The sequence below is a fragment of the Xenopus tropicalis genome, chromosome 5, assembly GCF_000004195.4.
Source record: "Xenopus tropicalis strain Nigerian chromosome 5, UCB_Xtro_10.0, whole genome shotgun sequence".
Classification (NCBI taxonomy): Eukaryota; Metazoa; Chordata; class Amphibia; order Anura; family Pipidae; genus Xenopus; species Xenopus tropicalis.
Genome location: NC_030681.2, coordinates 31,814,085 through 31,958,263, shown reverse-complemented (window position 1 = coordinate 31,958,263; position 144,179 = coordinate 31,814,085). Strand labels below are relative to the sequence as shown.

Genomic DNA, 144,179 nt, shown 5'->3' with positions numbered 1-144,179 from the left:
GGGCTACAACTAGCCGGTTTGTCCATTGTGTAGCACACCTTAATCAATTTGTTAGGAAAAGCGAAACACACCAATCCTCGTGGGCTGGATTAAAAAGACCAACGGACCATAGTTTACTCACTTCTGTTCTAGAGCCTTCCATTCTACTTCTAAGTGTATTGGAACATACAACAGCCCCTGTACAGATGGATTCCTTTGGGCGCCCAACAGGACTTCTCTCTTTCTTGCTGTGACTTTCACAATGCACACTCCACATGACTCCACATCATTTGCTTTTAGGACAGAACCTGCCTTTCTTTTCCCCAAGTCTTAATTCATGTATGTGTCTGGAAATTCAATTTGTATGAATCTGGAATAATTAGCTCATTCTGGCTGATTAGCTTGGTGTTTCTCCAGTAGTGCTCATCTGGTAAGTCGATGGACTGTGGGTCTCGTAGTCCCTCTGCTCTTCACAGTAACCTGTGCCCCTTCCACCATGCAAATACTAGACGTCCCAGAACCCATCACTTGGAACGTAGAACAAGTTGGGGGGAGAGGTTGAATGATTCTGCCAACCTAAGGGGGGTGGCTCCCTGCAAGTCAGAGGCAGACTATTATTGAAGGAACCTGTATGTCTGTTATGGTGCTGACAAAATCCATGGTGCAGTACAGAATGTTTACAGTATTCATATCAGTCCCCTCTGAACTTCCTATCACATTCACACACACTCTGGTCAGTTGTATCAGAGCAGCAGTTGCTATACACTGACCAGCTGCATAGAAACGGGGTAAAGGGGTAGTTAACCTTTAAATTAACTTTCAATGTAATGTAATCATTAATATTCAGAAATAATTTGCAGGTGGTCTTCATTTATTATTTTTTTGTTATTTCACTTTCTCTTCAGTAGCTCTCCAGTTTGGTATAGGGTTGCTAGGGTCTTATTTACCCTAGCAAGCAGGCAGTAGTTTAAATGAGAGACTGGAGTATGCAAAGGAGGGGGGGGGGGCTGAATAGGTTAGTAAGTAATAAAAGGTAATAACCGTAAAATTGTAGCCTCACAGACCCATTGTATTGGCTACAGGCCATTTGAACGCTGGAGAGAGGCAAAATAAGAAAATAACGGGGACATAACTATTCAGTTAGTTTGCATTTGAATCAGACCTGTGTGCTCACAAACTAACTGAAGAGTTATATCCCATGTGCCCCCCCTAAAGTCACTAAGAGTTTAGAGAGCTGAAAGCAGGAAGTAGTGCTCTGGCCATTATGTTAGACATCTGCTCACTCCAGCCTTTATAGATTACATTATTGCCTAACTAACGGTATTGCAAATATTTTTTTATTTTTTGCAGTCTATCCATTTTACCTAGTTTCATTTTTACACTGAACTGCTCCTTTAAAGCTAAAATATTCCTTTACATAAAAGTGAGCAAAGTGCCGAAAATAAAGTTGTTCATATCAGAGTAAAAGCTATGAATTAAGCCTGAATATGGTGCGTCTCGTCTCTGTGGAGGAAAGCAGCAGGACGTGCGTATTATGGATCACACAGATGCGCAAAGCTAAAAAAAAACATCACTTGTTAACTGTTTAACCTCTGAAACTCCAAATACATGATTTTATTCTTTTGTTGAAGATGTTAAAGAAGAAGTTGATGTCACATTTATACAGAGAACAGCTCTGCACTACATTAGCAGGAGGCTGCTGCCCCCCCCAAGGGGCTTGGGTTAATACTTATTCCCCATCCTGCATTACCCTTACAGTCGGGGGGCATTGTGACCATGATAAAAGCAACCTTGGGCAAGCTCACTACTGCTCACTACTGCTCACTACTGCTCACTACTGGAACTTGAGCCACAAGTCTGTAGATGTGGGTGCTGGGGGCTTGTTTGGGTCTCGCATTATATGGCATCACAACCCCACAATGGACTAAGCTAGAACTGATTTCCCGGGGCCTGCTGTTTACAATTCTTTGGGTTCTATGTGTACACAATGCCAGGCTATGGGGTTGTGGGTAAAGCACATATTGGGGGTGCCAGCAGCTGACTGACGAGTGCTCCCTGCTAAGGTAGCTGTAGACCAATAATTTCTCATTCTAGGTAATGGCCTGCAATGGGCACCACATTGTTCCCTATTTCTATTCTACCTGCCCCTTTCTGCCCAACTAATACCCTATGTTTTGGCAGCTTCATTCTATATCTTTGTGATTTGTTGCTGCTTCCTAACCATGCCTACATTACATGATCCCAGCTGATTCTCCCCTATTTTGCCTTAAATACAATCCATCAAAGAATCTCTTTTTTCCTTACGCCTACTCCATTCTGCTCCTGTCCTCATATCCTAGTCACCAGCCGGCGTGATGGAATTAGGGGCCACGCATCTGTGCCTCTCCCAATCCTTTAGAAATCACTAAAGCTGCTTTATTTAAAAGCTTCGTTCCTTAGGAGAATTGACTAAGGTTATTTATTCTTTGAGGAGAAGGAATTACTTGGATAATCTATTTTGTAGGCTCAGAAAGATCTTAGACGGCCCCACCACTATACATAATTATAATTCATATTCTCAATACTGCTGCATTTAGACATTGCGAATTCTTCACTCTGCACCTCTAAATTTAACATAATCTTTCTGCACCCAATCTTTCTTTTTGTTACCCATTGTAGCCCCCACCCTGAGTATAACATATCACATGAAAGAGGCAGAAGAGAAAGTCAATTAAAAATCTTCTAAGAATTCTATAACAGGAAAGGTCAACTAACCCTTTGAGCATGAAACTCACCAGAGACTGGTACTATACCAAAGGTCCTTTACTCTTATTTACAGTAGGGTTGGGGGTCCTAATGAAACAAAAGGTACTTCAGTCCTATTAAAAAAGGCCATACACTGGCCAACCTCTATGGTATCTGTGTCACGGCGCCTAATGGGAAGGCACGTATGGCCAAACTGTCTATTCAGAGACAGATGTGCTGCCCCTCATTTTGCTCTCTTATCAGTGGATTAGAGATATGGACCAGCTGCTCATATCCCATCTGCCCCTATGTACCCTGGCATGTAATGTGACATTCCTGTGGTGTCTGCAGACAAACACAGGCTGAGAATCAGCTGATCCACTCGCTTCTAGGTCTGCACCAGAAGGTACTGGGTCAGCCTGGGTATAGGCAGACACATTGGATTTCGGCACAGAATGCATTTTTGTGCTAAAAACTGCTCCATGTGTGCACCCAGGCCGACCCAGTGCCTTATAGTGCAGGCACAGGAGCTGGCATAGGTCAGTGGATCAGCAGATTCTTGGCCTGTATTTATCTGCATTACTCTAACAATGTTTCTGGCTGTGCCAGAATAGCACTTTGGGCCCATTTCTTGTATCCGTAGGCGTAAGCTCTGTTGCCTAATCTGTTCCTCCCAGCTCGGGAGCTCAGCTTCCATTTGAGCAAATATCCCAAGGGAAAGAACTATAAGTGATAAAGGGAAGTAGATAAAGCACTGCTCGCAGCCACTAAGAAGTCAATGATAAACAACTGGCTTTGTGTCTGAGGGCAATTTCCACTGTGACTGTGCAGAACTATTTAACCCATTTACTGCCACAGCTGCATATCTATTCCTCTATGGGTTTAACTCTGACAGAGGCTTTGTACTAAATTCTGGAATTGTCCTGACAGGCCTGCTTCTAGGAAACAAGCCCTGCTGGAATTAACCCTGGGACTCAGGGGCCCCTTGGGGAAAGTAGATCAAAGTATAAAGGGTATAGTATATTTTATCGGTAGTTATTTTGAGCATGTACATCAGGCATATCCACTCTGCAGCCCTCCAGCAGCTCCTCTGACAGCCAAAAGCTTAGGTTTTTTACAAATGTAACTTTGTTTCTTGCTGGGAGTGCTTCCTCTTGCAGGAGTGAGCTGTAGTGGCGCTCTATAACCACAAGGGGTCTCCAGGTCACAGGTTGGGAACTAACTGTTATCCATTATGAATACACAAGTATTTGCAGCAATGTAATTGCGATTGAATATGATCTCTCCAGTAAGTTTTACAGTTCCCATTTGGAGACCAGAAAGACTCTACTAATTAATGCAATTAAGGCGTCATAATCTTGCAGTGATGTAAACAATGAGTCTCTGACCACAGTTATCTGAATGCCCTATTATGAAGCAAAATCCCAGTCATAAAGCACAGCAGAACTGTTGTTAAGTGAGAGGAGACTTGGCCACTGGATTGCACTTGTCTATTTAAGCACAAATGTCATTATATTATTATTATCAGCCTTCTCTCTGCAACAACAACAATCAGTTCCTGTAACCGCCTATTAAAGTGGGAAGATTGAAGCTTTGGCTATATGTGTGCCCCAATAGTTAGATGGTTACTTTGTTGACAGTGTGGTGCCCAATAGTCTGTGCCTGTTTGAGTACTTCAGTACTTTCCTCTGTTAGCGCTTAAATAATAGAGAAGTGTATGTTGGCATGTTGGTTTGTAGTGGGTCAGTCTTTTAGATCAGTGCCCCCCACCTGTCTGGCTGCTTTGATGGCTTACCTTTGTGTAAACTTTAAATGGAATCAGAACTGAGATTAACTGGCCCCCTGCATGGTTCTCACCTCAGATTCAGGCTGTAATCCCTCTGTATTGTTTAAACATGTAATCCCCTGTACTGTTTACACCTTTTAATCTCTGCATTGTTCACACCTCAGGTTCAGACTGTAAGCACCCACATTGTTCCCCTGTTCACACCTCAGGAGCAGTGCCAGCACTGTGTCATTGTATGCACTGTCTGCCCTATGCTGCCTGTGTGTATAGCATACAAAGGCAGCATAGGGGCAGGCAGAGTATGGCACACACAGGCAGCATAGGGCAGGCAGAGTATGGACACACAGGCAGCATAGGGCAGGCAGAGTATGGACACACAGGCAGCATAGGGCAGGCAGAGTATGGACACACAGGCAGCATAGGGCAGGCAGAGTATGGTACACACAGGCAGCATAGGACAGGCAGAGTATGGCATACACAGGCAGCATAGGACAGGCAGAGTATGGCATACACAGGCAGCATAGGGCAGGCAGAGTATGGTACACACAGGCAGCATAGGACAGGCAGAGTATGGCATACACAGGCAGCATAGGACAGGCAGAGTATGGCATACACAGGCAGCATAGGGCAGGCAGAGTATGGTACACACAGGCAGCATAGGACAGGCAGAGTATGGCATACACAGGCAGCATAGGGCAGGCAGAGTATGGCACACACAGGCAGCATAGGGCAGGCAGAGTATGGTACACACAGGCAGCATAGGACAGGCAGAGTATGGCATACACAGGCAGCATAGGGCAGGCAGAGTATGGCACACACAGGCAGCATAGGGCAGGCAGAGTATAGCACACACATAGATACTTAGAGGCTAAGATACTGTACATATTTATTAGCCCCCACATACAGGGAACTTGCATACAGGGAAGTTGGACACACAATCTGAGTGCAGTACATACAGTAACAACTGCTATTATCTGTTTTAAAAAACACAATACAAACCTGGTATCATTTGTGGGCCTCAATGCAAATACATGTGAATACAAGGGATTTAGCACATAAGTATGGTAATTCAATTCATAGTAATTGCTTATTTTGGTCACTAGATGTCAGTCTGGTGCAGAGAATCCCTGTATTGTGTAATGTTGCCACCTTTCCTGGTAAGTATAACCAGATGGCGACACCCGGGGGGTGGCGCTGTAATATCATGGAAGGGGTATGGGGGGAAGATGTGTATTATATAAACTGGGACTGGGGTGGGTCGAGGGTGTAACTGGGCCGGCCAAGAGTAGAAGAATGGGGAAGACTAAATTTAAAATGTGACAATTTTTTGGAGGGGTAGGTAACAGATAGGGGGGCTTTCTGCGGGAGAACCTCTAATTATATATAATTATGAATCAGTTGGCCTCATTTTGTGGATACAAAGCCTGAATCTTTATTTTCTGCCTATGCTGACAAGTTCATTGCTGGTAAAATGGTCATTGCGGCAATGTGAAACCTGCTTCTTGGTTAGAGAATTCTTTCATGTAAGAAGCATTTGTGTCTGAGCCACGTCATCCCTTTAAGGAAGTGCGAGTCTGTCTTTTGAGTGTTTCCACGGCAATGAGAGAAATCTTTCTGTAAATCCGCGTTGCTCTCCTGCATCTCTCTGCTCTGGCCGCCACAGCCGGGGACGTTGCTTACAGTGCAGGCCTGGGAGACGGGCAGTTTGTGGGTGAATCTGTCATTATTTTGGTTTTTTTTAAACTTCCCCTTTGTCTAGAAATGTGGGAAAATGTGATTTACTGGAAATGACAAGACAAACAGTTTCTTTATTATAATTGTGCCACGTATTGCAGTGGCAGGTCATCCTTACTGGGCCCAATCAGTCTGTGGGTGTGCTTATCCTACATAGGCCACTGGGCCCAGATACCAACCATTGTTATTTTGTACTGTTTTTTTTATAATGAAATGGTTCATCCCTGTGCAGGAAAGACACACTGGCTTTATGTTGTATTGAGATATAATGATTCCCTGCTGACCTCCAGCTCCCTAGCGATGCCACCTCACTGGAGTATAATACCAGCTAACAGGGGTACTGCTGCCATGTGTTGAGAAACTCTCCTCAGGTGGCAGCGCCCCCAAAGTCAGGTACATGTCCTAAACTTCGTGCCATCGGACCTCCCCTTCACATCATTGCCCCACCCCTTCAACGTCATTGTCAGCCCGCCCCGCCAGTATTTTGCGTCATAAAAGGCAGTAACCCTAGCTTTTGAAATGAGGGTGTTCAAAGAAGTTGAAGAATTGTCACAGGTATCTGCGACTTAGACTGTAATCTCCACCAGGGCAGGGTCTGATGTGAAACATAAACAATCTCCTATTAAAGTGCTTTGTAAATGTATTGGCACCCAGGCCTGGATTTGAACTGTGGGTGCCCCTAGGCCTGCTACCTGCCAAAATTGCCAGCTCTGTTTCCCCAATTAAAAAAAAAACAGTCAGGAAACCACATCATAGCCCCGCCCCCATCATGGCACAGCCCTGTATGTAACGTCACTGCCCTACCCAGTGATTTCACACCCTGCCCCCTTGCCCAGAGATAGCAGCCGCAAAAGGTGGCAACCCTACCTGCACCGCTTATCACTCTCCCCTTTGCGTTGAACATATACACGCACACGCACAAGATTCTTCTTGCCAGGTCAGCAGCACTACCTCCCAACTGACCCAATTTTCGGGGCACACTTCCAATTTTAACTGCTCAATCCACAGTCCCAGATTCTTACTGAAAAGTCCCTCATTTTTGTTTGATCTCCTGCACAGAATACTAAAAAAGATACAATGGTTCTCAAATTTAATTAAATAAGTAGCTTTTGGCAGAGAGCCCAGAATACTCAACACATGTTGAGATACAATTGTAACTAATAAACTAAATAACTTAAAGAGCAATTTCACCAAAACTGTAATCATACATAAATCAAGACCCCAAAACCCCCAGAAATGTGTTCAAGCTTAAAATAACCTGGCAAATTTTGTAAAATGGGAGTGGTATTTAGGGGGTGGGTTGCAAAAATGGGTGTAGCCAAAAATGTTTTTCCACACTACGTGTGCCATTTCTTTTTGTCTCGCTTTACATTTTTAAAATGTTGGGAAGTATAAAGTCATATTAAGACATACCCTTAAATCCATATGCCTTCTCTTGCCCTGTGAGTAGGACAGCACATATACACCTTAGGGACCATATAATAACTATTTCCAAATGTTGACAAACCTACACCAGGTGCAGAGCAGGGCAGGCAGAGTATGGCACACACAGGCAGCATAGGGCAGGCAGAGTATAGCACACACAGGCAGCATAGGGCAGGCAGAGTATGGCACACACAGGCAGCACAGGACAGGCAGAGTATGGCACACACAGGGAGCATAGGGCAGGCAAAGTATGACACACACAGGCAGCTTAGGGCAGGCAGAGTATAGCACACACAGGCAGCATAGGGCAGGCAGAGTATGGCACACACAGGCAGCATAGGGCAGGCAGAGTATGGCACACACAGGCAGCATAGGGCAGGCAGAGTATGGCACACACAGGCAGCATAGGGCAGACAGAGTATGGCACACACAGGCAGCATAGGGCAGACAGAGTATGGCACACACAGGCAACATAGGGCAGGCAGAGTATGGCACACACAGGCAGCATAGGGCAGGCAGAGTATGGCACACACAGGCAGCATAGGGCAGACAGAGTATGGCACACACAGGCAACATAGGGCAGGCAGAGTATGGCACACACAGGCAGCATAGGGCAGGCAGAGTATGGCACACACAGCATAGGACAGGCAGACTTACAACACTAGAAGAATAAATGGTTGTGTGATACTGACACATGGCCCCGTCTGTGCCGGTGCCACAATAGTATTCTGTATGCTAGGCTGTTACTTTGTGGATAACAAGTAAAGGGGGTCATACACAGGTGTTTAAAAGCTGCTGGCTAGGCCCTTACTGACCTTTGGGAAAGCCTGCCCACCTGGTATCTGGTCAGACATCTATTGGGCAGGTTTGATGTGATCCTCACCCAACAGGTCTCCAGAGGTCTGTAGTACGATCCTATCATTATCTCCCATACCAATGATCAGTTCAAACTGATTAGGTCCAGCCCAGTATATGGGTGGCCAAATAAAGCTGAGATCCACTTGTTTGGTGACCTCTTTCTCTTGCAGAATAGGCATACAACTTCAACTACAACAGCTTTTGAAAGCGCTATTGTGTTATGACAAGGGTCACTTTGCTCTTTGCCACTTTGGCACCTGTCCATGATGTAGGGTCTCTGCTGGCTTCTTCTTCAACTTGACCAGATCTGATTGAGAGATGGCTGCTATGGGTTCCTGCACTGGAACAATCTAGTAAATAGTATATTTTGTAAATTCAGTAAATCAGTCTTACAATGAGGAAACAAATCTCCCCCATAGCTCTTGATTACTTTAATGTCCCAGTTCCCTTGTCTTTAGATCAGTGCCCATCAATCTTTACCTACAACCAAGAAGGGAAATCCACACACTTGGGATTAATCAGAGGAACTACAGAGTAACACACATATCTGATGTTTTTCTAACCATGATAGCTCCCAGTTGAAGTCCTTGGTACAACCGTACAGAGGCACATCTATCCCTACTATATGGGTCCTGCATGCCCAATATGCTCTCCAGCAATCCCACATGCTGGGCAACTGCTTCAGCAGCAATATTAGATTGTCTATTGTATCCCATGATTCTCTGCCAGTCCCTCATCTATATCCTCGTTAGCAATTCCATTCTGTTGCCCCAGTGATATTAGCTTGTGCTTGTTGCTTTGCCCAGTCTCTATAACAGGCAGCTTTTTACTGGATTTGTTCCAGTGATTTCCTCAATTGCTCATTGTTTTCATGGCTATTTCCTCAATTGCTCATTAACAAACGCAGCCCGATGCGATTGTGATCTAGGAAGTTCTGCCTCTATAAATAAATACTCAAAGAAAAAAATGACACTGTAAATAATTAGTCCTGTTTTTTTTTAAATGCCAAAAAAAACCCCACACAGTATATTAAGTTTACCATTAATTTCCACGTAAATTGATACATATAACAGACAAATAGACTGGTCATAAAACTTGCATGGATTGGGACATTTTTCATAGTAACCCACTAAATAGCTTTCATGTTGGTCATGGGAAATCAGTGGCTTCCAACCCAGAAAAACTCACATCTAATAATATTATTATTATTATTAACATTTATTTATAAAGCACCAACATATTCCACAGCGCTGTACAATAAGTGGGTTTCATACATTGGACATACAGAGTAACATATAAAGCAATCAGTTACCGATACAAGAGGTGAAGAGAGCCCTGCCCAAAAGAGCTTACAATTTATATCAGAAAGCTCAGCTTGAAGGTGAGTTAGGGTGATAGTTGAGGTAAAAATGTATTTGCTGTCCTAGATATTCTTGAAACTGTGTCCAAATGACTAATGACCATTATTTTCCTAAATCTGTACTTACTGCATGAGCAAAGGTGGGGCTGGCACAGGTATGGGACCTGTTATGCAGAATGCTCAGGATCTGGGCTTTTGCAGATAAAGTAAAGTGGGTCTCCATACCTTACATCTAATAAAAAAAACATTTAAACATTCATTTTCCCAATAAGATTGTTTTGCCTCCAATAAGGATTCATTATATCTTAGTTAGGATCAAGTACAAGGTACAAGTATGGCACCTGTTGTCTGCAAACCTACTAGAAGGTCATCTGCCATGGACTCTATTTTAGGCAAATAATAGAAATGTTGAAACATATTTCCTTTTTCTCTGTAATAATAAAACAGTATTTTGTACTTGATCCCAAATAAGATCTAATTTATCCTTATTGGAGGCCAATAGTCAATTTTAATTGTCCCAAAACAGCAGCGTTTAGAGTGGGGCCCCCTTTGGATTTTTCTCGTTGCATCTTGCATGTATAATTACAGAGTCAAAAAAGAAACTTGAGACATGCTCAAGGTAACCAAGGAAACTGCATCAGGAAATGGTAAACAAGACAGAAAAAAGGAATAAAAATGTAAGAAGAAAATGCCAGAGGTTTTACAGAAATATATGAGGATTATAATCCTGGTGATGTGCCAATGGGACAGGGCATCTGGGGGGCTGAAAAACAGGAATATTTAGATTAGCTACTAAGCCATAGCACTTGGAATCCTCATTTGACTCTTTGCCCAATAGCAACCCCAGTTCACCTTCAAGGTAACTTTTAGTATGTAATAGAATGGCCAATTTCAAACTGGCAACATTTCAAATAGTCTTTTTTTTTACATTTTTTTCAATTGTCTTTGAATGATTTGCTTTCTTCTTCTGACCCTTTCAAGCTTCCCCCCAGCAGCCCATAAATTATTGCACTGTGAGACTACAATTTTATTGTTATTGTAATTTCTTATCTTTCTATTCAGTCCCTCTCCTATTCATATTCTTGTTTATCATTCAAACCACTGCCTGGTTGCTAGGGTAATGCAGACTCTAGCAACCAGACAGCTGCTGAAACAATAAATTGTAGTGTGTTGGGGGGATCCTTATTTGAGACGGATCTGGGGATTTTTGTAGATAACAAGTTGTCTAATTCCAGGCAGTGTCATTCAGTGGCTACTAAAGCAAATAAAGTGCTGTCTTGTATAAAAAGGGGGATTGACTCAAGGGATGAAAACATCATTTTGCCTCTTTATAGGTCCCTGGTAAGGCCTCACCTTGAGTATGCAGTGCAGTTTTGGGCCGCCCCTTTAGATTAGAGGAATGGAATTTTAATTTGAAGCAACGTAGGGGTTATTTCACAGTGAGGGCAGTGAGGTTGGGGAATGCCCTTCCGAGTTAATGCCTTTACGAGGGGCTTGGATGAGTTCTTGAACAAGCATAATATCTATAAGGCTATTGTGATACTAATATCTACAGTAAGCATTGATGTTGGTATATATAGTTTATGTATGTGAGTGTATAGATAGGTCAGTATGGGTCTGTATGTGAGTGTATAGATAGGTCAGTATGGGTCTGTATGTGAGTGGATAGATAGGTCAGTATGGGTCTGTATGTGAGTGGATAGATAGGTCAGTATGGGTCTGTATGTGAGTGTATACATAGGTCAGTATGGGTCTGTATGTGAGTGTATAGATAGGTCAGTATGGGTCTGTATGTGAGTGTATACATAGGTCAGTATGGGTCTGTATGTGAGTATATAGATAGGTCAGTGTGGGTCTGTATGTGAGTGGATAGATAGGTCAGTGTGGGTCTGTATGTGAGTGGATAGATAGGTCAGTATGGGTCTGTATGTGAGTGGATAGTAGGTCAGTATGGGTCTGTATGTGAGTGTATAGATAGGTCAGTATGAGTCTGTATGTGAGTGTATAGATAGGTCAGTATGGGTCTGTATGTGAGTGTATAGATAGGTCAGTGTGGGTCTGTATGTGAGTGTATAGATAGGTCAGTATGGGTCTGTGTGTGAGTGTATAGATAGGTCAGTATGGGTCTGTATGTGAGTGTATAGATAGGTCAGTATGGGTCTGTATGTGAGTGTATAGATAGGTCAGTATGGGTCTGTATGTGAGTGGATAGATAGGTCAGTATGGGTCTGTATGTGAATGTATAGATAGGTCAGTATGGGTCTGTATGTGAGTGTATAGATAGGTCAGTATGGGTCTGTATGTGAGTATATAGATAGGTCAGTATGGGTCTGTATGTGAGTGGATAGATAGGTCAGTATGGGTCTGTATGTGAGTGGATAGATAGGTCAGTGTGGGTCTGTATGTGAGTGGATTGATAGGTCAGTGTGGGTCTGTATGTGAGTATATAGATAGGTCAGTGTGGGTCTGTATGTGAGTATATAGATAGGTCAGTGTGGGTCTGTATGTGAGTTGATAGATAGGTCAGTATGGGTCTGTATGTGAGTGTATAGATGGGTCAGTATGGGTCTGTGTATGAGTGTATAGATAGGTAAGTATGGGTCTGTATGTGAGTGTATAGATAGGTCAGTATGGGTCTGTATGTGAATGGATAGATAGGTCAGTATGGGTCTGTATGTGAGTGTATAGATAGGTCAGTGTGGGTCTGTATGTGAGTGGATGGATAGGTCAGTATGGGTCTGTATGTGAGTGTATAGATGGGTCAGTGTGGGTCTGTATGTGAGTGGATCGATAGGTCAGTATGGGTCTGTATGTGAGTGTATAGATAGGTCAGTGTGGGTCTGTATGTGAGTGGATCGATAGGTCAGTATGGGTCTGTATGTGAGTGTATAGATAGGTCAGTATGGGTCTGTATGTGAGTGGATAGATGGGTCAGTATGGGTCTGTATGTGAGTGGATAGATAGGTCAGTATGGGTCTGTATGTGAGTGTATAGATGGGTCAGTATGGGTCTGTATGTGAGTGGATAGATAGGTCAGTATGGGTCTGTATGTGAGTGGATAGATAGGTCAGTATGGGTCTGTATGTGAGTTTATAGATAGGTCAGTATGGGTCTGTATGTGAGTGTATAGATAGGTCAGTATGGGTCTGTATGTGAGTGGATAGATAGGTCAGTATGGGTCTGTATGTGAGTGTATAGATAGGTCAGTATGGGTCTGTATGTGAGTGTATAGATAGGTAAGTATGGGTCTGTATATGAGTGTATAGATAGGTAAGTATGGGTCTGTATGTGAGTGGATAGATAGGTCAGTATGGGTCTGTATGTGAGTGGATAGATAGGTCAGTGTGGGTCTGTATGTGAGTGGATAGATAGGTCAGTGTGGGTCTGTATGTGAGTGTATAGATAGGTCAGTGTGGGTCTGTATGTGAGTGTATAGATAGGTCAGTATGGGTCTGTATGTGAGTGTATAGATAGGTCAGTGTGGGTCTGTATGTGAGTGTATAGATAGGTCAGTATGGGTCTGTATGTGAGTGGATAGATAGGTCAGTATGGGTCTGTATGTGAGTGTATAGATAGGTCAGTATGGGTCTGTGTGTGAGTGGATAGATAGATCAGTGTGGGTCTGTATGTGAGTGTATAGATAGGTCAGTATGGGTCTGTATGTGAGTGTATAGATAGGTCAGTGTGGGTCTGTATGTGAGTGTATAGATAGGTCAGTATGGGTCTGTATGTGAGTGTATAGATAGGTCAGTATGGGTCTGTGTGTGAGTGGATAGATAGATCAGTGTGGGTCTGTATGTGAGTGTATAGATAGGTCAGTATGGGTCTGTATGTGAGTGTATAGATAGGTCAGTATGGGTCTGTATGTGAGTGTATAGATAGGTCAGTGTGGGTCTGTATGTGAGTGGATAGATAGGTCAGTATGGGTCTGTATGTGAGTGTATAGATAGGTCAGTATGGGTCTGTGTGTGAGTGGATAGATAGATCAGTGTGGGTCTGTATGTGAGTGTATAGATAGGTCAGTATGGGTCTGTATGTGAGTGTATAGATAGGTCAGTATGGGTCTGTATGTGAGTGTATAGATAGGTCAGTATGGGTCTGTATGTGAGTGTATAGATAGATCAGTGTGGGTCTGTGTGTGAGTGTATAGATGGGTCAGTATGGGTCTGTGTGTGAGTGTATAGATGGGTCAGTATGGGTCTGTATGTGAGTGTATAGATAGATCAGTATGGGTCTGTATGTGAGTGTATAGATAGGTCAGTATGGGTCTGTATGTGAGTATATAGATAGGTCAGTATGGGTCTGTATGTGAGTGTATAGATAGGTCAGTGTGGGTCTGTATGTGAGTGTATAGATAGGTCAGTATGGGTCTGTATGTGAGTGGATAGATAGGTCAGTATGGGTCTGTATGTGAGTGTATAGATAGGTCAGTATGGGTCTGTGTGTGAGTGGATAGATAGGTCAGTATGGGTCTGTATGTGAGTGGATCGATAGGTCAGTATGGGTCTGTATGTGAGTGTATAGATGGGTCAGTGTGGGTCTGTATGTGAGTGGATCGATAGGTCAGTATGGGTCTGTATGTGAGTGTATAGATGGGTCAGTGTGGGTCTGTATGTGAGTGTATAGATAGGTCAGTATGGGTCTGTATGTGAGTATATAGATAGGTCAGTATGGGTCTGTATGTGAGTGTATAGATAGGTCAGTATGGGTCTGTATGTGAGTGGATAGATAGGTCAGTATGGGTCTGTATGTGAGTATATAGATAGGTCAGTATGGGTCTGTATGTGAGTGTATAGATAGGTCAGTATGGGTCTGTATGTGAGTGGATAGATAGGTCAGTATGGGTCTGTATGTGAGTGGATAGATAGGTCAGTATGGGTCTGTATGTGAGTGTATAGATAGGTCAGTATGGGTCTGTATGTGAGTGTATAGATAGGTCAGTATGGGTCTGTATGTGAGTGTATAGATAGGTCAGCATGGGTCTGTATGTGAGTGGATAGATAGGTCAGTATGGGTCTGTATGTGAGTGTATAGATAGGTCAGTGTGGGTCTGTATGTGAGTGGATGGATAGGTCAGTATGGGTCTGTATGTGAGTGTATAGATGGGTCAGTGTGGGTCTGTATGTGAGTGGATCGATAGGTCAGTATGGGTCTGTATGTGAGTGTATAGATAGGTCAGTGTGGGTCTGTATGTGAGTGGATCGATAGGTCAGTATGGGTCTGTATGTGAGTGTATAGATAGGTCAGTATGGGTCTGTATGTGAGTGGATAGATGGGTCAGTATGGGTCTGTATGTGAGTGGATAGATAGGTCAGTATGGGTCTGTATGTGAGTGGATAGATAGGTCAGTATGGGTCTGTATGTGAGTGTATAGATGGGTCAGTATGGGTCTGTATGTGAGTGGATAGATAGGTCAGTATGGGTCTGTATGTGAGTGGATAGATAGGTCAGTATGGGTCTGTATGTGAGTTTATAGATAGGTCAGTATGGGTCTGTATGTGAGTGTATAGATAGGTCAGTATGGGTCTGTATGTGAGTGGATAGATAGGTCAGTATGGGTCTGTATGTGAGTGTATAGATAGGTCAGTATGGGTCTGTATGTGAGTGTATAGATAGGTAAGTATGGGTCTGTATATGAGTGTATAGATAGGTAAGTATGGGTCTGTATGTGAGTGGATAGATAGGTCAGTATGGGTCTGTATGTGAGTGGATAGATAGGTCAGTGTGGGTCTGTATGTGAGTGGATAGATAGGTCAGTGTGGGTCTGTATGTGAGTGTATAGATAGGTCAGTGTGGGTCTGTATGTGAGTGTATAGATAGGTCAGTATGGGTCTGTATGTGAGTGTATAGATAGGTCAGTGTGGGTCTGTATGTGAGTGTATAGATAGGTCAGTATGGGTCTGTATGTGAGTGGATAGATAGGTCAGTATGGGTCTGTATGTGAGTGTATAGATAGGTCAGTATGGGTCTGTGTGTGAGTGGATAGATAGATCAGTGTGGGTCTGTATGTGAGTGTATAGATAGGTCAGTATGGGTCTGTATGTGAGTGTATAGATAGGTCAGTGTGGGTCTGTATGTGAGTGTATAGATAGGTCAGTATGGGTCTGTATGTGAGTGTATAGATAGGTCAGTATGGGTCTGTGTGTGAGTGGATAGATAGATCAGTGTGGGTCTGTATGTGAGTGTATAGATAGGTCAGTATGGGTCTGTATGTGAGTGTATAGATAGGTCAGTATGGGTCTGTATGTGAGTGTATAGATAGGTCAGTGTGGGTCTGTATGTGAGTGGATAGATAGGTCAGTATGGGTCTGTATGTGAGTGTATAGATAGGTCAGTATGGGTCTGTGTGTGAGTGGATAGATAGATCAGTGTGGGTCTGTATGTGAGTGTATAGATAGGTCAGTATGGGTCTGTATGTGAGTGTATAGATAGGTCAGTATGGGTCTGTATGTGAGTGTATAGATAGGTCAGTATGGGTCTGTATGTGAGTGTATAGATAGATCAGTGTGGGTCTGTGTGTGAGTGTATAGATGGGTCAGTATGGGTCTGTGTGTGAGTGTATAGATGGGTCAGTATGGGTCTGTATGTGAGTGTATAGATAGATCAGTATGGGTCTGTATGTGAGTGTATAGATAGGTCAGTATGGGTCTGTATGTGAGTATATAGATAGGTCAGTATGGGTCTGTATGTGAGTGTATAGATAGGTCAGTGTGGGTCTGTATGTGAGTGTATAGATAGGTCAGTATGGGTCTGTATGTGAGTGGATAGATAGGTCAGTATGGGTCTGTATGTGAGTGTATAGATAGGTCAGTATGGGTCTGTGTGTGAGTGGATAGATAGGTCAGTATGGGTCTGTATGTGAGTGGATCGATAGGTCAGTATGGGTCTGTATGTGAGTGTATAGATGGGTCAGTGTGGGTCTGTATGTGAGTGGATCGATAGGTCAGTATGGGTCTGTATGTGAGTGTATAGATGGGTCAGTGTGGGTCTGTATGTGAGTGGATCGATAGGTCAGTATGGGTCTGTATGTGAGTGTATAGATGGGTCAGTGTGGGTCTGTATGTGAGTGGATAGATAGGTCAGTATGGGTCTGTATGTGAGTGTATAGATGGGTCAGTATGGGTCTGTATGTGAGTGGATAGATAGGTCAGTATGGGTCTGTATGTGAGTGTATAGATGGGTCAGTATGGGTCTGTATGTGAGTTTATAGATAGGTCAGTATGGGTCTGTATGTGAGTGGATAGATAGGTCAGTATGGGTCTGTATGTGAGTGGATAGATAGGTCAGTGTGGGGCTGTATGTGAGTGTATAGATAGGTCAGTATGGGTCTGTATGTGAGTGGATAGATAGGTCAGTATGGGTCTGTATGTGAGTGTATAGATAGGTCAGTATGGGTCTGTATGTGAGTGTATAGATAGGTAAGTATGGGTCTGTATATAAGTGTATAGATAGGTAAGTATGGGTCTGTATGTGAGTGGATAGATAGGTCAGTATGGGTCTGTATGTGAGTGGATAGATAGGTCAGTGTGGGTCTGTATGTGAGTGGATAGATAGGTCAGTGTGGGTCTGTATGTGAGTGTATAGATAGGTCAGTATGGGTCTGTATGTGAGTGGATAAATAGGTCAGTATGGGTCTGTATGTGAGTGGATAGATAGGTCAGTATGGGTCTGTATGTGAGTGGATAGATAGGTCAGTATGGGTCTGTATGTGAGTGGATAGATAGGTCAGTGTGGGTCTGTATGTGAGTGGATAGATAGGTCAGTATGGGTCTGTATGTGAGTGGATAGATAGGTCAGTGTGGGTCTGTATGTGAGTGGATAGATAGGTCAGTATGGGTCTGTATGTGAGTGGATAGATAGGTCAGTGTGGGTCTGTATGTGAGTGGATAGATAGGTCAGTATGGGTCTGTATGTGAGTGGATAGATAGGTCAGTATGGGTCTGTATGTGAGTGGATAGATAGGTCAGTGTGGGTCTGTATGTGAGTGTATAGATAGGTCAGTATGGGTCTGTATGTGAGTATATAGATAGGTCAGTATGGGTCTGTATGTGAGTGTATAGATAGGTCAGTATGGGTCTGTATGTGAGTGGATAGATAGGTCAGTATGGGTCTGTATGTGAGTGGATAGATAGGTCAGTATGGGTCTGTATGTGAGTGTATAGATAGTTCAGTATGGGTCTGTATGTGAGTGTATAGATAGGTCAGTATGGGTCTGTATGTGAGTGTATAGATAGGTCAGCATGGGTCTGTATGTGAGTGGATAGATAGGTCAGTATGGGTCTGTATGTGAGTGGATAGATAGGTCAGTATGGGTCTGTATGTGAGTGGATAGATAGGTCAGTGTGGGTCTGTATGTGAGTGTATAGATAGGTCAGTGTGGGTCTGTATGTGAGTGGATAGATAGGTCAGTGTGGGTCTGTATGTGAGTGTATAGATAGGTCAGTGTGGGTCTGTATGTGAGTGGATAGATAGGTCAGTATGGGTCTGTATGTGAGTGGATAGATAGGTCAGTATGGGTCTGTATGTGGGTGTATAGATAGGTCAGTATGGGTTTATGTATGTGAATAATTTGGAGAGCTGCTAACAAAAAACTAAACAATTCAAAAACCACAAATAATAATATGAAGACTAATTGCATATTGTCTCAAAATAGTACTCTTTACATCATGCTAAAAGTTGATTCACAGCTGAACAAACCCTTTAATAATTCAGCTTTCAGTCAGATTAAGGCCTGTCTCCTGGTTGCGTCCCTCACATGTCAGATCTTTCTTATTTAAATTGGTGCAGATTTTCCTAGCGCCCCAGCACTGTGCTGTATCTTACACATGAGGGGTAATGTACTGACAGCAGGGCAAGGTGCAAAGTACAAAAAAATCAGACAAAATCCTCCATTTTTCCCTGCCCCACTGTCAGTTCCTTTGGCCACAGGGACCCGTGTTCCCCACTTGAATATAGCACTGCTTGCCTTTAGAGTGCAGCATGGCCTGGGCAGCAAATGCTTCTTTCATGGGCACTAAGGGGTGCACTTATAAAAAATAAAGACCAGCTGCAAACTGCCACAGTGTCCATTCCATTAGAATGTAATTTTATGGTGTACTACCCCTTTAAAATTAGATGGTATTTGCTGCAACTGTAAGCGCTGGATCTGTTACCCTGGAACTCAGGTAATGTGAAACGCAAAATGCAACCATTGTTTTCTATTGTCATTGCAGATGTATTATTATCAGCATGTGAGTGGCCTGGAATGTGTTAGTGCCAAACCAGAGTGTTCAGTAGTCACAATACACTAGTACACTAACTTGACGCCTACATTTGCAGCCCTTGTAGAGCACGAGGCAGAGAATTGTTGTTTCCAATTGCGACTCTGAAATACTCGTGTTTTTCTTCTCTGTTTCCTTAGTGAGTCACGGTGACATCTTGTGAGTCACACTGCCGCACCGTATCTCTGTGGTATGGAACAGGATATGGTGCCATCCCTTTGCCTTTCCCATTGACCAGTACAAATGTGGGGGATGAGAGATTACAGACCACTGCTTTTCTATATATATTTATATATCACACAGGCACTTAAATGTTGCTGATCTATAACTCTCAGCAGCCCCTTAAAGCCATAGGCTCATGTACCCAGAGGCAGTGTCTGTATAATTGCTGGTTCTAACTGGTCAAAGCTGTATTTTCCAGCAAGGGCCACCCAAGGCCTGGCCAGTAAAAATGATGCCTGATGCCGATGTTATCAATAGGGGAAAAATGAAAATATAGGAAAGCTGGTATTTTTTTTCCATAAAAGGTGGCAACTGGCAACTGGACACGTGCCTAGGGCAGCAGCTTTATGGGGCGGCCTGCAATTTTTTAAGAAAACATCTCCACTAATTATACCAGCCTTTTATTAGGAATATTTGTTACTTTAGAAAACGAATGTAAAAGAAGGAAATGAAAATATTCTTCAGATGAATAAAATGAGCGCTTTATCATTTGCTTCTGCCAAACATTATACTAGATACAAACGATGGTGGGCCCCTTGTCCTGGCCCTTTTGCAGGTTTATTTAAAAGGTACAATAGGCAGGCCCTAGCCTAGGGCAAAACAATCAAATTAAAATGGTGGGCATAGGTTCTGTCGGTTTGGGGACTGCATCAACAAGCCGGAAACCAAAAATCAAAGCTGCCCGATCGAGATCTGGCCAATTTCAGACCTGATGTCAGTCTGGAAGGTCTGTTGGTGGTGCCCATACACAGGCACATATGGCCACCCTTAGGCTGTACCACTTAGCAAATGAGGGTTTGGATTCAATCTAGCAGTTGCTAAATCTTTTGTGGATTTTTATTTTAGTTTTTGGCCAAAAGGTAAATTTGGTGCATCCCTTTAAGTAATGGCAGCTTCACAGAAAGTAGGGGGAAATTACTGATACATTCCTCTCTAAGATTAGTGGCCTCTTACAGGAGTCTTACAGCTGACTGCCTTGGGCATAAAGGAGATCCAATCTCTGGCATTGCCACATGTGTATATAAAACCAAGGTATGTGCCAATCCTTCTGCTTTTATTCAGCAGGCTGGAATCCCCAGTTCTTCTTTCAGCTTCTGGTTTCCTAGTCAGTAGCCAAGGCTGGACTCTATGGGATAATATGAGCATGGAAAGGATAGGACACGTCTGCAGCCACAGCAGGCAAAAACATTAAGACCTTAATTGCATGCAGAAGTGAAAGCGGGTACCTGATCCTGGCCCGGGGAAGCCAGGTCTAAGTTGTTCTGTACTAAGCAAGTGCTGTATTTTTATATATTTATGTTCTTATACATTAGTGCTGGTGTTAGAGAAATGAAAATCATTATTTTCTTTGCTGCCTGACCCTGTCACAGAAAAGTGTAACCATTTCTCCACCACTGGGGGAAGCTGATGATCACCACCAAACAATGATCATTTAATGAACAGTGACCCTCTCTCATAGCCAGTGCCTGCCATAGACAGAAGTAGACCCCATTCTCTGGGACAACTAAGGGCAAGGGGACAGGTACAGCTTCAATGCCAGGGATAAACCACAGGTGAGCACCTCTGCTATCTGGTGTAATAATTGGCCCTAGGTGTGTGCCGAACTGGGTGTCAGTGGCTATATGACCTAAGGCTGATGCCACACGTGGCGTTTTTACGCTGCGCATTTTCTAATTCTCTCGGCTGAAAAACGCACGATATCATCATCCATAGAAATAACTTGAAAAGACTTGAAGCAAACCACACAATGCGTAAATACGCTAGAAAACGCCTTACCACGGATTTTTCAAGCGTTTGCCGAAATACGCCAGTATTTGCACAGCAAGCTATTCCTATGTATACACAAAGGCAGCTGCCAGACCTAGCGGAAATACGCAGCGTTTTTTACTATTTCGCACTATTAGCACCATGGATTTGCTACGTCACCAGTACAAGGCTGAAAAACGCCATAGTCAGGGGCTGTGTGGCTTGTGCAGCGTTTTTAGGCTGAGAAAATACGCAGTGTAAAAACGCCACATGTGGCATCAGCCTAAGGGGCCCACATAGGCACAAAGAACTTTTTTATGTGTTCTATCTATCATTGTGTCTCAGTTGCGTTCAGTTGTTCAGTGTGGTGCCATGGAATAAAAAAGCCAGGCATGGTATTATGCATGAATAAACGCCCGTGTTATAGTGCCCAACACCATCGTGACATGCCACCAGGTCAGGACTGGCATTTAAAACAGGCTCTGTCATTTCAAGTAAACAGAGGCCCAAACAGCTCCCCACAGGCCAAATAAATAGTGACTGTCTATGGCATCTTACAGCAGCCCCCAAACATTTGCCAGAACACACGGATTGCCAGTCCTGGCCTGCATGCCACCCTACTGGTACTACAAGTAGCTGTGTCCTAATAATAGGCACTTCTAGTGGAAACTGAATGCTCCCATGTGTATGAATTTACCAGTCCTTGCCCATCTGCACTATTTTTCTGAGACTGTTTATCCTTCTCAAAGTATTTCCTTCCTTCCTTCAGATTCAGTCCCCTTGGCTCCCTGGAGGCTTGGGGGGTCGGAGGGGGTGGGGGGGTTTAAATGATAGACTGGCCACAAATCATACACTCCTGCAACAGAGGGACAGATAAAAGCTTCCTCTCTCGTTGCTTCCAGGCTCACCAAAGATGTGAGCAGCAATGGTAATCTCCAACAACAGTGCTCTCCATTGTTCCGCAGATCTGGGAAATAAGCCTTGATTTCTGCTAGCTACATTAACTGCCTATTAAGTAAGCCACAGCTGCTGTGTATCAGTTTCCCTGCAAGCTCTTGGATGCACGGCTATTCCCACATGAGATCCACACGCAGTGTAACATCTATTTAACCTCCTATGCTTATGGCAAATACAAATGTGCTGAACAAATAGCAGCACCAATGCTACACTGGCAGTTTCGGCACTCACGTATTCACTCATGGTGCACTTTGTAAAAGCAGCTGAGCATTATATTCTCTCTCTATAAATAGGAATGTTGCTGGGCATGTAAGGTACCAGGGCTGGTTTGGAAGTAGGGTAGATGTGATATACCGCTATTTTAGGGACAATGTTGGAGTTGAGAGGAAAGGAGAGTCACTCTGCCTTAGAAGATTTACATTACTAAGACTTGTTTGGTGTTTGTTCTATGGAAGATGTTAGAGATTGCAATTTCCTAGGGTATAAGATCCATTGCCTGCAGAACAGCTTGATGCTATCTAATGTTGGACTGCTCTCTATACTTACTAAAATCTACTCAAAAGAAAAAAGGATCAGTGCAATGTAAGGCTACCCACCCATCTGTTGTAAATCTAGGCCTATTTCTCTGAAAAGTTCATAACAGCAGTTATATTATTCAACAACAGATGGAGGGGGACAGAGAGGGGGCTCTGGGCATAAATACTAACTTGTCCCAATGCAGTTACTAGTATCAGCCAATCGGCAATATATTTTGATCAGTCTACTACATGTTAGAATACAATTGGCTACTACAGGCAACTGCTATGTATGGGATGCATCTCAAATGTCTGGGAAGTGTTGCCAAACTAGTTCTCATATATAATACAAGTAGTTGGTGATCTGTGTGTATAGGGGTTTAATGCATCCCCTGTTGTGAAATAGGACATCTCTGTAGATTTCACCAAGCAGTTCCATTGCCATGTAAAAGGGACTGAGTGCTTTTATACACAACATGGAATTAGGGCTGCCACCTAGAGTTATTTGACCTGCCTAGCCGGTAAATCAGCAGCTAGAGCCGGGGTTGGTATCACAAAGTTAACAAGCAATGTAGTTTCTGGTCCTCGTTTACAACCACAGGCCACCTTTGCTCTGCCTATAACCCCACCTATTTCTCTACTCTCCAGCTCACCTATTTCCCTGCCCCTTATGTCATAGCCCTGCCCCATGTCACATGATGTCATAACCCAGCCCCCAATCTAAAGGCCGGTATTATTGATGGAAAGGGGGTATATTATTTTTACACAGGTTTCAGTCATGTGGGAATCATGGCATCAATAAGCTATGATTATAACTGATGGCCTCGCTAAGCACCACAAGGGTTTATTTCACAGCTTGTTCAAAGCTCTTTTGTAATATATATGTGCAGTCACATATGGGTAGCACAGTTCTCGGGTCTCAGGTTGAGTTCTGACCAGGACACCATCTGCAGGAAGTTTTTCACTTACTCTCTAAACACATTAGTAGGTTATCTGGCACCACAGTGTGTGTTCATTATCATTATTACATTTGTAGAGCACCAACATAGTCCACAGCACTGTACATAAGAGTCCAACAACCAGAGAAACAAAGGCTGTGCCCACCAGAGCTTCTCTGTAAGTTCCACATGGGTAGGGCAATATGGAAACAATGAACACACTTGTAATCTCCAGTTATGTTGAGGATATATGCAAATAACTGATAGTAATATTTATCAGTATGTAGGGACCCCAAAGAGTTGGGCCCCTTAGGTTGGGTTCCCCTTTTAACAGGCACCAGAGGGTGGCCTTCTGGATTTGGACACCTAAAGGTGGTCCTAGATGTTTATGTGCTAAAAGGGAGTTTCCCTGTTGTTCAGCAGCAACCACTAGGTGGCAATGTGCTGCAATATAAAAATGGATGACACCCATTTTGTGAAGGTCTTAGTCCTGGGACTGCCTCTGTAAAGAGGCATAGAACAGGCTTGTGTTCTAGTACAGGAGGTACTGTAGGTCACTCTAGGAGTGACAGGCAGTCTAGAGAGAACGGGCAGAGATAGCCCCAACAGGAGAAAAAGGGGTTAAGACCCCCAGCACTCATGGCTGGAGTTCAGGTCCTGTAGTGTGTAGTAAGAGGAGCTAAGTCAGCACCTGGGAGTGTTCCCAGTGAAGGGGCCCTACGCGTGGACCGGGGTGAGTTCCTAGGTGGGATCATCCGGCGGGAGCACCGGGGGTAGCCCAAAGAGAGAGAGTGTGACTTCTGTGAGCCATCTGTGTGACATCCTCTGAATGTTCTGCCTGCATCAATCAATAAAGCAAGTTCATCTATGAAGGTTCACCATTTTAACCGGTGTCTTGGCTGTTCATATACTGAGGATACTCAACTGCCTGGTAAGCAGTTACCCCAAGGGAAGGGCAAGGTACTAAGAGTTGCTGGGAGTCCGGGTCCAAGGAGGACCTCATAGAGTTTTCCCAGGGAAGAGACATATAGTTCTACCTATACCTACCCTGGGGGAGGCACGCCATTCATTTATATCATACCTGTCCCCTATAATAAGCGGGGGCTCATGGCTCCTGTAGCGCCACACGCAGGTGATTTGCGTGTTACAAGTACAATAGTAGCCAAAATAGGGTTACAAGTATATTTAGCAGGGTATATGGTCTTATATGGCCTAGGAAGAACGTGAAGCAGAAAGAACAAGAAATCCCCTGTAACGTTACAGGGTAACGTTTCTGGTTATCATTGAAAGTTATATTTATTCTTGGGTGTTAGTGGGGAGGCCTAGGGTACGTGCCTCTCTGCCCTACAATACTACCGACAAGTGATTTCTATTAACTGCTTCAGTGTCAAAGGCAATATTACTAAGACATTCCAGCACTCTGCACATCTGTATCTTCTGCACATAAGGAGAAATTATCTGGCCGAGCAATGTATAGTAGCCACTTCTAAAATGAAGTGTCACGACAGCATCAATAACAGCTTGGGTGGGGGGCTCTCTTACTTTCCTATATGCAGAGTTTTTGTTTTTTATTACTGATGTAACATAGTAAGTTAGTTTGAAGAAAGACATGTCCATGAAGTTCAGCTGTATATGTCTATATGAAACCTGCCTAACTGCTAGTTGATCTGATCAAGAGAATCCAGAGCAAAAACCCCTTCTGGAGTCTGTCCAATTTGCCTCAGAGGGGGATGTACATGCTCACAGCTGGACTAGATAGGAAAGGAGTGGCAATCTTTTTTTTGCAGTCCACGTTCAGACGCTTGCCCAGGTTTAGTGTCACGTCACCCATCTGTATCACATTATCATGAACGCTCCTGTTTGATCTGGGTTGGCAAATGCCCCAGGTCTTGGTCCGAGTGGAAATAACGCAAAAAAATTGCAATGACACAACTGAATTATCACAGTTGGTGAAACCTGGCACACAGACATGGACTGACAATCTGTGGGTTCTGGCAAATGCCAGAGGGGCTGCTGTAAGATGCCATAGACACTCACTATTTAGGGCTCTGGCACATGGGGAGAAATCACGGAAGTTTCCTCTCAAGGCAACTGCGTATGCCATCCCACCGGCGATTTACATTTTCGCCGGTGGGATGGCATTTCAGGGAGATTAGTCGCCCGCGAACAGGGAGATTTGTCGCGGGCGACTAATCTCCCTGTGTGCCAGAGCCCTTAATGGGCTGGTGGGGGGGCTGTTTGCCAGGTCCTATTTTGACTCCCAGTCCTGACCTGCTGGCACACACAGAGACTGGAGAACCAGGTACAGATATATTTTATCTGATGACATACAATAGTGCTTTCTTTGTCCTTTAAACTCCATGCATATTTATAAATCAGCACAACTGAATATCAATTAATTTCCTGATCATATACAAACTTATAAGGCTAGAGTATTAAGCTGCATGTCTTATCTAAGTTTGCATCAGTGGCATATGGAGTTCTTTATGAGTGATGTTTAAAGGATGCATGCTGGGAAATAATGTAGAACTATGGGAACTAAATGTATCCTTAGCCAATGAGTTCCTTTGTATTGCTCTTTATAAACACATATATACACATCTCTATATAGCATGTGCTCCTGTTGCAGCTTTGTTCTGGTTTACTGGACTGGGGAAAACGATTACTACATAAACCTGTATTTTTTAAGCAACAAATTTCAAACTTTTTTCAAGCACTATATTCATAAAAGCTTAGGAAATGTTATATTACAGCCCAGATTTGCTTCTAATCCCCCCATACAGTAGCCAACAATCTGGAAGGCTGCTACACAATGATATTCTCTCTGACTCCATAACCAGCACCTCCAACCATGAACCCTTGATCCAACTGGTTCATTTGAAGCGTCTCCTGCTAAGAAGGGTCCTTTGTAAAGTGACATTATTTGTTGTCATTTGAGGTATTTTCTGTTTAGCAGTAGGATATATAGTGAATAAAGGACCCCCTATTGTAAAACATAGGAATAATTGAAGCCACCGAGGAGTTCCATGACCATATAAACTCCAAGGTGACTTCTAATATTCTCATATTTTACAACAGGAATTACTTTATTTAATATAATATAGACGTTTTAGTGAGTCATGTGAAATTACATCAATAAGCACTGCTTATAAGGATATCATTTACAGTTTGGTTCCATAGGGAAATTACCAAACTGTATATTATATATACAGGTATAGGACCCGTTATCCACAATGCTCGGGACCAAGGGTATTCCGGATAAGGGGTCTTTCTGTAATTTGGATCTCCATACCTAAGTCTACTAAAGAATCAATAAAACATTAATTAAACCCTATGGGGTTGTTTTGCCTCCAATAAGGATTATTTATATCTTAGTTGGGATCAATTACAAGGTACTGTTTTATTACTACAGAGAAAAAGGGAATCATTTTTAATTCTGAATTATTTGATTAAAATGGTGTCTATGGGAGACAGGCATTCCGTAATTTGGATCTTTCTGGATAATGGGTTTCTGGATAAGGGATCCCATACCTGTATATATATTAATCTAAGGAAAGTTTATTTTTTCACCTGTTCTAGTGTATAGTCCTGTAGATGTATGGCTTTAGGGCAGTATGCTCTATTTCTACGGAATAAGGCCAAGTTTAGACTTGGGATGTCAAAGATCAGGATGTTGCTTGTTTAATGTGGATTTCTGGGCCCCATAGATGGGAACATGCAGAATGTGGAGAGAAGGCAGGACTGGAGTAGTAGTTATTATTTTATAAATGTGGGAATGGAGGCAAATTAATTGTATTCTATTTTAATGGACACATTGATGGACTTATCACTTCAAATCAAATCACAGAGAACTGGTGAAAAAATTAAACAAGCACAGGAATCAAGAGTCCTTTCTAAATGTTGAGTTAGTTACTACTCTAGTAGAGAGTATGGTATAGAACTGAAACCCACTTGTTTCTTGGACACTAGCACAACTGGCACAGGCATTGTTTCGATCTCTTATGGATCCTGTTGTGTTCCCTATTACCAATTAACCTAAGAATGGAACACAGCAGAAGTATCCGTGCTGCTATGAGCAGAAATGCAGTCAAATGCTGGGAACATCAGCCTTACACATTCTGTGCCATCTGCCCATTATCCTCCCATGTCAAAATATTCTCTGTCTCATCTGTCTGTCTATAATCTCTCTCCCTGTCACTCTATATATAACTCTAACACACACTTTTAGATCCCTGCCATTGAGAGTGATGCAGGGGCCGGAGCAGAAGGAGTTAATAGCAGCAATTAAAACATATGACACTCCACCTCTGCATTTCATGGAAAACATGTTCGCATGAAATATAGTCAGCCCACAGAAATCCTACAGACAGGAGAAGCTTCAGCCAAATACACCTACGAGAGGCAGCTGCTGCCGTCTTTTTAGAGAGCTGAGAGCACAGAGGAGCTGCGAGTAGGGGCATATGGCCTCATGAAACGAGAAGGAGGAAATAAAAGGGTAATGGGGGGGGCAACTTAATGGAAAAAAGCAAAACAAGATGTCCCTGAGCCAGGAGCAGGGGGAAAGGGCAGGAAGCACGACAGGTGCGGGAGACAGGACGTTTATAACAGAGGCAGGAAGGATGCTGGGAAGATCCAGCAGTCAGGAAGTGAGCAGGAAGCCATGAGAGGAAGCCATTTCTAGTGCTGTCTCTATTGGTGACAGGATGATTCCTTCTCATGTTCATAGCTTCTGCGTAATAGTTCTTGGCAGCCATGGTACCTGGTGGCTGAAAGGTTCCCTGAAGTGTATCACAGCCCTATTACCCTTGGTCTGGCCAAAGGCAACCTGAGCCCCGGCCATTGTACAATCCATGAGAATTTGCCTCCCTGCCCTAAACAATCTAAATGTAGAAGCTGATATCATTGGGACTGTGTGTGGGAAGCATGCTAAGCAATTGGTTTCTGTTATTCTTATCAGCCCCCGGCCCACTCCAAATCATCTCACTCATCCCCAGGCAGAAGCAAAGCACACAATGTGCTCAATGGTTTTGTGCCCATGAAAGAGTTAATGGATTTATTTCAGGTTCCCCTGTGCTCTAAAGTTAGATGGTCCTTATATGATCTTAGAGATGGTATTTTAATTTTAAATAAAGAGCATAATGTAAGAGAAAATGGGTTTTCTCCCCCCCCCCCCCTTTATCAGTAATTGAGAATACAGCTGAAGAGTTAATATTCACTTATTTACCAGCGCAGTTGCCCCAAACCTATCTCTGTACCTCTCCCAATAGGGTTTGCTGTTAGTATAACTGAAATACTAAAATGTGAATATGTAACCCTTATTGCCTAACCCAGGACTAGATCACCAGGTACATTCAGACTCTCTTCTTTTGTTGGGTCCCTGCTACATTGTGTGGAGGAAAGGGTTGGAGTAGGACAACTACACTTCTCTGCTGCACACCAGAGGTTCTCGTGGCAAATTACCTGTCAGTTGATGTAGATAAACTGCAACAATAAGTATAGCATGACACTTGCACCACTGTGGAGATATTCTGGCATGTTTTAAAATACGCCTTTAGGACTACCACTTAGTGCCCTAGATCCCCTCCAGTGGAAATGTCCAGGGAGTAAATACTAAGCCTAAATTCCTTTTCTCACAGTGGTCCATTCCCTTTAAGGCCAGTATTGCCTTGGAAGAACTACCTCCAGCTATCAATCCTCTTACTAGGAACCTCTGTCTAAACCATATTCCCACAGTGTCTATAGCAGAGCTACTTCTGTTGCTGTCTAAGCACCTCGCTCATGGGGTCCTTGTTCTCTAAAAGGGGTGTCCCTTTAGGGTACACGATTTATAAGGGGCTGTGTTGTCCCAGGCTTCCCACGAGGCATCAGAAGATGGAGGCTAAAGAGGACGAACAAAGTGCTCCCACTTACTATTAGTAAGCAAACTCCAAGTGGTCTGGGCCACTTTACTAAATGGGCATTTGCCCACGGCCCACTAATTCTGGGGGCACACTAAGGTTGTGTAAAATTTGTAACTTTTGCCAGTCCCTGTCCAGTTTTTTCACCAGTCACTTACCTGATGTCTCTCTCTCTCTCTTGATCAGCCGCCAGCTGCATTCATCACACTCCCTCTACCCTACGCTGTTTTTTGAACTGCCCCACTGTGAGTCGTCAATCACACTTGTTCCAAACACTATGAGATACTGATTGACACATCAGGCCAAGGAACTGTAGGAGGGTGAGAGAGGTGGGTGGTTCTCTTCATATATATATGTATATGTGCTTGTCTTCTTTTGCGTGCACAGAAAGACAAGTGTAATTAACAAGTAAAAGTCAGGCCTAGAATCTTTTTCCCCCAGCCCCGCCTTACCTGCCCGGCCATTCACCATTTCAAGAATAAATCTAGCAGTGCTTCTTCGTCCTGCACTGAGGTTATGGGGTTATGGGGGAGACATGCCTCCCTCTCATTCCCTTACTTTGTGTGTCCATGCTGACTTCTCAGTGCCAGCAGCTGCTCCAAGTCTTCCCCTGACCCAGCAGTAAGTCAGTGTATTTGTGAAATTAAATTTTACCTCTCATTACACTAAATAAGGTAGAAGGATCTTTTATATATCCTCCTCAGGCAGCTAGGACCCCTTGTGTGCCCCCCCCCCCCTGAGAATAGCGCCTCACATTTACTCAAGGGTTTGCGCTCTCCACTTATTGTTGTGCCCAGGCGGCTAGGCCCCCTGAGGCGGTGCTGGTACCAGGACTTCCTAAACTAAAGGAAAAATCTAATAGAGTTCTTTTCAAGTCAGAAGGGGAGTTAACCTTATGGTTCCCTACAAATGCATAATGGTATTACTGCTTCATGGCTTTCCCATGATTCTATAATGGTCTTTCCTCTTATTTAACAAGACTGTACCTTGCCAAAAAGAAGGGATTCAAAAACTACAGGACCTGGAGCAGTAAAAAGGAGCAGTGGCTAAAGGCCACTAAGTGTGAGTTTTGGACGAATTCTTATTTATCTTCTAAAAGTCCAGGTTGAATGTCATTTACGGTGAGATTTGAGGCAAACACTCAATTTATTTACTTATTTACTGTCCGAGATATTCTTAGAACTATGGCGTATATTATGGATAATAAGCCATAATATACATGTGTGCCAGAAACTCTGCATAACAGAAGTTTTTTTTCTGGCACAAGAAATTATCGCTGTTTATCGCTCTTTAGTTAATGGACACCTGTCTTTATATGACTTAGGTCAGGATATTCACCAATGTGTTCTTATATCTGTAACCAACTCTATGATAAGCTCTGCAGATTGATTTCCTTCTGTTACAGAGATCATTTGCACCATGTTAGTGTTTGAGCCCTCCTGAGCCTTACCCATATATACTTTAGGTTACTGTATCAGAGGTTAGAACTTCAAAGGTGAAGGTCCAAACCCTAAGGCCTAGTAACCCAAAAGCAACCAATACAATCATTACTTTTACTTATTTAACTGCAGTGTGCCACTGTATATTACTCACTGATTGCTTTGGGTTACTAGGGAAAAACTGTTACACATGTACAATGTACATAGGGGTTCCATGTCACACAGGTGATTTTCCTTCCCTGGAAGGCCTGCTCAGCTTAGTGGCAACATGTGGAACGGTTTTAAATGTGCTACAGCATCTCCTTCTTAGGCACCAAGGCAAAGTTCATTGTGGGTCTTTCTCTTTCCCAGGGGTCCAAGACCACCATGCAGTAGTCTAATCCGGTGCCATTGTGGGCCTCGTGGGCATTAATGTTACCTGCTGATTGGTTGCTATGGGCTAGAAGACTTTACTCTCTGGTATGACATTATCTGTATTGATACTATTTTGTATACTTATTTTAACTGCAGTTGCCATTTTAAACACAGTATTTTGGAATTGGGCAATAAAACCTCCTTGTGTTGCCTAGGGTTGCCACCTTTTTTGCGTTGTTAATACTGGCCTTCAGGATAGGGCATGAGTAGTGTCAATAGTTGGGGTTGGGGAAATGGGCAGGCTGGGGGCAGAGGCAGGGTTCTAGTTAAAAAGTGGGATGATCATCTTGGAGAGGGTCAGAAGGGAGGGATCCATAGGAACAGTTGCTGCCGGCTAGGCAGGTCAAACACTGGCTGGGTGGCAACCCTAGAGTTGCCCTAAGGAGATATATAGATGACTCTAGTGACCTGCTGGCTTTTTTATAAATAAGTTTTGTAAGGGCAGGCAGTTAACTTAAATCAGCTTCATGTTGCTACATGGCCTATAATTTCCAAGCTGTAAGTTCCTTTCGGTGAGCTACTTTATACCTTCTACCAATGAACTCCTTATTATTCCCTACCTATAAATTGTATCAATACATACTAACAAATTACTATTGATTAAATCCACATGAAAGCAAAGGATTAAAAAATGTTGGCCTTTGACTGTGCCTGCTTTGAAGGAGGCTGCCCTGCAACCAGAAACTATAGGTATATAAAATCATTCCGGGCTTTGGGGTTTAAATGGAGATTAGGTACAACATGGAAGAATGTTCCAGAAATACTAAATACTCCTGGGCATGGAGCAGATGCTGCATAGAGGTCGCCATGCTCTGCCTACTGAGTAGCAGTGGTCTGTATTTTGGGTAATAGGCTATCTAAGGTACAAGTAGCTGACTGCATATTCAAGGGAAACTATACCCCTGAACATTGCAGGTCTTTATAAAAATATATAACATACAACAGTCCATATGTAAAACACTGTTCAAATAAAGTTTTTTTGGTATTATGTCCCATTGGTAAATCCCTTATATAAAAATCTGGTCCACCCTCGGGCTTGTATGAAACACTGTACTCTGTTAAAAAAAAAAAAAATATAGAAACAATTAAAATGAATACACAGTCGATTAATATTTTGGTTGCTGGGGTGAGAGATCCTGACAACCAGATTGCATTGTCAGGTGCAGGTGCAATGGGATCAGAATTGGAAGGCTAATTATTCATAAAAAAATAAATAACGAAGACCAATAAACTATCGAAGTGCTCTCTGCACAGTATTTCGGGGCCGTAAGGAAGGTGTGGCCAGTCATGTTAAAGGGAAACTTAACATTACATACTATTTTAGTATGTTATAGATTGATGCATTTAACACCCTTTTGGTCAGCATTAGTTTGAATGTTTTTTTTTTATTATAAACTTTCTTATTCTGGCTTTTTCCAGCCTGAAGCTAAAATGCTGTCTGGTTGTCAGGGTCTCTGACGCCAGCAAACAAAAACAGCTTGACTGTAAATGTTCTTTTTTATTATTAGTTTTGATTATTTTCTAATTCAACTATTTCAATTCTGATTAACATAATTAAAAAAAAAAAGGTTGTTTTTTCTTTTTAGTTGATCCCCTTACCAGGTGTATCTATAAATAGTGATGAGCGAATCTGTCCCATTCCGCTTTGCCATATATTCACCAAATGGCAAGAAAATTAGCAAAATGGTTAAAAAATTAGCAAAACGCATTTGTCACACGTCTTTTTTTGCCGTGACAAATTTTTCCATGAAAACTTTCACAGAAGTTTTGCAAAACAATTTTTCAATGGCGAAATGCAGAAATTCGCTGTGAATCCATGCCTGGCGAGAAAATTTGCTCATCACTATCTGTAAACCAGGCTGTGGGAATGTGGATATGTGAGTCCCTCTCCTTGCTTCCTCAGGCCATTGTTAAACCCTACTGTGCAGTGCAACAGGAGCAAACCTAATAGTATTCTGCTGCTGCTTCTGCACTGCACCCTCTGGAACCTCACCTAGTGCAAGTGCAGGGTCACACTGAGCCACTGTGATACTATCCTGATGGGCCCAAGCTGCTCAATGTGGCCGCTACATATTTTTTCATGTTCGTGCCGCCCAACCACACTGTCAATGTCATTCTACCCTGCTTGCTATTATTTGTGTAGAGAGGGATTGGCTGCCGCCCACCACAAGGAATTCAAATGTGTGCAACTGTCCCACTGTCATACAGCAGTTATCCCTTCAGTCATCTGTTATTTGTTTATACAGGGGCCACTGAGGTCAGGTTCTCTGGTGGGCTCAAGTTCTCTGGTGGGCTCAAGGTGATCCAATTTTACACTGGGTTCCTTGGTATCAGCCAATGAAAAGACAGTAGGTTACCTTCAAGGTAATTGGGAATAGAGCCCCCTGTATCCCTCAATCAGATGTTGTTATAGCTCTGCGACAGCTGAAGTTCCAAAGTTCACCGTTAGGCTCTTATTAGATGTGTCCATCTTTACCACTGCAGCTCTACACATATCTGGGCAGAACAGGGAACAGTGTGCTTGGTGACATACATAGGAGGAAACTTGCAGTGCAACCTGCCCGATTTAATGCATCTAAATATTACGGTCGTGGGCACCCAGTCCAGCCCTATATATGGGCACGACGAGGAAACGCCGGGACAGCTGAAGCTCTCACTCTTGACAAGCAGAAAAGAAATAGAAATCCTAATTTTGTAGGCAGCCACACCAGGATTTCACAGTTAAATTTGGATCAGAATGCTGATTGAATAGGCAATTAAGATTCTCCAACAAAAATATCACACTCTAGCGAGATGTTTATAAACACGATGCTGCAAATATGGGTGCTGCCTTTCTGAATAGAATGTTTAATCTTTATGGTACCCTGTACTAAAGCTGGCCATACACGCACTAATCTTACAAAGCTTAGTTTCTTAAGACTTTTGGACCGTGTGTGAGCTCCAAATGATTGTATCGCGGCAATCGGTCCTTTGGTCGATCGGACAGGTTAGAGAATTTCAATCTGAATGTTAGTTTTAGATTGTTGCACTTAAATGTACAATCTATATACAAATGTTTAGCGGAAGAGGACTAAAATCTGAATGTGTATGGCCAGCTTCAGACTGGGTGAAAAATTGAATGAGTTTGACAGGGCCATAAAAGCCACAAAGCTGAGATTCTTGGCCAGTAGTGACGTTTTGCGCTCAATCACTATACTTAGAACCTGGATACACTCAGTAACACTCCTAGTGCTCAGTTCGCCCCGATTAATATTGTAGCAAAGAAAGGTGTGGCGCTCCCTGATGGCTGGCCTGTATGGCAGGAAACACAGGCAAATGGCATGGGGCAAGTTCAGCAGTGTATAGGTATGTATGCTTATGAGAGGCTACAAAATGTAACTGGTGCCACTGGAATGAAAGGCATTATTAATCAATAAAATGAGGCATTGTTCATGACCCTTTGGAATTATTGGTCAGTGCAAGTAGATAGAATGAGTTGTGCATGCTGTGCCATAGCCCTTGGGCCACAGGTTTAGCTTATAAAAGTCACATATAACTTCCCAGTGCTGTGAAAATGATTCACAGGTACAGGGGTTCATTGACACTTACCTTCCACTGCATCGACCCTGCCACCTGTCAGCGCGGCTCCAGCAAGAATGAAAAGTCTTCTGGCTCATTGTATTTTATTGCCTCTACCCCATGATTTACTTTTCCATTCTTGGTTTTAGATTTCATCCATCTACTCAGTTTACCTATCGCTAAGGTGTTCTATTTATTAATCCACATCTAATTGGCCTCAGTGGTTATCCATTTGGGTTCTTCCTCTGTAACCTTGCCCTCCTGCCTTTCTATCTGCCCTTTGATTATGAAGTCCATACGATTTTTTTCCCATTGATCAACGCTGTGATGGAATTTCATGGTATCCTTTGACATTAATGCTCCTCGAGTAACCCATGGAAATCACTAGTTTGTGCATTTGCGTGCCCCATTAAGGATATGGGGTTGGTGCTTTCAGGCTCACACCAACTCTACGGTTTCCTCTTTCAGTTAGTTGCTCACTGTAATTATCGGGCACCGGTTTAATGGGAAAACCTACTGCCTTAACACAGCTACCTGGGCATCTCATCCCTTTTAAACTGGACCTAAATTAAATGTACAAATCATATTACTCACTAATAATCCACTGAAGTGCTTGATGCTTGGAAATCAGTATATATTTATAAATTAAGTAGATAAAGCTGCCCCAACTATTAAATGCTAAAAGGATACTAAATTACATCTGTACATAGCACAGAAAAGCTCAGTATGGTCTAGAAAAGACATTACTATACTGACTATAACAAAGGGTTGCCAGCTCATGCCTTTAAAGGAAGAGTAGTAGTAGTAGGAAGTAATTAAAATATAATGTACTGTTGCCCTGCACGGGTGCCTCTGCTTCAGAGTTTTATATAAACAAGCTGCTTTGTGGCCAAGGGGGCAGCCGTATAAAGCTGAAAAAGGAGAGAAGGCACAGGCTCCACAACAGATAACAGATAAAGTCTGTAGGATACAATGGAGTTGCTGCACAGCTTATCTGTTATCTGCTGTGTATCCTGTGCTTGAATGGCTGCCCCCATGGCTACAGTGAAGCTTGTTTATAAAAACTATAGTAGTGTTCCTGAAGCAAAGGCACCAGTTTTCCAACGCAGGACAACACTACATTATATTTCATTCCTTGAAAACAATTTCAGATGTTACTGTTCCTTTAAAGGCAGACAGCAGCATTCAGCAGTTAGATGCATAAAATCCAATGTGGATGCCTGTGCCAGTAGTTTCTTGTGTTTATCCGGCAAGCCGATGGGCGCCTGCTCACAACGACCAGCTGGGGCCTTGCCTGGTGCACTTTCCCCAGTTTGCCCTTTAAAGGGGATGCAAAGGCTAAAAACAATATTGCAAGTACTGTTAGTAAACCTACACAAAGCATCTTTGCAATGTACTTCAATTGGACATGTTGTGTAGTTGCATTTGTGCAGCTGAATTCACTGTTCTCCTCTCCATCCTTTCCTGGCCGGCCCCAAAGGAACAGCGCTGCTCTGCATTCCGAAGGGCAGGGAAGCAGTGCAGGTTGTTTCCCAATGAGCTCAGCCTCAGTGATAAACAAATGAAACAACCCCGCTCTGTTTCCCTGCCCTTCGGAATGCAGAGGAGCGCTGATAGTTTTCTTCCTACTCTGGCTGGCTGGCAAGGGGTTCCTATGCGCAGATTCAGGTGGGAGAGAAGGCGAACAGTGAATTCAGTTACACAAAAATGGTAAACGATTTCTAATTGCAGTATTTTGCAAATATGCTTCTTTTTAGGTTTACAAGCAGTATATGCAATATTGTTTTTAGCCTTAACTTCCCCTTTACCACAGGATATTTGGTTTGGTTCCATGGCACTAGTGCAACGCGTAGGCAGGGGCAGGTGTGCTCAGCAGATGCGGTTGTGCATTTCTCACACTGCTCTAACCTCAGACTCGTCTGTACCACAAGCCGTCCCTCCAGCGAGAGGTCTCTGCCACAAACACTTCTTCACAGGAAACTACCATGTGATAAGCTGGCTTCACGTTTACTTCGTTGTTATCTATAAATGCCCAATATAAACGGTTATTCATTCATACTAGTTGTATACGCGTTGATTTTTAGTGGAAAACTCCTTGGACGTTCCCATCAGAATCATGCTGTTCGAATGTATCAGGCTGCAAGATGTGACGCTCGCTGATTAAAGGGGCAGTATGACAGTAAGTGCTCAGTACAATGGCCAGCACTAGGCTCCCTGCCCTTTCTAGCCATATGAAAGGAACAGTAACACCAAAAATGAAAGTATTTTAATTGAATTCTAATATAAAGTACTGCTGCCCTGCACTTGTAAAACTATGTGTTTGCTTCAGAAATGCTGCTGTGTAGCTACAGGGGCAGCCATTCAAAGGAGAAAAGGTGCAGGTTACATAGCAGATAAGAGCTAAGCTGTGTAGATTCCCATTGTGTTATACAGTGTGTATCTGTTATCTGCTATATAACTTGTGCCTTTTCTCCTTTGAATGGCTGCTGCATGGCTACACAGCAGCTTATTTATATTAACTATACTAGTCTTTCTGAGGCAAACACACAACTTTATATTTAATTACTTTGATACATTTCCATTTTTTGGTGTTACTGTTTCTTTAAGGCTTTGGCCATTGCTAGTCAGAATTAACACAACATTGCTTGATAACAGAGTTACACAGAGCGCTGCCACCCGTGCCACCGGCCTAAGCGTGCCCCCCAAGCCTGTTATCTGCGCATTCACTTGACATTATATCCAGTTACGCCATCACTTCTGCCAACGTCCTGTAATTATGGGCAAGGATCCCCTCCAAAGCAACCAATCTCAGGTAGCGAACGGGGAGTTTTTTCTCTTGAAAATAATGGAATAATTAAATACGACCCTGGTTACAGGTTGTAAATAGAGGCAGCACTCACATTTACCTTCCATTCCTACATTTCGATAATCATGACCAACGCTCAGGATCTGTGTCGATAAGAATTCGCTGAAAGCCAGAGTATTTTTCATATTATATATTTGTATTTACATGGTATGTTCTGGAAAGCAATAACTACATTGATCATACATATTAGAAACAATAAAAAAAGAAGGTAACCAAAATGTACATCATTACACATTTATGTATATTTATTGTTTTGTGTTTTTTTTAGTATTTTTTTTTTCTTTTCCTTTTTTACACAGAGGTAAAAATGCTTATAAAAAATTACTACAACATGGTATACTTTTTTTTTTAGTATACAGGTACATAATGAGTATACGGTTTAGGCACTTTCATTTGTTAATTGGAGCGATAGCTGGAAAACAAAATAGAGGGGGGTTATATGTCCATGACACGGAGAACAAGAGGTTAACGTTCCTTTTACCACAGGTACAAAAATAAAATCTGAAATCAGTTCTCCGGATTGTTAATGTCCGTCACACGGAACGTTTTCTCAGCTGTGGAGCGGGGTTGGGGGACCCGCCGCGAACTATTTACAAGGAGCCCCTTGATAGGACTGTACCAAAGCACATGCTCTGCCCTAAACACATTAGCTATTACCATAAAGGAATAATCCATGGGTGGAGGTGGGGTGCCAATGTGGGGGAATACAATATCTAACGATGAAATGTTTGGGGATGGGGCAGAACTGGTGATGGGAAGTAAAATTGCCAGATACTCTAATGGCCGGCTAAGGCATGCAAGCACTGGATAGCCGGCCATTGCTTTACACTGCCTGGAATAGGAAAAGCAGTAAGTAGCGCTGGGTGCCCCACTGCATGCTGGGGTAGCCGGACTACTACTTATGGCCTCTGAAGTCATGTGGGAGGGACCCATGGATGCCTCTGGCTTGCCATTACTGAGTAATGTGATCAAAAAGCTTCCTGCTGAGGGTTAAAACTTGCTTAGTGTTTGCCCATTAAAATAGCATTCTATATGTTAGGGTAGAATTAAAAAAAACAAACAAAAAACACCAACCACAGTGGATTAATCTTCCACTGATTTTGTTCTTCTATCCACATAGGCATTATTGAGCTGCCATACTGTTTAATGGCTGATGCATCACCTTTCTGTCACAAAGAAGTGGTTCTGTTATGCAGATTATTGCAGAAATTATCAGCTGAGGCAAGCGATGTGGCAGATCCCATTGTATGAATGCAAAGAGAAATATATGCAGAGAATACTATACTATCTTATAATTCAACATTGGTTGAAGGGAATATAAATGGAATATAACAGGGGGTAGCTAGAGGTTTGTAAGAGGGGGAAAACCACATGGAAGTTAGGAGGTTACAAGAATGGGCATTGGGGTATAGGAGGGTACAAGGTTGGGCATGGGGGTATAGGAGGGTACAAGGTTGGGCATGGGGGTGTAGGAGGGTACGAGGATGGGCATGGGGGTATAGGAGGGTACGAGGATGGGCATGGGGGTATAGGAGGGTACGAGGATGGGCATGGGGGTATAGGAGGGTACGAGGATGGGCATGGGGGTATAGGAGGGTACGAGGATGGGCATGGGGGTGTAAGAGCCATGTCCAAGCCTGGATATCAGGCAGACACTGAGGGATAATTCTGGCAGGACAAGAGCACTCAAATCAATAAGTAAGTGCTTCTACTACTGCCCAACATGGGTGCTGCAGATACAGTCTCTCTAAGTGCCTCTGTTCAGCCACTACCCCTCCAGTCAGCACACATTCCTGTGCCAGTGCAATAGAAATTGGCCAAGCAGTGTGGGTATGTGCCAGTCTGTCAGTGTGCCCTCCTATATTAACCGCTCACTAACACAATCCCATATATTAAATGCAATGTATATTTTCTATACATTTCAGATTGCCTTTCTTTTATCGTTCTTATATATACACGTCAGGGCCATGGGTGTGCACAAGCCACATTTGTCTTGGTGCTCAGAAGAGTAGAAGCTGCCATAATGTTTGCGTCGGTATAAGGTTCATGCTCATATCAGCTCTAATCATCTGACTCAAGGTACATAAATGAAAGGCACCTAAGGAAATACATTCCATGTGGGAAATATATCCTATAATGTCAGTTTGCTCTTCTCCTTCCAATAGTGGAGCTGCTGCATTCTAAAAATTCTCAGGTTTTTAACTGCCAATGCAAGCAATATTGCACCTTCCACTTATATGAATACATGCATGAATATTCTGTACACACATGGAGTCATGTTTACCTATTTTACTACAGGAGGCAGGATAAATAAATGAATTTGAAATAGAAGATGCAGTGTGCTGCCATTCCATGGTACTGTGCATGATGTCAAGGAAGGGGTATTTGTAGGGACATGGGACCACAATGTTCTTGTCTACTAAACTGCCCCAAAGCAGCACCAAGCCCAGGGTACTTGCTGTTTCTGATACACGACTGAGACTTAGGCGCCTGAGAGCTGGTTTGTTACTCTGGGTTACACACTGGGTTGAAGTGGCAAGATTAGGGTGACCAGATCACTTGAAAATTCAGAGACACATCTATAAAATCCAGCTAGAAGGGCTATAGCGATTGCAATTAAATGTAAATGCAATGAGTGCAGCCCTACAGAATGCATTTATTAGAGCTGTCCCTGAATTTTCAAGTCACCTGGTCACCATAAGCACAATCCTTTAGTAGGCTGGAGTACTGACACATTTGCACACCAACCCAACAACCTCTAAAAGGATCTCACCACCCCCAGTGTAAGTCTCCTGAGCACTAAGACCCTAAAGTTCTGCTGCGTTTTGTGCTGTTCCTAGCATTACTGACACATTTCTTTCTATTTTCATAGTCAGTGTCACTTTATCCTGGGTTCTTCCCTTATTTCTATTTTTTATTACTCATCATCAAGACTTTTTGCAAATCTTACATTTCCAAACTGCATACTATTATCTCCCTACTATACCTGCTATCCCACTGCAACAGTCCCTTCCCAGAGGCTATTATCCCCCCACTGCTACTATAGGCACCATCTCGCCCTACTATACCTGCTATCCCACAGCTCCAGTCCCTTCCCAGAGGCTATTATCCCACTGCTACTATAGGCACCATCTCTCCCTACTATACCTGCTATCCCACAGCCACAGTCCCTTCCCAGAGGCTATTATCCCCCCACTACTACTATAGGCACCATCTCTCCCTACTATACCTGCTATCCCACTGCAACAGTCCCTTCCCAGTGGCTGTTATCCCACTGCTACTATAGGCACCATCTCTCCCTACTATACCTGCTATCCCACAGCCCCAGTGCCTTCCCAGAGGCTATTATCCCACTGCTACTATAGGCACCATCTCTCCCTACTATACCTGCTATCCCACTGCAACAGTCCCTTCCCAGTGGCTGTTATCCCACTGCTACTATAGGCACCATCTCTCCCTACTATACCTGCTATCCCACAGCCCCAGTGCCTTCCCAGAGGCTATTATCCCACTGCTACTATAGGCACCATCTCTCCCTACTATACCTGCTATCCCACAGCCCCAGTGCCTTCCCAGAGGCTATTATCCCCCCACTGCTACTATAGGCACCATCTCTCCCTACTATACCTGTCATCCCACAGCCCCAGTCCCTTCCCAGAGGCTATTATCCCACTGCTACTATAGGCACCATCTCTCCCTACTATACCTGCTATCCCACAGCCCCAGTCCCTTCCCAGAGGCTATTATCCCCCCCACTGCTACTATAGGCACCATCAATCCCTACTATACCTGCCATCCCACAGCCCCAGTCCCTTCCCAGAGGCTATTATCCCCCCACTGTTACTATAGGCACCATCTCTCCCTACTATACCAGCAATCCCATAGCCCCAGTCCCTTCCCAGAGGCTATTATCCCACTGCTACTATAGGCACCATCTCTCCCTACTATACCTGCTATCCCACAGCAACAGTCCCTTCTCAGAAGTCCACAATGCTAATGTAGTTGTTGACTGTACAACTTAGAGGCGAATGCATGGTGTGATATAGGGCTCTTTTTAAATACAACTCCACAATTACATAGACCAGGACTGTTTGGACCTTCAGGAACGTAGCTCTTTGCTGTGGAATCAATACTTTCCTTTGATTTGAGGGCATTGCATGGAAAAACGGAATCCATAGTGCTGAATGAGGCTTTGCATTAGCATCAGGATAGCACGTTCAAGCACACAGCACAAGCGCTTGTTGGCAAGCTTCCCCTACTGAACAGAACAATTTGCAATACACTTTACAACCGGTCATTTTAGGAACAAATATTTACACAAGCAGTGAAAAAATAGGGCAGCATAACTTAAAGCTACTTGGCAAAAAAATAAAGTTTCTCTTTAAGACTAATGTCAATGTGCAACTAGAGGGTGGGGGAGGGCATGTGCCCACTGGCAATTGGCTGCAAGCGGTTATTATGGCACAGACAGCAGTGCCAACTGCAGGAAGCCAGTCCCCAGCTGCCTCGCAATATTTAGATTGTACTATGCTAGGAAGCTATAACTTTCCTTATATTTATATATACTTTGAAATACAAAAATTATTTGGCTATTTCTCATAATATAATTTTGTTAATTTTTATTTTATATATTTTTTTAAATTCCTATGTACGCCATGTAGAGTTAAAGATACTGATGAAAGTGTAGCTAAGTCTATTGTGCCCCTAATAGAGGTCTGTACTATTATGGTGACTGCAATGTGAAGCCCCTTGTAAGAGCTGCTGCAGGGGGCCAGAAACTAAGCCCCGCAGCTGCAGTCAGGCAATAGCATACTTGAACCAGGGGCTTTGCTGACCCTCTGCATGGCTTCATTAGCGCGACAGTATGTCTGGATGCCCCTACATAAGGCCTCAGATGAGAGCAGTGCTGTGGGCTCAAGTTTCTGGTCCCAAGCCCCAATACCTTTTGCTGTGATTGTTGGATCTCTTTCATTTGCATTAAAAAGTAAAAAAGTAGCGCTCCATTTGCTGAATGGACTCAATGTCATACTACTGCAATAGTGGGGCCCACTGGCATTGACTACAGTAGGTACTAGCCAATAAGCATAGCCACGGGAGAGTTATTTCTGGAATTCTATTGGACATTAATAAATAGAAGGGATGAGAGCTGTAAGTAAAGCTGTGTTTGCAGTATCCATCACTACAAATATACTGAAAATATAATAATAATTATTATTATTAATAAAACATATCTTACTTAAAATAGTTATATAACTTTACAATGGAAAAAAATGTACATTTGTGTAACTTATACCTAAATCACTATTTACCAGTACCGTCAATGTGCTTTCAGTGGTGGGTCGGTTACCAGTGAACAGTTCTTTTCTACATGTCCCGCAGCACAATCCGCTATCCTTTAGACTGCTGAGCCAACAAAGTGCAGTGCAAGGGATGGCGAATGCTCGGAAGCTGCTGCAGACTGCAACACAATGCATTTGCTCCTGGGGGGGCAACATATGTGGAAAGCTCGGCCATTTTTTTTTTTTATTGAAGGGTGTTAACAGAGATTGCCAAAGAAAGTTTTTAGGGGCATATTTATAAAAGGACAAAAACAGAGCAAATTATTTTCACCCTTGGTAAAGCTACCCTTAAAAATACAGAACTTGACAGTTACTCTCTCTGGAGAACTCTATTTTTACTCCTCAATACACTCTTAGTGTTTTACTTATGACATTATAATATTCCCATTATTCTCATAATAAGAAATGCTGCAACATTTAGAAGGGCTAGAGAGAGAATTTTGCTAAGAAAATTAAGTGACTACTGTAAGTTAGCCACAATTAAGCCCAAGTAACGCCTTCCTGGCAGTCCACTTCAAGGTAAAGCTGGCCATTCATGTAGCCTTGAAATCATACAAAATGAAGAAGTTTCCAGTACATGTATGGCAGCCCAATGGCCCTGGCTGGTATCTAATTACTATGGATATCAGTAGGTTCAATAATTGGGCAGATTGAAGATATTAACTCACAATGAACCATGTTGGCCAGAGCATGGTGCATTGGAGAAGACCTGACCGCATGGAACAACAGGAAGGTGGCCGTGTTGTGTATGACCCTTCCTACGGTATCCTTATAGGACCAGCCTGTGTATAGCGCCTTAAGAATAAATCCATGTTTCCGATTTTTGTTAAATACACATTTCTTACCATATAATTATGGTTAGCATTTTGGTTTTCCTGGTTGTTCACTTCTGCTTATGACAAGATGGAGCACCCTGACGCATGGCAAGAATTGCTCACCTGACCCAACCCTCTCTTTTACTTGTGACCTACCCAACACTTTGCCTTCAGAAGAAATAGTTTTACGCAGTACAACAATAAAACAAGTCAAAGACTATACTTTTGTACATATCTTAAACGACTCCTGATTTTCTCCCTTTAAGCAACATTGCCACCAGCAGAATGCATCTGACAACGCACCCCCTAGAATCGCTGTACTCTTGCCCCAGATCCTCAAGACTTTAGCACCATGTTAGATAAATTGGAGGGCAAGGCTTCCCTTTAGAGAACACAAGCATCTAGTGTCTTTGACTTGTCTCCCATGTCTCTTGGCATTTGGGATAACTTCTAAGAGCAATATAAAAAAGTTTCAGACCACCCAATGTTCCTTTATATTCCCAAAAATATGAGAAGATACTATCAGCTTTAATCCCTTGTGTGACAAAGGTGTATCCACCCATATGGCGGCCAAGCAATTAGGCCATCACCAGGGTCGGCTTGGCCTTCCAGAGGATTTCCCAGTTGGCCCTGGCCAAGAACAATTTCAATAAGCCCTTTCCTTTTTTTATTTTAGGTCTATATAACCCCTATTACATTTAGCAATGAGAGTGGGCCCTCGATCTCAAATTCTCTGGGCGGATCCTGGGAGGCGCAGTCCGACACTGGTCATCCCTTTGGCCAAACTTGGCCTCACAGAGAATACAACCCATTGGGTTTTGTTTTTTTTTTTAAATTTGCCTCTGCTGATCATTACTCAAAGTGACTAACAATGTAGTGTTTTGCTGGGTAACACAAGCCAAAAATAGAAAAGTACACAAAACAAAATTCTACATGAACCGTGAGAGGAATTTTCAAGTTGGAATATTAAAATGGAAACCTAAACTCTTTCGAATTCCCTTTTTTTTTTTCAGTAAAAAAAAAAAAAAAAGTGAAAGTTTAAAAAAAAAAAAAACAACAACCCCACAATGTTTTACATTAAATGATGGACTGAATTTGAGATGTAATAATATTTGGAAAACAAAAATATAAAGGGTCATGTGAGGATTCCCAAAAATCAATCATTGTATGTCATGTGCAAATTGTGCCACTCCGTGTAGCCTAGGGGCAAACAGATCAACTGAAATGACCATGGCTCCAGCATAAATCAGTTTTTTTTTTTAAACCCATGCAGAAAGTGCACGCACGCAACCCACATTTAGCGCACTAGATTTCAAATTAAAAATGTAAAAAAAAAAATTTTGGAAAACAAAAGAAATGGTGCTGGACATCCAATACTATATATGCTTAAATAATTGCTTTTGGCATAATAATGAAGGAGAAATACTGCATGATGGTACTCGTATGTCACCCTATGTTAGCGCAGATAAGCACAGAATACCTGGATGCAGGTTAAAATACTTATAAGGGGGATTTATTTCCATCTTTACCCAATCCGAGCCCCCATTAGCAGAAGTGTTGTTGACATACCACATTTCTGAAAGTGCCAAAGCTATTTACAGGTGATACATTTCAGGCAAGTTGAGGCTTGACAGATTTAGATTCTCCACATTCATACTATACACCTGAATTTTCAATGGCAAGAACTAAAGCCGCTCAAAATGCCTTCTCCTCCTTACCGGTTTAGCATTTCATCTTTCCGAGCTGGAAATGAGTTTGTTAGACACCTTAGCTGAATTCACTGTGGCTTAATAAAACTGCTTTTCAAGTTGGGGCAAGCTGCACCCAAAGGTTGGAACCGAGTGTTCCACGTCAAGGCGCTTCCCAATAGATCATGAAAGATGCATAAGATTAACAAGTCCTTGGATTCCACGCGATCATCCAGCTGCTTTGTGTTTCCCTCCGCAGCAGCCACACATGACACCACAGTTATAGCAAGCCCGCAGAGGGAGGTAACAGCACATGCCCGGTGCGATGATGGATAAGGGGATAAGGAGCATCCACCGAAGGCAAAACTTTTCATCGCTGGTGTCACAAGAACAAGCGTCTGTGTAATCCCCTTCTGAGTCAGACATGCAGTGATAGAGCACACAGTCTGCAAATCCCATGCAGCTAACGCGGCGGATGCAGTTTCGCACCGAATCTGGGGCGTCCTGGCACTGCCCTCGGCGGTTTTCATCATGGTTAAACATATCCCTGCAGTAAATACATCTGGACCTCTCTCCATCTTTTCTCCTGGATGAGCACCTTGAAGGCTGGGTGTTTATAACAGAGGTCTTCAGGTCTTTGGATATGCCAAAGTTTGTGTGATCTACATATGGGTAGTTGTAATCATGTTTCGTAGATTCGCTTTTAGCAAACCGAACATAAGAGTCAATGCTCTCAGTATCTGGGTATTTGCGATGAATGGGCGCCTGGCGATAATCCTCATAGCCAGTGAGCCAGTTCCTTTCCCTTGGATTGATGCGCACTATTTCATCATCATCATCTGGGAAGCTGACGTGTCGATGAGGCCGAGGCAATGACTGAAATGCAAAGATGGCAAACAATTAGTTCTTGGTAGTCATAAAAAGATCCTTCTGTACAACATTTCTCTGGCCCAAGTGGATAGGATATCAGGAAAGACAATATTTCATGTTAATATTCTATATTTTGTGTACATATACTCACAATACCCAAGTATTATGTTATAGAATACCCTATTGCTAGCAACTTTGCAATTGGTTTTTATAATTTATTTGTTATAGTTTTTCTTCTGCCACTTGTCAGCTTTCAAGAGGGGGTCACTGACCTCAGCAGCCAAAAACTATTGCTCTGTGAGGCATAATGTTATTGTTAATTTTTATTACTTATCTTTCTATGCAGGTCCCTCTCCTATTCATATTCCTGTCTCGCTGTCAAACCACGACCTGGTTGCTAAGGTAAATCAGACCCTAGCCATTTATTTAGTATGTGGGTGAGGCATATAGTGTGGCTGGTTCACAAAGGAGGACTTGACCCCAAGGAAGCAAAAATCATACTTGTTCTGTGGGGTAATGTTCAAAACCAGGAAGATCGATGTTGCTCAGAGTGCTGTATCGGCAATGTCCGCCAGGCAAAGGAGATGCGATGGTCCTCACTGGGGGCTCTCGCTTCTGTGATGAGTTAGAAGAGCTGTCAGTGCTGGTCTGTAGGAAACAGAGAGAGCTTATTAGCAGCGCAGCACCTTGCACACAGCACTACCCTGACAGCACGAGATGCACCTTCGGAACTTACTGAGAATTCTTTCATGTTTTACAGAACTTGCTCAATTATAGAAATCTATACTACAAATAAACAGTTAGATACACACATGCTCACAGAGTGTCAGTTACAGTTCTGTAACATTTAACTACACCCAAGGAAAACACCATTCTTGGGGGTAGGAAAAGATTAGGTACGTCATGGGATATAATAAGACAGGACTGACTAGGTCCAGACAGCTTAAATCTGAGTGCTGCCATTTTTGGATTCAACAAGATTTGGATGAAACAAGAAATCTTTTTTTCCCTGTAGTAATTACACAGTACCTTGTTTGTGCTCAGAGTTCAATAAGGGAGCATGAATCCATTTTGATGGCCAAACCATCCTGGTTTTTTTTTTCTTCATTAAACATTTTTTAGCAGCTGTAAGCATAGCCCTGTAAATTCTGGAAACCCCTGAAAACCCCATGTCCCAAATAATACATGCTATAAGTGCATTACATTAACATTTAAAAATTGGAATATGAACAAAATTTTATCACTATGACTTGTGCAGAGCCTTAATCCAAATCCTGCAAAAATTCCCAGGATTATGCCGCATCTAGAGAGATCGGTAAGGAATAGATCGGCATTATGTTGCCTAGTTGTGGAGTAACGTGGAGGCCAATGCCTTACACCAGGGATCCCCAATCTTTCTTACTCATGAGCCACAGTCAAATGTAAAAAGATATGGAGAGCAACACAAGCATCATAAAAGTTCATGGAGGAGCCAAAAAAGGGCTGTGATTGGCTATTAGGCAGCCTCTATGCACACTATCATCTTACAGGGGGCTTTATTTGGTAGTACATCTTGTTTATATTCAACCAAAACTTTTCACCAAGTCAGGAATTCAAAAATTCAAAACTACCTGGTTTGGGGGCACTGAGAGCAACATCCAAGGGGTTGGTAAGCAACATGTTGCCCCCGAGCCAATGGTTGGGGATCACAGCCTTACACAAAAGCAAGAGAATTCTACATGGCACTGCCTACAGTGCTTCATAGATGCACAGAATCTTTTTGGAGCCATAATATGTGTATTATTAGTGCATGAAGAGATACCACAGCCTGCAAGAAAAACTGGTTGGTTGGTTATAGTAACTGTACAAGTGTGTGTATTGTGTAGGTACGAGTTTGTTGTGTGACAGAAAGGAATTCCGCAGCTCATTCACAGCTAATTCTTTATCATATAACACAAGGCACAATGTTTCTTATTTAGAATACACATCAGAACACCATTAATATGCTGTAAAATACAGTGTGATGCCATCAGTTATAATGTTTGGAATTTTACTGAAATGTGTACAATATATGGGGGAGACTGTACCCCTTACTGCAATGTGTATGACAATTAGAAGAGACAGGGCTCATCAATTTGCACCAAGAGGCAAAGGAAAACACATGAGTGCCTGCCCAAGTTCCACAAGTGTCCCCCCTGTCATGGCCAGTTACCTCAGACTGTGCCACAATTTCCACTTACTTTTGTATAGGTCCTGCCCCCTTTGAGGTATCTGAATCAAGGATATCACACCTAAATAGGGAGCTTTGAGACAAATAAAGAGTATATGGAAAGTAAGGGTATGGAGGGAGAAATATAGGCATTTGCATTACTCCCAGCATCCTTTTGTGTTCTAAGGGTTACCCTAGTCCACAGGAGACTGTAGGGAAATTGAGAATAGGAAAGCAAGCCTATGGCAAACAAATTATCTCAGAAACCTTGTTGGGGAAATTTACACTGGGGAATTTATGTTACAGATGGATTAATTCAAAGCAAGTTTAACTGTTTCCACTTTGTCTTTCTATTCAGCCTATATAGCCTGCAATGTAAAATGTGTTCTGTCCAAGCCTAGGCCAAAATTGAGTTCCCTATTATAGTTGAAGCACCAGTGGCAACTCCTGCTTGCACAGTCACAATGGCATGAAATGCTTTAAAGTCAGGAGCAGCAACTAAACATGACTAAGCAAACCCTTGGGCAGCTTCACACAGAAAGGCATGAATGGCGGCGCATTTCACACATTTGTCCGCAGTTCCGGTTGCACTCTTTACAGCTAACCTTCAAACTGTGCACACACTTATTGGCTAAAGGCTTTTTACAGGCATGAACGATGCAGGGGGCTTGCATGTGTGAACACTGCAGAGACTTACAGGTGTGCATAACACAGGGGTGAACAATGTAAGGGGGCTTGCAGGTGTTAACATTACAGGAGCTTAAAGGTGTGAACAATGCAGGGTCTAAAGCTGAGGTGTGAACAATGCAGGGGGGTCTCAGTTAATCTCAGTACTGACAACTTTTAAAACTTACACAAAGGTAGCAGTCACAGCAGCTAGACAGAGCAGGACCCACACAAGGGGGGCTGGGGCCAGATACGGCCTGCAAGCTGGACAGCACTGGCAAAAGGCCACCAGCAAAGTAAAGGAAAACTTCCCTCTCTATTCTCACTACAAAGGAAGCTGTACCCCATTGTAAACAAGCACCTTGCAGAGATTATACAACATTCACAGTCAACCCCACGTCCTTCACGTATTTCTCTGCTTTTGGCATCACCTTATACAAGGAGTTGGCTGTTTAAAGGGCAGCCTGACCAACATTTTGGGAGCCTAAACACTACATCAATGGACTTTTTGGGTTCAGTTCTACCAGCTGGTGACAGAGTCTCTTAGTTCATAACAATATTACAGATATATAAAAGCACTGCTGTTTCAGCCATAGTTCGCCCAAATCTTATCCTGGCATTCAAGCTGGGCTTCCACGAGTGTCCTGGGGAGGCAACAGGTAATTTTCCAGTTCACTCAAACTAGCCCCCAGGCCACTGTTCTGCTCCCTGCTAGGGTGCAGCCCTACAGACATGGAACCGCTGATCAAGAAGGCCCTCTATTATTTTGTCTGTGGGCTGTTTGGTTCACTAGGCTGCAGTTGTGAAGAATTCTTGGCATGTGAGCCCAACAGAATCTATAGAAACACAATCTGCAAGTTATAAGGATGTCTCTTGCACCAGCAGGAGGCACTGAAGTGAGGGAAGGGGAAAATAGACCAGGGATCATGTTTACTAAGCCACACAGCAAGCTTTATTTGTAGCAGACTGAATTGTTGTGTGTCTAACCAAATTAAAAGAAACATGTGAATCTGCACATACTTAAAGGAAAAACACAATACAATCAATCAGTGCTGTATACACACACTCACACACAAATAAACAGCTCTAACGTGTGTAGTGATCATTAATAATGAATAATGCAGGTCACCTTTGCTACTGTGTTTGTCACATGATGCCTCATTCTGATAAGCTGCACAATTAACACAATGGTTGAGTTATGTAACCTCCTCTGCACAATGCCTCACAGCTATGCTATTTCTGACAATTATCGGACATATTCTGTTCATTTGCATATCTGGATGGCAATGGTGACAATGATGCAGACTTACCACCATTTATTGTGATTCATCCTATGTTGGCTGCAAAGCCCGTGGTAGCCTCTGAGAGCAGACATTTCCCACACTAGATGCAGAGCTGGTATTTAGAAGTTGGCAAGGGTCATTTCTAGACAGCTGACATCATCAGCACTTATTTTCCCTGGAAGCGGGCCTTACGAGACATCCCAACAGCTGATGCAACCAAAAGCCCTAAAATATACTGGTGCTGCAAAATATGTCTGTGTGCCAAGCCACCATAGGTAATGTGCCAAACTGGGATGACAGTTACTATCTTAAGCTGGCCGCACAAGCTGTCCTCACCAAACAAACCAAATTGGCCACCCAGGTGGTGTGCTAAATTGGACTGATCTGATTGTTTGGCCATAAATGTTATGTTTAAATGTAGGAACATTGCACTACTTTGGTGCAACCAATAATGTTTAAACACCAGGGACATTTCCAAGGAAAAATATTCTCAAGAACAGAAACAGGGACTGGCCTTATTGCAAATCACTTGGGAGGTGCATATATAATTGCTTGGCCACAGGGCCATGGCTCACCTCACACCAGCACCTCCAGCTGTCTGAAAAACCTACACCTGACAGGAATCAGCCAATGTATGGAGAGCCTGTCTATTAGACACTGAAAACTTGCCCAATGCCAACAACATAAATCATGGCTCCCTGTAAAGCAAAAGTAAGTATACAAAATCCTTCTGCTAACATTCAAAGCCCTTCATTGCTCCGTTCCCCACTACATTTCCTCACTAGTCTCCCCGAATGTTACCGGGTGTTTCCTCCACTCTTCTCAGGGCCACTGTCTTTTTTACACCATCCATACCCACTGCCCTCCCTCGTCTTAAACCTTTCAACCTTGCAGCTCCTTACCCCTGAATTCTCTCTCTGAATTCCTCAGTAGGGAACACTTACTATTTTAAAAAGAAAGTCAGATCCTACCCTTTATAGCAGCGGAACCTTGCCTGGTCCAGTCCTGGGTCTTAAGGGCTAATGCCCAAACATCTGTACAGTTTTTCTTCGATTTGTGATATCTGTATGTTTTCACCCTCTTAGATTGTAAAGCTCTACAGAGCAGGGACAAAAAGCTACAGAGCTCCTTCCTGCCGGGCCTTTTAGCACATGGCACTTTATCACTGTATACCTATACTAACTTATTACTATTTATTATTATGCTTGTCCTCCCTGTGTGCACATTTTTACTTTTGTAAAATTGCAATTTGTGCTATGGTGGCCACACACTAGCCATTTGTATATGGTATCTGACCATATACAAGATCATAAGAGGGACCATATGCGGCATGGCCGCCTTTCCAACCTTTCCGCGGCTCCCCTTAAATTTCTCATATACCAATGCATCATACATTGAGCAGCAAGGTGCGTCAGCAGATGAAACCTGCCCAATCGTTGAACATACGAATATCCACGGTACACAGATACGGTTCAGTAAGGTGAGAGTACATATATGGGTATTCTCTTTCCGCCATAAAACAATAATAGCAAAGCATTTGTGCATTTAATGTTCAGTTTGTTCCTATGAAGGCAGATAGCACAGAACGCAGGACTGCACAGACAATTTTCGCCATGGGTCTCGGTCCATCTCTGGTTTCTGTGTACAATAAAAAGCCGTTCTAGTCTTTCCCAGTGCTAACAGGAAGTCGTCAATCAAGTAGCTGTCAGCGGGCCAGCGCAGGCGATTTCTCAATAACTGTACGCACGCATTGCTCAGTGTCACCTTCAGCAGCACAAAGCCCTATCTCGCTCCTCAAGCCACTCGGCACTACGCCCCTACGTGCTTTTTTAGAAACAAAGAAAACTCAAATGTCAACGGCAGTAACGGAAACACAAGAGATGTTGTTTCTCGTCGCTTTACAATGGGAAACGATGGCAAAACAAGTCAAGAGCAAGCTTAGATTTTATTCACATGTGCTGTGCCTTAGCCCAGTCCTATTGTCTGCCTACCTGGCCGTCTCAGAAGGCACCTGTCCTGTGCGCCAGTTGTGTAAAGGAGACGGCTGATCCGAAGATCTGCAATGATCATATCACACGTGCTTTCCGCATACCTGATATAGATTGTAAGCTCTATGGGGCAGGGACCTCCATCCTCTTGTGTCTTTGACTCTTAACTTATTGCAACTGTACCTTGTATTTTTTGTTATACTTTGTATTTATCTATTATCTTATTAACCCCGTTTGTATTAATGTATTCTACTGTACAGCGCTGCGTACATAAGTAGCGCTTTATAAATAAAAATATACATACATACCTGCCCTTTGAATCTTGAGATTAAATCAATGAACACCATATTGTGCTTTTTATGTTTTAAAATACATAAGATTACACCTTTTAGAACCTACTGCAGATGAGAACAATTTTACGGCAGCACATGTTGGGCCCAGGCATCACATATGGTAAAACAGGGGTCCCAACATTTAAATATAAGATGAGGAAAAATACAAGCATTAAAAAATATCCTAGGGGTGCCCAAAACGCTTACAGAAGGCTTTGCTTGAGGTAAAACTGTCTCTGTGCTTCCAAAACTTGCCTCCAAGCCAGAAATGTAAAAATGGCGCCAACTTTGAGGCCACTGAGAGCAACATTCAAGGTGTTGGTAAGCAACATGTTACTCAGGAGCCACTGGTTGGGGATCACTGCTGTAAAATCACAGAAGGTGCGGTCAAATACTAAAGTTCATACAAACCTAGTAAAAATAAAACTGTAATCTTGGATTCTGTGCAGCCCAATATTCAGGTTCCTAAGGCTGCTGACAACAGAGAATTGGGATTAAGGACAAGTAAATTGTATACCACTATGATTACAACTGCTAATCTTAAACCCCAGCCTAGTGCACCTCCCCAATGTACATCACAATGCCCACGGGTATACTACAGGATGCTCCCTTCTGACAGACAAGAGGCATATCTTTCATGTAGTTTACAGATTAGATTTGAACATCAGTTACATTATTTTCAGACACTGCCACAAGGGGCTGATTAAACACAGGCTGAGAATTAGCCAATGCACTGGCCTCTGCACTGAGAGTCACTGCTTCAGCCTGGGTGCAGACACAAAGAGCAGATATTGGTGAGGAAATAAATATTCATGTGTTTCAAGAAAGAAATCCGCTCAGTGTGTCTGCACCCAGGCTGGAGCAGTGCCCCTCAGTGCTGGAGCCTATCTTGTCCCCTTATGGCTCTAGCCGAAATCCTACAAGCAACCTGTACGATGAGCTCTGTTGACACAGATATCCTACAACAGTTACCATTTAGCTGATGGAGACTCAGCTTTGAGATCCAATAAGTAGCTGTGAAATATGTACTGCACTTCTATTACTATTGTCTATTGAAGACAAGAATGTGTAACTGCATAGCCTGGCCTCTCAAAATTGTATTGGTCTGTGCTTGCTCAGGTAGGGATCAGCACCCTTACAGAATGATCCAAAAAGAAAAAAATGCCCCCAGCAGAGCAAGTGCAAGCAAGGGAACATCTGTGTGTTTATTGCGTCATAAGGCAACGTTTTGGGGTGATCCCCTGCTTGCACTCACTCTGTTGTGTTGTATTTTCTTTTGTTTTTATTAACAGGAACCATGGAGACCCAATGATAAACAGCATGGTCCTAATTTTGAGTCCTGACCCATAGGTTAAGAATTCCTGCTTGGAAGCCAGGGCTGGATGCAGACATGGAAGAAACATTATTAGTGGAGCTTTTTTTTTTTTTTTTATATAGGACATACATGTGGTTACTATCTCAAGTCAATAAAACAAAAACTACTTTATCTTTTATATTAAAATAACAACACACAGCTGCCTAACTAGAACATTTATGCGTGCCAAAATCAATTAAAAATACAGGATAAAGCTGCACAGAAATTAAGGGTACAACCAATATGACTGTCAGCCTCTACTGTGCTAAGAGATGGGGTTATGAGCACTTGTTATTGAGATGGCCATACATGGGCTCTTCGGACTGAATTGGCAGCTTATCTGCCTGTGTATGGAGCCCTCCGACAGGCCTACATGACCTATTTTCTGGCTGAAAATTGGGCAGATGTTGATCAGACAGGTATGATTTTTCCCATCAGTGTGATACAGTCTGTAGGGGTGAGGACCCCATCAACGAGCCAATGTGGTCCTCACCCCTACAGACTGTATCACACTTGTTGCAATACGATCGTTAGAATCAAGTGGCTTTTTGTCACGGAAGTTTTCACCGTGCGCAAAGCACATGGCACTCTTTCCCCCCTTCCTTACCCTGATTTACATATGCAAATTAGGATTTGGTTTGTAAAGGATTCTGTGCATCCCTAACCCCGACCATGCTTTGGACCAATACATTCACAAGACTAGAAATAAACTCTTTCAAAAATAACACAGACTAACATCTTGCTGTAATAAATGAAATCTTACCCCCTGTACAGATGGGTCCAGGTGCTCATGCCCCAGACCTTCAGCTTGGGGAGTCATACATAATATACAAAACAACAGCAGGCAGGCACTTCTGGAACTCCTTTTCAGTATCAAAAAGCAGCTCGAAGTATAGATAAAGTTTTTTTTTATACTTTTTTATCTATACTTCGAGCTGCTTCTTGATAACATTTTTTGATACTGAAAAGGAGTTCCAGAAGTGCCTGCCTGCTGTTGTTTTGTATATTATTCACAAGACTAGCCCATAAACTTTTACTTTATGAACTCCCAATGCTCCATCCATGCAGATACAATATTAACAGTCTACCCTACCAAGGTGGCCAATAGACATAAGTATTTATGCATAACAATGCAAAGGGGTTCCAAAAATGAAAATAAAATGTTTTCATAAAAGAAACTATATTTCCAAGCAACTTTAAACAGTGCCCGGTGCCCTTAGGCAACTTGGCAAGACACCTTGCCCCTTTGCAAGTTTGCTGCAGTAATGGTCCAGCTGAGGACAGGGGCTACGGGTAGGCAGACAGACAAGGTACACGCCTAGCTCCCCCACCCACCACAGCGCTCTAGGCATGTGCCTCTTCTGTCTACCTCTATTTCCACCCCTAGATTTCAAGTACTAAAAAACTGTCGACAATTTCTAAGTTATTTTTAAAATGTAATTTTTTGTGAAAGCAGTATCACCTGGTTCTGACTACTGAAACAATGTAGCAGAAGCCAGCTGATTAGCAGAATGGTAAGGAAGCATGCAAGGCATTGTGGGAGCTGATCTGGCTTTTGGTACAATAGTCAGGATCGGCGATACATGCAAACAAAGGCAAGGGACAGGGAGATGCTACTTTCAGTAATCAAAAAAGTCCAAAAATTATTAAAAACCTGTAATAAATGCATACTGGAAGGTGTTTTTGAATAATTACTTTTATTAGGCAAGGTTTTAATTATGTGTTTAGAGACCCTTTAATAGCACGCAGACTTGATAACAATAAATTAACTTAGAGCCCTATGGTATATTCATAGTAAAAGAGACCATCAGACTTGAAGGACAATGAAAGTTGAATTTAGTAGGGGGTGGCAATTAATTACAGACCTTAAGGGGATTCAATTGCCAACTTTTTGCCACATGCAATGCCAGTTTGCAATGTAAGAATTGTCTACAGAAGAGCATTCAGTGGTGATACAGATATGCTCACTTTTCATTCTTCCATTCCCATTAATGTCAGAAGGGGGGCACAAAGTACAGGTGCAGATCCACTGGAAAGTTAGTAGGCCGTGGCGGCACAAAACAGGATGTTTTGGAAGAAGCAAAGTCAAACAAAAGCATTGCAGTAACAAGGATTTGCTGTCCTTGGGGAGACGGAAAATGTTGAATCTACATGAACAATAACTTCAGAAGAATGAGAATAGTATGGAGTCCAACATGAAATCATTCCAGCGGGAGGATACGCTCAGCAGATAGGAAGATCTAGAAGCAAAAATATTATGCAGGTTTCTGCAATCCCCCAAGAAAAACAATATGGGATTATTATCCCAGATGAGTTTTACACAATTCTACTACAGCTGGCCTTTTTATCCTTAGGGTTGTGAATGTCCTACTGCCCTGATTATCTACAGATTGGGTTTAGCCTGCTCTATTCATACACAGACACAAACATAAAGTGGCCATACACAGGCAGATTTAAGACACCGATTCAGGGCCCTTTAGACAAATTTGGCAGCTTATCTGTATGGGGCCCCTCTGATAGGTTTAACCAACAAATATCTGGCTAGAAATTGGGCAGATGCCAATTGATCAGGTTTAATTTCCTGTCAGATCAAGGACTGCATTTGCTTGTTGATGTACTACTCACCCCAATGGCCTGTATCCCTGTTGTTACGATCTTAGGTGGGTATATCAGGGAAAGCGACCTTTCTAAATGAGCAGATCTTATAACGTATGACCAGATTTACACACGTGAATGTACAATATATGCACTTAGTAGACATGGGTGGCAGTACTCCCCCAAGGGCGATATTGGCCCAAACAATCGGATTAAAATGGCAGGCATAGACACCGCTGGCAATCCGCTGTAAAGATCAAACCTGCCAGATCGAGAATGCAGATATAGTTTCCATTTCCAGAACAGCTTTAACTTGTTATCCACACATTACAAATGGCTACACGCCATACTCGTATCATGTATGGGCTGTAGTTTCCCTTTATGAAAGAGACTTGCAAGAAAATTCCAGCCATTTTTGGTTGCTATCTGGAAACCACACATAAAATATTATATATATATATATATATATATATATAAATTTTAAAGTCACAGCATGCCCTCTCCATGCAATAGCCAAAACCCATGTGCAAAACATATAGATTTATATTTATGTCATTGAAGGGTTTCTTAGAATAGCGCGTTACTAAAATACCACATTTTTACATCTTTGGGGGTTAAAAATAGGAGGTAAGTAGCATAACCAAATCACAGTGAGCAATGCCATATGCAAGAACTAACAAGAGCCCAATAAGCACAGGTCCAGATCTAGACTGAAAATAGTCCCTGGCAATTCAAGTACATTAAGGGCCAAACAGCCCCCCAACAGCCAGAATCCACAGATTGCCAGTCTGGGACTAAATGAGCAGGAATGTGTTCAGGCAATGAGATCTGACGCCAGTATTTAAAATCCTCATTTGTAACCCCTACATCCCCAAGCCCCAGCACAACTAATGGCCAAATAACAGAAAAATAACCTAATTGTATATCAAGTATGTGGCTAGTAGTGCAGGCTGCAGGTTTGTCTGGGGGTCAGGTGTGTTCAGGCCAGCAAACACACATCCTTTGTGGATTGTGAGTTGATGTGGACCAAATTCAGGAATGGGGGGGGGGGGGGCATATAAATACTGATGGCTCCCTGGGTTAGGTGCGGGCTGGAAGTGGGTGAGTTAGGGTCTGGTGTAAGTCACTTTTTGTTGACCCACAGATCAGTTGTGGCTATTGTAGGGTGAAGTCTACAACCTTGTACCAAATGTAGCTGGCTATAAGAATTTATGCGTATTCTGCTCAGATGATCGAGAGCAATATCTATATACCATGGATATCAATCAGTTACTCAGGCAGATTAGAAAATTTCATCTAAAAATGCACCACGTTGGCCAGTGCATCAGCAGATGAGAATGTGAGGAGCAGCCGAGGCCCCGGTAATGCACCCTGTACTGGCTGATATAGTGCCTGCTGCTGGAAGGGAATAGGTGTAAGTTAGATGCTAATGCAAAGAAGTGTGCTATGGATTAACAATTAAAGGAGATGGAAAGTCACAATCAGTTTTCTCCTAACAGAAGCACCGGCCAGGGGTTTCAGGTAAAGCGATTACAATCACTAGGGGGTGCCTAACTGATTTTGCAGCATACTACTACATTAATATTCCAAGTGTTTCTCATGAAAAAAAATCATAATAAAAAAAACCTCAAATCCTAGTGTACCGTGATAACAAGAGCCCTTTATACACCAAGCGGCCAGGCTCAACTGCAAAATTCTATTCGATGACACTGTTTCCTGTTTCACAGCGCTGTTGATCCAGTATAATTTCCTGCAACTTCAGGAAATCCTTTTCTACGGAATACAGATAACCTTTCATATCTGGAATGCAGCAATCTGTTTCTCATGTATGTATGCCTAATGGGGACAGCCATGGCAGGTGTGTTGTTTTTTTTAAAACAGATTTCAGCCTGAATAGAAATACTAGAGCCACATTGAGCCTAAAGCAAAAAGTTTTCAAAAGACATTGAATCTTACTGAGAAATTGTAGAGCATATTTGAAAATGTGTTCTGTAACCTGAAAAATGCATGTAATTTATTTATGGAACAGGAAATGCTGTTGCACTGTGTTAGCCAGCCAAAATAGTGTAGGGCAACCCTTGTAAAATAAAAAATAACAAGTGTGTTATAAAAGTGATACCTTTATTGCCTAAGATAACCATAGCAAACATTCTTATTCTGAAAAGGGAACTAAAATGCTGAAAGCTTGCTATGGTTATCTTAGTAAGCCAATAAAGGTATCACCTTTATACAACTTCTGTTATTTTTTAATTCAAAGGGTTGCCCTGTAACATTTATGGAACAGGGATTAAGCACAGAAAGGTGATGGGGAAAAAAAAAATCCTAATTTGAAATGGGCATAATTTATACAGTCTTCGACCCAGACCCCCCTTTTATCCCTAATGCAAGAAAATGCAATACTAAGAAACTTTTCCATAAACATCTACTAAATAATATATTCAATGGCTGTTAGTTATTTGTAAACATAATTGCAAATGAAAGCAGTGTTTGCTTATCCCTTTACGTTCTCTGGGTTGGATAAAACTGGTCTGGTCTCCGCAGGGTCTGTTAATCAGCTGGCTTGCAGCATTGGCTTCAGAGCCAGATAATGCAAACAGCCAGACATGTATTGCTATTAAAGGAGTGGTTTACCTATAGGTTAACTTTTAGTTTGTTATAAAATGGCCTATTCTTAGCAACTTTTTAATTGGTCTTCATTTTTCATAGTTTTGAACTGCTTTCCTATTCGTACTCTATTGCTGTGCAAGGCTACAATTGTATTGTTATTATTACTTATGTTTCTATTTAGACATTTCTCTATTCATATTCTGGTCTCTCAAACCACTGACTGGTTGCTAAGTTAAATTGGACCCTAGCAACTTTATACCTGCTAAAATTGGAAAGCTGAACAAAAAAACAAGTAATTAAAAAATCAAAAAAAAAGAGCAATTTGTCTCAGAAAAGCATTCTCTATAATAAATTAAAAGTGAACAACCTATTTACTAGTAATCACAGTAACATATACATTTAACACCATAACAATTTGCAACAAATGTTTACTGGAAAGTTGCTTATAGTTTAACGCTCTTTCAGAGTAAAAAAGAAAAACTCAAGTTTTCAGGTAAAGCTTTTAAATATTCTCTAAAAATAAAATTAGTATCATATGTATCATGATGTGTGAAAACTTGGGAACTTAATATGCTTAAAACAGGAAAGTAAATTTGAATGCCCCTTTAGTTGCAGTTCCTATACGAGTTCTGCAGGTTGTAACAAGTGCCTATTTAAGCACAAACATGCAGAAAAGGAATGCTATTAGCATGCAATAAGCCATGCCCTTTCTACAGGGGAAAACACATTGTCTTCCAACTCTAATTCTCAATATATTATCCACAAATAAAAAGGTTTACAAACACTTGCAGAAAAGATGCAGTCCACAAAACTTACAGTCTGGCCAGGCGTTAAAGGTGTTGTGCTATTATGAGAGAGTTTGCAATTGGTCTTCATTTTTTAATATTTGTGGTTTTTTAATTATTCAGCTTTTTGCTTAGCAGCATCTATATAGTTGCTAGGGCTCAATTTAACCTAGCGACCAGGCAATGATTTGAAAGAGAGACAGGAATATAAAGGAGGAGCCTAAATAAGAAGATAAGTAATACAAATACAATTGCAGCATCACAGATACAGTTTTGCAGCTGCCAGGGTCAGTGACCCCCATTTGAAGCCTAGGAGAAGTTAGAATAGGAAGACAAATAATTCAAAACTTATAAAAAATAAATAATGAAGACCAACTGTAAAGTTGCTAAAAATAGGCAATTCTATAACATACTAAAAATTAACCTGAAGGTGAACCACCAATAAACATTTAACACAAATGCCTGCACTATTGTCTTTCCACCATTTCAAAAATAAGAGAAAAAAAATAAATCAACCCCCTTTAAAAAAATTTCCCAGGATTTGTGAAGTAAAAGGATTACCAGTTGCTAAATAACATTCACTGCACACAACGGAAGTTCAGGTGCCATGGTGTGCAGTATTAAAATGTGGCCAAACTGGGCAACTTGGATTATTGTGGGAGCAGTGTGTATAAGTGGCTTTGTCAGGGCTCCTCCCCCTCTGAGATGGGCCTCCATAAATCAAACATGGCAGGTAGCCGGAAAGCGGCAGCTAATGATAGTCTTTCTCTGGAGTACAGGAAATCACCTTTTAACCCAGCCTGCTGTTGTTTGTCTTTTAGAACTGGGACAAAGGAACAGATGGGAATAGAATCCCTCCTACTGAATGAATCTGCTCACTGAGAGCCAAGGGAACCTGAAAAGACCCTTTGACATACACCTCCAGGCAATCCTGCGCTAAAAGCCCCTCTCCATGCAACTTGCTTGGATTGGTCACTGAGTACATGCATGCTTGATATCCTTTGGTTGATTTCTCATAAGACAAATGGAACAGAAATACATAGAAGTACAGGAAAAATAACCCAAATACATAATGTAGCACTTAGGTGAAAAGGAGTTGATTTTTTTGGAATTTATAAACTCATTCTTTTACCGCTACATCAGTCATGATTGTAGGGGGAAGATTAACAAAAAAACACATAAAACAAAAAACATACTGCATTAGTAGCACTTGGGTCCTCTGTTTAATCCCAGCCAGAGCACTATTTCCAAGGAGTTTGTATGGTCTCCCTGTGCCTGCGTGGGTTCCCTATAGGTCCTCCGGTTTCCTCCCATATTCCAAAAACATAAAGGCAGGTTAACTGGCTTGCAACTAAACTGACCATAGTGTGTAGGAATGTGATAGGGATGCTAGACTGTAAGCCCCTCTGGGGCAGGTACTGATTTGAATGATGTATAATCTCTGTACTGGAGAAATGTGTGGCGCTATATAAATAACATGAAAAACTGTTTTAGACTATCACTCTCTACATCAGTGATCCCCAACCAGTGTATTCTGAGCAACATGTTGCTCACCAACCCCTTGGATGTTGCTCCCAGTGGCCACAAAGCAGGTGCTTATTTTTGAATTCCTGACTTGGAGGCAAGTGTTGATTTCATAAAACCCAGTATAAAGCCAAACAGAGACTTCTATAGGCTGCCAGTCTACATAGGGGCTACCAAATAGCCAATTATAGCTCTTATTTGCACTCCTAGGAACCCTTTTCATGCTTGTGTTGCTCTCCAAAACATTTTCCATTTTTATGTGGCTCACGGGTATAAAAGGTTGAGGATCCCTGCTCTACATTATGCTAAAAGTAAATGTAAAGGTTAACAATCCCTTGAAGTATGAAAGAACCCATATACTATCTTCTGAACAGAGTGAGAAACGCCATGTGAAGCCCCACAAAGACATACAGGAGAGTGTTTTTGGCACCAATGGAACAGTATCCTAAGAAAACATTCATTATGTGGTACTTACAGCAAACACATCATCATCCCCAAGCTCTGCCTCATTATGGATTGTGGAAGAAGAAGTCGTAGATCCTTTAAAAATAAGAGAGACAGCTAATTAATACATGCTGTTCACACAAACACTTTGAAAATAATGAATCCTCAGCAACCCATAAGCAGAATACCAGTGGGGTTAAAGGGTTAGTTAATCCAAAACGTTTCTGTTTCATGTCGACCACCACCAGTTCATGTTAAATGTTTTGTTTTACCAATGTCTTACCATAAGGACAGATAAATCTACCATAAGCCCAGTAGAGAGGCTGATGGCTCTGAGAGGCCTCAGGTAGTTGCCTAGATCAGCGTTTTTCAACCACTGTTCCGCGGCACACTAGTGTGCCGCGAGATGTTGCCTGGTGTGCCGTAGGCAGGGCACCAATGTACTAGGGGGGCACTGCTCTTGGCACCAATGTACTAGGGGGGCACTGATGCTGGGCACCAATGTTCTAGGGGGGCACTGCTCTTGGCACCAATGTACTAGGGGGCACTGCTGCTGGGCACCAATGTACTAGGGGGGCACTGCTGCTGGGCACAGAGTTACATTTTTTAACATTTTCTAATGGTGGTGTGCCTCGTGATTTTTTTCATGAAACAAGTGTGCCTTTGCCCAAAAAAGGTTGAAAAACACTGGCCTAGATAAAAAATACTTAGACAATAATAATTTCTAATTTCAGCGGTTAGGACAGTACAGTCGTTACAGGAAGAGGACCCTTCCTATGCAGGAGCTTTTAAGTATGAGCCATACAGGAAACTTTTTGATTATGGATTCTGTTGTGTAACAATAATACCCCCCTCATACTTGAAGACCTCCCAGTAAGTGCTCTAGGAAACTACTCACATTCCTGCCCTTTCCCTTTTGGAGAAATTCCAACCTTAACCACTCAGTTATGTTCATTCCTGGGCAACTGTCCCTGGTGTAAGGTTCCCATTAGTCCCAGGATGCCAGGGACAGGCCCCATATGCAGCATCTAACTAAAATACCATTCAGTATTTATACTGGGTCTTAGAGTTCTGGTAATAACATTCTTTGGATTTTTTTTCCTGAAAAAATGAATGCATCTTTGCCCATTAACTATACTTTTTCTTCTATTCTTGCCTACACAGTCTCTCAGCAGCTATGCCAAGTGAGCACAAGAATTGGAGCCCATGCATTGACTGTGAGTAGAGAACTGTTAAAGATATACAACTTCCAGGGCATGACAACCCTCGCAGTGAGTGCCAAGGATCCAAGCTTCTGTCTCAGAGCTGCTTAGAAACAGGAAATATAGCCACTGGGTCATTTGGGGACTTTTACTGATGCTGTCTGGGTGGCACCGCAGTGCTACAAATGCACTTGCCTTCTACTCTGTCACTCTATTAAGAGAGTCTCCCAAAGATGGAAGTCTAAGTTGAGAACATGATGCCAATACTTAAACTAAAACCTGTTATTAACTCTGTGAATTTTACAAATATGGGAAGAAATAATTCACAACTCATACACTATTAGGCTAATTTCTAGCTAAACCGAGATATCAGTTTACTTAGAGCAAACCAATGGAGATTCCTGTGAATGTAACTATTTAAGGCAAGGAGACTGAACACTGTGATAACATCCACAGAATCCTGCTAATAGAAGTGGTAAATGTGCCTCATGTAAGAACAGAAAATATGAATGTTTTGGTTTAACACAACCTTGATACAATATTGACTTTCCCTATTTGCCGACCTCCCTCTATCAGCTACTGCAAGACACTAAAACTTTCAGGCACACAAAAGAGCAGCATATGGGATCAGAGATCCAATCAACTCATCTTGAGACCCATTTCTCGCTCAATACAAGCTACAACAATACCAGCAACACATAAACTGATAGGGGGAGGGCCCTAGGTGGAAATACATTGAGGTTAACTAGTGTGACTGCAGAGTTCTGGTTGGTTAGGATAGTAATGGTAAATGGTTAGTGAAAAACAAAACCCAGAAGGGGGGTTATAACGGTGGGCAGTCAAAATGCTTTGATTATAGGCTTGAATGAAAAAGTAGATCGGTTGAAAGCCTGGAGACTGACAGTGTCTCATGGGTTGGGGAAAGAGTTCCAAGGATGGGTGCAGCACATGAAAAGTCCTGGATGCAGAGTGAGAAGTAATGAGCAAGGAGGAGAGAAGGAGTTAATGTGCAGACAGAAGGTTATGTTTGGGGGTGTACTTGTGGGGCTTGTCAGGCGCACATTAAGGCAATAATGAAAACACAGACTCCCCTTTAACACCTATGCGTCATGCCCTGACGGTCGCTGTGCTCTCAAGCCATATTCAATGTTCTCCCGTAGCCCTTATGTGTCATTGTCACTACCTGGTGACATTTGTCCCCCTACAAACTGCCATTCTGTTTGCATGTAGAAGTTTAATTCTTCAACAACCTTTAACTTGTATGTACTTTCAGAAAAACCACATTTATGGCAACCTTTATCCTTTTAACAAAAACAAATGACATTTTATGTGATGAATCTTGCACAGTCCTTTGTTTGGATTTTAATTCCTCCCTATTTGCTAATTTCTATTGCAGTGGTGGTTTAAACAATAGAACCCCATGCTTTTCAGCCACAGGATTTCTGATGTACACCCTGTTATAAACGCTGCTAGACAGAAAGAAAGTAGTTACAGCTACATGGCCACCAAATAACACTTCTCAATGTCAGGGAAAAAGGGACTTCAAGCTAAAAATCACGTGATTCTGGCAGGTAACATAAGGATTTCAGGATATATATAATGCAATGCAAACTCCTATACAGCAGAAAACAAAAATAAAACAAATAATGCACCCTTGTACTCTAACACCACCTCCCCCCAAGAACCTGCAAAACACAGAGGCATTTTATTAACCTTCCCCTTCCTCACAACCACATTTCTGCAGTACAATCTAAGGAGATAAGAAAGAAATACAGTGTAACCAAGATTCGCTGGGCATGATGCCAGCCTGCTGCGGAACAAGCCCTACCTTTCTTCCAGGTAGACTAGATGGCATAAAGGAGACACCCGATACATTGGGAGCAGAAGGGAAAGCAAAAACAAGTATTTTCTTTCAGCTATATAACTGGATGGTACTGTTCAGTATTCTGCACAGTGGGTTTGTAAGCATCTGGGGTACTTGGTGATAACCTTGACTTTTGAGGGAGGCCATTAATTATTTGCTTTGTTATATTTCTTTTTTTTTTTGGTAATGTTTTAAAAAAAAAATTAAAAAAAAAAAGTTATAATTTGTATCTTTAGATAATGTTAATAAGGACACATTAATTTGTAAAACAAAGGAACTGTAGAGGTCCTGGTATATAAAACAGAAGGGGAAGATTCATAGTTCAATAAGAATGAGTCTGTGATTCGTAGTATGATTGGTTGAGGAACTCACAAATCATTAGTTTTCCATCATTAGTTGTCATCTTGGAATCAGGAAGGAATTTTTCCCCTCTGCAGCACATTAGAGAGGCTTTAGATGGGGTGTTTAGCCTTCCTCTGGATAAACTAGCAGTTAGGCAAGTCATTTATAGGCATTAAGGTTGAACTTGATGGACGTGTGCCTTTTTTAACCTAACTTACTATGCTAGAATCAATAGAGTTTTACCATAATAAGCTAATAGCTACTGTTGATCTGGTTGGAACCACCATGAAAAGTGTGTCTTATAAGCAGACATTTGTTTTATCCAACATGCTTTATCAACAACAGAGGTCACCTACACAGCATAACCTTTCCAGGGAGTCTATGGCTAAAATATGAGCTGTTTTTTTTTTATCTATGTATATACCAAAGTCTTGACATATATACGCAAGATTCTACACCTCCACATAACTAAATATAGCTGCAGTTAACATGTATTGCTCATTTTTTTTCCATTTCCTGACAACTTTTTGGTTTTTGCTCTGCTCAGAGAAGACAGGAGTCTATTGAAAAAAGGAATCCCATCACACAGCCGGCAAAGTAAAAATAGCTGTGGTCAATAAATATCATTGTAAGAAATGCTTGACTTCAGGTCTCTTCCAACCCAACACTGGTGCTTTATAAATATGTTGGACATGTTCTCCTGAAGAAAAGCAATTCTGCTAAACACAGTTTATAAAGTAAAGGGGAACTTTCACTGCATTATTTCCCCATGTGTATATTTTCATGTTTATAGAGGTCAACAAACAGGCAGATCTTTGGCCCTTGTGCTAAACAGCCAGATTGGTGGGGGAACAAATCAGACAAAGATCAGATCATAATGTAGGCCCTGTCAGGAGTGGACTTGCCCAAAGGTGCCTTTTAAGCCTGCCCCATAGATGTCGGACTGATTCTTTAACAGATATTGATTGGACAAGCTGTCAGCTTGCCGCCGTACATAATACTGTTTCTGTCTTTTGAGGCTAAGTTGGAAGTTTAAATTGGCCTTTAACAAAAGGATTCCAGTAGAAATCAATGAGTATAACTCAGCAAAAAGAAGCATGGCAGGCTCATGTGTGGCAGCTTGTAGGAATAGCTATATACAAGTATATATTAGTATTATGTCATATGAGGCGATTTTAGGAGTTTTGAAGGAGCCTAAAGGCACAGCCACATGTAATTTAATGGATGTGTTTCTGGTAACTAAAGGCATCTAAACAAGCGAAAAAAATTGTTAATGCTAACACTTTCACACTGCTAATATCAGGCTCAGCTGAGTTTCAGTGGCCCTGGGGTTAACTGAATACAGGGTGCACATAGAAAGTGGATAGACAGGGTAGTAGACACCTTAACTGTAAAGTATGATGACCAGCTTGAATAAGTTTGAATCAATTTTTTAATTAAAATCCAACTTAAATTGCCCCATGTGCCACGGGCAGAATAACCGATACCTTATTACGTCATATTGGTAAACTGAAAACATGCTTCTATCACCTGTTGCATTATAAACATATAAATCTCTCTGGGGCAGGCCATATTCATTTACTGGCCATGTATATAGGAAATAAAGTCAGGAAAAATCTTATATAAAGGGCCTATCTCAGTTTACAATGTGACGGAAAGAATGCCCCATTAATGGTATTTGCTGACGCAGCTGTTAACCATTAGAGTGTCTTAGAATGTACTTAGGACCCCTTCTGCCTGAAGGGATTTATAGTTGCTTTTTCTTTCCACAAAAAATACACTCAACTTAGGACAAAATTAGAAGAGCCCTCCTCCTTCTTTGCCTGCCAACATTCTTCCAGCTTCAGGGGTTTTTCTGGTATCACCAGTATGAAAAAAAGAGCAGTGGAATGTGACAAATCTCACAGGCTCCACACCCCTAGGCAAAGAATAGACAGAATGTGGGTCTAAGGTTTCATTACCTTCTGTGAGGTCTTCAATGGCTTTGCGGACTCCTCTGTCGAAGGCTCTTGCATCAGCGGGACTCTGAAAGGTGAGGCCAAACCTCCTGTTGTCAACTAACCAGTGATGAAATGTTGGAGTTGCTTTCCAGTAGACCAAGTCCTTCTTCAAATAACATTCCAATAAGACCTAGCAGCACAGCAAAGGAAAAGGTTTATTATCACAGATAAAGAGCATTACACAGAATAATGACTAGTAAGCCCGTAGCAACAAAATCATTGCATACAAGGTTTTGTACACAACTCTGCTCTCATGTAGGTGCCTTATAAGAATTTCCCTTTGCACTTTAAGGGTGACTCCACCTATAACTTTACAATGAATTCTATGCAAATTTGGAAAGCACCGAATCCTTTTTTAGAATCCTTTTTTAGCATATGCTAATTAGGCTTTGGAAGAGTTACATGCTGGCACATGCGAAGGGTGCGTCAAAAAAGTTTCAACTTCCGTGTTTACGTGGCAAAAAGTCACGTAATTTTTAGGATTCGGTTTAGCCAGGGCCACAGATTCCACCGAATCCTGCTGAAAAAGGCAGAATTTTGCCCGAATCCCTGATGCAAATTTCCAATATACAATAATTAAATATCCTCAATGATTTGTGATTATTTGTAAATGTTATTGCAATTGAAAACAGTGTTTGCCTTTCTGCACTGCTGGTTCTGACCACTGAAATAATGTTGCAGAAGCCAATTAATTGTTGGAAATAAATTCTTGGCTGGAGAAGAGTTGGCTTGGGCAACTGTGTTTCAAGAGGAAGAACCAGTAGTGTACAAAGGGATACAAAATCCTGCTACAGTTACATTGACAGTTACACTTGTTGGTGGGAGATGCATGGTTTTATCACATGGAATCCCACATATGTAATAAACATGCATAACAAATGCCAAGACACTGCATAAGTATTTTAAATGAATTTATTACAATACCCTCCAATCTACACATCATGACTTTCTATAAAATTACATTTTTGAGTAGATGGTTCTTGTTGTTAAGTGTCAAAATATTTTTGTCTGTAATCACCAATTTGATTTGGCTATGAAGTGGCAGCCAGTGACTGTCTCGACTGCTTGTCAATCAAGGGAGAGTCATGTACAGATTTCAGACCCTTGAACGCAAGATGGCAGTTTTGAACCAGGCAGCCCTTGTAAGGAGCAGACTCTCCAGTTCAAAACTCATAAAATCTATGGAGGCTGCTTTGGGGGTCTTGTGTGCCATAAGTCTATGGAAATGAGAATGCAATGTTCTCCTATAGAGAAGTAATGCATATTTTACACATATAGAATGCTGCTGGACTTACAATTGCCACCTTATAACCGCCCTCCTAACCATACAAAAACTGCAAATGAATTATACATATCCAACTATATCTGAAATAAAAACTGCCTTTTCTTATGGAAGAGAAACTTGTTTGTTGCTACCCTCTACACCGTATAAGCCACTGACCAGTTTTCTCAACGACAATGGACCTTTGTCTGGATTAAATGAAGGCTGCTCTGTGGCCCTGGAAAGAGACATACAAGCATGCTGTGTTCCATCTCCTTATGCCCCAAAGTGCAGGGAATCCATGTGAAAATCTACGGACATTATTCTGATTCTGTGACAAGGGAACCCATGAGTTGCAGAACCTTTCTCCAGACACAGATACGGCAGAAACCCAATGTGTGGGCGCAATAAAACACTACATAAATGCTACCACATGAAAAGCATTTCCAGCAAAGAGGCCCCCTCCTAATTTATATGCAAAGCAGAAGGGATCCTGGGAAGGAAGAGAGACAGGGTTTCCTTACTAGGATTCTTCTACTTTACATAAATTCTATAAACATTTTGCTCACTTATCAGCCATATACAGCCCAACAATTATTTTCTCTATACACTACCGAGCTGGTGAAAAACTATTCAGGAGGCCCTGCTGGCAGCTAGTTAACAAAACTCTAAAAACGGATGGTCAATAACAAATCCTTTTGGTTAACCGGACCTTGTCCTATGCAACTTAACAGCTAACTGGGGTTCAGGAATGGGTCCCAGCACAAGGCACACCCTTAAGTCCCCAACATGATAATGACACGAGAGCTACGAGAGGGCACAAGAAGGGTTATAAAAAAGAAAAAAAGCCAACTGTACTGTGGTACCTTGTAGTATTTGCAGAGCCAGCAACACTAGAGATAGACAAATCAGTCAGTGATCTTATTTGGTAAAAGTTTTATAGTAAATTATGCATTACCTAGATATAACTTATTTTGAGACTTTTTTTTTTAAAGGAGAAGAAAAGGTAAAGTTACATAGTTACATAGGGTTGAAAAAAGACCAGAGTCCATCAAGTTCAACCCATCCAAGTAAACCCAGCATACCTAACCCACACCTACCAATCTATACACTCACATATATAAACTATAAATACAACCACTAGTACTAACTGTAGATATTAGTATCACAATAGCCTTGGATATTCTGATTGTTCAAGAACTTATCCAGGCCCTCTTAAAGGCATTAACAGAATCTGCCATTACCACATCTCTAGGAAGGGCATTCCACAGCCTCACTGCCCTCACCGTGAAAAACCACCTACGCTGCTTCAAATGGAAGCTCTGTTCCTCTAATCTATAGGGGTGACCTCTGGTGCGTTGAGGTAAAAACTAAGTAAGCTTTATCAGAAAGGCCTATGTAAATACAGCCATAAGCACTCACAGAAAAGCTGCACTGAGTTCAAAAGAAACACAGGATTTATTGTCTCCTTTTTTGAAAACGTGTTCTTAGGGTATCTGACTTTCTCTCTCAGAAAAATCCTTAATTCCTGGGGCCAGAGTCTGCCCAGTTCTCTCCTCTCTCTTGCCCCCACCCTTAGGAATGTGTAATCTAAGCTATAATGGCTAGAGCTGCAAGCAGGAAGCTAGGAAGACAAAGCTACAAATGGCAGCTGCAAGAAAGCTTCTAGGACTCTTTAGTCAGGTATGGTAAAGTGTTCTGCAGAATAAATATAGCACTAATGTGGCTTATCTATTGGCAGTAAAATGCCAAAATGACTTTCCTTCTCCTTTAATATTCTTAACATACAAGCTTGAAAATGAAAACAAATGTGGTGATAATATTCTTTCTGCAACATTTTTGAGGGGGTTTAAAATGTAATTTGTGAAAATAAAGCACCATGTTGTGCTAATAACTAGTGTTAACATCTAATTGTTTCCTTTATGTAACAGAAACATCTTGACGTGTATGGCAAGCTATAGTTTTGTAAGTGGCTCAGACTTTCTCTGATTGGCTCAAGATCTTTACTGTTTACATACACACTGCTGTAGCCTGGAAGCCAAAAAGGAAAATGTCCCCCACCAGCATGTTAGTGAAAATGGTGGCACCTTGAAAAGCTACTACAAGTCCTCCTTGTTGCTTCAGTGTTTTAAGGTAGAGCACTTTGTATACAAAGACTGCAATATGAATTAAAACATACGTACATGTGCCAACTGTGTTAAAGAAGAATACCTCCTATATTCACAATTCCCATGAAGAACTACGAATTCCAGAATGCTACATTACAAAAAGTTCAACAATTTTTTGAGGTGGTCTCACTTGTTATCATGACAAACATTTATATAAATGCATATATGATCAGTAAACAACAATGGTGAAACGCCTGAAGCCAATCTGGCAATCTGTAGCCAATTTTTTTTTTCTTGAAAAAAACATTTTTCAGCCAATTTTCTATTTTCTAACTGAAGGAAAAAAATAAAGCATGGCTAAACAGTTGGTTGCTAAAGAACGTCTAATAACCATAAACTGTGCAATTTGCTTCACAATTTGACCCTTTACATCATAAACTCTTTTGAGCAGGGTCCTTGGATCCCATTTTTATTCTGTAACCCTTGTTTGCTGAATTATTATAAGACCATTGTTTAATATATATTAATATAAAGCATGCCATAACTTGTGAGCAATATATTATTGGATGATAAAATATGAACAAAGGACATGCAAGTAGTATCAATAAATATTAATTGATACAAGGATGTATGAAATACGTATTCCAGAGCAGAGACGCCCAAGTTCTTTCATGCCATGGGCCAATTATCCGCAATTGCACATGATCATGATAAAACAACGTCATACCAAGGAGTCTGGGGAGATACTAGGCACCATAATCTTTATGGCCAGCTCTTTTCCACCTCCTCCTACTCTTAATCTCAGTTTATCTAGAAGTCTCCCAGGGCCTTGTGGCTGGAGTACATAGTTGTATTTTTGTAACACCCTTAATACCCCTTTTCTGTTTCTCATATCACCATGGCCAAATGAGTGACAGTTTTGCTGGCTTATGACAATGTCAATGATACTTCATTCCACTGTTGTGACTGTAACTGTGAAAGGCTAAGAAGCCAACAAACCTAGACAATTGTTGAAAGTAGGAGATGACAAGCCATAATGCTGGGACTGTTTCACTCCACAACTCTTAAGGTACCCATACACGGTAAGATCCACTCACTTGGCGAGATCACCAAGCGAGCGGATTTTCCCCCAATATCCCCACCTACGAGTGGGCGATATCGGGGAGCTTGAAGGGCCAAACGACCGGATTATGTAGGCGGCAATGGGGCAGTCGGTTTGGGGACCGCATCAACGAGCCGATGCGGTCCCCGATCCGACTGGATTTTCTAACCTGGCCGATCGATATCTGGCCAATTTCAGGCAAGATATCGGTCTGCTAGCCCGCTCGTTTCTGCCCCTACATGGGCAGATAAGCTGCCGAGTCGGTCCAAGGGACCGATATCGGCAGCTTCTATCGGCCAGTGTATGGGGGCCTTAAGTTTAATTTGTAGAGACAGGCTAAGGTCATTTCTCTTGATTTAAACATTAACAGCAATCACAGTTGTATAAATCTCACGCACACACGTGTAAAAACAATAAACTACATTTTTCCTTACCAGTTTGTCATTCAGTCTTTCCCCATGGATGAGAAAATTGCTCCTCCCACTGCCCTCTGGGTAAACCTTGGAGACACCAACGCGGCTCAGTCCGCCTCCTTCATGTGGTAGCCACCCCCCACTGGAGTCATCCCTGCTCATAACCACCGCCTTCACACGCACAATGTAGCTGTCACTGCAAGAGAGAAAGATGCAAGTCAGTCACAAGCTTATAGAAATAGACAGAAAGAAGACTTTTCTTAGATGATCTGGTGGAGACAAGCAGAAAGTTTGCTTATAATGTATATTAAATGCCATACCTAACAGTTTCTTTGGTCAGGTCCTTGTAATGTCATTAAAACATCAGAACATGAAAAAAATATCAGAAATCATCTGTGCAGTTTTTTTTTTTTAGCAGGTTGGTGGTGTTTTTTTCTGCTAACTATACGGTGGGTGAACTGGGCTAATAAAGGCCCATGTGTGATTTGGAAGCCACCGCATATCTGCACAAGTATCAGCTTCCACAATCATTCATTAGCACACATTCTTGATCGGTTTTCTGGATAATTTGGAGATAATTTCGATCACCATACCTTATCTCTAATAAACAACACTTAAACATTAAATGAACTCAATAGTACTGTTTTGCCACCAGTATGTATTCATGCAGCTTAGTTATAAAGTACTGGTTACAGTGATGCGCAGGATGGCCCAAAATCCACTTCAGGTGTGGGTCTCCACTGCCCAGAAATTGTAATTTGTACACAGTGGCTGGCTCCTAATGGCTTTCCTTGCATTGGTGGGAGAGCATTCCCAGAGCCTGCCCCAGCCCACATCACTAAAAAGTAGTGTTTTTTTTTTTTTACAGAGATAAAAAGAAAAGAATTAAAACACACCTTACTAGTTATTTGCTTTAAAGGAACTCCATATCTATAATTCTGCTGGCCCTGGCTACACTGCCCCATGAACAGTGTTAACAGGGCAGTGTAGCATGGGCCAGTAGCCATTAGATAAGAGATCCCATGTCTGTACTTCTACTTGCCCTGGCTATACTGCCTTATCAACTTTACATTCTAGGCGCTGTGGCTTGAAGCCAATCGGTTCTAAACCCATGGCGCAACACAAATTTAATGAGGATCAAGCTGGTACCTCTGCAGTGACATCTCAGAGCAGACGTTTCCAAAGTGTGGTGCTGCCCCTTGGATCAGGGGGCAAAGGCTCAGGGAGAGAATGATATCTGGCATATTTTCCTGTTATGGGATAGCAACAAGAGAACTACTAATATACCTGGCAATCTGCTGACTGGTGGGATATCAAGTGCCCTAATCAGACACGCAACCAAACATACAAATAAAGTGCGACACCTAGACAACATCACAAGCCCCAACTAAAATTATTTTCTTTAAGTTGCAGTTAAAATTTTTCAACACTTTTCAGTCTAACCTTTAAAATGGTTTTCATGGCCACTTATCTGCCGGCTCAGCGAAAGAGCGCATTCACAGCCGGTGTACGTGTGGCACAGCCAGAGAGCCAGCAAGCGGTTAATATTCCAGGTAGTGCTTGGCAAACAGCACAAATATGAAATCCTTTTATTCCGCAGGCCTTTGCCAGTGTTTGTACATTCCGTGCCATCATCATTTTATTTCCTGTGCATGCATCAGGTATCTGAAGGCTATTCACTTTCTTCTGAAGGCAACGTGACCACCACCCAGTCAGAATGACAGGAAATTAAAGATTACAGAAACCAAAAGGCACCTGCAGATGAATATTGCCAAAGGCGTGCGCAGAAATGTCACTGTGCCTTCATGACAGCATTGAGAAGATGCACGATTCAAATAATCTGAAAAATCTGCATAAAGCTGTACATTACAGGCTTGCTACACACTGCATAGCAGCAACAATGATTCACTTTCTGTACTGTACTATGCAAGTCAAGAGGACTGCGTTACTCTACTGCTGCTCCACTGAGAAAAACTCTTCCGCATCTATACTTGTTGCAAGAAAGCTGCAATATTGTAGAACCCTAGAAAGTTGCACAATGTTGTAACCTTAAATGGAACCCTATAATGCAAGACCAAGTGAAAGCCTGTAGCAGCCCTACTGAGGTCCACAGGTGGATCGCTGGGTTGGGAGTGGGCAAGTTAGAGATAACTTTTTGTCAACCTACACATCACTGCTGTGTGCCGCTGCCCTTACACTACTTTTAATTTTAATAGAACACTGAAACATCTCTGAAACTTAACTATAAAATATGAAGCTTGCATCACAGATAAATAGGACTATCTATACAAAGACAATGTGACCAGATGCAGTTAGTTGAACTTAGGGACAGAGGGAGAATGAAATGGGGGAAAGTGTGCGACTGGTGGCATTTGTAGCTCAGCAGCTGTTCTGACAGCAGCACCATTGCACCACCAAGGCAATCAGGTCCTAGTGACCTTCAAAGTCAGCAGACGCTCCAGCATATATTCAGTTTCCCATAGACATTCCATTGTTTGCACTGTCAAAATAGGATTTACTCACCAGCTGAACAGATAAAAACAATCTATTTATGGACATTTTTCTTTTTTTAAAGAGAAAGCAATGTTTCTAAAATATAGATGCATAATTGTCATGGTTTCTTGTGTGGTCCTTGCCAGCTTCTGGAAATGTTAAACAAAAATGTTAGCTCTATATAGCTAGCATCTCCCACTGCCCCACTACCCAGAGCAGTAATAATCAGTAAGAACCTATAAATTACATGTACACAGAATTTTCAGATTTAAAGATGTGGCCCACTACTGGGCACTATATGATCAGCTACTTTTTGTGAAAGTATATTCCATACAGTCATACTTCAAATGGAACTCGGTTAAATGAGATTCTGAGGGGATGAATGAAAACAGACTCATAGATAAAATGACAAGTATTCAGAATGTAAAGAAGTTAAGGAGTCACAGCAAAACGCTTGGTGTCTGCCCTAGCCTACCTCAAATATTTGCATGAAAACACTGGAACCTGTTGAAACCTTTTTTTCACCCTCTAAGTATCTGCAATGGAAATGAGTAGGAGGACTTAAAAACTGTGCAATTTATTGAGCACGCCAGGTGAGCTAGAAAAATGCGATTGTCACACTAATGCATAACAGGGCTGCAACACTGTATAAATGCCAAACGCTGCTGCTAGGTTACTTTTCTATATTTTACTTAAAGGACTTTGTGAACAAAAAGGCAGTATGAGTTTCATATGTGAAGAAACCTAGGGCTGTGCTCTTCACACTTTGTTCACTGAACTACAGCTATCTGCTACAGCCACATGGTGGTACTGGCCCCAGCATGAGAGGGACCACTAGGAGGGAAAATATACATAGAAGTACATAGGACACACATAGCAATGCCAACCATTGCATACTCCTTTATCACATAACTGGCACACCTGTTAGATGTTGGAAATTTGGGATCACGTAGTAAAACAGGGAAAGTCCAGTATCCCGCAAAAAATCTAAGTGCAGTTAGCTTTTATACTGTCTACTGCAGTTAGGGTAATAAAAACAAACATCTGGCTGGTTGCTAGGGATTGCAAGTCATGGGGCAACATAACATGGTTTCATATAGAGACACTTTCACACACATGTATTTATTTGTTTTTTTTTCTTTACACAGTATAATAAGTAGGCCCCATAAAGTAGGTTGTTTATATTGGAGTCAACAGTTGGCTGGACTGTGAACCTTTCATTGCTCCCAATGGATACATCCTCTAGATCAGCGGTCCCCAACCTTTCTTACTCGTGAGCCACAGTCAAATGTAAAAAGACTCGGAGAGCAACAATAGCATCAACGAGCCAATGCGGTCCCTGATCCGACTGGATTTTTGTAACCTGGACGATCCATATCTGGCCAATTTCAGGCCAGATATCGGTCGGCCAGGCCCCTCGGTTCTGCCCCTACACAGGCCGATAAGCTGCCGAATCAATCCAAGGGACCGATATCAGCAGCTATAATTGGCCCGTGAATAGGGACCTTTACATCTGAATGTTGCTCATAGGTAAAAAAAAGATTTTACATTTACTAGTCTGTGAATGATTTTCTATTAATTCTAAATAGGTAACACATAAAATAAAAAAAATGCTTTCATTGAGCCCTTTATAAGTATGAAGTAAAAGAAAAAGAATCTACCCATTAAGGGAAGAGAAATTCTTTTAACTGGCTAGATTTCCTCCCTAAACTGCATTTATCTGAAGTCTGTCTGGATGTTTATGCCAGAGCAAGGCTTTATCACAGCATTTAATGATATATAACAATTTCCTGTCTGCTCTTTAGGATTTCTGGAACATAGCAGGGTTTTTACATGTGGTCAGGGACTTCCGGAAGAGCAGTGGGTATTTAAGCGTTTGCATGATGCCTTCTACCCAGTGAAACTAGGATTAGCAAAACACATTCTACCACTCTTGGATTTTCACAATCCACTACTGTGGGTATGCAATATTTAAAACCATTCAATCCCATGAAAACCTACTACGATGACTGTAGCATTTTAATATCATTCATTTCTGATTCCAAATGTCCTTGCCCCAAACTGCAGTTACTAATATCCACCACAACTAGGGTTTGATTCAAACACAGAACTGGAGGTGATAAAATAATAGCTTGGTTTTTGCCCCTCCCATTTTTTTCTATATAAAGATTGTGTCATGTACAAACTTTATTGTTCTTGTACTGACCATCTGTATCTCCCTGCTAAAGCATTTCTGTAATGTGTTAATTCCCTGAAACTGTGATAGGGGGCATGACAGAGCAATCTAGTGAGGGTTTAGGGGTCCACTCTCTGCAGCCTTTTCATAATTTTGTAATTATGTAATAATATGGTTTGGAACCGTTACCTAAGCCAGCCCCCCTGCTGATCTGGCTGACTACTTCGAGACTGAACAAATTAAAAATTAGTCGACTGTCCTCAGCCTGCCATCAGCTTGCACTCTCAAACTCCCTAAACATAACGGTGCAATGCATTGTAGGTTATGTAGTTCCTGCATGCTGTCTGTAAGCTGTGGAAAAGTTGTTACAATTTGTAACATCAATGTTTTAGTCCCTCCTCCCTTGCCAGGATTTCAAATGATGCAGAAAGAAAAGAACTGTTTTGCAGCTGGATTTCAGCATACACAAATTGTATGTATTCATACTTTTTGAAGGAACAGATTACAGTGATAGATGTATTAGGGGTTTCTGTGTTGAGTGGGGGGTTTGGAAGCCAGGGAAGGGAAAACCTTTAAATTTGATTGTAAGCTCCACCAGAGCAGGGGCTGATGTGAATGATTTATAAACTCTGTTTATAGGTGGAATAGGTTGGCATGATATAAAGAATAAGAACAACTAGAACCATGGCTAGCTGAATGTGCACTTGGGAAAACTTAAGCAAAGCAAAAGGAGAAATAACTTTAAGTGTTCATTGCCTGCACAAAACAAGTATCTGACATAATTCAGCAGCAAATGTCAGCGTTTACTGTGCCTTCAGATAAAGCTGAAAGGAAAGACAAGCTGGGGCACTTGCAGAGAGTATACCAAGTTCCTCAGAGGAATGTTTTTCAAACAGCCCCATTTATGTAAGCACGGTGTTTACTCTTTTAGGCTGAATGCAGGCCGAAAGGTCAGGAAATGGTTTAGTTATACACCGTGGCTTGAATACCAAACACTGAGGGCTGCCTCCCTAATCCTATTCATAGTCTACAAACAAACACCTTCTATGAGCAATTTTTTGTAGGGAGCAATCCGTTCATAAAAACAGCTCAGCCACCTGGCACACCTTCTGAAACAGCCCAACAACAAATTGAGGAGAGGTAGCTTGCCCTTTCCAAATACTTATATACAATAAGCAAGGGGGACCTCATCTATATTTAGATTCCCTTGAAATCCACTAAAGAGTACTAAATGTGCATCAGTACAATGAAATGATTAATGTGTATGGCCTAATTGTAAAATATATCCCTTTCAATAGGATCATCAGAGTCTTGGTTATTCCTGACTACTTTTGGGGTTATGTAATAAATGGCACTACGTTTACCCAGGAGCAGTAACTCATAGCAACCAGCAGGTAGCAATTACCGGTCACCTGTTAAAAAGACATCTAGTTGGCAATGTGTACAGTACCGTGTGTACTGGCCAATAATACTGCTCCATAACTGATCAATAAAGAACAGAAAGCTGGTGAAGGACCCCCAATCCTGCAGAATGGGTTCCGGATAATAGATTCCATACTTCAATAGTCCTTGCCATAAAGCAAGTCTGTACTGCTGTGCAAATACACAAGTACCAGCAAATGGATTCTACCATGCAAGAATAAAAATGTGGCAATAATTCTGACATAAGTAAATCTTTTTTTCCCAAACCACATTTCCTTACAATGGAGTGTTCACCTTTGGGTTTGGACCCATACATGGCCCCCATGCTGTTTAAGATGGGTTTCCTAAAACACAGAAAAAATTCCTTTAAAAAAACAAACAAAAACAAAATAGTAAGGTGCATTACTGGTTTAAAACCAATTTTTAAGTTGACGAACTTTGGTTTGGTGACCCAGGCAGAAAAAAAAAAAAAAAAAAAATTGACCAACACTGCCTTATATATATTGTTTTCAGGCAAAAATAGACTTTTTATTGAAAATTTGCCTTGAAACAGCAAATACAAATTAGATAGTTGTGCTGTGCCATAAGGCATTTAACAAAGCATTTTATGGACAATGTGGCGTAATTAACAAATGCAAATACCTTAAGAACTCCTCAAGATCAACTAGAGCCAGTTCTAAGGCAAGCACACTGTAAGATATGAAAAGTGGCAATTTCCCTTTAAAGCCCTTTAGGCCTCTGTGCTTATAGTTGCAGCAACATGAGTGGGCCCTTCAGACAGAAATCTCATTGATCTTGCCTGACTGCTATAGCATGCCTGTGTGGTATGTCATAAAACTTGTTTGGAAACTCTCATAAAACACAGGCAGGCAGTTTTATCTTTTTGACTGAGAAGGAGCAGAAAAAAAATTCTCCAGTAATAAATGAAAGCAGAAAAAGTGACAATACAATTTACTAGATAGCAAAGAGCAAAGGGAACAGAAAAAAATGGGGCCTGTGATCATGAAGTAAGGTTGGGGCGCTGTCTGTGAGAGAAAATAATAAGAAAAAAACCTCCTGCTCCTGGTGCATAGAACTGCAACACCCAACTGCATCCTGCCCCTCACCTATTAAAATGCATTTGCAAATTGTAGTTAAATAAGATCAGGAGGACTGTCCCAAGCTGGTATTTCTCTTCTTTGAAATTAAACTTAATGGTAGAGTGCATTACCCTCCGCTTCCAGGTTTGGCCCCGCAATTTTTGCCCTTTGGTGGGCAATCTCTTTGCCCCGTGTTTCCTTGGCTCCATCTGCTTGGGTACAGGTCTATATATGGTAGCAGTATACTGGGACAATGCATTTTTTCTTAAAATAAGAGGCACTCTGGGTAGGATATATGCAATTAGAATTTAGTTCTCTATTATAAAGTCAGCTCCTTTACTAGAGGTTATAATCACACATAGCATAAAGTGGAAGTTTAGGAGTCATTGTGCACAGCGCACAAGGGAATAAAGCTGATGCACAAATTACTCCATTAATTATCTGTTTACTGTGGATAAAATAAGCATAACTGGTGCAAGATGCCATATCCATACACCGGCCAGAGATATCCTCATATCATAACAGCACAGGTTCCTATAATCCCTACTCCATGGGTGGCCCAGATTTATCTGCAAGGTAGCCTTTAGCTGGTTAGTCCTAAAATAAGTGGTCATCTTGCCAAACCTCAAGGGAACACAGTCTGACCAAACTATCATGGGAGGGACTCATATGGTGACTGAGAGACGTGCCGAGCTAAAACACAGAAAGCCAAGTAAACATCTGCCAGGGGTTGGCATGCAGCAGCTCGCCTAAATATGTGCAGTACGCCTACACACAAACACATCTCCCTAATGGGCAGGCGCACCACTCTGTCGAACCCTCACAGCTGACAGTAGTGCCAGATATTAATATAAGGTAGTAAGACAATAACATTAACAGTTATGTAACACTGAAAATGCACCAATTTTAAAACCATCATTACAGAATTTAAATGTAGAATTAGAGATTGAAGATAAAATGGTGATGTATCTTCAAACTATGCAAATAAATTTACAAAAAATAAAAAATTAATAACACTCGCTAATTTTAAGAAGCTCATGGTACATCATCGCAAAAGGTGAACTTAAATGTGAACTAACCCTTTAAGATGCCCATACACAGTCGAACAATAGTGATTTACAATGCAATCTACCTTTTTTTTTTTTAGTACTTTGCAAACTGTTTTCTGCTCTTGCAGAATAACCGCACTTTGAATGCCTAACAGAGGCAGCACGCTTTTCCCATAAAGGATGGGGCATGGGTGGCATATAGACATTCTCCCTAATCTGCAAGACATTCAGACTCCCTATGGCCAGGGCTTGCCTGATCCTCCTGCTGCTGTGCAGGATTTCAATCCAATGCAAGGAGCAGATTGCACCCTTCTTTGGGGTACAGGTGATTGCTAGATTAGTGATGAGGATCTGGAAATGACCCCTAATGGCTACCTACTCAACATCTCTTGACAGAATTGGCAGCCTGGCTAAACAAGTAGGATTTCCACAGCATTAATATACTGAAATTAAATAGCTGATTGGTTTCTAGAGGTTTCTGGGCCAAACCTGTGGGAGAGCTAGATGTATGATACCAATCATTTGGAGCAGACAGTAACCTAATTAGTGGAAGCAGTTCATGTTCCAAAGACTTGGCTATCAGGGAAAGTCACCGCAGATATCTAAGGCTTCTTCTATAGTCTCCTGGGCCGTGTTCTTCAGCAACCAAGGAATTAACATGCATATCCACTCAAGCTATCCCAGCAGGCTCCTAGCACTAGCAAGCACAGGACAAGCATCCATTGTTTTTCTCTTTAGATCAAGTGCTCAGCAAATGCCTTGGTTACCATTTTCACTTCTTCTCCAGAGTCCAAGGGATAGGATTGCTCTTTGGCTTTTATAGTGTGTTTTCCTTTGGGTAGAATTCTACAGGCTCCAACATATTTAGTAGGCAGATGAAACAAGGATATCCTAATCAAGAATTAAAATAGTTTAGGACAGAGTTATATAAAGCAAGTTTTCATATTTATTTTGGCAGAGACCTCGGTCTTAGCAACCTCCACCCATAAGAGTTGCGTCAGATTGGCAAGTCAAACAAGTTCAGACACACTTTCAATTTCAAAACATTAACAATCTATTTCTCTTGCTTTTAGCCTTGGATGTTATAAACCCTAAACTATGCAATGTATTTTTTATAAGTATTAGGGCCACAGACATGGCAACCTGCTTCCTACCCTGCAGGACCCTGTAGGCCTCAAAGCCATAGTCCAGTTATATCCGTGCATCAGTTTCTCTTAGAACAGTGTGCTTATAAACTCAACACAATTGGGCAGATCATGAATAAGTTGTACACAACAGTAAATTTCAGAAAAAGAAGAGGTTGAGGCTTGAGGTCTGCAAAATTTTGGTACAAGCTTAAGAACCAAAAACAAAATATTTGTGCTAGATGCTAATTTTCTACATATGTCGCCTCCCACACCTTAAGGGCTGTGACACACGGGAAGATTAGTCGCCATGGGACAAATCTCCCTTGCCATGGGTAATCTCCCCGAAATGCCATCCTACCGTCTAGAATGTAAATCACCGGTGAGATGGCATATGTGGTGCTGCCATTTGTCGAAGGCGCGGAAATTTTCTCGCAACACAATGTCCGCGACTTCGGCAAATCGCGGCGCGGTGCCACCCCACCGGCGTTTTACATTCTAGCAAGTGGGATGGCATTTTGGGGAGATCAGTCGCTGTGTCACAGCCCTAAATACACTTTGATAAACAAAGCCACACAGAGCGATCAGTAGGACAGCTCCGCAAGTGTCAACTAAAGCAAGTTCCTTCAAAGGGTGTCTAAATGTCTCCAGAGAACGAGGATAAAATAATTATGTGTACATTATGCAAAGTGCTCCTTGATTAACCTGGGGGTACAACGTATAATAGTGTAGATTCGCGAGGCTTTTTCGGCGATTTCCCGAAATCGCCCCGCCGCATCTGCCATCCTGCCGGCAACTTACATGTTCGCCGGTGGGATGGCAGGGGGAAGGCAACTCGGGGAGATTAGTCGCCCGCGAGCAGGGAGTTTTGCCGCGGGCGACTAATCTCCCCGTGTACCAGAGCCCTAAGAGTAATGGCACTCGGCGTACTACTAGAAACCATGTAGGAGGCAAAACTCCCCTTCCATTGAATATCATGGTAACTGGGCTGACCCAACTAGTGCAATCAAGTGGCTGGTGATAACCACTCAATAATGCCATTGCCCTTAGGCTAATGGCACAAGGCATATTCTCTACCAGCATATTTTAAGGCTAATGTCATAATTACCTATCCCCCCCCCCACGTGCTTTCCACCAGTCACTGCTTCTAGTGCCACAAAGCCATTGCCATGTTCAATACTAATGCCTTTAAGGATCAATTAAATTGAATGCTCATCATAATAATAATTACTCAAGAACACTGGCTCATATGCCAATTTAAGATTGAGTCACTGCTTTAATCCAAAGGGCGCAACATGTAACAAATCATGCAATATACCTCCACATATAATAATAGGATAGTTTTGCCTCTAGGGCTTTAAAATAATCTTAGGTCTGCTCCAAGAGGAAGTTCACCTGTACAAAACATACCACGGACAAGTTTTTGCCGAAAACAAGCATTTACAAATTTTTGCGCCAAAAAAGCCTCATGAATAGTGACAGGTGGTTTCCATTAATCAATTTGAAAATATGTTCAAACCTGTCACATGAATATCTGGCCAATTTTTGGGGATGAGAAGGATCTTGATGGCCCATACACAGGTCAATAACCTGCCAACTAGGTCTGGAGGGGTAGAGTTGGTATCTTTTATCGGCCTGTGTATGGCCAGATGTAGACTGTAAGCTCCGCTGAAGCAGGAGTCGATTATGAAAATGTATCATCTTTGCAGCTGCATAAACAAGTTGGTGATATGTAAAGGATAATTACATTTATCAAAAATACAGTGTGGCAGAGACAGGAGCGGTGTCCAAATCACTCAAATGTAAAGTAGCTCTGACAAGGAAGCATGTTAAGACTGACGCAGTGACAAAAACAAATCTGTGTGCCATATGCCCAGTGCCTGCATTCATAAGCAAACCTGCAATTATTTATAGAAGGCAAGTCAAAATTTAATATTTGGTACATGTACTGGTTACCCCTTCTGAACCGCCACCCAATTACTAGACTGCATTTGTCATTCATGCCTATTTAACATGTCTTGGACAAGGAACCACTCTCAAATATTTTGCGAAAAAGGAAAATATTATTGAAAGCCAAGTAAGTATAAAATAATTCTACAAAGTAATCATATATTATAAATTAACTTCTAACTAACTTCTAGATCTCTGTAAGTTCACAAGGATGCAGTGGGAGCTCCTCACTTATGTAGAACAATGCTCTCAGAATATTCAAGATCATGTATCGAAAACAAAAGGTTTTTTTTAGGAAGCATCTCATGATGTCATTTTCTATAATGGGCAGAAATTAAGACAGAAATACAGAGCAAAGGAAATAAGTAAGCTATAAAAACAGGAAGGACTGGAAGTATATTTATAACTGTTTTGGGTGGGTTAGTCTTTAAAGGCTCCTAGAATGTCTTGGAAAAGGGAAATAAGAATGAGGGGCACAGAGATATAGTAAGTGCCTAATTACCTTAGGAACACATTTTGACAAGGGGGAAGCTCTGAGTAGGGCGGCCACTGACAATGGTCAGCTCTAAGGCAAATGGCCGCCACCACAGGATTCTCAGAGGGGTACTGGTGTTTTACTGCCTGCAGTGAAAATGGACCATGTGACCTTAGCCTAAAGGGACAATGATCAGTTAAAGGAACAGTAACACCAAAAAATGAAAAGAAATTAAACTATAATTTACTGCTGCCCTGCACTGGTAAAAGTTTTGTGTTTGCTTCAGAAATATTACTAGAGTTTATATAAACCCTGGTGTGTAGCCATGGGGGCAGCCATTTAAAAGAAGAAAAGGCACAGGTTATATAGCAGCTAACAGATAAACCCTGTAGAATATAATGGTGTCTTATCTGTTATTTGCTATGTAACCTGTGCCTTTTCTCCTTTTTTCCAGCTTCAATGGCTGCCCCCATGGCTACACAGCAGCGTATTTATATAAACTATAGTAGTGTTCCTGAAGCAAACACGCCAGTTTTACCAGTGCAGGGCCACAGTACGTTATATTTCAATTACTTTAAAACACTTTCATTTTTTGGTGTTACTGTTCCTTTAAGGGTTGAGTAAGAATGTTTGGCAGGACTTGTTTTACTGAACAGAACAATAGATGTCTCTTCAAAGGTTACTGCAGGTAAGAAAAAATGACAAAATCTGTCATTTTGAAAATGGTCACTTAGAATGAGGTTTCTTTGGCGAATGTCAATATTTCAATTGCCCTTGGCCATGCAGCCTGAGGGAAAGCCCTAATGTGCAACCACACTGTGCCATTTGCTATAGATTAGTATATTGTTCCAACCATGTAAATTGAACCTACTGCTCAAAACAAAATTCCAGGGTTTAAGAACACCCAGTTTGTAAGCTTTCAACCAAAGCAAAATATTGCTTTGAATATACAAAATAATTGGGTTTTGTGTCTCCCTTAATCCTAGCATACCTTGTTTATGTTGCAAACACAAAATGTAAATACTGTAAAGCACTAATAATCCAAAAATCCAATAATAATAGTCAAAACTTCTAAATGACATCCCCTCATTTGAAATATTCGCTCCTTGAACGGATACTTGATCTGGCTTTTATGTTGCCCAACAGCTCACTTATCCAGGAGCTTCTTAAATTTTGTTGTGGTAAAAGTATCAAAACCATGCTTATTAGTGGGAGGACGCCAGATATTGATTACTGTTCTGTCTCTGAAGGTCACAAAAACACTGTTACTATGCAGCTTTTGGCAACTTTCTGCCAGGAAGGGGGAACATCAAAGAATGTTTGTTACTCCAAGCACCGGACATTAAAAAATAGCTTTTTACTAAACAATATAATTAAAATAGAAATAAAGCCTATTCCTTAAATTAGTGTTATCTGCATATAGAACTATTTATGAAGTGAGAGAATATTATGTACCACTGTATAATCAGAAGGTAATATAAAATAACACATAAAAAGAATTTAAAGAGTAAATTATGAAGAATAAAATACAAAAATAATAAATGTGATATTTGCAGCCTAAGAGAAAGTAATGAAAAATGGCATCACTGCATGTACATACAATATCTACTATGCAAGGGTGTTTCTACATGTGTGGCAGAAGCTTCATTGCTTATATGTCTATAAATATTTTCTGTTCCCTTCAGAAACAAAGGTTTTCAAGAGGTTTAGGCTGAACCCTCCCCTTTGTGATCCACATGTGGTTTGGACCATGCTTCTTACCACAAAACAGAATTACAGATACTAAAAACAGTTAGAACATGTATTATTTCCAGTAATGTGTAAGAGATAATAAGCATTTACCTCCATACTTTAACCGTACTGTTCCCCAGGATGCCTCCTCAACCACTGCTGTGGTCTTCACTGTGGAAAAGACAGTCCAAGTATATGGAAACCACTGATTGGTGACCAATTTTACAGCCACGGAAATAGTATGTCAGTGAACCAGAGTAAGTAAAAGAAAACTGTCCTATGCTCTCTTATTCACAGTACATTAAAAAGCAAACCAGTAGAAGAGAAAAAAAAACTTATAAAATCAATGTATATCAACTTTGCAGGAAAATCCAAATGTAATCAATTGGACAGGCTGTATGGAAAGCCCAACACATGGGAAATATAATAAGCTGCTCTGGAGGGGACTGGCTGGTCTGTTTGATGCCTGGAACAGGACATCACAGAGAATCTAGGGAATAGTGATGTGTGGGTTGACTCGCAATCCACGGGACCTGTGGATTTACACTATGTCATGCGGGTACAGTTGAAATTTGGGGCGACCACTGCAGGCTAAGTTAGGGCGCAGGTCAGACTGGGGAAGTACACTCTCCCTCTTTTCTCAGAGTGGGAAGATGTGGATATGGGTTGGGTGTGGGTCCGGGTCCTATAATGAAAACATTTTGCAAGTTATGGACGGGTGTGGGTCGAGTTTTTTCTGACCCCGCACATCACTACCAGAGAGAGCATTGGAGCAAAACTTTTCTGCAACATTCCCTGATTGTTGCACTTAATCTACCAGGCATTTACACTGTAAACTGACAGGGACTGATATGAATCATGTATAATCTCTGCAAACCTTGTGCAATATGTTGGCATAATATAAATTAAGAACAAAAATAACATTTTAGACAGCAAAACTGCCAGAAGAAGAATAGTTAAAGTTCAGGAAAAGGCCCAATATGTCTATGGCATCCTACAGCAACCCCTCTGGCATTTGCCATAATCTATAGACTGGTAGTCCGGCCACTAGACATAAACATGAGGCTTCAATCATTCAGTTTGTTGCCTCAGAAATCCTTTGCGTTCTTCTGTGCTGTTCTGTTTGCTATCAAAGGGAAGAATGTACAAGAGGGGGAACAGCAGGTTGCACACAGAGCTGGCAGAAGAAACAGCGAGCTCAAAGGGCTTAGCTACACCTCACTGCTAAAGTCATTTCTAAAGGTATGTAAACTGACTCAGGGTTTGCTAAACCTCATTCAGGCACTTGGGAACGCAGACTGTTTATGAATGGGCTGTACGGGAGTCTGCAGAAATCTGTGCTTACGTAGAAAATATTTTGCAGATCCATTACCCTTTAAGGCTAATGATGCATCCCGGGAATGTCCCTCAGACTTCGACAAATCGTCCCTAGAGAACAAATTACATCAGTGGACATGCAGCTATTATTATTCTTTAGTTACAAAGTTCTGCAGCCCCTTACAGATTTTATATATAATTCATACCAGTCACATTCACACACTAGGGTCCGTTCTGAGTTGGATTTATTCGTGTCTATAAAGAAAAATGTTGGGGTTTTTTTTTTCTTTTTCTTTTTTTTTTTTTATAAAGGACCCCAGCCACCCATCGGATACTTGCACCTAAGTACTTAAATCTGCCAGGCCTATGGTGGGGAGATTTAAAATGATAAGCACATGCTGTAATGCAATCAGTACTAATTAATGAAAGCATAATAACGATAAAACTACATTTTATTCACCTGAATGTTTAAGAAAGGCATAGTCAAACTGTATTATCATTGCCCTGCATACCGAGTGATCCCAGACACAAAAGTCCATTAAGTCTTTCATGCCCGTATAATTGTTAAGGTGGCCTTATACTGGCTGATGGAAAGCTGCTGACAGACCACCTTGGCAACTCATCAGACATGCGGTATACGGGTATGCAAGTATACGGTTCTTTCACGGCCTACACAACTAATATCTGGGCAAAAATTGAACAGATGTTGATCGGGTAAGTTTAAAAATCTCGTAGGGATGTTGATGCATTCCTCACCCCAACAGGCTGCATCCCATCAATATGCCCTCAAGGTGGGCATATCATGGAAAAATTCATTTGTTTAACAAACTCTCCAAACTAATGGATTTTTTAGCGTATAGTAGGCTTTATTTCAAAACAGCTTAGAATCACTTTTCTGTAAGTGTCTGCAGGGTTGCTGTGACATACACCCACCTGGCCACATTCTTGGCCCACCCAATCTGACTCCTGGAAAATCCCACTCCTTTTGTAGAAGACCTGCCCCTTAAACTGTCTTTAAATGAGTCGAAGAAACACACTGGTCAGGGATGAGGAGAGATATTCATATTTACATTTCATTCACATTTAGGAGAAATTTGCGCTTGGAAACTGTCTGCCATATGACTGGCAATGGAAAATTGCCCAACAAGTGACAGACGTAAAGGGAGGGGCAATTTGGCTCATTTTCTCCATGCCCTCTACGCTGCTACTAATTGCCCCAGTTGATACTTTTTAACCAAACCGCTTTAGCATACTTATATGAATTTCACTTGACTTGATACACATCCAGTGACTGTTATAAGAATTGGTTATGAATTTTTCCCTTTTCCCGAAACACGACGGCCCTAGGAAATAAGACACTTTTCTGTGTGTATTCAAAAGGTAAACAGAAGCCTATAATGGCATTTTCCAGTCCATATTTAGAAAATGTACTACATGAAGATTAAAATCTACTTGAATGAGACTGCAGAATATGGGAGCACGATGTCCTGAAAACTTGCGTCTTTCCATAGCAGGGTTACGAGAAGTTGCAGGTACTGTCAACATAGAATAAAGCATTGGTTTATGTGAACGAATGGCCCAAGAGCAGTAAAGGCTTCATTTCATGAATAAGGAATTAAAATGCTGCGAGACATATGAAGTGCTGGCTCTTCTGGCAAATGCTTTCAGGCCTGCCAGGATAAGGAAATGTACACACATACTTCATGGCACTGGCCAAACATTTTTGAGTGTTGTCAGAATGCCAATACCCCTTTAATATGTTGGCTTGCATTAGATCATTCCACTTTTGTGTTGGTAGACTAAACAGTTTGCATTAAATGTTTTAAAGGAAAACTAAACCCTTAATGACACACAAGTTTTGAATTCTCTGTTTTCGTACTTTCTTTCACACCTATCCAACGCTGAACATCTGAAAATATTTTTTTTACCCAAACATACTGGACTTAACAGATTGAAAGAAAGCCATCATACTCTGGGGAACCATTACCAACACCCCTTATGCTCCCAACCTTACATTAGTCTTGTTCCAATATAATGTCATCGGTTCTGGGACTTTCTGCCATCCAAAGAATCTGTGCACTGTCCATTATGGAAAGCAAGGGAACTTCAAGATTCAGAATCCATTACTTCACAATGAAGGACAGTTAGATCACTATGTGAGACTAAGGGGAGGTGGGAGCACAAATGATGTTGGGAATGATTTGTCAACGTATCATGGCTTTCTCTGGCTTTGGCTTTCTTTCAATCTGTGGAGTCCAGTAGAATTCAGGTAGTGTTTATGCACTTTTTTACATAAGCCACGTCAAAAAAGGAATTTTATCCCTTTAAATCATCTGAAACTGCTCTGTGTGCCATTACCCACACACTGCCTGATGGGCAGTATCAATTTATGCACTTGGAAGGCCAACTTCTATAATATTGAACAGGGGCACACAGAACAAAAGTTAAAAGCTGAAAACAAAGATTTTATTATTAGAATATATACTGTGTAAGCTGCTGTCTGAGACTGGGCAGAATTCTTGAAATGACTGTACAAAAATAGCTAACTTTTGCTTATTATATATTTGGAAGAGAATAATAGATTTCAAATGTTTTCACAGACTCTGCTGGAAATGCTCCCTTGACAATTTTAAACTATTTGGAAGGCATTTTAAAGGACCAAAAAACAATATAATTTTAAGTAATGGACAAATGTATGAATTAAATAACTCACTACCAATGTTCTGGGCAAGTTATTAGCAACTGGATGCTTAAATGGCAAGCAATGTACTGTAAAGGATTAAAGGCACTGGCAGAATTAGTCAATTTCACAGCGTCTTGTGTTAAAGGGGCAGTCAAGCTGATTTCATATGTGTGTGTTCACCTTAAAATGTGTGGCACATTTTTACCTTAACTTTTAGTATGATGTAGATGTCCATATTCTAAGACAATTTGCAGTTTTTTTTTCATTTTTTGTGGTTTTTTAATTATTTAGCTTTTTGGTCAGCAGCTCTCCAGTTTGGAATTTTAGCAGCTAAATGGATGCTAGGGTCCAGTTCACCATAGCAGCCAGGCAGTGGTTTAAACGAGACTGAAATATAAATACACAAGGGCCTGTGTACAAAGAAAAAATACCGGTAGCAGCAACAATAAAAATGCAGCCTCACAGAGCTATAGATTTTTAACTACTAGGGTCAGCGACCCCCATTTGAAATCTAGAAGAGGTAGAAGATGACAAATAAATTAAAAAAAAAAAAAAACTATAAACAATAAAGACTAATTGAAAAGTTTCTAAGAATAAGATATAGAACATACCACGTTGCCACATTACCAAATGCCACATTGTCCTTTAAATCTAAATGTAAACATCGGCTCTGTGACCCTTCCAACAAATGCACATCACTTTGCCTGCAACTGTTACTGGCCCACACAAACTGACCCAGAACCACAAAGAACACAGATTATGGCTTATATCTGTACATGCTCAACTTGACAACTTAAAACCTGTAAAGGGGCAGCAATCGCAAATATTAGTGGCTATATTCTATTGCAACTGATAGGAACAAATTCCCAACAGAAGAAACAGAGAGCAACAGGAACAATTAAGGAAAAAAGTTGCACAGGAAGTAATAGGGTTTATCTATCGATCAGAAGATAATTGCATACAATTCCCTTAGGAAACAAGAAACTTTAAGAAAATAAAAACAAAGTATTTTAAGTGCTTCCATTTCCTGTCTTTTTCTCTTTCTACTTGAAACTTTAATTATGTTGCCTGAGGAATGGGAGACCAGCACTTACCTCTACCTCAAAAAAATGAAAAAGCATGTATATATAAAAACACACATGCATGGGTTTTATGGGTCTTTTCATAAAATATATCATCTTATTCAGAAAACCATTAAGATTTTGACATGCGTGCAACCTGCTTTGTATGCTAGGAATTAATTTTGGAACATTTACTATGACTTTCTGTTGGGTTAGAATCACCCTATGAGCAATGACAACCCCTGTGTGTTTTGTTTGGAGTTTACCCTCCATTGACCAGAATAATTATAGCCTAGAGTAGACCATGATGTTGTATGTGTGGGTCAGGGTCCTACCGATTACCCTTCAAGCCAATGGCAGGGGCAATTCAGAGGGGTTCCCAAGTCCACCTACTCGGCAGAAAATTTAATGGGCAGCAACATGCTGTGAGCTGTTACATGTCACTGCCCTTAGAAGAAGCCAAAAGGGTACCACACAGTGGTATTACATCATGGGGTTTTACCAGTCTGAAACAGCTGAAGATAGCAACATACATAGCCAGTACAAGCAAGAAAAAAAAACACCTAAGTTTGCCCAAACATTTTACTATAAATGATGCCAGTATAAGTATAATCCGCAGTTAAGCACCATTCTATAGTAAAATGTAAAGATCCTACAAAATTGAAAGTGCGATTCTTTCCATTACTGCCAACATTAACCAAATTCCATTTAATACTTTGGTTTTTAAACATACAAAGTAATTACAGAATAAAAAAAAATACAGAAGGAAAAATGTTATATTTGGATATCCTTCTGTGAGCTACTCATGCAAGGAAGCACTACGTAACTTGTTGGTGCTATAAAAATAAATGATGATGAGTCAGGCGCTCAGCCTTTCTACTCTGCAAGGAATGGCAGACCTATAAGTTCCTTTGCTCGGGAATCAAACTGCAGACATTCCTCATGGTGTGTGCCTGTCTCACTGGCATTTGTCCTCCCTTGGGAGTATTGTATGAAAATATAAAGCTTCTACTACTCAGCTCTTTGCCTAGATCAGGGCTGGATATCTGGAGGCAAATGCTGATACCACAAGGGGGCGGACTGGAGAGCCTAAATGTGTCCTTCAAGGTCTCCAGAGGCTTTTCTGCAAGACATTATTTTAATATTATTTGGCCCTCAAATATGGTGGAATACAAATAAGTGGCCTACTGGATCTATGCTAGCGTAGCTACAGAAGATAATGAGGGCCCTGCTGAACAGAACATTGTTTTGCAAACCTAAAGTGCCTGTTCCATAAGTTGTCAGATTTAGGTCAGTCTGAACTTGTCTGCCTTTCAGACCAAGGAACCATTACATTTCAGCACAAATGAAACAGATGGTGGACTAGGAAGGAAAAAAAGCATTGAAATAGATATACAGAGGAAAATACAGCTGCAAAAAGTCATAACTTTAGGGGACATTAAGTTTCCCTTACGGAACAGAAAAAAAGTTAAAATATACAATTAGTCAGAAAGGCTTAGGATCAATTTCTAAATCTATGCATGTAATAAAATATGAACTACTGAAAGATGCTCTGTTGGAAGGTTTGGGATGAACTGGTTAGCACCCACCTTTCCTCGGATGAAGGAATAGAAATAACATAACTCGATCAATGGCAGTTAATGTAACCTGTTACACTGGGCAAGTTTTCATCAACAGTATGATTTAAATATAATAACGCACAAAACAAAAATACTAAAAAACATCAGTCAGACTATGTAGCCATTTATTGCACAGTGCTATTAGTATATATTGGCACTTTATAAATGTGTGTTAATGATAAGCAATACAAACACAAAGTCACTTGCCTTAGTCCCAATCTCAAATTTGGGCACAAGGACATTTCACAAGCCTTTTCCCTTACCAATAATAGAGTTCTGGATAAGTGTGGGAAAGAAAAAGGGCAGTCGCTTCATCTTTTTCTAACAGAAAACCATGAAAACCAAAGAGACAATAAAAGTATTGTGGAAGTCAAGTTTACAACTCACGCACATATGGATTAGCAGCTATCCAGGCACATAATTAGGAACAGGAGGTTCGGAAGTGCAGACCTCCCACAGATTTCCTTTTAATAGTTGTTCTCAAAAAAACAGAAATAAATAAATGCAATTTTTGGCAAAAGAGACCTTCCAAACCACAGAGACCAGGACATAATTATCCGTCTAGTAGAAACAGTCAGAACAAAAGGGTCTACTGACAGTGAACTGAATGCCTCTAGTGAGCAAGAAGACCGAAGGAATAGGTTTCACTTTAAACAAAAGAAAGCACCTGTCAAAAAACCGAGCCAATAAATGTAGGGTGTTACCTCACCAATAAACTTACAAACAACAATGCTCTGAACTATATAATGGTCTCTCCTGCATTGACATACCCTTTTCAAATGCAGAGAATCCTTCTCTTCATTCTGTATGCAGCAGATTGTTATAAATGGAAGCCTAATAAAACAGAAGAAATAAGCCAAACCTACAAGTGCAGAGAAAACAGGTACCCCTTCACCCAATGCAACTAGCCTGCCAATAAGCTGTGTATTCACTTATAATTGTTCACTTATTTAAACATAAGGTATGGTTCATTAGTTTTCTATTCTTCCTTTACACTATGGGCATTCAAACTTGCACTGTAGGGCACAATACCATAAATTCATAGTTTAATAGTGAGGCATGAGTTTTACCCTTCTAAATGTCCCCATACACAGGCCGATTCTAGCTGCCGATATCGGTCCCTTAGACCGATTCGGCAGCTAATCGGCCCGTGTATGGGCTCTACCGACAGGACTGCCCGGCCGATATCTGGCCTGAAATCGGGCAGATCTCGATCGGGCAGGTTTAAAAATCTAGTCGGATCGGGGACCACATCAGCTCGTTGATGCGGTCCCCAAACCGAATTTGCCAAACGATCGAATTAGCCTGGATTCTCCTGATATTGCCCACCCGTAGGTGAGGGATATCAGGAGAAGATCTGCTTGCTTGGCGACATCGCCAAGCGAGCGGATCTTAAGGTGTATGGGGACCTTAAGGGTGTCCCATTCCTTTCCAACTCCTAATTTATACAGAAGTCAGTACAGTAAATAGTGAACTGAAGCCATCATATGCTGCCACAAAACAAACTCCCAAAACTAAATGGATAAACCAGTCTTTATACAGAAATGATAACCTAAAAATAATCAAGTTAAAAGGAATCTAACCCCTACTAACCTTTTGTTTTGGTTGTTTCTCTGAGCACTTTTGCAATTTACATAAATTTTCTCAATGGCTCTTTCTGAAATAATCATAACATTGTCTCCTCACTGCTTGGGGTTGGTGACCCCCTTTTGAAATCAGGAAAGGGCTAAAGAAAACAAATATTTTTAAAACTAGAATAAAAATTAAAGGCCAATTGCAAAGTTGCTAAAAAAGGCTAAATGTTAACTTTCAGGTAGACTAACCCTTTACCTAGCCCATGGTTGAGGGGCTCTATTTCTTGGAACAGTGACTAAACACGCTGACTGCACAATATAATTAAACAAAATGCATTGCAGACCATAAAAATGTTCCTGCAAACAAACTGCGTGTATAAGATGCTGGACTATTGCTGTAACCAGTTGGACGTGCAACACACTTTTTTGTTTTTTTCATGCCCCCTTCTATGAACAATGTTTCTCATTACACATGCCGGTTGAGCAATTAAAAAAACATATATGCACTTTGCATAGTATATACTTGTGCTAAATGTGGATACACAAAAATAAGTACACCAATATGTAGTACAGTGAATGACTGGATCACTATATGGAAGCTGTTAGACAACACTGGAGTAAAATATTCTTAACATGTATTTAGTGCTACTAAAAAGTGAGGTCACCCCTTGGGGTGGGCTGAAGGTCAGTCTCATAGATCAGTGATCCCCAACCAGTGGCTCACGAGAAACATGTTGCTCACCAAACCTTTTGATGTTGCTCCCAGTGGCCTCAAAGTAGGTGCTCATTTTTTAATTTCTGACTTGAAGGCAAGTTCTGGAGGCATAAAGACCATGTGTACTACCATACAGTCATACTGGTCACCCCCTAGAAACTTTGTTCATACCTGTATTGCTCCCCAAAAAATGGTTGGGGACCCCTGTCCTATATACACGTGAAAGCTTAACTTGAATACACAGAGTAAAACTTTGGGGTGAAAAGTTATTTGCTGTTCTAAACATGTCTGTAAATTTGGCTGACGGCTGATACCCTAATATCTTCCTATATGTGTTACCTTGTGAGCCCTAATCAAAGGATGGACCTCTAATGGGATTTATACAAAAGACGAGAAACAGAGACGTGTGGCCATAGGCTAAGGCATATGAGAGTAAGTCTACATGAGAGCGTACATTTTAAGAATAAACATTCGTTAATGGATTAAGGAGTGTTGGCTTACTAGTGTTTCTGGTCAGATCTCTAGCACCCCATTAACATATCAGTTAGCCCCTAGGCTCGCTTCTAAATTTCCTCTGCAATGATACAATACTGAAGCCTGCTCAACCGAGGTGAAACACACCTAAAAATAGTTGTGTGCAACCTATGATTTTCAGTTGCCACAGCAACAAATAGAAGATATGACTCAGACTGAATCTGTATAAACGTTAGGGATGAACAGAATGGAGGATTTTGCCAGGGTTTGTTTCAGGATTCTGTCAAATGGAACCCAAATTTAAAGGGGACATATTGTTTGAAAAGCAATACTGTGCCAATGAATTGTACTACTCTAAATATAGAAGCAATGTGCCTATGACTATATACCGGTAGGGTACGAAATGCGTAAGGCGGAATTCTGTGGGGTTCGTATGTTTTTAATATTTTTTTAATAAAAATTTGATTTTTCGTGTTGAGTCTGGGATACACTTGGATATAACTTGGTAGTTTTGCACACAAACTTACATGGATAATGGCTGCTTGCATCTGAGAAACAAATACATTTTAGATTGATGCCAAAGTAAAGAAATACATCAGCACATTTATTTTGATGGGTGATTGCCTTTACAAGGGGAGGAATAAAATATGATGGTTGTATGTGCCTGTTAGTTTACATCTTGTATTATGATACAGGGAAATACCCACTTGTTTGGCGACCTTGCAAGACAAATGGATCTTTAGGTGTATGGCCAGCTTAAAACCAATCGGATTTTGATACACCCAAAATGTTTTCGTACGCTGTACCTACAGCATAGCATGCAATTTACCTGCTATAACAACCACATATGTATTTATATCTTATATATATATTTTTTTTTTTTTCTTGCTGTGACTGGTACAGAATTGAGATTCTGCTCCATAGAGAGCCTTAGCTCAGAGAAGTAGCAGCCACTTACTATAGCTGTAGAGTACTGCCCGCATCAATCCAACCAATCTAGGCATATCACACCAAATATTCCCCCTGAATACCGCTCATTATTGCAAATAAGGTCTTCCACCAGCTTTTGTGTAGAAAGCTGTAGTTCTAGACAATATGGAGGGCTACATGTTGTCCAAAGTTGATACAATACGCAAAACTTAACTATTGTGACTTGGCCCTATGAAATGGTTGCAAACTGGACACTCATAATTATAACTTAAATTGTAAAAGATTCAAATCTCAATTGAGTCTACACATACTGTAGCCAGATATAACAAGGTATCAAATTAATACATCTATAAAAAGACAAAATTCTCAAGGCAGAACAAAAAAAGCAGGAGTTAATAAATAGGCTACACCACACTGGAATTAGACTCCGTGATCTATGAAGTCATGAAACATGCAGGCTTAAGGTATTAATAGAGGCGAGAATTAAGCAACTAGCAGCACCAAAATAAAATTCACACTACTGGTGGTGACAATCAAAATGGCACTATATGGACCCTGTAATTGTGCTTCAATACACTATCCCTACTATATCAACCAGTACAGGCTTTTATCCCCACTGTTACTATAGGTACCATCTCTCCCTATTATACCTGCTATCCCACAGCCACAGTCCCTTCCCAGAGGCTATTATCCCCCCACTGCTACTATAGGCACCATCTCTCCCTACTATACCTGCTATCCCACAGCCACAGTCCCTTCCCAGAGGCTATTATCCTCCCACTGCTACTATAGGCACCATCTCTCCCTACTTTACCTGCTATCCCACAGCCACAGTCCCTTCCCAGGGGCTATTATCCCCACTGCTGCTATAGGCACCATCTCTCCCTACTATATACCATACAGAGGATATGTAAAGTCAAAATCTTAAGTCAGTAGATGCTGTTCTAAAAAAAACAGCTAACCAGAGCTCTGTATTCCTCATTGTCTGTGTTTCACCTCCTAATCTGTGCCTTATTATAAACTGACCAATGACACTCCAACTTAACAAAAACATGTGCTTTTTTTGTCTGGTATAGGACAGTCACAGTTTTTGTGTTTTTTCAAGTATGATGCAGAGCAGTCCTCTGCTTTTTTTCACAGCAGGACTGCCACTGACCCTGTAGGTTTCCAGGAACTGTGATCAGAGCACATTTCAGGGGAATAGCAAAAGATGCAAAATACAAAGATTTCTAATTAAAAAAAAAAAAAGGTACATAATTTATGCACACATTTATTTCACCTGGTCTAAATAACACGATTATGATTTTTGACTTTACATCCCCTTTAAAACAACACGGGGGCCCAAGTTGCCTACAGTGGCCCAGTGGATAAGCAATTTTGCGTTGCAGCATGGGGGGTTCTGATTTCAATTCCAGCTTGGAAGCAGGCAGTTTGCATGTTCTAACTGTGTCGGTGTGGGTTTCCTCTGGGTACCAAATGGATCCCCTTATAAGACAGATCTGTGCTGAGACTATACAAGCAGATTTATTTGCAGGCTCAACATTGTCAAAGATTTGTTCTATGCAAACATATCAGATTGGATGTGGAATCAAACTCACAAACGGCATCAAAACAATGGAAGCAATTTCCAGTCTACTAACCTAAGCAGATGGATCCCATTTCCCACTGGAGAATCGGCTTTCTTGCAATCGGATTACTCGCTACTCTGAATAAGGCTTTATGTAAAGCTTGTCAGGATAATCCTTCTCTCCAAACCTTTCGTTTTACCCAAAAAAAAAACCCCTACAGCTCAACCTACTCTGATTACTCGTCATCTGTAATGAATCAAGAGTTACCAACATTTATATTTTCAGATCCAAATGCCAACAAATACTAGGAAGAAATAAAAAAAGAATGATCCCAGCCCCTCTCAGAGCTTCCAGGCAGGAAGTAAGAATGTTGCAAGCAGATGAAGGCAGCACAAACCACATGGGTAATTAGGAACACATGCGTTTACATGCTAAGCCACTGCTACGTTTTATGTTCAGGGGTCATGTGACACCAGACAGGACAATGCAAACCGATGTGACTATGGACAAAAAATGAATCTGTACAATTAAATATGTAGGTTGCTGAAAGGGCGGTTATGATACTGAATGTAGCTTTTAATCTCCAGCATTTGGATGGCAACACTGGAGCATAAAATGTTGAGCCAACTGGACTCTAACAAAAATAAGTTTTGCATTTGAGCCACATGTTTAGAACACATTATTTTACTTTAATTTAAAATGCAAGTGGAAAGGTTGGGCTTATTTCATTAAAAAAATGTATATATACAGTGGAGGAAATAATTCTTTGACCCCTCACTGATTTTGTAAGTTTGTCCAATGACAAAGAAATAAAAAGTCTCAGAACAGTATCATTTCAATGGTAGGTTTATTTTAACAGTGGCAGATAGCACATCAAAAGGAAAATCGAAAAAATAACTTTAAATAAAAGATAGCAACTGATTTGCATTTCATTGAGTGAAATAAGTTTTTGAACCCCTACCAACCATTAAGAGTTCTGGCTCCCACAGAGTGGTTAGCCACTTCTACTCAATTAGTCAACCTCATTAAGGACACCTGTCTTAACTAGTCACCTGTATAAAAGACACCTGTCCACAGAATCAATCAATCAAGCAGACTCCAAACTCTCCAACATGGGAAAGACCAAAGAGCTGTCCAAGGATGACAGAGACAAAATTGTAGACCTGCACAAGGCTGGAATGGGCTACAAAACCATTAGCAAGAAGCTGGGAGAGAAGGTGACAACTGTTGGTGCGATTGTTCGAAAAAGGAAGGAGCACAAAATGACCATCAATCGACCTCGCTCTGGGGCTCCACGCAAGATCTCACCTCGTGGGGTGTCAATGATTCTGAGAAAGGTGAAAAAGCATCCTAGAACTACACGGGAGGAGTTAGTTAATGACCTCAAATTAGCAGGGACCACAGTCACCAAGAAAACCATTGGAAACACATTACACCGCAATGGATTAAAATCCTGCAGGGCTCGCAAGGTCCCCCTGCTCAAGAAGGCACATGTGCAGGCCCGTCTGAAGTTTGCCAATGAACACCTGAATGATTCTGTGAGTGACTGGGAGAAGGTGCTGTGGTCTGATGAGACCAAAATAGAGCTCTTTGGCATTAACTCAACTCGCTGTGTTTGGAGGAAGAAAAATGCTGCCTATGACCCCCAAAACACCGTCCCCACCGTCAAGCATGGGGGTGGAAACATTTTGCTTTGGGGGTGTTTTTCTGCTAAGGGCACATGACAGGACAACTTATTCGCATTAACGGGAAAATGGACGGAGCCATGTATCGTGAAATCCTGAACGACAACCTCCTTCCCTCTGCCAGGAAACTGAAAATGGGTCGTGGATGGGTGTTCCAGCACGACAATGACCCAAAACATACAGCAAAGGCAACAAAGGAGTGGCTCAAGAAGAAGCACATTAAGGTCATGGAGTGGCCTAGTCAGTCTCCGGACCTTAATCCAATAGAAAACCTATGGAGGGAGCTCAAGCTCAGAGTTGCACAGAGACAGCCTCGAAACCTTAGGGATTTAGAGATGATCTGCAAAGAGGAGTGGGACCAACATTCCTCCTAAAATGTGCGCAAACTTGGTCATCAATTACAAGAAACGTTTGGCCTCTGTGCTTGCAAACAAGGGTTTTTCCACTAAGTATTAAGTCTTTTTTTGTTAGAGGGTTCAAAAACTTATTTCACTCAATGAAATGCAAATCAGTTGCTATCTTTTATTTAAAGTTATTTTTTCGATTTTCCTTTTGATGTGCTATCTGCCACTGTTAAAATAAACCTACCATTGAAATGATACTGTTCTGAGACTTTTCATTTCTTTGTCATTGGACAAACTTACAAAATCAGTGAGGGGTCAAATAATTATTTCCTCCACTGTATCATGTAAGTAATGATGAAGTGCAGTACCACGTGGTTAGCCAATCACAGCCAAAGATGTGCTGCAGTTATTAACAGGGCCGCCATAATACAGTCTAAGAGCAAGTCCAAGTGATAAGAACAACAGGATCCCCTGCACACCCTCAGTGCTGGGTTCTAACAGAAGGGTATTTGGCAACATTTTCAGGAAACCTGCACTAAATATGACTTTTAAAGACACATTCCTTCTACAGTTAAAAGTGTATAAGTATATACCAAAAGTTGTTATTGACCCTACATGCCCCGTTCCGGTCTCTCCTCAAACAACAGCTCTTTCATGCTTTATGTCTGCCAGTCTGGCTGGCTTTAGAACAGATGACCAACCTTGTGGTCTAAATTTTCTCTCTGATCTAAAATCCATTCTTAAAATCACTTGCGGAACCTTGAATCAAATCAATAAGCAAAGGGATTGATATAAGCAAGATATTCAAATAGAAGACAACTTCTTTATATATAAACTGGCTATACTGGGGAAGTGAATTGTAGCACATATTTATAGGGATAGTTTCCTGGGTAAAAAGAACGCACAGTGAATCCTAATCAGCTGACTGGCAAGCTTTTGACAACGGGCATTTTTATAATTATGACAGTGGTTCTCAACCTGGGTCGAACGACCCTTTCACCGGGGTCACCTAAGACCATCAAAAAACACATATTTCCAATGGTCTTAAGAATAATTTCATGGCCGGGGGTCACCACAACATGAGGAACTGTATTACAGGGTCGCGGCATTAGGAAGGTTGAGAACCACTGCCCTACGCAATCATAGCACTGCCTCTAAGATCAGGCCAAAATCCACAGAAATATTACAATGGAATGAAAGCAAACTCACAGGAGACATACTGCAAGCATATTGTATCAGCACCAACGTGTTCTTATACCCATGTAAGTAATAAAATGAACCTTTCCATTTGGGTTACACACACAATGCTGGAGATACACACACAATGCTGGAGATGCACATTTAAGGAGTGAAATGACTTGTCATTACTGTATCACTGACACTGTACATTACTGTAAAGGCGGCTGGTATGATGGCAACTACAAACAGCCGGACCGACAGTGTAAATGTGCCCAGTAAGGCGAGCACACTGGCAGTGAAGGAGTTACGGGAGTTTATGAGAAACACATTTAGCGGGGTGCCATTTTCCCTGCTCCTCCCCTAGCCGTACTGCCGTGTGAGTTTTGCGCCGGTGGGTAACCCCCTCGCTGCCAGTGCGTGTGCCCCGGTGTGTGTGTGTGACACAGCAGCAGGCTGCCCTGTGAATGGGAACTGGGGAATTTATGAATGGCCGCGGTCACGTGACACCACCCAGGCCCCAGCGCTATTCACAAAAAATAGGTTTTCTCCTGCGTGATCCCCAGGCCGGGGAATCCGATCCGCTGCCTCCCCCCGGCCTCTAGCTGCTGCTGCTGGCAGCGACCCAGCCCTGACCTGCCCTCCTCTTGTCCCTACCCAGGGCAACACGGACTCAATGGCCTAGGGAAGCACGCCAAATAAAGGAGCCCGTACCCACCGACAAACATGCGAGAGCCTTGCAGGGGAGGGGCGGCGGGGCGGCCTGGCCCAGCTGCCAATCTGTACAGGTTGTCTCGTCGACACCCCCCTCCGGTTTTTTTTTTATGAATGGAGCCGCGCATGCAAATGAAGGCAAAGGGGGAAAAATGGCTGCGAGCGGCAGAAGGGAAACATGTAAACAGGGCTGCTGGCCGTTCCCTAAACACAGCACACGTCAAACCCACACGCAGCACAGTCGCTCATGTTCCATAAATCCCGTCTGCTGCCTGGACCTGCCCGGGCTGGGAATAAGCCATCCAGCAGCGTGTTGCCAAAGCGTAACTGGCCAGGGCCTCCGCAACTTCCACTCTCTCCCAATGTTATTACCTCATGGAACCCGCACTGTGAGGCGGGGAAGTGCTATATTTGTGTCTCCTTGGCTTTTCAGTCATACACAGTGCAGGGCGGCCCAGAGTATGAGCACCTTATAGTAGAAAAGGTAAAATCACTGACAGGGTCACTTCCAGGCCCAGGCTGAGAGTCAAGATAGGCCCTGGCATTTTATATACACAGAGGCCCCCACAGGCTCAATAAACAGTGACTACGGCAACTAACAGCCCCTCTGGCATTTGCTAGAATGTACAGATTGCCAGGGTTAGTTACTTACCTGCTACCCCCAGGCTGACACATTAGTCCTGGTAACTGTTTGCTGAATGCCAAACCGCCATCTTCCCCAGGTATTACAACTATCCCCACTCAGGCTTGGACAAGTGCAAAGTAAACAACATTTCTGTAATGTGCATTTGCCCCTTTTCTCAGATTGCTGCAGAAGACACCAGGGAAAACAGTAAAAGATTGTGGGCTCGCTGTCCCCTGGGCTGCAGCCTTATTTGAAGAAGCAGAGTTCCAGCCCAGGGTAACAGGTAAGGGACTGAAATCACTGGGGGCACCTTAAAACTTGGCACCCCCCAGAGATTTTAATCTGACAGGTATTTCTCCTTAAGGAGTATATCAGATGCCAGAGTGCAGAACAGCAATATGTGTGGGGCAAGCGATACTGAAAACAGCATAACAACAATACATCTCCAGAAAAGAAAAGTACAACCGTACATGATGCAATACCTCGACCAATGATCCTAACATGCAACTCTCCAGTTGGAGCTGGGTATATGCTGCATAAAATTAAAGGGGCAATAACACCAATGAGTGAAATTATTTCACTTACATTTAAAGGTTATAACTGTTTGTAGATCTTTTGCAAATAAAATATTTTTGGCAGCCACATGAGAAATGTTTTCAATCTTTAAGTGTGTACAGTGTCACATATAATCACTTAAGTGCTATAACCACTGTAAGCTTATCCCTTATCTGATATGCAAATGAAAGCCCTACAGCTCTCTTGGACTTGAATGGCAGCCACAATGGCTATGCAGCATCTAATTCGTATAAATTATATTCACGTTTATTAAGTAACATTAATTCTACCAGTGCAGGGTAACAAAATCTATTTACAGTTTATTTAAATGCATTTCATTATTATTTTATTTGGTGCTACCGGCTCTTTAAATCTGAATTTTTCAGGTCCATGACACAATATGCTCACCTTACATACATTAATGAAATACCTCTAATAATCATGCAAAATTAGGGATGGGTTGAACATTTTTTATTACTGATTAAATGGTAAAAAAGACAACTCCTATTTCATATCTGACTTAGAATGCACACAATTAACTTGCATTGGTTTTTGGGAATGTTTGAGAATTTTAGGGAGCGCTCCAAGTGTGCATTTACACATGGAAAAGCCATATCCGACCAGACAATTCTGTGATCTATGCATATTTTTTTTTTCTGTAAATTTCCTGCAAGATCGGTTGGATACTGTTTAAAATGAAATTCTTTCTAGCAGTTAGGTGAACAAAGTAAACTATTTACGGGCATCATTTTAAGGATGCATGGAATGAGCAAGCTTCATTATTGCTGATGACATGGAATATGTGGAAGTTACAAAAGTACTTTCTAAATTAGTACAATTATACAAATGAAACAACATACAATTACTCAAGTACAGTAAAAATCTCAAGGTGGCATAACGTGCCACCTACCTGTCAGGATTGCCTGATCTACACCACGCGCAGCAGTATTAAAGCACGTAACAGAATATAATAAGAATACAGGTTTGAGGTCATTATCCAGAATACTTGAGCCCTAAAGATAAGGGATCCTTCCATAATGTGAAACACCAGTACAAAGTACTGTCTTATTATTAAAGAGGAAAACTAAATCAGTAAATAATAAATAAACTGATCAGCACTGCTGTATTTTTGTTATTCTGGCACTGCTATTCTTGTTGATTAACAGGATTCCCCATACCTGTATCATTTCCATACAGTACAGGTATGGGAAAGTTCCAGATTACGGAAAGGCCATCTCCCATAGACTCCATTATAGCAAATAATTTTGATTTTAAAAATTATTTCCTTTTTCTCTGTAATAATAAAACAGTACCTTGTACTTGATCCCAACTAAGATATAATTAATTTTTATTGGAGGCAAAACAATCCTATTGGGTTTAATAATGTTTAAATTAATTTTCAGTGGACTTAAGGTATGGAGATCCAAATTAGGGAAAGATCCCTTATCTGAAAAAACCCAGGTCCTGAGCATTATGGATAATGGTTCCCATACTTGTATTCTGAAATAGCCATGCATGTCACAAGAGCCTAAAGTCACTGCAGCCAGAGTTAAAGCAAAATCATATCTAGCAGTCCTTGTTATTAATACTCGTCTCTTAAGATATGGGCCTACTATACAAGGCATAGTCAACCTGTGGCACTGCTGTTTGACTAGAACTCTCAGCAACCCATGAGAACCTAAGGGAAAGCAACAGGTTGGAGATTTCTAAACATACAATGCAGAGATACAGCAAACAAAGATCCACAAATGCTCATAGCCTGTCTGCAAGTTACCACTGCCAGGCAATTCCAATATAAAAAGTATTGTGCATGGAACTGTTACAGACATGCATGCAACAATTTGTAAGGTTTAGCCTGGAACATAAGAACCTTGCTGAAGGCCCATTTAGATAACACGGACACAGTGGATCATATACAGCATGACGGCTCCATCTAATGTACTGTGCAGCAATGCCCAACAGCCAAGGGGTGCAAGCTCATCCCTTGCACATGTATTTATAAATCTTTTGGGATGTAATGCCATAAATGTACACAGTGCTTCTTAAAGACACAGACATGAAGTAGCCCAACAGATGGATACAAACATTCCTGTCTGGGTTCATGTGTGTGTTAGACCCATGTGCAGTGTTAATAATAACAACAAACTCTGCCTGCAAATGCAATACATATATAATGCTCCTAATTACAAGCCCACAGACACTAAGATCCCGTGCCAAGGGCTACACTATGGACTACACTGATCTGACAGGAACTATGTGTTTGCAAAGATTATACAAAACCAATACAAAGTTAGCTTCTATAGCTACTATATTAATGACAATATTAATTATACTATTAATAATAAGCATGGCATGGATTGGAGCCCTTGCACCAAAAAGCTTATGTCCAGCAACTGAATTAAAACTCCCAGGACCCAGAGGCATATAAAGGCTGACAGTGAATGCTGGGAGATGAAGTTCATATTACTTAGAGTTCTTGGAAATACTTAGATCACTAGCTATTAATAATAATAACAACAACAACACAAGTGGTAACAACGAGGCAGACATTAGCGAAGAGTTGCAGAGCAAAGAGATTACACACACTAACCCCCCTCCCCAAAGCAGTATCCATACTTACTCCTCCGGGGGGGCTTCCTCGCTCATTTTGTCCCTGCTCACCGGGTCTCTCCCGCCTCGGGGGGCTCCGAGCTGCTCATCTTTCCCCTCATATGCCCCGAGCTCTTAGGGAGGGGGTGAGGGGGAGAAGGACGTTGGGATTCTGTCCCCGGCAGCATCGAAGAGGACCGTCCCCCCCCTCCTCCGTGTAAGTGGCGAGATCCCTCCCGGGAACTGGGGTTATTCTCACACGCCTGCCTTGCCCCGCCCGGTGTGCGCGCACAGTGAGGGCTCTTGCTGTTGGCGGTGGCCCCGTCCGAGCCCCATTTCTTGTTAGTCCATGTCGGATCCCCTTTCTCCTTCCCTCGCTGTGTGTATGTGTGCGTACGTCTGGGTGTTAGAGTGTCTCACCCGCCGCAGCCGCAGGGACAAGGAGGGGAGAGAGAGAGAGACAGAGAGGAAGTGGGGCGGAAGCGATGACGTCACCCTCCCCAGCAACAAGCAGCTGCGGGGACACGGCGCTTGGGAGAAGGAGGGAGAGGAGGGGAGGCGTGAGAAGGCGGAATGAGGAGCGGGGCTGTGAGGAGGGGTTTGGGGGCAAGGACTAATAAGTCACTGACTGACCGAGCTGGCTTTAGGCAACATTCTACCTACAATTTACAGAAGGGGTCGCTGTAACTATTGCTTTCACCTCATGAGAACATATCTGAGAAATAAATACATTCAACTTCTTTACTACAACTTTCTGATCATATAAGCGTGTGTAGGAAGCTTGCTACGGACATAATGGTTGCAAGTTAAATGACCTGGGGGACAGGTGCCGGGGGTTTTATGAATGGCTGGGCAGGGCTAGCCTGCTGCAATAAATTGCAATTGTGGTCTGCCTGTCACATGTGCTTGCAAGTGTGGGCCCATCAGTCACCAGTATGTCAGGGAGCTAAGGGCTATGGTGCACAGGGCAGGCAAGGCCAGGTTTGGGCTGGAATTAAAAATAGGCCCTACCATTTTATAGGGGTTGTTTACCTTTGAAGTTAACTTATAGTATGATGTAGAAAGTGATATTCTGAGCCAATTTGCAATTGGCCTTCGTTTTTTATTATTTATAGTTTTTTAGTTATTTTATTTTCAGTTCAGGAGCTCTCCAGTTTGGAGTTTCAGCAGCTCTTTGGTTGCTGGTGTCCAAATTACCTTAGCAACCAGGGAGTGGTTTGGATGAGAGGCTGGTTTATGAATAGGAGAGGGCCTAAATAGAAGAGAAAGTTACAAAAGGTAACAACAATAAAACAAACAAACAGAGCAATAGTTTTGATCACTGCTGGGACCTCCATTTAAAAGATGCAAAAAGTTGAAAGAAAAAAGCCGAATAAAAAAAACAATAATAAAGACCAATTGAAAAGTTGCTTAGAACTGGCATTTCTATAACATACCAAAAGTTAACTTAGGGCTGTGGCACACGGGGAGACTAGTCATCCGCGACAAATCTCCCTTGTCACAGGCGACTACACTCCCCGAAATACCATCCCACCGGCGAGAATGTAAATCGCCGGTGGGATTGTATGCCAGCCCATACTGCACAACACCAGCCCTCTAAATAGTGCTTATCGGTGGCATCTTACATCAGCCTCTCTGGCATTTGCCAGAATCCACAGATAGCCAGTTCAGGCTTGAACAAGACATCCTTTTCCCACAATATTGCTCCATGTAGTAGTGATTGAAAGAAGTGTTATTGGACACACATGGAATGGTAACAGTTAGACCTCCATGTGCATTAGATGGGACACATCATATAACAGTAGGAGCAGTTTGTCAGCAGCAAACACTACACCCTGTGTACAATAGTCCTAATACTTTTGGGAGGGTGGCCACACACATACCGGTAATTATTCACATGTTTGGTGCACTTCCAATACATGAAAATTGGTTGGTTCATTGATTGGGCATGTTGGAAAGGTTTACCTGCCAATGAAGTGTCGGCCAATTTGTGGCACATCAGAAGATGAGGAAGTGAAACCTCATTGCCTGCTGTTCTCACTGTTGTATGTAGGGCCAGATCTAGGGTTAGGCAGAAGAGACACATGGCTAGGGTGTAACTGTGGGGGGGACACTAGGCACTTACCTCTTCTGTCTGCCTACGCTTAGTTCAGGTCCTGGTTGAGGGAAATTAAGGTCCTTTAGGATATGCTGCCTTAGTGGCACCATAAATCTTTATCTCAAAATCCACCAAATAAAGGAGCGTATACAAACATAACAACCAATAAGGTATAATGCATAGTGCAAACTAGATACATGGGACTCTGCCCAGGGATTAAAGCCATAGGAGTGCTAAATCTTATGGGTCCCTACACAAGTATGGAAAAATACTATAGAGGAGTATGCACCTCCAATTAAAGGGGTAGTTGACCATAAAATTTACCTTTTGCATGATGTAGGTGGTGATGTTCTAAGACAATTTATAATTTGTCTTAATGTTTTATTTTTGTGTATGTTTATTTTAAATATTTAGATTCTTTGTTCTACAACTGTCGGGCTTGGAATTTCAACTTTTATCTGGTCTTTAGGGCTCAATTATTCTAATATTTTATATATTTTATAATATAATATCTTTTTGTGGAAAAATGAGATTTTGTTGCAAAAATCATTTTTTGACCATTCAGTGACAAAACTGCAACAAATCTGCAAGAAAAAATATCCCATCTAAAAGCTGTCGAGATTGTGTAGATGTTAATGGCAGATCTCCTTTTTACAAATGGAAGTCCTTTTTTTGCTTTGTGATTTAGAGGTTTTCAGGGTTCTTTTCATGCTTGCATTTGTGCAATAATACGATAGTCATGGCTTTCGAGTTTTTTCCGTGTCCTTTTTCGTTTGTGCTCTTTCAGTTTGGATCTTTTAATAAATGACTAGACATTTGTGGTTTTTGTGTAAATGAGTTTAGTTGTGGTTTGAAAAAACTCCAAAACCATGAAAATCCAAATGTTGGTAGTTTCATCTAGGTTTGATAGCTATCCAGTTATATATGTCTGTCATTTTTTCTTTCCTAAATTGTAAGTTGCATTTAATTGCTAGTATGGTTCTTTAAGGAGTTAAGTGATCTTGAGTTTTACTGAAGTAATAGTGATGGTTTTAAATGTTTATTCTGTCTTATATAACTTTGCTTTCGTGTTGCTGGGTGACGGGCTGTTCTTTTTCTGCTTTTATGCGTGTGACTATATTTGAGCTCTCTGATCTGATTTACATTACAAACACTAGGCTTGATTAAAACTGGACTAAAGGCTGCTGTGTGAAAGACCTTATTGCAGCTAGGCCTGAGCTACAGAGTCAACATGCTGCATACAAAATATTGTTTTAAATAGATAGTTGTTCTGGAAATGCACACTAATGACTAAGCAGCCTGACATTTTGGGCAGGTAATTAAATGCAGATGTGGAAGTGCAGGTTGGCAGGTTTGTGGGTCACAAAATAGATTTCTTTACCTCCTTTCTGCCTGCCATCAGATGACATCACTTATAGTTTCATGGTGAGTGGAGTTGCAGACTGTGCTGGGCAGGGAGCGTACAAAATGAACCTTCACCTGCACTCCCTCAGCTCTCCAATAACCATTCACCGCTCGGTGCACAGTGCTCGGAGGGATCGGCACCCTCCCCACAGATTCCGAATAGGTAGATAGCAACGGCACTCAGGAGCTTAATACGGGACTATGCCCTTCAAATACTTTATTGTGGAAAATGCAACGTTTCAAGGCAAGGACTGCCCCTTTGTCAAGCATGGGAGCAGGGAGCGTGCCATGGGTCTGCAGGTGCACTTACTTCAACCAGCCCATGCCCCATTCTCAGAACTTACTTACATGCATCTAAAGGTGGCCATACACAAGCAGATTTTAGCTGCTGATTCAGGCTCTTTAGACCGATACAGCAACTTATCTGCCTGTATATGGGCACCCCTGACAGGCCTACCTGACCGAGATCTGGCCATTTTTAAGTTTAGTTTTCCACCTGATCAGGGACTGCTCAGTGTGTATGGCACACACAGGCAGCATAGGGCTGCATAGGGCAGGCAAAGTATGGCACACACAGCCAGTGTTCTGCCTGCCCTATGCTGCCTGTGTGTCATACTCTGCCTGCCCTATGCTGCCCGCGGGAGGTGAACCTGGCAGGAGTTTGTTAACGGTTGGAAATAGCCATTAAATGGTCCCTAAGGTGTGTAATTATGTGCTGGGAGTTGTTGTGCTATCCATAGTGGGGGAGGAGGCATATGGATTTAAGAGTATGTCTTAATATGATATAATATTTTCACATATGAATGATGGTTGATATCCCCGTAGTGAGCATCAACCATTTGGGTTTTGCTGCACTTACTTCAACCAACTCATGTCCCATTCCCAGAACTTACATCCATCTAAAGGTGGCAATACACAGGCAAATTTTAGCTGCTGATTCAGGCTCTTTAGAGCAATACAGCAACTTATCTGTCTGTATATGGGCATCCCTGACAGGCCTACCTTTCAGGGGTGCCCATAAGTTTAGTTTTACACCTGATCGGGGACCGCATCAGATCATTGATCCGACAGCGCCTATGCCCACCAGTTTAATTAGATCGTTTGGCCCTGGGGACAAACTTTCAAATTAGCCCGATATCGCCCACCTTAGGTGGGTATATCAGGAGAAGATCTGCTCATTTGGCGACTTCGCCAAACAAATCTTATCGTGTATGGCCATCTTAAGATGTGTAGCCATGTAATTAATCAGAATTTGCACAAATCATTTACTGCAGTGCTGTCCACCTGGTGGCCCACAACCCCACTCTCTGTGGCCCCCCCACCTGCCTGGCTGCTTTGATGGTTTACCTTTGTGTAAGATTTAAATGGTATCAGTACTGAGATTAACTGGCCCCCTGCATGGTTCACACCCCAGATTCAGGCTATAATTCCCCAGCATTGTTTAAACATGTAATCTCCTGTACCGTTCACACCTTTTAATCTCTGCATTGTTCACACCTCAGGCTCAGACTGTAAGCACCAACATTGTTCACCTCTTTACACCTCAGGCTGTAGGAACAGTGCCAACATTGTGTCACTGTATCTACTGCCTGCCCTATGCTGCCTGTGTGTGTGGCATACACAGGTTGGGTAGGGCAGGCAGAGTATGGCACATACAGGCAGCATAGAACAGGCAGAGTATGGCACATACAGGCAGCATAGGGCAGGCAGAGTATGGCACACACAGGCAACATAGGGCAGGCAGAGTATGGCACACACAGGCAGCATAGGGCAGGCAGAGCATGGCACACACAGGCAGGGTAGGGCAAAGTATGGCACACACAGGCAGTATTCTGCCTGCCCTAAGCTGCCCACGGGAGGTGAACCTGGCAGGGGTTTGTTCTGGGAGTTTGTTAGCAGTTGGAAAGGTGTGTAATTATGTGCTGGGGGTTGCTGTGCTATCCATAGGGGAGGCGATGAATAAATATGAATTTAAGGGTATGTCTTAATATGACATGATATTTTCACATATGAATGATGGTTGATATCCCCGTAGTTAGCACCAAGCATTTGGGGTTTTGTTGCGCTACCACCATTAATGTGGGCATAGTCTTAAAAGATGTTGTGATAAAATGGGTGTGGTTTGAAGTGGGTGCGGTTTAAAAAAAGGAAGTGGTCAAAATGGCTTCCATTAGCATCCCTCCACTATGTATGCTCGAGACATTCCGGCCTCGGCACCACAGAAGTTGGACAGCACTGATTTATGGCATAACAGTAGCATTTTGGGTATAGTTCCTCCAGTGATGACTTTAAAGGAACAGTAGCACCAAAAAATAAAAGAACTTTAAAGTAATAAAAATATAATGCACTGTTGCCCTGCACTGGTAAAACTGGTGTGTTTGCTACAGTAACACTACTATAATTTATATAATAAGCTGCTGTGTAGCCACGGGGGCAGCCATTCAAGCTGGAAAAAAGGAGAAAAGGCACTGGTTACATAGCAGATAATGGATAAGTTCTGTAGAATACAATAGTGTTTTATCTGTTATCTGCTATGTGCCTGTGCCTTTTCTCCTTTGAATGGCTGCCCCCATACTACACAGCAACTTATTTATATAAATTATAGTAGACTTTCTGAAGTAAACACACAACTTTTACCAGTGCAGGGCAGCAGCACATTATATTTTAGTTACTTTTATACACTTTCATTTTTTGGTGTTACTGTTCCTTTAATGGAGCAGGCAACAAATACAATCCTTATTTGCTGTGGCAGATAAAATCTACTCATATAATCTAAGAGTGTCATATCTAGACAAACAATACAATCAGTTTTTCTTTACATTCCCCACCTGTTTGGCTACACATTTTGCAACAAGAATGAGCGCAATCTGGAAAGATCAACTGTCAATAGTGTGACTCGCAGCAATATCAATCTAAAAAAAACTTTGATCAGTGATAGTACCAACTGTACTTTCTGCATCATTCCAATTATCTTTGAACATAGTCCTTGAAGAAGGCCTGGAAGGACCAGTTCACTAGATAAATAGTGGCCTATATATTACCAGCTATAGTCAGTTGTGGTGTGCTATTGAGTTACATGAGTCAGTTTTTCCCAAACTGTGTGGCTGCCCATCCTGGAGTGGTTTAGGGAAGTTGCAAGTAGGACTTGTCCTGAAAGCCTGTCAGGATAAAATTTGAGGATGACATGGGGGGACAGAGCAGTGACATGCATGTTTCTGCCTTGCATGTTTCTGCCTTGTGGGGGCGGAACTGTGACATCAGAGGTGGTTATTGGCCAGATTATTACTTCTGCAAACTAATTATTGTGAAGCAATAAACTATGTTCATCATATCTGCTCCAGGTATTCCTTTGCACTGCTGTTTCTCTCTTTTTCTTTGTAAATTTTCTCTTCAAGACTTCAGGAATTACCAGGGAAGTATTTAGGTCCTGTACCACCCAAGACAGAAGAGACATCACATGTACGGCTGCGCATGTCATTACTTTAGGGACGATTGCGCCTGAGCCCTCACCTCCCAGCTCCGCATCCAAATTTTCCACCGGTAGGTCTGGTGGAGACTGGGGAGGGTTTTTATTTTCTTTGTTTTTTAAACTTTATTGATTATATAGGCACCCGAGGGCTGCCCCCCTAAGGCTGCTGCTCTAGGCACAGAGCCTTGGGTACCTGTATATAAATACAACACTGAGCATAACAATATCTTGTAAATGGTACCTATCACCTAAAACTTGCTTCCCCCACTGGAGGTGCAGGCTAACAGAGCCTGTGTTTCTTGTGAGAAACAAGAGTTCCTAAGAAAAGCCCCATCAAGTGGCCCCTGCATCCCTTGTGTGTGACCATGTTGGAATACACTTGTGCATAATGAGGGAATGCCCCAGCTTGTTACACACTATATGTGATGTAGATGTAAGAGCTCAACAGTATTGTTCCCCCCCTTCTAGAATGTAGGCTCTGTAAGCAATATGAGGAAGGTGTAGAATATCTGGGTATTAGGTAAGCTGTGTACTCAAAACCTGCCTTGAATGAGGTGTCCAAGTGAGGGGTGTCAATGTAAAAAGTGCAAAAATATTGAGCCACAATGTATGTATGTATGTATATCTTTATTTATAAAGCGCTACTTATGTACGCAGCGCTGTACAGTAGAATTCATTAATACAGACAGGGGGTTAAAGATAATGGATAAATACAAAAGATAATGGATAAATACAAAGTACAACAATAAATACAAGGTGCAGTTGTAATAAGAGTCAGAAACACAAGATGAAGGAGGTCCCTGCCCTGTAGAGCTTACAATCTATATGGGAGGGGTAACTAACAGACACAAATTTTATCTCAAATTACAAATTGATCTTGGTTTTGTTTTTACCTCTACCTCAATTCAGCAGTTCATTGCTTGAAAACCTATTCTGAAAAGATCTTTTCAAAATTGTTAAGCCCCTCCCCCATTAAATTTCAGTCCACTAATTTAATGCATTGCTCATTCATATCTTATGGCTTAACATTTCTATGATAAGTCCCAGATGTTTATCTCTGAACAAGAGCCCATATTTCATACCTGCAGTATTTCTATTGCTCGGTCACATTTCCAAAAAGTAAAACAGCCCAAGCTCATCCTATTTCATTAAACTGTTTTTACAGTGGGCTATTTAGGTAACCCAGTAGAATTAGTCAAGGATAAAAGACTCATTTGTCTATATTTTTCAAGCTCAGTAACATTTACTTTATTTTATTTTGTAATGTCCCTTTAAAATCTATTGCATAATTTATGTGTTCTTCATTCTGTGCCCAAGAATGTTACATGTAGCTGAGCAATTTATGGGGGATTTTAACTGGCACGGTAAGAAGTGATTTAAAGACAGTTTCCTTATTAAGAGCATTCATAAACGATGTGTAGTAGTCCCTTTGGGATGAAAAAGATTTAAAGTCCAAATTTTGTAAATCATGTGACCACTTCATAATGTTATTCATGCATTATTACAGCTGTTTACACACTTCCCTCTCCTAAATGAAACTGTCAGCAAAATTAGTAGAGTTCATGCAATGAAATGATGAAATGTAGGTGTCCATGCTCAGATCTGTACCTATACAGAAACATTTGGAGTTTTCTTCTGAATGTATTAACTACAGCATATTATTATTACAACATATTCTGCAGTCATCATTATCACATCCACACATTTATTTTATTTTATCTCAAATTACAAATTGATCTTGGTTTTGTTTTTACCTCTACCTCAATTCAGCAGTTCATTGCTTGAAAACCTATTCTGATAATAGTACAGGCCTGTGTATCATTGCCCTTCAAGAACATATAATTAGCTCTGTATCATGGGTCAGTGCTAGTATTTCTCAAGCAGAATAAATAATTATAAATTCATTATACAGTGGATTTAGATTTATGTCATGCAATTTGTTTGGTAGCCGTCACCTAAAGTTTGGGACGTTCATTGTTTTCTCCAGGACATAATATACTGTAATACTATTCTGCTCTACTGAAAGAAAACCTTTATTAAGAGGGAGAATATGACAGTTGGCAGATACATATTTTCACTTGGGCTGCACTGAATTAAGGACTGGTCCAAATTCTAACACATTTTGCACATATAAGATTTGGCCAAATCTTTAGTGCACAGGGGAATCTGAACCCTTAAATGTAGAATTAAAGATTTAATAATGGGGGGTGTTAAAATATTAGGCACCCCCTGTTATTATAACCACTTCACTGAGACCCATGGTTAAAGCACTGGGCATCAAGTTATTTACTTTTTTGCCTTTTCCTCGAATTTGGATATGCAAATTGGTTCTGATTTGGTTTTATATTCAACAAAGTATTTTATGAATAAATTGGATGTTAATGGTTCTGAATGTTTAGAATTTTGGACAATCAACCCAAACATAACCAAATGAATCAACCATCTTAAATTGTGTTGACCATCTTAACTCTGCAGATTTTAGTAGGGTGTTGAGGAAGGAGCAAATGCAAAAGAGCACCATTCATTTTCACTTTTAGATAAAAGATAAACATTAAGGGGCCACTTACAAAGAGCCCTAGAAGTGGTTTATTGAAATTCAAGTCCTGAATACCGCATGCAGGTTAAACATCTCCACTTTAATTTTCCAGTTATCTTCTATGAAGAACATTGTTTTTTTTCCCCTATATTACTTAGAGCACCATTTGTTGACCCCCCAAGGGAAAGGAGGGGTAAGCTCTACACTGAGAATATGCACTTTTTTTTTTTTTTGCAAATGACACAAATGTGAAGTAGATTATATCTTTAGTTTTATCAACTAGGGACAGAAACTAGTTCTGCCAGAGAGGCTATGATTAAAATAAGATGGGATTTCATTTTCAATTAGGAAAACTAAAGTTCTCCTGAGCCCCATTTGCCCCAAATATAAATCTAATTATGAAGCAATTCTTCCTGCCTAGAGCACAGCTTGCAGTTTAGTCAAGAATATGCAGCTGTTTGTAAAAAAAATACAGCCAGAAACTACAATAGGTTAAAGTTTCAAGGACAGATAAAAACATAGACAAATACATTGAAGACCAAACATTTACAGATCATCCCACTGAGTTATTCTGTGAAATGTATTTAATTTCTGTGGATTTTGAGTGCATATCATTGCTTTATATTCTTCCCATGTTATAGATTTACCCACCACACTGCATAGGAGATGCATCCCACTCCTAACTCTCCCACCACTTATAAATTGACAAGTCCTCATAATTCCTGTTTCTCAACCTTAGTGTAAGCTTCAGAGTCTAAGGCAGCGGTTCTCAACCTGTGGGTCGCCACCCCTTTGGGTCGCCTAAGACCATCGGAAAACACATATTTCCGATGGTCTTAGGAATAATTTTATGGTTGGGGGTCACCACAACATAAGTGAACTGTATTAAAGGGTTGCGGCATTAGGAAGGTTGAGAACCACTGGTCTCAGGGGTGCTGTTAGTGGGTGACCAAATAGATATATACATCCAATTGGTCTGCCAAAAAGACAAATCAAAAAGGTCCACTCTGAGTGTTGTCTTTAGGAATTTGTCATCTTGGGCCCTCAAAATGAGGAGCATAGAATGCTGTGGACATTGTATTAGTGTTTTTTCCAGTGAATTTGATTGATAATTTCCTAGAAACATGAATGTTCTTTTCTAGCTTTTCAATCAGAATTTTTAGCCATTCTGTCTCATTCTAATTTAGACCTAATTTGATTAGATTTAACATTTGATTTAATGAATACCTGTGTCATTATACATTGATTGGGATCCATTGATCCATAATGCTTGTTGGTAAATCTGCTTTCCTCTATTGAAAAAGGAGTCGTTAACAGATTTGAATGGACTTCACCAGGTCCAGAGTGGTGTAAACTAAGATTGTTAGTACATGCATATTTTTTATTTAAACATAAATATTAATTTTACATGTATTTTTCACATTTTTGTATTGAAAAAGCATGGAGAAGGACAAAAAAGAAAATCAAATAAAACGCTTGCAATGTTGCTCAAATTAGACTCTACCAAATACAAAAAGTTGATTTCTTTTCGTTGATTTACTTGATTTCATAGCACATACAGGATGCTGTTATAGAACCTACAGCCGAGAGTTACAAGCTCTGATACAGGATGATTACTTCATTTACATTGTTGGATATAGCTACAGGGTAAAAATAAGTCATTTTATTGCTTGTTTAAAAGGCAGTTTTAGCATGAATCATCAATTATAAAAATAATTTTAGACTTTTCCACCATGAAAAAAAATTAAATGCAGAACATTTCCGGATGCTGACTAGGCTTCCTGTGATAGCAGAAAAATAGCCTGGAAAAGACAGATGAGTTAAGACATGGAAATATGAATCGGACATAACTTTACACCTGGTCTTTCAGTCATTCAAACCAAGATGTGTCAGACATTTCTACTTTCATTGTTTTGAAAGGAAGTTTATTCCTCTGAATATTCAAGAGCCTATTTATAAAGCTTAAAAGTAGACTCTGTACCTAAATAATGATGCAAATTCCCTGTAAAATAATCCTATATTTAGACAGCTCTGTTGCACAAAATTGGTTAGAAATAACCTTAAGCTTAATTTGTGTGTGAATGTTAAAACCCTTATTGCCCTTTGTTCAAAAGTGTATATGCCAGAATAACACAGGACTTCAAGTTGCAATCAGTTGGAATTTTTTTCTTTGGTTTTTATAGACCAGAAAAATTAACAAAACATTATTTTTAGGTATAGATATAAGGAAATTCCACATTTTTCAGGATTAAGCAACATTTACATAAAATGTGCGTGAAGATGCAAATTCTTTATTTTTAGAAGTTAATACTCAGAGATTCTGGCATCTAGAGCTGCTGTAATTTCATTTTAAAATGTTTAGCCCATTTTGGGTTCAATTACATTATAGAAATATTTACAGTTAGAGTATTATTATGTAATAGAAGCGAAAAAGTAACTATACAAGTTGGGCATATAAAGAGGGTCACATTGCCCCTTTCGCTTAAAGCTGCTTTTTGCTTGCTTCTCCTTCTATATTACCACTATTTCCCTTTAAACCCACTGGCACTGAGAGTGCCAGGACTTAGGTACAGGGTTAAGTTGACAGGACGTGTGAAGCTCTATGAAGACAAGGGGAAGACGAGAGTTGTGGATTACCATTAGGGACGACCTAGGTTGTGGTCCAGGGCTTAGGCTTTCCAGGGGTCCCAGTATTGGCACTGCCCAGAGCCTTCTCCAAAGATATTTTACCCCTGGAGGACAGACTAGCAGGAAGATAATGAATAAAACCAAACAAGGTATGATCTCATAAAGCAGAACCCAACAATAAAAACAACAAGACAATGCTTTTAAACATGGGTTCTGCTTTTAGTGATCATACTCTGTGTGGTTTTATCGTTGCATGCAAGGTGATTTTTAGCTAACAGGAATGTGTTGTAGTTGTAACTGTGTGGTCTCCCTGTGAGGTAGTGAAATGACACCCCCTATATTATGTGTAGGTTGGTTTTGTTTTTGTTTAACAGATAAACAACGGCAGTAGGTAGAGGATGCCAGCATCCAGGCAGCTTTCTTTCTCGCTTTCACTACATGGAAGACTACTGCTTTGCTCACATGATCAACTAACAAATTAGGTTTTCCTGTGCTGGAGCAGCAGTACACTGGCTGTATTGGGGCATAATCTGAACCTTACCAGTTGCACACACACTCCCAGCACCTAATCATTGATCTAAAGGTTGAGTTGTTGCTATACAGACCCATGATAAAGATGCACAAAACACAGTTCAATTAATTTGGCTTTGAATAGCTGCCTGGTAGATTTGGGAAACCAAAGTCAAGCCTCTAGGCTGCTGCCCAATTCATCATAACATAGGAAATAAGCCCTTAACTGGAAAATTTTCTTTGGACAGCCTGAGTGAAGACGAGGAGGTTTTTTTATGTATATTTCTATATTCTTGGATACATGCCACCAGACCTAAGGTCATCATTTAATCATTTGTGAGCCTCAGCTAAGGGGATTACTGAACAGACTATTGGTCAGTGATAGAGGTCACAAATGATAGAGATCATTTATGATCTAAACTACACAGTAGATTTTGTAGGATGGCGTTGGAGCGACAAATCACATCCTAATTGTGATGAGCAAATTTTTTGCCAGGCATGGATTTGCAGTGAAATTCAGCATTTCGCCAATGCCAAATTTTTTTCTTGCAAAACTGCATCAAAAATTTGCTGTGACAAATAATTCACTGAGAAAAACATGTATTAACTTTAATGTATTTGGAGTAAGAAAAATGTTGCACACAAAAAAAAGGCACGAAAAAAAATTGTTGCATTCAAGAAAAATTTGTTATCTAAAAAGTCGCCCATTGTCTTTAATGCAAGTTACACGTGTAAGAAAAATTGTCACACATAAGAAAAAAATTGTCCTGCGTAGAAAAATTGTCACCCATTGACTTCAATGCATTTCGCAAAATATTCAGCAGTTTTACGAATTTACTGGCAAATCGAAACAGGATAGATTCGCTCATCACTACATCCTACAAGTTAGATCAGGGATCCCCAACCTTTTATACCTGTGAGCCACATTCAAATGGAAAAAGTTTTCGATAGCAACACAAGCATGAAAAAAGATCCTGGAACTGTCAATGAGAGCTATAATTGGCTATTTGATAGCCCCTGTGTTGACTGGCAGCCTACAGAAGGCTTTATTGGGCAATTACGCTGGGTTTTTATGCAACCAAAGCTTGCCTCCTAACCAGAAATTCAATATAATAAGCACCTGCTTTGAGGCCACTGGGAGCAACATCCAAAGGGTTGGCAAGCAACATGTTGCAAGGGTCAAAATATATTGTGACTGATATAAAAATCTGATGTGTAAACAGCCTGGGAGATGTGCAATCTGACACAACATGGCTATTGGAATGGAACGTTGCATGCTGCATCTATATCCGACAAGATAAAGTCTGAAGGTGTCCGAAATACTTTTTTTGTTCTCATTGAAATTCATTGGCTGTCGGATGTAGATGAAGGAACAAAATGCGCCATGCAACTTTATCTTATCCAACTTGCATTACAGCTGCGGTGATCAAAATCTCTTGCTGTTGATAAAGTCAAAGTCTGACTCACAAAATCTCATTAAAATTTCTTGTGTAGTTTAGTCCTATAGGGCAATACTGTCCAACTTCTGTGGTACTGAGGGCCAGAATTTTTCTGGCCTACATGGTGCAGGGCTGATAATGGAAGCCAGTGGGCTGCCAGTTGGACAGCACTGCTATAGGGCTATGACACACAAAGCCACTTGTAGCCACCTACTTGTTGTGGCTACAAAACGCCAGAAAATACCCTGCCATACTGAGAATTGTCTCTGCAAAACACACACAATCAGTATTGTCTATTTTGTAGCTGTGACAATATCTCTGTCTGCCATTGTCCAATCACCATAAGGCCCCTTATACTTTGACTCCTCCTTACTGTTATGCCCCTGCATTTGGAGGAAGATATCTGTAAGATAAATGTGGATTAAGTATTTTAGTGTGAGCTAAAACACACCTTTTTATCAATTTTTTGTTCATTTACAAAAACTATTTTTCTTTCTGGTGTTTAACTTTTTAAAGGCCAAAAAAGAGATACAAGTCCTCCAAAAGGAAGCAGCTGTGCACTGTACTGTGACAGACTCCAGTGACTGAGGCTTGGGTGGCTGCCATTTATCATTTACAAAAAAAATAATAATTATATATATATATATATATATATATATATATTTATATACTGTATATATACACACATTAAGCAAAACATTACATGTTAAAGAAAATTAGAATGGAGAATGAGAAAATGGCCATTTATAGTTTCCAGCTTCTTAATCATCCATAAAAAATTATATATAAATATGTAGTTATATTTGGGTTGTGGTCGGAATTAATATTCAAAAACATATTTAAGATACAGCTGTAGTTATAAGTAAATGATTACAACAAAATTCATTTCCACAGCTCAGAGTTCCTGTTTTGTTTTTTTCTCGGCCTGTGATTGGATGAACAACATACTGTGTTTTTTTAAAACGTATTTTTGCCTAGGGGTTCTGATAAGTGGAGAGTGAGATATTCCAATTTTTCAGTCTGAAGCTGACATGATGTCCTCTCTGAAGATCTATGAAGGTGGGAAAAATCAAAATGTTAGGAAGATTCCAATTTACCAAATTTACCCAGTATTCAATTAGATTATCAAATGCCCACCCTAAACGTTCCTAGATTATGGCTAAAGTCACACTATCTTATTCCACTGATGGGGAAACACTTGAAACTGCCGTGAAATATTCCCTAGACTTTTATGACAATGGCCTACCGCTGGCACAGGCAGTTTTTAGCCCAAATAACACTTTTGGACTGACAATCTGGACCAGAGATGAAAGGAGGCTTTTTAAACCAGTGAAGAACCTGCCTGGTTCTTTGGGCCTGCCATTAGCCTAATATTCTATTTTAGTGTCCTATACTTAAACTCAAAGTGAACTATAATTCCTCATCTACCCCAGGAGAAAGTATAAACAGAGTGTAATTATTTTATAATATTCATCTCATTTCTCTGCAAATAGCTTTACAAATTCCTGTTTATATTACTGTGTATGCCTTCCTTTCAACCGCCTCTTAAATATAAAAAGTGATACAGCAGTACCCAATTTTTACATACCTGGATTTAACATTTTCCAACAATTTACACCGTTTTATCAATTTACTGTAAAGGCAAGTGGTGTAAAACTGGACTAAAGCCCAAAACTGCACTGCATACTCAAGGTGAGGCCTTACCTGGGATCTATAAAGAGGTAAAATTATGTTTTTATCCCTTGAGTCAATGACCTTTTTTATACAAGACAGCACTTTATTTGCCACTGAATGACATTGCCAGGAATTAGACAACTTATTATCTACAAAAACCCCCAGATCCTTTTCCATCAAGGATACCCCCAACAAACTACCATTTAGTAGATAGCTTTGTGTTTATATTATTTCTACCAAAGTGCATAACCTTGCACTTGTCCAAATTGAACGTCATTTTCCAGTTTGCTGCCCAGTTTTCCATGTTTTGTCAAATCGCTCTGCAAAGCGGCAGCATCCTGCATGGAACTTATAGTTTTGCACAATTTAGTGTCATCAGCAAAAATAGAAACAGTACTTTCTTTGCCCACCTCCTGGTTATTAATAAATACGTTAAAAAGCAAAGGACCAAGGACTGACCCCTGCGGTACTCCACATACAACACTGGTCCAATTAGAAAATGTTCCATTTCCCACCACTTTTTGCAATCTATCAGCCAATTTTCTATCCAATTGCAAATATTAACCTTCTGCGGAAGGCAAAACAAGGAAGTGAGGGGTGAGCTGGGAGAGGGGCAGTTAAAAAAGAATAGAAGCACTAAAGTTTGAGTAGAAATATGTGAAATTTTCCTGTTTAAATTAGAACATGTCACTATCCCTTGATGGAAGCAAATCCCACCAACAACATAACAACATCTAGGGGCACATTTACTAATCCACGAACGTCCGAAAAGCGTCCAAATGCGTTTTTTTCGTAATGATCGGTATTTTGCAATTTTTTCGTAAATTGTCGCAACTTTTTCGTAGCCGTTGCAACTTTTTCGTAAATTGTCGCAACTTTTTCGTAGCGTTACAACATGCGCGAATTGTCGCGACTTTTTGGTAGCCGTCGCGCTGAGTACGAAAGCTTCGGATTCATTCAAGCTTCAGTATCGTGACTTTCCTTGGCCCAGGTTGGAGCTGCAGAGTGCCATTGAGCCCTATGGGAGACTTTCCTTGGGCCAGGTTGGAGCTGCAGAGTGCCATTGAGTCCTATGGGAGACTTTCCTTGGGCCAGGTTGGAGCTGCAGAGTGCCATTGAGCCCTATGGGAGACTTTCCTTGGGCCGGGTTGGAGCTGCAGAGTGCCATTCAGCCCTATGGGAGACTTTCCTTGGGCCGGGTTGGAGCTGCAGAGTGCCATTGAGCCCTAAGGGAGACTTTGCTTGGGCCAGGTTGGAGCTGCAGAGTGCCATTGAGCCCTATGGGTGACTTTCCTTGGGCCAGGTTGGAGCTGCAGAGTGCCATTGAGCCCTATGGGAGACTTTCCTTGGGCCAGGTTGGAGCTGCAGAGTGCCATTGAGCCCTATGGGAGACTTTCCTTGGGCCGGGTTGGAGCTGCAGAGTGCCATTGAGCCCTATGGGAGACTTTCCTTGGGCCGGGTTGGAGCTGCAGAGTGCCATTGAGCCCTAAGGGAGACTTTGCTTGGGCCAGGTTGGAGCTGCAGAGTGCTATTGAGCCCTATGGGTGAAAAGGCATTTTTATGGGGTAAGTGGAATTCCCAATGTGTTGGGTGAAATTGATTGCACCCATGTGGCGTTAAACCCCCCCAAGACAGGGAGAATTTTTCCGCAACAGGAAGGGCTACCACTCCCTCAACGTGCAAGTGGTGTGTGATGGCCATATGAACATCCTGAGCATCGTGTCTGGGTTCCCCGGCTCCTCTCACGATGCTTACATCCTAAGGCAGTCCTCACTTTACCATTCTTTCAAGACAGGACAAATGCCTCACGGGTGGCTGTTAGGTAAGTATTTGCGTCACGTCTAGCACAACTTGCCCACATTTGCTTTCTGTGTCCCACTGTAAAACCAGGCCCTGCCTGCCATAAGCTTGTTTTGCAATTTGTAAAGTGCCCTCTTTTGCCACTGGGAGAGTCAAAGCAGCTACTTGTAGTGTCACCTATCAGTCTCACACTGTCACATCTGTTGCAAAAGGGCCGTGTTTTGACAGAGGGAGACTGGAAACAGCTTATTTTTTTGCAGCATTTTATTACATGTTTTTTTATTTCAGGAAATGCTGGCTACCTGTGCTCTAGGTGGCTCATCACACCCATTCACAGGCCGCGTTCACAGGCTGAGTGTGCTTTTAATAAAGCACATGTGAGAGCGCGGTCTGTGATTGAGCGGACATTTGGGGTCCTTAAAAGCCGGTTCTACTGCCTGGATAAATTAGGAGGCAGCTTTATGTACAGCCCCACTAAAGTTGCCAACATTGTGGCTGCTTGTGCTGTACTGCACAATCTTGCGAACCGGCATGGCTTACCAGGCGATGTGGCTGAGGACCTGGAGAACCCCATACATCCAAAAGATCCTGTCCGAGGTGCGGATGCCAGAGTGAAGTCCGGGGACAAATCGTTACCAATTACTTTTCCTGTAAGTACCTACAATCTTTAATCCCATACACAAGAAATACCAAACAACTTCTCCAAAAAAAAAGTTTTATTTACAGGGAACCCACTTCCAAAAGAAATGGTTTGAGCAGGTGATTCCCCCACCCGCAACACAAATAGAAAAAACAGAAAGAAATATTTACAAACAACATAGGCCTAAGAAAAGGTTCCACAGATCCCTAATTTGGCACATTTATTTTCTTTTACGAAGCTGCCTGGTGGGAGCTGCAGGAGCGGTGGCTGAGCTCTCACCACTAGCTCGACTGGTAGAGCATGTTGGCTCAGTTGCCTTTTGTGCCTTTTATTGCAAGGCAATTTGTTGTTCTAGGAGCAAATTTTGCTAAGCCAACAATGCTACTTTTTGGCATTTTAGTTCTAACCGCTCCTCTTGCAGGCTTAACATGACAGCCTCGTGTTGTGCTTGCCGTGCCTCACTGGCCTGTTGGAGGGTTAACATGGGCGACTCGTGTGCAGCTTGCCGTGCCTGACTAGCATTGTAGGCGTTAGTGGCCACACACAAGTCGACATATATAGAGTCCAATTTTTTCATGAAGGCTTTATGATGCCTAATTAGGGATTTGTGGAACCTATCTTTCTCAGGTTCCTGGGGGGCCACATTAGCTCTTCTGGCCTGGGTTGGGACCTGCTGCTGGGGAATGTTGGCCGGCTCCTCATCTGAGAACAAGGCCACATCGCTGCCACATACGTGTGACCCTCTCTCACTTGCCTCCCCACTTCAATTTCAGCATCGCACAGTGGGGAGTGGAGCACAGACAAGGAGTGTCCACCTTTTGGAAAAAAGAAAAAGACTTTATTTAATTTTTTGTTATTATGTTCATGATGCCAGACAAACATAGTAACATAGTAACATAGTAAGTTGGGTTGAAAAAAGACATACGTCCATCAAGTTCAACCATAATGCCTATACCTAACCTGCCTAACTACAAGTTGATCCAGAGGAAGGCAAAAAACCCCATCTGAAACCTCTCTAATTTGCCTCAGAGGGGAAAAAATTCCTTCCTGACTCCAAGATGGCAATCGGACCAGTCCCTGGATCAACTAGTACTAAGAGCTATCTCCCATAACCGTGTATTCCCTCACTTGCTAAGAATCCATCCAGCCCCTTCTTAAAGCTATATAATGTATCAGCCAGTACGACTGATTCGGGGAGGGAATTCCACAACTTCACAGCTCTCACTGTAAAAAATCCTTTCCGAATGTTTAAATGGAACCTCCCTTCTTCTAAACGGAGTGGGTGCCCTCGTGTCCGTTGGAAGGACCTACTGGTAAATAAAACATTAGAGAGGTTATTATATGATCCCCTTATATATTTATACATAGTTATCATGTCACCTCTTAAGCGCCTCTTCTCCAGTGTAAACAGACCCAACTTGGCCAGTCTTTCTTCATAACTGAGGCTTTCCATACCCTTTACCAGCTTAGTTGCCCTTCTCTGGACCCTCTCTAACTCAATAATGTCCCGTTTGAGCACTGGAGACCAAAACTGAACAGCATATTCTAGATGGGGCCTTACCAGTGCTCTGTAAAGGGGAAGATGATTGTCATTTTTTGGAAAACATGACCGAGTTTATTTAGCAAAAACTATTTGTGGACATTGATTCATTCCAAATGAGCCAAAAAGGTAAAATCAAGTTGAAAAGATTGACTGTCCAAAAGTACAAGATGAACTGACTGCACCTAACCCAGCAATACACACTTGTCCAATAACACACCTATTTTATTAGCAATACACTGCACTTCTGTAATTGAAACACCTGCAATATACACAGACACAATTCACTATTATGCCACTGCACAAGCCTAACACAAAACACAGGTCCAACCAAATTTGGTAACAAAAATACCTGGAATGGGAGCACATGACAATTGTCTGCGTCTGCTCGTGCCAGGTGGTGGTAAAGATGAATCTGTTGGAGAAAACATTGTTTTACATTAATATTAAGCTTCTCTGCAAGAGTAAATACACTTGTATTAATGTCATTACACCTACCTTGGCCAACATTCCTGTCTGAATCGAAGGTGCTGGACACACCGCTCACACTCTCTGTGTGTAGAAAAGGCAGCAGCAGCTCCTCATATTTCGTAAAATAGACTTTCTTAGCAGGGCCACCTCCAGTTCCAGATCTAAATAAAATATACAAATGGTTTTATTGTGTTTGCTCCAATAAGCAAGCCATAACAACGCAGTTACTTTTTGTTACTCATTGTTGCCCCAATCAATTCCCTTTACTTTCAAGTATACAATACTAAGGCATGCTCTGACACAAACCCTACTAAAATGCTTCAAGTTGCTGCTAAGTGGCCTCGCTAACTCCCAGGGCTCTCCCTTATACTCTGTATTAAACAATGCTTAAACAATAATCCTCCTTGATAAAGGAGAGTACAGGGCATTAAGTATTTTGGGAAATAATTCTTAAATGACCCCCCCCTATTTACTGGCCTAATTTGTTGTTGTACTCCACAGCTTTGAGGGCATAAGTTGCGCACATAATAATAGGCATGCCATACATACATTACATACAAGTAAAGTAAGTAGGAAAGAAGGCAAAAAGGAAGGAAAGTCAGTAAGCCAAAAGGAAAAGCCGATTGAGTAGAAAAGCAGATGAGCAAGTGTTAAATAGAAAGATGAATGTAAGATATTTACCTGTATCTGGAGTGCTCTGCCAGCTTTTTCTTCAGGACCCTCTTAATGTCCTGGTAGCGCTTCTTGCAGTGTTGGACACTGCGCAGACAGACCCCAATGCTGTTAACGTGGTCTGCTATGTCCTTGGTTTTCACTGCAGTCGGCGTCTTGCCAGCATATTTGCCGATAATGCCCCTCCACCAACGCCTCATTTTCTAACTCTGAAAACTTTAAGTTTCGGAGCCTGCTCTCCTGCTGTCTCTTCCTTTTTGCAGATGAGGGGGGTGGAAGCTCCTCACTCTCCTCTCCACTGGCTTCCTCTGGGTGATAATCCCTGTCTGTGCCCTCCACATCAGACACATCAGGGGTACCGAAGAAGACAGGCCTCTCTCTGTCACTGTCGGAGCTGGGGGACAAGGCAGCTGGAACACTTGGAAGGTTTTCCCTCTTTTTTGCCACCTTTTTCCCTCCCACACTGCTCTCCATCGCTTTTTCTCTCTCTTACAATTTTGCACCACCACCTTCTGTGCTCTCCCAGCGCAAATGCGCAAAATGGCGCTAGTTATGTGGTACGTGCGTTAATTTGCGCGCACGTGACAAGTACTGCCCGTGCGTTAATTAGTGCATACGCGGAAAGTAGCGCACGCATGTTAGTTACAACGCGTTGCGTCTAATACCGCACGGAAAAAGTCTTCGCGACTTAAATAACGCAAGCAGCATTGCGTCTAAATTAACGCAAGTATGCTTTTAGTGAATTGTGCATTAAGACGCGAAAAATAAGACGCGCTAAAAATTTTAAAGTATGCTATAAATAGCGCTCGTTGTAACGCACCTTAGTGAATCAGCCCTAAGCTCTATTTATTGCACTCATATTAAACAAGGCGGTATATTGCCCCTTTGTTTTGCTGGAGGACATTAAGCAAAATTTTTTTTTATTATTTTGCTGTAGCTAGTAATGTCTACAAAACATTTGGTGTATTAAATGTGCAGTCATTTTAATGGAGCGTTACTCTCTCTTTATCTGTTGCATATGTTGAGAAGGAATGAACTGAGATGATAGTACAACAGGATTTCCGTAAGATATTATCTCTCCCACAGATTTCTTAGCAAATAAAAGGCAGCTGTTTGATGTGAAACCACATTAACCCTCCCAGATGTCTGTAACGATAACATCTTTTTTTAAAAAAATTTAAGTACAAAGAAATTCTACTAGTAGTAGTGCTTAGTAGCTTAAGGGCTCTGGCACACGGGGAGATTAGTCGCCCGCGACAAATCTCCCTGTTCGCGGGCGACTAATCTCCCTGAAATGCCATCCCACCAACGAAAGTGTAAATCGCCGGTGGGATGGCATACGCGGCGGCGTAATTTCAGTGAAATCGCGGAAGTTGCCTTGTGAGGATTTTCTTTTTCTCTGTAATAATACTTGTACATGATACTAAGATATATCAATTTTTATTCAAGGAAAACAATCATATTGGGTTTATTTAATATTTAATGATATTTTTAGAAGGAAAAAGCAATAAAAACCAGTCACTGACTCCAATGCATTTTCGAGAAGCAAAAATGCTCATTGACTTTAATGCATTTGGTGCACACAAAAAAATGCCCTTTGACTCAAATGCATTTAGCATGAGAAAAAAATGGTTAAAAAACACTAGGGGGCAGAATCATCAAAGTACGAGTTCGAATCCCAAAATGGGTAAAATTCGGATTAGATACGATAATTTCTGATGATCAGAAATGTCACGAAAATTCTTACGAAAAAATCGTAACAGTCACGATAATATTGTATTGGTGATCCGAAAGTCTCAAAATTTTTGTATCTGAACAATCGTAAACGGCGGGAAAATCTTTCTGACTTTGATTCTTCTGTGCTTGATTTTGGAAGCCTCCCATAGGTCTCAATGGCACTCTGCAGCTCCAACCTGGCCCAAGGAAAGTCTCCCATAGGGCTCAATGGCACTCTGCAGCTCCAACCCGGCCCAAGGAAAGTCTCCCATAGGGCTCAATGGCACTCTGCAGCTCCAACCTGGCCCAAGGAAAGTCTCCCATAGGGCTCAATGGCACTCTGCAGCTCCAACCTGGCCCAAGGAAAGTCTCCCATAGGGCTCAATGGCACTCTGCAGCTCCAACCCGGCCCAAGTAAAGTCTCTCATAGGACTCAATGGCACTCTGCAGCTCCAACCCGGCCCAAGGAAAGTCTCCCATAGGGCTCAATGGCACTCTGCAGCTCCAACCTGGCCCAAGGAAAGTCTCCCATAGGGCTCAATGGCACTCTGCAGCTCCAACCCGGCCCAAGGAAAGTCTCCCATAGGGCTCAATGGCACTCTGCAGCTCCAACCCGGCCCAAGGAAAGCCTCCCATAGGGCTCAATGGCACTCTGCAGCTCCAACCTGACCCAAGGGAAGTCACGATAACGAAGCTTTAATGAATCCAAAACTTTAGTACTAGTTGCGACAAATACTATTTTTGCGTAAAATTTTTCGCAAAGTATGAAAAAGTTGTGCAAATAAGCGAAAAAACACAGAAAATACACACAGTTATATAAATTAGAAAAATACAATTTTTTTGTATTTGGAAACAATCGTACTTTGATAAATGTGCCCCTAGGACTCCAATTTGACAAAATCCTGCTATTTCACAGATAAGATCTTTGCTTTTAGTTTGTAACTTACACAGGTAGGGGATCCATTATCCATAAAGCTTGACATCACAAATGTGATTTTAATCACATTTTTGAAAGTGATTTCCTTTTTCTCTGTAATAATAAAAGAGTACCTTGCACTTGATCCCAACTAAGCTATAATTAAAGGGGTTGTTCACCTTTGAGTTAACTTTTAGTATGATGTAAAGAGTAATATTCCGACATTTTGCATTTGATTTGAATTTTTATTTGTATTTTTTTAGTTATTTTACATTTTGTTCAGCAGGTCTTCGGTTTGGAGTTTCAGCAGCTATCTGGTTGCTAGGGTCCAAATTACCTTAGCAACCAGGGAGTGGTTTGAATGAGAGGCTGGTATATGAATAGGAGAGGGACTGAAGAGAAAAAGAAGTTATAGAAAGTAACAATGACAATAAAATTATAGCCTCGCAGAGCAATAGTTTTTTGACTGCTGGGGTCAGTGACCCCCATTTGAAAGCTACAAGAAGAAGAAGGCAAATAGTTCAAAAACTATAAAAAAATAAATAATGAAGAACAATTAAAAAGTTGCTTAGAAATGGCCATTATATAACATAAAAGTTTACATAAAGGTGAACCACCCCTTTAATCCTTGTTGGAAGCAAAACAATCCTAATGTTTAAATGATTGTTAGTAGACTTAAAAAAAGGTATCGTGATCCAAATTACAAAAAGCTGCCTTATCCAGAAAACCCCAGGTCCCAAGCATTGTTGACAATAGTACCCCATGCCTTTAGTTATATTAGAAAATGTTAGTATACTGATGTGTCAAAATGAGCGTATTTATAGGCCCGATACATACCATATTTCTAATTTTTTTAAAAAAATTTCCTGACTTTTCCCTTCCAGATTTAAGAGTTGTGTGAGTGCCAAGACAGCCACTTGTGGAAAGATGTATTTAAACTTGATTTCTGCTGATAATTATGGCTGCAGATCTTTAATAATTGTGTGTATTTGATATAGAACAGGACTTACATTATTTGGCAACAGATGTTCCCAGGATATCAGCAAAGTTTATTTCCAAGTGATGTTTTGTTTCCGTGATTTTGATAATGTTCTCAGATGTGTGTAAAATGTTCAGAGTCATATCACAATGTAGAGTTGTGTTATAGATTATGGGGCTGATTTACTAATCCACGAATCCGAATCCCGAATGGAAAAAAATTGGATTGGAAACGAACATTTTGCGACATTTTCGTATTTTTTGCGATTTTTTCATCGCCGTCGCGACTTTTTCGTGAATTGTCGCAACTTTTTCGTAGCCGTTACGACTTGTGCGAATTGTTGCAACTTTTTCGTAGTCGGTACGACTTGCGCGAAATGTCGCGACTTTTTCGTATTGAGCGCTAGTAAACGGCGGGCAAACCTTTCCGATTTTTTCGCGACGGCTACGAAAAAGTCGCGACAATTTGCGCAAGTCGTAACGGCTACGAAAAAGTTGCGACGATTTACAAAAAAGTTGCGACGGCGACGAAAAAAACGCAAAATACCGATCATTACGAAAAAAACGCATTCGGACGCTTTCGATCCGTTCGTGGATTAGTAAATCGGCCCCTATGTGTTGTTTAGTGGGATGGAAGCTGGAGCTTAGAGGTAATTGCATTAAAGACTGTCATCAAAGTAAAAATGATTTATTTGGGGCTCAAAAGAATATATAATATTTCTTCTCATATAAAATGATGTGTACCTGTACGTGTGCTTCTATTGTGTCTTTGCCGTGGGCATTTTTCTTAATGTGTTTGAATGTGTGTCTATTGGAATGCATGCTCAATGCATCAAAACTCATGTATTGCATTTATGTGTTTAAGGTGGAATTTTTCAAAAAAAATATTCAGACATGGGTTCCATTATCCAGAAACTTTTTATCCAGAATTACAGGCTGTCTCCCATAGACTTCATTTTAATCAAATAATTCAGTTTTATAAAAATGATTTCCAATTAATCCTTCTTGGGTTTAACTAATGTTTAAATGATTTTTTAGTAGATTTAAGGTATGGAGATTCAAATTATGGAAAGACCCCTTATCAGGAAAGCCTCATGTCCCAAGCATTCTGGATAACATATCCTATACCTTTACTATGAACATGGGTCAAACGCAAAAAAATGCAGCTTGCTGCATTTTATGCAACCTGTATATTTCTCGTACTCTACATCAAACTGACATTTTTCACATTTTCATTGGTAAATGGATGACGGTCAGCCTGAATGTTTAAATGAAACAAGCCTTGCAATGGTATCAGTATTGAATCTTTTTGCCATTTTGATCTTAATAATCACTAGGAGCATCACTTGGATCATGGTCATGAATGTCACCTGTGTGCCTATAGCATTAAGATCTCTCCAGATTACAAGAAATATTCAATATTTAAATGATTTTTAGTAGACTATGGAGATCCAAATTATGGAAAGATCCCTTTTTAGGAAAACCCCAGGTCCCGAGCATTCTGAATAACAGGTCCCATACCTGTTCCCATATTATGTTTGCTTATAAGAAACAAGTAACCAGCATCAAGAATGATCATACTGTGTTTTGGAAAGATATGTATTCAGGTAGCTGTCATGCAGTGGTCAGTGTCCAAGAAGAGGTTGGCTACTGAGTCCAGAAAAATAGAGGGTACTTAGTCATAGGCTAAAAAAAGCAAAAAGAATAAAAAAAAGCAAAAGAAAACAGACAGCTACTTTTAGAATACCATCTGGTCCCTCATGGACTGTTTTGACTGTCATGCAATTCCTTGCAAGAAAGAAAATGCTTTATGGGAATTGAATCAGTTACTACACCCTTATGGACCCTTTGTGGTGTCTCATTCAGTGCTACAGTAATAATTTACATGTGTAAAGAATATTCTTTTTCAGCCAGCCCAGCGCCAAAGTCCTGCAGCAGCTTGTTTCCATGGTAACAAGAGGACATCATACCTTTTTTAAATTTTTGTTATTTTTTAATCAACATTTTGTAGTTATTTAGCTCACTGATTTTAAGTTCAGTGTTTCATGCTTAACAAAAACAATTGCATATAAATATTGGGCCACATTCCCTGTTAGAGGGGGCAGCACAAGGCAGAATAAATGTCATACAATAAGTGCTGGTACCTATCTATTTTGTATCTGGCATCAATGCGCTTATTGTGTCTGTTACTATGACCAGGGTCCTCTTTGTGGACTTAGTGATTTGCAGGGGATGCAATTATGATGGAATTATTTTCCAATTACCACTGTGGTTTGAGATTTTGTATATTTGGTATGCTCCTAAAGTTTTGCGGGAATCAATATTTAAAGAGAAAAGACTAACATAACACTAACATATGCATTGGCTATATATTGTAAAGCAATCCATGAAACCCACCCACACAATTTATACATAATAATATTTCTTTGAAATATATATATATTCAATTATAGGTATCACTTTGTTGTGTGATACATGACTTGAAGTCTCATATCTCACTTCCTGCTCAAGTGAACCCTATATTAGTGTTGGCTATAATTATTGTATAATTAATTCATAAATAAGGACACATGGGCAGCTATTTGATTCTTTCAGCCAAAAGTTCCTATGTCATAATACTATCCTTTATTTATTTTTTTATTAGTAAAGTAATGCTGTTTTAGACTAAAAAGCTCATGAATAACTAATTTTTAACCAAAGTTACTAGTCGCTCTGAAAGGGTATATTGTATGCCCTGTACCAAGAAGCCATTGTTCTGCATCCTGCACTGACAAGCTAATAAAACAGAGACTGTTGTACACAGGTGAGCTTTGTGGCTAAAGGTGGCCATACATGTTGAGATCCACTCGTTTGGCAAGGTTGCTAAACAAGCAAATCTTCTCCTGATATGCCTGCCTAAGATGGGCGATATCAGGCTAATTCGATCATTTGACTCTTGAGCCCAATCCACACCTGGCTGATTTTCGGCCAGATATTAATCAGAGGGTCACACACAGAGGCAGATAAGCTGCTGAATTAGTCTTACTTCATATGATGTATCCACTCTTAGGGCTCTGGCACACGGGGAGATTAGTCGCCCGCGACAAATTTCCCTTGTCACTAGCGACTAATCTCCCCGAACTACCATCCCACCGGCGAAAATGTAAGTCGCCGGTGGGATGGCACACGCTGAGCAGGCGATTTCGACAAATCGGTGAAGTTGTCGCGGGCGACTATTCTCCCCGTGTACCAGAGCCCTTAGGCATTTGGCTAGGCCAAGTTAAAGGGTAGTCTTTTATTTATTTATTATTTATTGAAACTTCAATTTGTAATCTGATTTTGATTAGAGGGTAATCCTTTTAAGCCCTAAAATGCCTTTAGTAGTTTAGACGGATGAAAAGGTTTGAAGGTAAAGAACCCTGGGTGAAAACCTGGTCCTCTTGCTGGCTTCTGGTTTATGAGGGGAGGGATATTAGGCACCAGAAATGGTGACTAGAATACCAATACCACCAGATCCACTGGAGCCTGAAGAGAAGAGGGGAAGTAAGAATAATCTTCCAGGCCCTCAGAGAAAGGAGTTTTGCAGAGACTAGTTTTCCTAATGACTTTCTGGGTATAAACTTTTACTTTTAGCACTTTAAAACAGCCCACTAAGCAACCGGTTGCCAAAAGACAATTTACCCTGGTTTTAATAAATAAATACAGTATCCATGTTGGATAATGCTGGACAATACTGTTGCAATTAAAGTTACAGTATCATTAAAAAAACTCTTTGCTCTTTTCTAAAAAAAATATATGGTTTAGTAAATGTGAAAAGCATTTAAACAAGTTTATTTACTTATTTAAGTTATAAAAAGTTATAGCCACAATTTGCTTATTTCCTAGTGCTAACAAGCCTTTCTCTTTTTTTGTGCTTTAATGTAAATTCAGTCTTGCATAACTTAGAGTCAGTGTCTAAATTTAATTGACTCTTATATTTTACAGTCTTGCTGCCTACTGATATGCATATGCAAGAAAAAGGCAGGAGATTAGCAAACAAACAAAAGCATATCTCTTTACTTCTCACTATTCCTATATGGGAAACTAGACTTCAAATAATAGAAGAAGGTACAAAGATGACATTCATTTTTCCAGTTCTATTAACTAATATTTCTTTTTAAAAATAGGTATAAATACATTTTTTTAACATAAATAATACAGGTATGGGTACAGGTATTATTTGATTTCTGGATAATGGATCCCATACCTATGGTTTTCAGGTGTATATAAAATCTTTATTTTATTGCTTTAAGCTTGACGTGCTGATGTGTTCCTCGTCCCATTAAAAAGATAAAACCCTCCCCATGGATACTAGCCGGGAATTGGTCTGCCCAACCAGAAGGACAGAGCTGGTAGCTTTTAATCTTTGTTTTTTATATTTGTATCCTGAAGTCTCATAATATCTTCTGCTACTGCCTGCCAACCCCACCACTTCCTGCATTGTTCTCTGTCTGACCTATAACTCACTTGCTACAAGGATCGTCTCATACTTATTTCTCCTGAACTCTATGCTCTTACTACATCTAATGCTTTGGGTTCTATGTAAGGCAGCCAAGTTGAGACTTGTATTTGAGACAGGCCCTGGCATTTCAAGTACACAGAGGCCCAAACAGCCCCCCACCAGCCCAATAAATAGCTACTGTCTGTGGCATCTTACAGCAGCCCCTCTGGCATTTGCCAGAACCCACAGATTGCCAGTCTGGCAGCTGTGGAGTGATACTGCACAATAAATATTTGTGCTTCAGAAATAATAAATTGCTTTAATGTTCCATTTGGTGGCATATGGTTTCAATGTCATTTTTTGTAGGTTAAAATCCAAACATTGTCATTCAGGTAGCACAATCAGATGTATGTTTTTTTAAGACAATGGTGACTCATTCACATAATGAAAATAAGTTGTTAGCTTAATATTATAGCTTTTATTTGCAGTTGCTTTATACAGCTTTTATCAATAAGCAGGCACAATGACAAAATAATCAAATTACTTGGGTGGTGGTGAGGTTTATAAGCAGAACGCTTTGATGATTCATATGTATGATTCATATCTTATGCTGCACCGAACTGTAATCACAAATACTGGGAAAATGTTGTTTGCACAAGGGAATTGCCAAGGAACGATAAAGGCATTTAGTTACAAGAGACTTTGATACTTGGCTGGCATCTTGGGCCCAGATGCCTTCACAGTGATGGATACTCTGTATGTCTTTATATCTTAGTTTATATATTGTCTATGGCAGGTTATTTTCTGGTGTTTAGTAGCCATGACAAGTAGCTGCTACTAGTGATTCGCAAAACCCGGGTACCACGCGTTTGTTTTGCTGCAGATAAATGACTGCCATACGTGGAAATGAGTTTATTCTTGGTTTCTGTAAAACAAAAATCTGAAAAAATGCTTGGGACCTGGGGTTTTCCAAACAAGGGATCTTATTGTAGTTTGGATCACATACCTTAAGGGCTCTGGCACACGGGGGAGATTAGTCGCCCGCGATTAACTCCCTGTTCGCGGGCGACTAATCTCCCCCGTGTGCCAGAGCCCTAAGTCATGCAGCTCATTTACCATCAAATACAATGTATTGTTTTATTAATACAGAAAAAAACATAGTGTCTCATTTAAGGGATCTGTTATTCGGAAACGTTACAAATTACAGAAAGGCCATTTCCCACAGAGTCCATTATAAGGAAATGATTCTAATTTTTAAAAACAATTTCGTTTTTCTCCTAAATATTACATTAGTACCCTGTACTTAATCATAGCTAATATAAAATGATTTTTTTCAATCCTATTAGGTTTAATTAATGTTGAAATGATTTTCAATAGACTTAAGGTATGGAGATCCAAATTGCAGAAAAATCCCTTAACCGGAAAACCCCAGGTCCTGAGCATTCTGGATAACAGGTCCCATAGCGGTAATTTGTTTTTAAAGGAGAAGTAAAGATTAAATCACTGTAAATCACCAAATATTAGAGATAATCACTTAACTGACACCCTGGCCTGGTGCTACTATTAGCAGAAAACTGCCTTGGACTGGGGTACCATGGAGTAATCTTCTTCCTGCTTCTTCCTTTTTCGCATTGGGTGAAAAGACAAACTTTAATCAAATAGCTGGCTTTTTTGCTCTACTATGCATTTGCTGGCCCAGGCCCACCGAAGAATAAAGAAGTTGAGGAAGAAGATCACTCTTCGGTGATCTCAGGAAAGTACCCTGGGTTGATGTGCACTGATTATAATTCCTGGGGGGTGTCTAATATTTGGCAAAAGTGAACCACATTGGAGCAGTCATCTTATATTCCTCTAGTATCAGTGTGTACAACAGCGCAAGGCATTAGCGTCAGCACAGCACATTATTATTATTGCCCATTGTTGCACTTGCAAATGAATTAAAGTGCCATGATTTCACTTTTAACTGCTCATATATTTCCATCCCTTTTATCGCCTCGACACGTGAATCTAAACGGCAATCTACGTGACCTGTTTTGAATGTTAAAAATAAACACAAAGACAGGATGGAAATAATTCATAGAAATAAATGGCAGCGTCCCGTGTGGTTGTGTAGGTTAGCGGATGATCTTGCTTTCATTTTTATGAATCATGCATGGTGTGTATATAGAAAAATCGATTTTTTTCTTGCATGCCTCTTTCTCTCTATTCAGTATGGTGTAGGCACATTACTTAGGACGCTAACAACATGTTTTTAATGCTGCAGCTCCACAGCATTTGATTACAAACCCACTCACTGTGACTCAGTCCCTGAGCTTATTCCACATAATGTTTAGATAAGTGTAACGGCAGCGATTAGAACAAATTGTACTTGGTGACTAACTCCCTGTCCACCCTAGATGACAATGAGTAAACTTGGTGGGTGTTATCTTTTTTCTCCCCCATTTTCATGGAAATGCCTAAATATAGATTTCAATACCTTCAACATAAATCGTTCTTTTCATCTTTTTCTCTAAAATACACCCGTAGCACCATATGCCATTAATTAATTATCCAGAGACCCACGTTGCACATAATGCCTTTCCGTGAGGCATCCGGTTGAGATTTTTTAGCTGAATTTCACGGCCGATCTACTGCCGGTGAAATTCTAATCACAGGAACTAGCTGACAGCGCCTGAGAGAAAAGGAGACAAAAGAGTTAAGGATGTGGGAGTTGAAAATTAAACTGTATGTCAAACTCTGAACAGGATGAGGAGGCATTTGCAATATGGTAATAATAGTTCAGTACTTGGAATTAAATGATCATTTGTTTAAATCATCTGGCATCAAGACTCTTGTTTTCAAGAGAACATGCAATGTGCTATTAGGGAAGCAGAAGCAATGTGTGTGATTCTATACCAGGCTTCAAGGGGAATTGGCCAACATAACCTTTCTCTATCTATGTTCATATATTGCACCTAATATGCTCTGAACAGGGTGTAATAACAGAAAATTCCTGCCCGGGGGGAGAAGGAGAAGTAAAGGGGACTTGGAAAGGATTTTGCCTAACAGATGATGTTTTGTTAGGCTATAGGGATGGGGGCTCTAAAAGCAATTTGTCTTGGAGCCAACTTCTTCTTATGCTACTGGTTTCAGGTGTATTGACATTTGAATGCACTGGTTTTCTGTGGTTCTTTACGTGGAAGGGTATTAGATTAGCTGAAGACCACTCGCAATATACTGTAGCTCTTAGGTGAAGGACTTGCCCATGCTGCTAGTTTACAAAACTGCCTTCAGACCCTGAGGAGATTGCACAGAATAATTCAAAAGTAGTATTGATTTCTACCTGCACAAGGTACAATGACTGGTGTTGGCCTTGGTCTCCAGAGAATCTGACACCCAGGACCCACACTCACACTTAGATTGTAAGCTCTGCGGGGCAGGGACCTCCTTCATACTGTGTCTCATACCACATGGCACTTATATATATATATATATTTATTGTATTTATTTATTATATCACTTGTCCTCCCTGTGTGTAATTTTGTATTCTGTAAGATTGTACAGCGCTGCGTACCCTTGTGGCGCTTTATAAATAAAGTTATACATACATACATACATACAGATAGGTTTGAATGGTGTAGGCTTTTATAAAGTCCTATGGTAGAAATAAGGAAGGGTCAGTGGGATTTATCGCTCAAGGCCTGGTCCACATAGGGACAGGTCGGCTACTCTGATTAGGTTGGTAGCTGTAGTAGGAGAAAACCCTAGAATTTCCTCCTGCTTTGAGAAGGCACTCCAGAGTTAACTCTGCATGATGCTGGCACAGGTTCTACCATACTGAGGTATCTGTATTGCAAGAAAAACTAAACCCCATGCACGGGAAAGCCCACATTGATCCTAAGAGGACTTGTGTCTGACTTACCAAATTGCTGCAACTTTACCACCAGCATGGATGCATCAGGAGCAAGAAATATCAAACACAAATATGAAGCAAGAAATTTGAAATGTGAGTAAAAACATGCTTTGCTACACATTGCACTTGTGTAGTATATGAAACATATAGCATAAATATTTATTTATTTATTTATTACAGCTGGTCTTTAGAAAGGTATCGGAATATTGGAATGTATCATACATTAGGGTATTGCTGTAGATAAAATCCATTAAAATATCCCATCACTTTTTATTGTGTGCAGACACATAGTTGAAAGACAAGCAGCAGATTTTCATTGTCAATCAAGAGAAAGCAAACATTTGAAATATGTATATGTATAGCTCATTTTATTGGTGGTGCGCCAGAATTATACTTAAGAACACTTGCTTGCTTTTAGTAATGCTGTAGTACAAATAATGCCTCCAAAGGTGCCAGTAGCTCCAGGGTTCCCAATGTGGCACAGCAGACTTGTACCTAAATAACCCTAAAACCTGTGTCTTTTTGATGGTGTACGATCAGTTTTAAAGCATTGGCTGCAACTGCGTCAGGTGCAACTCCCGGTGATAACTGCAATGACACTGGAATTATGAGGGGAAAATGCTGCATTTTGGTTAAAAACACAGCAATTGCAGGCAAAATTGACATTTGCACACTGCACATTATAAATAAACCACTGTAAACTCCTTATCGGGTTTATGACGCTATAAGGAAGTACATGTTCAAGGCACAAAACATTTCTATTTTGTATATTACATTTCAGTACTCAGTACGTGAAAGACTATTTTAATTTTAAGAGAAAATAAATGGAAGCCAAATATAAAGGAATAACAACTCCAGATAGTATGCTACAAAAGTGCCTTAGATGTCCTTTATAAATTCCTTCATCTTCCACATCCAATTTTTAACCTACACTCCAGCAGGTGGGACTGGGATCTAAAAGAGGCCCTGGCATTTCAAGTACACAGAGGCTCAATCAGCCCACCGCTAGCCCACTAAAGAGTCACTATCAATGGCATCTTACAGCAGCCCCTCTGGCATTTGCCAGAATCCACAGATTGCCAGTCCGGGCCTTCACTCCAGCAGTGTTACACCTTAGCAAAGAACACCTGCTCCACAACGCAGAGAAATTCTAACTAGTTTGTGGATTGTACAAGAACTTTCTATTAACAGGACCAAAACCCTTCCACTCAGCGGGTGAGTGGTAGATAACCAAAATCAATACTCATGTCTCAGGAAGAATGGGATGAAGCAACTGAGAACCTGTACCCCTGCTTGAGCTCACTGAGGGACATACAATTGCAAGCCAGACAATTCCTGTCCCTGGTATGGTATAAGCTGACTTTTATCATATGATATGGATGTCCAAACATTCTGATCAGTGGTAGTGGGCTTCCTGGCATCTAGCCTAGAATTTCCTAGCATAGCCCCCAGCACCTGCCTACTTACCTTTTTAGATGATACTATACCAAGGGCCCATGCAAGAATTGGTACCAGAAGCTCAGTTAGCAAATTTAATAAAATCTTGGGCCAAGAGTAAGATTCCTGAGCTGGTCCAATCACTGCAACCAAGTTGGTGTCTCCACCACTTAAATCTCATATGTATGTCCCATCCGATTTCTGACTGGACTGCTTTGTAAATACCTCTTCTAGTAGGATGCTTATATTGTTAAGGGGCTGATTTATTAATGTTTAATTTTTTTTCATTTTCCAGAAAATTGGTATTTAGATTATTACTCTAAAAACCATGATAAACTCTAATAGAAAACTACACTGGCAAGGTCATGTAGAAGTCAATGGAAGCTATCCTTAGCAAATTGTAAAATATTTATTTACATGTTTTAGAGGTTTTCAGGGCTTTTTCACTTGTAAGCACAAATAAACTAGGATTTTGACATGTACATATTTGTTCAGGGATTTTATTCATTTGTGCATTTTAAATTTGGATTTTTCCATAGAAGAAACACTTGTGCTCTAAAATCATACAAATTTACACAACTTACATGAATATGCCATATATGTCAACATGCAATATATTGATATATATATGCTCTTCCATATATCTATTCCATTGAACTAAGTCTAATGATTTGGATGTTTGTTAATGTAGAATTTTATTTATGGTTAAAAGCAATAAAACCTGCCTTTAAAAAACAAAACAAAGGAATAAAATAATAAAGAAATGTTTCCCCTCAGTATACTGTTTTCCATATTAATATTTACATATTAGTTTTTATAGTGTGGCACTGGGTTTTGCCCACATTACACTGTTCCAAGTTTGCTGTTCAAAGGCAAAAGGAAGGAAAAAGTTTAAATAGTTTCCTACTCCTGATGACAGGGGCGTAACTACATAGGAAGCGGGGGGGGGGGGGGGGGGGGGGCACAAGTGAAGAGGGACCACAGAGGCGCTAGTTAATGAGCTATTTCAAAATATTTTCATAGAAAAAGTCAACTGTTCAATATGCAGGTAAAATGTGTCCAGTCCTGTAAGAGACACCACTGTCTGATAAACTACTAATTACTTTAATTTTGTAATTTTTGCCTGATAAATATTTAAGTGGCTTTAAACTATGCTATGTCCCCCTCTGTTTCTCTGTATGAAGAAGAAACTGCATATAACTGTAGCTGTTACAGTATAGTTTGATAACGTATTGAACTTTGCTATTGCACATTTTGTTCTTTACATTTTAAAATACAGTTTACATACAGGATACAATTACGCAGGAAGGTTGAGAGACCAGGGAACAATGAACCTGCAAGGTAGTAAAGCCAGCTATAATTGGTTCAACACAAGGTTCTTCCAGTTATAGGAGATATAGTTAGCATTTGAGGCCTGGGTTATCCATGTGAAAATACAGATTGGTTCATGGGAATACCATACCCCCCAACTGTCCCGCTTTCTATAGCTCATCCCGCTGTCCCGGATAGTTCCCTGAATGTCCCGCATTTTCGTAATAGATTACGGAAATGCGGGACATTCATAGAAGGATCCGTGACAGCGGGATGAGCGCTCCGACTCCTTGCGCTGCTTCTCTCAAATGGCTCCTTCGCCGGCGGTCCCTGGCCCTTTTATAAGGTTGCGCCCGTGCGTAATGACGTCACACGTACACACGGGGTGCAACCTTATAAAAGGGCCAGGGACCGCCGGCGAAGGAGCCACAGGAGAGAAGCAGCGGAAGGAGTCGGAGCATGTATGGGGGCTCTGTGTTTGGGGGGCTCTGTGTATGGGGGGCCTCTGTGTTTGGGGGCCTCTGTGTATGGGGGGCACTGTGTATGGGGGGCACTGTGTATGGGGGGGCACTGTGTTTGGGGGGGCACTGTGTATGGGGGGGCTCTGTGTATAAAGGGTACTGTATATAAAGGGTACTGTGTATGGGGGGTACTGTATATGGGGGGGCTCTGTGTATGAAGGGCACTGTGTATGGGGGCACTGTGTTTGGGGGGGCACTATGTATGGGGGGGGCTCTGTGTATAAAGGGTACTGTGTATGGGGGGTACTGTATATGGGGGGGCTCTGTGTATGAAGGGCACTGTGTATGGGGGGGACTCTGTGGGCTTCCTTAGGTAGTACAGTATGAGGGTATAGCACATTTGCATCTGATCCCACCATTTCAACTATATAAAAGGAGTATTTTTAGAAAAAAATGGGGTGCGTTAATTGGGGCGTGGTCACAAAAGTGGGCGTGGCCAAAAAATTTGCCGCGCTGCGCACGCCAAATCTTTTGTCCCTCTTTTTGTTTTTCAAATGTTGGGCGGTATGGAATACTGCTGTTATAGTAGGGCTTCAGTACACAGTGAGGAAAGGCAGCCAGGTTTATTCAGATTTTATGAGTTGTAATTATTTCTGTAATTATATTTTCTCTATTTACAGGCTATTGCTATTAGTTTGGTTCCACACAGCAACACAGGAGCTGCCCCAGACATGGAAGAGTGATCCAGTAGAACCACAATTATTTAGTGTTCATTTGTGCTGATGTTAGCGAAAATACTGGCTAGTCTGACATCTGTACATAACTTATATACTATATTCCAGAAACCTACCAGATGTTGTCATGTTGAAGAAAAAAACAAAGGCAGCATTACATTCTTTTTCAATTTCCGCATCTTTTTGCCAAATAGTTTTGCGTTTATCTTTAACAGACTTTAAAAACTTTTTTAAGTATGGGATAAAAATATGGTATCCTAAGTTTAATTTCAAGTTTCAAGTTTATTGTAATATACAAATAACAATGAAGCATCATTACTGTAATGAAATTTTTTTGACCCGTGTTCCTCCCAACTTTACATAGAAAAAAAAAACAAAAAACAAATATTAAATATAATAAAAGTGTGCAATAAAAGTACAAGTATTTACAATAAAAAAAAAAAAAATGCAATGAAATATTTGAAATTGTGCAGTGAGGATTTAAGTGGCTTTGCTTAAAGTGACACTGTGAAGAGTCCAGTAGTTATGGGGAGTGTGTGTTGGTTTGTGCAGAATGTCAGCAGTTCAGAAGCCTGATGGCTTGTGGGTAGAAACTGTCTCTGTATCTGCTGGTGCGGGTCTGGATGCTCCTGTACCGCCTGCCTGATGGTAGGAGCGTGAAAAGACTGTGGCTGGCTGGGGTCAGAGAGGATCCGCTGCATCTTCCTCCTACAGCGCTGTCTGTACAGGTCCTGCATGGCCGGCAGTTCAGTTCTGGTGATGCGCTGTGCTGATCTCACCACCCTCTGCAGAGCTTTGCGGTTCAAAGCATTACAGCTGCCATACCAGGTGGTGATACAGCCGGACAGAATACTCTAAATGGTGCATCGATAGAAGTTTGTGAGTATTCTGGAGTCCATGCCGAACCTCCTCAGGCGCCGCAGAAAGAAGAGCCGCTGTCTTGCCGCTTTTGTGATCACACCAACATGGTGAGACCAACTCAGATCCTCACTGATATTGATGCCCAGGAATCTGAAGCAGCTGACTCTCTCCACCTCTGCTCCCTCAATGTGAATGGGGGTATGGCCTCTTCCCTGCAGTCTCCTGTAATCCACAATGAGCTCCTTAGTTTTGCTGACGTTGAGCAGCAGGTTGTTGTCACGGCACCATGATGTTAGGGCTCTCACATCCGCCCTGTACGCCGACTCATCTCCATTAGAAATGCAGCCGATGATGGTGGTGTCATCTGCAAATTTGATGATAGTATTGGAGCTGTGTGTGGCATGAGAAGAAGAATTTGGTCAATCTGTAATGGATAATTCATCTTGAAGAAGGGTCTGGAGCTGCAATAGCTAGCTTGTTGTTGGTGGGATAGAAAGCTTAAAAGTTGAGTTTGTCAGTTCCTAGAAGGAGATGATACCATGTTAGTCCTTTACTGGAAGAAGTAGGCACACCACACATTAATGTGCTGAACCAAAGCAGACTTTATTCTGTAAGTCTCACAGATGTCACAGGGGCAGATAGAAGTATAAACTGTCAACCAGAATTTATCTGATATACAATAAGCACTGTGTGGAATATGCTCTCTCTTCTGCAGGCACAGTACATTCTCTGCCTCTCTTTTTGTACAAGCCTCCAATTCCCCTGTCATATGGAAATTCACAAGCAGAGTGTCATTTACTATTATGGGGGTCTCTTCTCCTGATCTATATCTTCCCCTTTTTTCTGGTGTCTTCACATACAGTGTATGAGCTTCTCTCAAGCCTGGAAGCCTTTCACTAAATACTCACTCCTTGTGGGGACACAGGCTGCCCTTGCTGACTACCATGACTATCTCTC

The 144,179-nt window shown here is 41.3% G+C and overlaps 1 protein-coding gene across 1 annotated transcript; it reads right to left on the bottom strand.

The window, feature by feature from the left end:
• Window positions 1-45,323: 45,323 nt before the first annotated feature.
• spred2 (sprouty related, EVH1 domain containing 2) lies at window positions 45,324-105,945 on the bottom strand (the record flags this gene model as incomplete). The annotated part of the gene is given in 6 exon segments (NM_001011032.1): window positions 45,324-46,396; window positions 46,892-47,038; window positions 62,188-62,252; window positions 67,526-67,694; window positions 72,470-72,644; window positions 105,608-105,945. Coding segments are annotated over 6 exon segments (1,230 nt in total). The 5' UTR covers window positions 105,634-105,945.
• Window positions 105,946-144,179: the final 38,234 nt, after the last annotated feature.